The 129,101-nt window shown below is 40.7% G+C and overlaps 1 protein-coding gene, 1 long non-coding RNA gene and 1 other non-coding gene across 5 annotated transcripts; 2 read left to right on the forward strand and 1 right to left on the reverse strand.

Annotated features, from left to right (window-relative positions):
- Positions 1-20,411: 20,411 nt before the first annotated feature.
- On the forward strand, positions 20,412-20,625 carry LOC114677310 (small nucleolar RNA U3). The gene has a single exon (XR_003728580.2). It is a non-coding gene; the product is annotated as a small nucleolar RNA U3 (small nucleolar RNA).
- Positions 20,626-25,121: 4,496 nt separating this feature from the next.
- MAP3K7CL (MAP3K7 C-terminal like) lies at positions 25,122-69,799 on the reverse strand. 3 transcript variants are annotated; one of them, XM_015133060.3, is made up of 5 exons: positions 69,520-69,799; positions 67,029-67,137; positions 51,539-51,600; positions 40,703-40,818; positions 25,122-26,294 (listed from the first exon to the last, which is right to left on the reverse strand). In XM_015133060.3, the coding sequence occupies exons 2-5, from the start codon at positions 67,096-67,098 to the stop codon at positions 26,114-26,116; spliced, it is 429 nt and encodes a 142-aa protein (XP_014988546.1). In that variant the 5' UTR covers positions 67,099-67,137; positions 69,520-69,799; the 3' UTR covers positions 25,122-26,113. The 3 variants fall into 3 exon arrangements, with proteins under 3 accessions (XP_014988546.1, XP_014988548.1, XP_028701218.1); XM_015133062.3 differs by lacking the exon at positions 67,029-67,137 and having other exon boundaries at positions 69,520-69,776; XM_028845385.2 differs by lacking the exons at positions 67,029-67,137; positions 69,520-69,799 and adding an exon at positions 54,774-54,911.
- Positions 44,993-48,561, forward strand: LOC144339674 (uncharacterized). The gene is made up of 2 exons (XR_013414943.1): positions 44,993-45,425; positions 46,161-48,561. It is a non-coding gene; the product is annotated as an uncharacterized LOC144339674 (long non-coding RNA).
- Positions 69,800-129,101: the final 59,302 nt, after the last annotated feature.

The raw sequence follows: 129,101 nt of genomic DNA on the forward strand, positions 1-129,101 counted from the left end.
ACAAGCCAATCCTAAAATTTGTATGAAAACTCAAAGGAACCACAATAACCAAAACAACCTTGGATTGTAGGACTTAGGCTTATCAGTTTCAAAACTTATTACAAAAGTGCCGTGATCAAGACAATGTAGTACTGGCATAAGTATAGACATATAGATCAACAGAATAGAATTGGATTCAGAAATAAACTCTTACATTTATAGGTCAAATTATTTTTCAGCAAAGATGTCAAGAAAATGTAATGAAGAAACAGTAGTCTTTTCAACAAATGGTGCTGGGACAACTAAATATCCATATGCAAAAGAATAAAGTAAGCCCTACTTCACACCATATACAAAAATTCATAGACCTAAACATAAGCGGTAAAACTATCAATGTCAGCCATAGACCTAAATACAACAGGTAAAACTATAAAAGTCTTAGAAGAGGCCGGGAGCAGTGGTTCACACCTGTAATCCCAACACTTTGGGAAGCCAAGGCGAGTGGATCAACTAAGGTCAGGAGTTCAAGACCAGCCTGGCCAACACGGTGAAACCCCTTCTTTACTAAAAATATAAAAACTAGCCAGGCATGGTGGTGGGCACCTGTAATCCCAACTACTCAATAGGCTGAGGCAGGGGAATTGCTTGAACTCAGGAGATGGAAGTTCCAGTGAGCCAACACGGTGCCACTGCACTCCAGCCTGGGTGACAGAGTGAGACTCTATCTCAAAAAAAAAGTCTTAGCAGAAAGCATAAGAGTAAATCTTCCTGACATTGGGTTAGGCAATGGTTTCTTAGATTTGTGAATCCAAAGGTACCTGAGATAGGTCTCAATCAATTTAGGAAGTTGATTTTGCCAAGGTTAAGGATGCACCTATGACACAGCCTCAGGAGGTCCTGATGGCATGTGCTCAAGGTGGTCGAGTACAGCTTGCTTTTATACATTTTAGGGAGACATAATATATCAATCAATACATGTAAGATGTACATTGTTTCCATCTAGAAAGGTAGGACAACTTGAAGTGGGGCTTCCAGCTCACAGGTAGATTTTAAAGATTTTCTGATTGGCAATTGGTTGAAAGAGTTAAGTTATTATCTAAAGACCTGAAATCAATAGAATGGAATGTCTAGGTTAAGATAAGGGGTTGTGGAAACCAAAGTTTTATCTTGCAGATGAAACCTCCAGTTAGGAGGCTTCAGAGAGAATAGATTGTAAATGTTTCTTGTAAGACTTAAGGTCTGTGTTGATGTTAATGCTGGAAGGCTTTTCCTGAATTCCAAAAGGGAAGAGGATATAATGAGGCACTTCTGACTCTCCCTTCCCATCATGCCCTGAACTAGTTTTTCAGGTTAACTTTGGAATGCCCTTGGCCAAGAGGAGGGATTCGTTCAGATGGTTGAAGGGCTTAGAATTTTATTTTTGGTTTACAGACTGATACTGTTTGGCTGTGTCGCCAGCCAAATCTCATCTTGAATTGCAGCTCCCATAATTCTGTTGTGTTGTGGGAGGGACCCAGTGGGAGACAACTGAATCATGGGGGGAGTTTCCCCCATACTGTTCTCACAGTAGTGAATAAGTCTCATGAGAGCTGATGATTCTATAAGGGGAAACCCCTTTTGCTTGGAAACCCCTTTTGCTTGGCTCTCACTCTTCCCTTGTCTGCCACCATGTGAGATGTGACTTTCACCTTCTACAATAATTGTAAGGCCTCCCTAGCCACATGGAACTTTTGAGTCCAATAAACCTCTTTCTTTTGTAAATTGCCAGGTCTCAGGTATGTCTTTTTGTTTTGTTTTGTTTTGTTTTTGCTTTTGTTTTTGTTTGTTTTTTGAGATGGAGTCTAGCTCTGTTGCCCAGGCTGGAATGCAGTGGTGCAATCTCAGCTCACTACAACCTCCACCTCCTGGGTTCAGGCTATTCTCCTGGCTCAGCCTTCCAAGTAACTGGGATTACAGGCATGCGCCACAATGCCCAGCTAATTTTGCGTGTTTGTGTGTATTTTTAGTAGAGATGGGGTTTCACCATCTAGGTCAGGCTGGTCTTGAACTCCTGACCTCAAATGATTCATACACCCTTGGCCTCCCAAAGTGCTGGGATTATAGGTGCAAGCTACCATGCCCGGTCATGGGTATGTCTTTATCAGTGGTATGAAAAGAGACTAACACACAGATATAACACCAAATGTATAAACAACAAAAGAAAAAGTAGATAAATTGGATTTCATAGAAATTTAAAACCCCATTTCTTTTGTCTGTTTGTTTGTTTGCTTTTGTTTTTTGAGACAGAGTCTTGCTTTGTTGCCCAGGCTGGAGTGCAGTGGCATAATGTCTGCTCACTGCAAGCTCCGCCCCCCTGGGTTCATGCCATTCTCCTGCCTCAGCCTCCCGAGTAGCTGGGACTACAGGCGCCTACCACTCCCGGCTAATTTTTTTGTATTTTTAGTAGAGACGGGGTTTCACTGTGTTAGCCAGGATGGTTTCGATCACCTGACCTCATGATCCACCCGCCTCGGCCTCCCAAAGTGCTGAGATTACAGGTGTGACCCACCACACCTGGCTTAAAAACCCCATTTCTAAGGACATAATCAATAAAACAAAAAGACAACCGAAGAATGGGAAAAATATATTTGCAAATCATATATGTAATAAAAGACTGAACACACAATGCAGAATATATGAAGAACTCTTAGAGATCAACAATAAAAAGACAACCCAATTAAGAAATAAAGAATTTGATAGACATTTCTTCAAATATGTCCAAATGGCCAATGAGTACATAAAAAAATGCTCATCATTAGTCATTAGGGAAATACAAATAAAAATCACAATGCGACACCACTTGACACCCACAAGTGAGGACAGCAACCAGTCCTCACTCTCCTAGGAGGTATGACTTTTCATTCTGTTCCTCACCAAGACCATCACTTCCCACTGCTCCACATTTTCCCCTGCCTCTCCTCTGTTTTCCCATCCCTGGTGATAGGAATGACCCAGGCAGTTGCTGGAAATTGAAACGGGAAAGTTTCCTGATTCCCCTTGCAGGACATGCAAGAGAGGTGTGGCTCGTCTGTTCAGTCAACACCACTGCTCAAAACCCTGATGGGAAGGGAAACACACAGACTGACAGGTATAGGAGCCGGGGCGAGTAATTTGGGCTCCAGCCGCCAGGTAGTATCTAGGGGTGCGTCCCTGCGGCCCCTTTCTGCAAGGACAGAGGACCAGTATGGCAGCTTTCTGTATCTGAGCTCTTGCTCAGCATCCCAGAAGAATCAGGTGACACATGGGCTTGAAGGATGAATGTGGGGTTTTATTGAGTGATGGAGGTGGCTCTCAGCAGGATGGATGGGGAGCTGGGAGGGGGATGGACTGGGAAGATGATCTTTCCTGCAGTTTGGCTGTCCAGCAGCCGAACTCCCCTCTAACCACCCCCAGCTGAGCTCCCCTCAGTGTTCAGATGTTCCTTCTCTTCTGTCTTTCTCTGTTGCGCTGTTTGTCTGCTTGTCTCCTCATCTGCTCATCTGCTTCTGGAGCCTGGGGTTCAGGGTTTATATGGGTACAGGATAGGGGGGCACAGTGAGCCAAAAGGCAACTTTTGGGGCACGTAATGCCTGTTCCCACTTAGTGCCATGGGTCTCCAGGCTTGAGGGTGGGGACTTTGCCGGGGAACCACCCTCTTCTACCCAGTATTTCCCTGTCTTCTGCCCATATCAAAATCACCTTCTCTCCTCCACAACAGAAATCAGGGTTTTCCCCTCTTCCTTCCCAGACTTATCTCTGCAGCAAGTATTTTTCTCTCCAGAAGTCCTATTCTCATTGCCCAGCCAAATGGCTAAAGGAACATCACTCCACCAGCTGTTAGAACCCTGGTGAAGGATGGGAAAACATGTCCCTGGTAACCAAACGGGAAAGTCAGCTGAACCTTCCCCACAGAAACAATATTACACACACCTCAGCCATTTGGGTGTAGGATATGCTTGAGTGGATAGTCTAGCAGTCCTAACAATCATCAAGGATGTATACGTAAAAAATGGAAACGGTTTCACTTTCAAACAACCAGCTCATAAATGAATGTTTGGATCAGACCCATTCTTCTGTTTTTCAGTCAAATAATTTTTTATTTTTTGGTATCTAACCTTGTTTCTATTCTTGTTGTTGTCAATCAAATCAACGCTGCATTCCTCCAGAAACCGGTGAGTATGTTTTGAAAACTTCGCTCCTGTGACCCAGGACCTTGGCTAGAAAGAGTCATCGTAGCACAAGAGGAAGATGGAGCAGGGGTTTTCCTGAGGGTGTGGCAATAGCAATGACTCATGCTACTTCCTTTTTCTAACCCCTTCCATTAGTGGGGTGGGGGAAAGTCACAGTCCGACCTGGGGAAAGCCGTCTTTATTTAGAGGATGCCTCTAGTGTAGTGATGGCTTTTTGCTTTCTTTTTGCCACCATGCAAAGCAGGGAAATAAAAACGCACAGCAAGAGAGCGAGAGTTTAGAACTCTAACTATAGGACAGCCAAAAAAAAGTCATTTATAAAATAATGCAACATACACTAACATTAGTTCCCTAGTGTATGCAAAAAAGAAAGTCAAATTCAGCACATTTCTTTTTGTGTAGTCAGGTACTAAATGACTCTTGCAGCATATGAAGTGGATAAAGAGAACAAAGACAAAGAAGAAGAAAGAAGAGAGAAGAGTGCAAAGAAGAAAATAAGTGTAGACATAAATTAGCTTTTCAGTGTGGGTAGTCTAGATACTATCTTAGTTCCCCAAACAATGTTTGCTTTGTGATTTCATTGCACGACTCTTTCAGATGTTTTCTCTCTGAACGACTAGAAATCAACAGTTCTAGACCCTAACTCTGTAAAAGCAAAGGACTCAAGTCCTCTTCAAGTCTTTCCACTTATAAAAAGGGGAATACATGAGAGTTTTATACCTTGTGAGCTTTTTAAAGCATTTCACAGAAATCAAACATCAGTGATTACATAAAGCTATATATAACTTTTCAAACTGAGGGGAAAGAAGTCAAGTTATTGAGGAAACCATAGCCAAAGAAGGACAGCTGTTTAGTTCCCTGAACCATGCTTTTGAAATACTATAATTGAGATCATTCAGTGAAACTTGTTTGCTTAAATTTTTTTTTTTCTTATTGAAAAGAGGGGCTGAGAGGAAGAAAGGCATGAATTGTTATTTCACAAATTAGCATGATTATATCCACCGTATATGGTATTATGAAAATTAAATTTAAGAAATTATAGTTAAAACACCTAGCCCAGTGTCTGGCATCTGTTAAGGGATAAAAAAAAGACTCAGGTGTCACAGTTTTTATTATTATTGCTGTTATTATCATTGTGATTATTATAGAGGGGGATCTGTGAGTTATAAAGAGATTGCTGGTAGTTGGATAATTTACCCAAATCATTCCAAATGCTTATATTGTATTTCATGGACCATGTACAGAAAATAGAATGACAGTACCGTTTTTGTGTCAAATTGTAATTAGTTAATGCCATGCCCTCAAAAGAAACCTTGATTTTTATGTTATTATCCAAAATGAATTTCATTGCCAAACTCTTGAATCTTTGACCTGTGGGAGATAAAAATATGTCTGTTTGGCATAAAGATTATTTTGAACTGATGATTTTGAGAAACTGCAGACACAGGAGAAGCTCTGAAAACAGCGTAAAAGTTACCCTTATGTGAGAAAAATTTATATCTGTAAAGGAAATCTCCATTTGTAAGTGTCTTCCTCTCTGTACCAGGATGAGAAGGATGACTAAATCATCAGAGACTCAGTGGAGAAGGTACCAATTTAGATCTGCATAACAAACTTTACCTATGCTTACTGTGTTCTCCTGGACATCTCACCATAAATGGCCTTCCCCTCACCCTTCTGTCTTTGTTTCAGTGGAAGATAGAATTTAAACCTGAATTCCAAGCCATGTCTTTGAGATTTGCTCATTTCTCTAAGTTTCTCCCAGGTATACAGAAGATATACATGTTATGAAACATCGGTTTTTCCCTCGTTAATCAGTCTTTTGTTGCAGGAATCTGCCCCAGCTAAAAGATATGCAGAGTAGAGAGAAATGTTTCCCCCTACAGCCCCCAGTACTTAATTTTATTCACTAATTTCTGGATCTTGATTTATTAATCATTAAAAAGGTGCCAGATGCACCAAAATCACCCTGATAGAGAAAGAACATGTAGAGAAAAAGGGTGAAAGACTTTGTCTCACTCATCCATCTGGGTTATCTGTGCCTTTGTTTGCCTCTGACTGGTCTATTTCACAACTCTTTAGACACAGAAGTTACGTTGGAGAAAATTGATTGGAATGCAAATAATCTCTGTCCATGAAAATGCAAATTGGGTTTGTGTGGATATTGACCAGTTTTGCCAGTTTTGCATGTGTTTGTAAATGCATTTCACATTCCTTATTTGACCATAAATGTGTGGTTCTCTTTCGAACTCCTTGCAACATCTATTTATCACCGTATTAATTCCTGTGTTAAATAAAATCTTTAACACCTGTTTATTTTATATTGCATGAAAGTTGTAATTTTATCCTCATTTAAAACATATTCTTTAATGAATATAAACAGCAAACTTACATGATTCATTGAGGAACACATCTGAAATTCAAACATGTTCCTTTCCTTGCAAGTTTTCTCTCCAAGGCCAGAATTGCATCCTTCCTGTGTCATCCATATAGTCATTGTCAAAGAATCAGTCAATCAAAGATGGCTTTGTAAGCTTGCTGAGTAAATAACAGAGTCCTGGACATTTTTGAATAGCTTTTTCTGTTCAGCCAAAAACGACTTGCAAGCGAAGGCACGATGGCTCACGTCTGTAATCTCAGCACTGTGGGAGGCTGAGGTGGGCGGATTGCTTCACCTCAAGAGTTCAAGACCAGCTGGGAACATGGTGAAACCCCAACTCTACCAAAAATACAAAATAAAAATAAAAATTAGCCCAGTGTGGTGGTGCACGCCTGCAGTCCCAGGTACTCGGGAGGCTGAGGTGGGAGGATCACTTGAGCCCGGGAGGCAGAGGTTGCAGACAGCCGAGATTGCACCACTGCACTCCAGCCTGGGCGACAAAGTGAGACCCCGTATCAAAAACAAACAAAAAAAAAAAACAAAAACAACCTGCCAAGCTTCTAAGGCAACCTGTTGTTCCCAGTGGTTACTCCGATTTACTGGTGGTGAATCCATAGGCGTCTGCAGCAACTTCAATTCTTGCCTCCAGAGAAGAAAGAATTCGACTGAGGGGCATAAAGCAGAAAAATAGACCAAGGCAAGTTTTGGCACAGGAGTGGAAGTTTATTTAAAAGTCTTTAAAACAGAAAAGAAAGTTCACTTGTAAAAGACCCAAGAAGGTGCCTGAAGGTCAAAAAGAGAGCTTTAACCTTGATCCTAGAGCTTTACAGGCTTGCCTCTTTCCCGTGATTCTTCCCTTAGGGTGGGCTTCCCGCATGCGCAGTGGCCTCCTTACGTCTGGGAACTGAGCGCACAGGGAGTTTAGGAAGTTGTATCCAGGCCCTTCTGATCCTGCCTTCCTTTTTTTCTGGTGGAGTGTCCCCGGAAGGTCATACTCCGCCAACTTGTCTCTTTGTGTACAGGCCCAGGAAGCTGCTTTCCCTGGCATCTGCATTCAATTAACACTTTAATGTTAACAGCTGTGGATCATCAGGAGCTTGTCCCTCCCTGGCGCTGGCTGCTGAATTATCATTGCTAGAGAGTCAGTGTGATAATTGTCAAACCATCCCCGGACATTCCTAGTGGGTGGGGGAAGAGCCCTCTCCTGCCCCACTTATGCCTATCTAACTACCTGTAACAATACAAGTAAGTTGCTAACACTTCGTAAGTAAGCATTACCAAAAGGAAAGTGAGATCTGTTTAGGGGGCTTCTTGGAGAGAAGACTTGCGAACAAAATTTGGTTTAAAAGAGGATAATATTAGTTCACCTCATCAGAGTGTATGCAAAACAAACTCTTCAATGTTTTTATTAAAATTTGACTAATGTCTTTTGAGACACCAAAATTTTGAAAATTTTTGTTTTTAGTTTTTATTTTTACAATTGTATTTTAAAAATTATAGGAACACAACTGTTCAGCAGCTTTTCTCTGGAGAGTATGTTGCTAAAATTTTAGGCCTTTCTTTTGACTGAATTTAATTTTATGTAATTACAGACTTTAGTATTTTATAGCTATAATACCATTCCAGTTATGTAAGTAATATTTTATGTAATTGAAATAATTATGTGGGAGGAATTTAGTCAACTCAACTGTATGACCATTCATGTAGTTTATAGAATGATAAAAAAAGTTTTAGACGTATTTCTATGTGAATGTGTAGTGTTTTGGCAAAAACAGCACCAAACTATAATCATGTAAGTAGCTGAAGGTTTTAATGATTTAATGAAGATTTAATTATTTAATTTAATTTAATAAATAATCTCCATTTAATAAATATGACTAATGATGTTTGTGGTAGCAAGTATAAGAATTTGTGTTTGTTGGCCGGGTGCGGTGGCTCACGCCTATAATCCCAGCACTTTGGGAGGCCGAGGTGGGTGGATCACCTGAGGTCAGGAGTTCGAGACAAGCCTGACCAACATGGAGAAACCCTGTCTCTACTAAAAATACAAAATTAGCCGGGCGTGGTGGTGCATACCTATAATCCCCGCTACTCAGGAGGCTGAGGCAGGAGAATCGCTTGAACCCAGGAGGCAGAGGTTGCTGTGAGCCAAGATGGTGCCATTGCACTCCAGCCTGGGCAACAAGGGCAAAACTCCGTCTCAAAAAAAAAAAAAAAAATTTGTTTGTTATCAATGTGATTAGTGTGGAACATTTAAAAAAAGGTTACAGAAACCTAATGAGAGCTTATTAGGATGAAATACGTGTGTTTTACAAACTATTAATATTTCTCTTGTGAATATGTTTCATGCATTGCCTGTTATTAACCTTATTAGAAAATGAGATCATTTTCATCAATCACCACTCAAGCATCATCTCCTTCCAAAGCCACCCTTGATGTCCACAAGACAGAATTAGATGCTCCCTCCTGTCTGTTCCCACAGTGAATCTGCCATAACTGCATCATAACTATTGTTTATCTGTGAGTACCTATCTATAGGTGTGGTAAATGGAAACAAAATAGATGTTGAAGTCAAACCAGATTTGAATTTCAAAATAACCAATTGCTAGTTGAGTGATCATAGATGAGCAAATAAACATTGTGAAATTCAGCAAGATGCACATTAAAATCATCATGGTATATACCATAGTATTATAGTATTGTTGTGAAAATTAAGAGAAATAACATATGTTGCCACCTGGAACACAGTAGGTGCCCAACTTTATTATATAAACATTTCCCCCTCTTCTTAGATTACAAATAAGCTATTTATATCTGTTTTATTCCATATTTACTATATAATGCTAAACATGTTATAACAGAAGAGAAAGATGAAAATTACAAATGCCGTAGAAGTTAATAACATTTCCCACACCATCACATCTTGTTTTGATAAGTCATCATTAGTTTTCACTTTTCCCTCAACTTTGCTAGACATGCTGTTTTGACACCAGTGTTTTTTAAAAAAATGCAAACATTGAGCAATGTATGACCCTTGCAAAATGCTCCTGGTGTTTCTTCTTCACTATTTCCAGAGAGAGACTAATGTTCAAGCCTAATTAACTAGGTAAGGATAAAACGTTGGCCCAGGCAGAAAGATCTAGTTCTGCTTGTTCACAAAGTGTGGCCAAGGCAAAGGGGGCAGGGTGCCCAGAGACTGAGGCTTTGGAACATATGGAGTCACCAAGCCCTACCCAACCCTCTAGTTGGGTTTCTCACCACCCTTTCACACTCTGGCCAAACCAGACATCAGCCAGTCTCTGATCCTGCCACAGTCTCACCTTTTCATTTAAGGTTTCTTCTACCAGAACTGCACCTCCTCATATTTTGTCTTGTGATCTTTGTAACTCAACTCAGTTCTATCTTTTCCAGAAAACATTTCCCAAACCATTTACCTTTCTCTAATACCTCCATTCCATCCCTGAAAAAATGCAAACACAAAAACAAAAGCAATCTCTTACGGCCCCAGTTCTTCTCATTCAGGGTTGATAAAATACAGGATATCCAATCAAATTTGAATTTTAATAAGCAATGAATATTTTTTGGTATTAGTATCTCCCAAATAGTCCATGAGATATATACATACTATTTGTTGTATGTTCTGCCTGAAATTCAAATTTAACTGGGCATCCTGTATTTTTATTTGCTAAATATGGCAATGCTATTCTCTTGTCTTGTGTTGTAGTACTCTCTTATGTCACATGTCTTGTATTACACCGTTATTCACAATTGTTACTAGACTACACGTTCTCTGAAGCCAGGAACAGTGTTCAATTTTTTGGTTTCACCACAACCTCTACCTCACCCTTCGTGATGCCCCCTTACCGAATACTCAGCTCAGTGTCTTAAATGTTGTTGGGAGTACAGGAATCAAGTCCTCATTCATTCTTTCATTCTCTCTTTCACGTAGCAAATATCTACTAAGCTTGCAGTTTCTGGGGATATGACTTTAAACAAGAAACAGCTATTGTCATGAAGGAGCTCCCAACTCATTCAGGAAAACAGACATATCAGAAAGCAATTTCGTTTTATGGAGCCTCACTCTGTCGCCCAGGCTGCAGTGCAATGGCGCGATCTTGGCTGGCTGCAACCTCCGCCTCCTGGGTTCAAGCGATTCTCCTGCCTCAGCCTCCCAAGTAGCTGGAACTACAGGCCCCCACCATCATGCCCGGCTAATTTTTGTATTTTAAGTAGAGACGGGGTTTCACCATGTTGATCAGGCTGGTCTCGAACTCCTGACCTCGTGATCCACCCGCGTCGGCCTCCTAAAGTGCTGGGATTACAGGTGTCAGCCACCGCGCCTGACCAGAAAGCAATTTATATCAGTGACATAAGTTCTAGAGTAGGGTGACATGAGGACACAGGGGAAAGGCACCAAGCCCAGTCTTTAGGGGTTAAAGGAGACTTCTGGGGAGGAAGTAACAGCAAGACAGAGACCTAAGAGTTAACAGGAGTTATTAATAATAAGGTGATGGCAGAGAGCGAAGACATTCCACACAGAATAGTTGGGAAAAAAAAACACTTGAAATAGAAAATGTGGCATTAATATTTGATTGATTAATCAAATCTTCCTTTTAGCTCAAGCTTGTTCTGACTCATGCATGCAATGTCTTTGAGGCCTCGAGCCTCTTCTTCACATTTTTTTCTCAAGGAATTCAGCAATGACAGTTCTTATTTCCCTTGCCACATCTGCCTTCTCTAAGCTCTAGGCTGGTTTTTATCCCCCATCCTTGGTGTAGTCTAAACTACTTCTTCAAGAATTTAGAGCTGAATGTGACCAGCTGTCTGGGCCCACCTCACCCTTCTCCTATTCAGTCTCACTCTGTCTGCTCCATCCAGTATTCTCCTGATTTTTTCCTCAGTTTACTCCTTCCAACTCCTGTTGCCTCACTGAGGCTGATGTCTATGACCATTGCTGCTTTCTGATCCACTCTTGTGTCACTCACTCAGTCTTCTGCATTTCCTACATGACCAAACCATATTCCACATAGTAGTGCTGATGGCATTCATAGGCTTCCAACTTTAAAAGTGCAATCACAAGAGAAAATAAATCACATCTCTGACAAGAAGGACTAAAAGTATAGGAAGAAACTCTCAGATGAAATCCACTTTAAAAAGCTGCTTCTAAACCAATGTCCTGCCAGGGGCACTGGCTCACGCCTGTAATCCCAACACTTTGGTGGGCTGAGGCGGGTGGATCACCTGAGGTCAGGAGTTCAAGACCAGCCTGACCAATATGGTGAAACCCTGTCTCTGCTAAAAATACAAACTAAGAGCTGGGCATGGTGGTGAGTGCCTGTAATCCCAGCTACTAGGGAAGCTGAGGCAGGAAACTCACTTGAACCGGGAGGCAGAGGTTGCAGTGAGCCAAGATCGCGCCATTGCACTCCAGCCGGGGCAATAAAAGCAAAACTCCATTTCAAAAAAATAATAAAAATAAAAATACTACAATGTCCTTTGTAGTAATCAGTCATTTGTAGTCATCTTTGCAGTCCTAACCTGTGCCTAGCATGAAGCAACCACCTAATGCAAGAATTTACATCTAATTAAATCTTTCGTTCTAATTAAACTTTGTTCTAATTAATCTTAAGTTATGGCCAGGTGTAGAATTAAACAAACGATGAACAGTAGCTAACTTTCTGTACCAAGTATGAAACCAGAAATTTTAAGTGCTCTACAGAGTTGTGACAACAGGAGATCTGCGATACCTTAATTTCATGTGTCAACTTGACTGGGCCACGGGGTCCCCAGGTATTTGGTCAAACATTGTGGGTGTTTCTTGGGGGTATTGTTGAGTGAGATTGGCATTTCAACAGGCAGACTGAATAAAACAGATTGCCCTTTCCAGTGTGGGCGGGCCTCATCCAATCATTTGAAGGCCTGAATAAAACAAAAAGACTGGCCGGGCGCGGTGGCTCAAGCCTGTAATCCCAGCACTTTGGGAGGCCGAGGCGGGCGGATCACAAGGTCAGGAGATCGAGACCACAGTGAAACCCCGTGTCTACTAAAAATACAAAAAATTAGCCGGGCGCGGTGGTGGGCGCCTGTAGTCCCAGCTACTCAGGAGGCTGAGGCAGGAGAATGGCGGGAACCCGGGAGGCGGAGCTTGCAGTGAGCCGAGATCGCGCCACTGCACTCCAGCCTGGGCAACAGCGTGAGACTCCATCTCAAAAAAAAAAAAAAAAAAAAAAAAAGACTACTGTCCCCTAAGTAAGAGAGAATTCTGGCTGCCTGGCTACCTTCAAATTGGGACATCAGCTCCTCCTCGATCTTGAGCCTGCCAGCGTGGGTCTCTAGCCAGGCTTGCTGACTCACCTCCAGATCTTTGAACTTGCCCACTTTCATAATCATGGGAGCCAGTTCCTCACATGTAATTCCACTCACTCATTCTTCTGCATTTCCTACATAACCAAACCATATTCCATGTAGGAAATTTATATACATCCTATTGATTTTGTTTCTCTGGAGAACCCTGACACTGATAATAGAGTAATGCAGGAAATAAAGCAATCAGAAGGTACTTTGATTCGAATACATGCCTTTAATTTGCCTTATAAATCTTTTACAATCCAGATATATACCATCTCCCTTGGTAATTAGTTCATCTGTGCTACATGTGAATGACTTAATTCTTACAGGTCATTTTTTCATATTCAATCTTAGGATCTTTGAAGAATACTCTCAATTTATTGATACTAATCCATTGGCTGCAAATAGCCACACAAATGTTCACCACATGCATATACAGGACTACGAAGCTTTGTATGATATGGGGTTGTATTAGGTTAAGTCAGAAAATAGGGAAAGGGGTTGTGAGTGCTGATATTCAGAAATAAAAATGGAAAAAACTTAGGTTAAAGCCAATTAATTCTCATCAGACCCTGTCGTGTTTCATAGTGTTGTACATAAGTAAAGTTTTGGAAAAAAACAGAAGAGTTGGGGACTTGGATGGGGAGGGGAGGAGGTAACAGTTTTGTAAGGAATTCAGGGACATCAAAGTACTAAATGTATGATGTTGAGCAGCATCTGCATCCTAGCTCTGCTACCTGTGCAGTTACACAGAGTCCTGCACTCAGGAGGACCCTGAATTGGCCTTAAAGCTCTGTCACTATCTTGAGATTCTTAATATTTTTTGAAACAAAGGACCCCAAATTTTCACATTGCACTGGGCCCCGCAAATTATGTAGTTGGTCTTGCCGCTAAGTAAAACTTTCTTAAGTTTAGTAACCAATTAAAAGTCAAAAGTAAATGTTTATTCAACTTTCTACCTAATGATTACTTTGATGTCCTAACAATAGCAAACCAGACTGAGGCTCCATACTCCCATGCTCTCCCTGCATATGGAAAGAACAGTTGGCAAGAGATGGCTGAGCAATAACCATCAAGAGCTTTGGATAAGTGGTTCTTGTACAGAACTTGAGAGAACTTGAGAAGACAGGCAAGTTCCTATCGTCAGTTCTTATAAGAGCGTGGATAGCTGCTTCTGAAATCAAGGACTAGACCTCTTATATTATAGTGACATTGCCCCTAGATTGAAAATCCCCGATCTAGGAACTGAGGAAGGTAATTTGGCACTATTGTCAAAACTTTTCTTTATCATCCTTCACCCTTGACTCTGTCTAGTATAAGAAAAAGGAAATGCCAACAATTTGGGAGTTTATTACTTGCGTACAAAAGTAATCACCATTACTCCAGGGATTAAGGTAGACCAAATAGCCTGTTTCCATGTTTTGCGCATGCGCGCGCACACACACACACAATCATATAAACACAAACATATATCAATGGACAAAGTGCTATTTATAGAGATATTATATTTAAAATAATCTGGATAGATAGTAAAAATGAAGGAATTTGGAAATGATTAGTATCTTTCATAAGCTTTCATCTGATAGGACAGAGGAAGGCACTATACTCAATTTAATAAATGGAAGACCTAAACTGCTAAAATGACAATACTCTTGATCAGCTCCTGAAATAAAATACTGCACCAACATTATTGCTGACTCACAACTGCCCTGAATGACTTGAACTCCACTCCTGCAGCAAAGTCCTTTAGCTCCACTCCCATACATTTCACCCTGTATACTCACTCTCTTTCTTCCATACTAAGTTCCAGACAATAGGATTGTATTAGTCAGTGTTGTCCAACGAAACAGAACCAACAGATAGAGAGGTGACTGATGACTGACTGATATAGATAGATAGATAGATAGATAGATAGATAGATAGATAGATAGATAGACAGATATCAATATATAACAAGGAATTGCCTCATGAGATTATGAAGGCTGACAAGTACCAAAATCTGCAGCCAGCAAGCAGGAGACCCAGAAGAGCCATGGTGTAGTTCCAATCCAAAGGCTAGGAGGCTCAAGATCCAGGAGGAGACCAATATTTTAGTTTGGGACAGAAGGCAAGAAAGAGTCCATGTCACAGGGTCAAGGCAGTCAGGCAGGAAGAGTTCTCTTTTACTTGTAGGAGGGTCAACCTTTTGTTCTCTTCAGGTCTTCAGTAGATTGGATGAGGCCCACCCACATTAGGATGTAAAATATGCTTTTCTCAGTCTGCCAATTCAATTGTTATTCACATCTAAAAATACTCTCACAGACACATGCAGAATACTGGTTGACCAAATATCTGGGCATCCTGTGGCCCGGTCAAGTTAATACATAAAATTAACCATTTCAAGCATGTAACTGAAAGTATCTTGTGCCAGCTTCCAAGACAGACAGCCACCCCACTGCTTCAGACCCTTCTTTGTTCCTTCCTCCTCCGGTTGCCTGGAACATATATGCCGCCATCTTGGACCATGAGATTAAGGAACATTGCTCAATCACGGCAAAGAAGTTTGAGGCCCTGGAGATTTTATGGAGAAGAGCCTCTATTTCAGCCCAGGACTACACATCCCAGTCTTTTGCATGAGAGAAAAGGAAACTTCCACCTTGTTTAAGTCACCATTATTTGGTAGGTTTTTGTCCTTCACAAGTAATTCTAATCCTAACTCATGTAACTCCCTTTCACTCCCACTGCACACAACAGGGTAGAATTACAGACTGCACAATAAATTAGATAAAATACCTATGATCAGAAAGGGAGAAAATTGTGAAAAGCCCATCAACTCTACAGGGAGGGTAATTTGTATCCTCACGGTAATATTTGCACAGTCTTTCACAACATTACTTCATTTCTTGCCAAAACTAACCTTGAGAAGCAGACAGAGCTAAAGTTTTTATCCTCATTTTTCTCTCTGAATAATCTAGGATTGTCCCTGCTTAGATGATAATTTGGTTTTAATTGATTCTTCATATTAAGCTAAGCAAAACCAGTATCAAGTGAACAATGTAATAGCTTATTAAATACAATGCTATTACTTTGCAAACATTTATAGAGAGCTTTAAAACATCTTTATAAATATAAATTTAGTCTTAAAGCAAGATTATGAAGTAATAGTAAAATTTCACTTTAACATGATAGACACCAAAATGACTTTTTAAAATTTAAACTGCATTTCAATGGAAACTTATGGTCACAGTGAAACAGAATATTGGGCCGTTTCTTTGTTGTGACGGTTTTTAAATAAAGCAAGGAGAAACACTATTATTGTTGTCACAATGCATGTTAGCATTAAGTCCCAGGAGAAATCCTAAAGCTGTGAGAACTATTTAGCTTTCTTTTAATCCAGTGTTTTTTAAACTTCGACTATGAAACAGTGTTTATCTTTGTTTGTTTGTTTGTTTGTTTGGAAATACTTAACACTTCAAACATTTGTGTTGAAAGAACAAGGTTTCAGAAATGCTATACCATATTCAAGTTCTAATTCTAATATCTTTAGTGAGAAGGAATTACCATATCTATAAAAATACGGGTTGCCCAGTTAAAACTGAATTTCAAATGAACAACAACTCTTTAAGCATAAGTATATCCTGTGCAATATTTGGGATATACTTACACTTAAAGAATTGTTGTTCTTTATATCCCAAATATTGCACGGGATATACTTAAAAAAAAAAAAAAGTTTGTCTAACTTCTGAAATTCAATTTTAACTGGGTGCCTGTCTTTTCCCTGGCAACCCTACTGTCTTAGTCCATTTTGTCCTGCTATGATAGAATACATGAGACTGGGTAATTTACAAAGGAAAGAAGTGTATTTAGTCCACGGTTCTACAGGGTGGGAAGTTCAAAAGTATGGCCATGGCTTCTGGTGAGGGTGTTCTTCTGTGTCGTAACATTGCAGGACAGAGAAGGTCAAAGGGGAAGCAGACAAGTGAGAAGAGAGAGGATCAAACAAGAACAGGAACCTTGCTTTATAATAACTCACACTTTAGGGAACTAATCCATTCCCACAAGAACTAATGCAGTCTCATGAGAGCAAGAACCCACTACCTAGAAAACTGCATTATTCATAAGGCCATGTCCCTGGCCCAAACACCTCCCACTAGGCCCCGCCTCTCAACACCACCATATTCATGATCGAATTTCAACATGAGTTTTGGTGGGGACAGACAAGCCATATCCATAGGACCTACCTTTGATCCATTCCTAGGGACAAACAATTGCTAGTGCTTCTGATTCAGATTTCCAGACATTTAATGGGGCTTTACCACTAGACAAGATCCCATTATTAACATCACAGGCCTGGCCAGGTGCGGTGGTTCACACCTGTAATCCCAACACTTTGGGAGGTCGAGGTGGGTGGATCATCTGAGGTCAGGAGTTCAAGACCAGCCTGGCCAACATGGTGAAACCCCATCTCTACTAGAAAAAAAATACAAAAAATTATCTGGGCGTGATGGTGCACGCCTGTAATCCCAGCTACTAGGGAGGCTAAGGCAGGAGAATTGCTTGGACCCAGGAGGTTGCAGTGAGCCACCACTGCGCCAGTGCATTCCAACCTGGGTGACAGAGCAAGACTCCATCTCCAAAAAAAAAAGTCACCGACCTGGCCATCCTGCTTTCTTTTCTGAAGCATTTCCATCTCTTTCGTTTGTCCATGGTCTGTACCCAACACTATCCATGTTCCCCTGCAGATCCATTCTCCACCCTTTCACTCTGCTCTGTACTCTGAAAGACTGGTTGTATGGACCCCAGCAACCAAGCTCCCTTGTTCTCTGGTTTGTACTTGGGCTTGGCCAGTGGGAGCCACCAGGAGAGGATGGAAGGACAGAAGGAGAGAGAAATTTTCTGCTAAGCCCTAGGTCAGCTGTGGCCCAGGTCCCTCATCAAAATACAAGTTTGTGAGGACGTCAGTGGTCCTTTGCTTGCCCTTGAAAGCCTAGGGAAGACTTCCTGAAGTAGTCACCCCAAGGACCTCATCAACCCTTCTTATTTCCCTTAACTCTTCCTCTAACTTTATAATAATCCCTTCATTACGTTCTCTTTTTATCACCCCTTCTTAAGGGTGCTCCTCTTTCCTCCCAAGATGCTGACTAATACAGCGTAAGACTGAGATGCAGGGTAAATGGAGATTCCCTACTTGAACCTTAATCCTGAATCTCAAACTCACACCTAGTTTTGACAAACAGTCCTACTTGGGGAGTTTTAACACTTGACTAATAATAAAGAGGTCGTTCGTTTCCCATTTCTAGATAGGCTACTTAAAGATCAACAAAAGCCATTCAGTAGGCTTAATATAAACTATTGTTATTACCAGCACTTGTGTTATTTGGAGGTGGGAGTCAGCATACTTAAGTGCTGTTGACACTTACCTCTCTCTACTTTATAGAAAAGGAGATCATATAACCAAATCCGTATTTGCCCGCAGATCACAGTGACTCTATGGTGAGCCTTGTGTCTTGCTGTCTTTTGTTTCTCGTTTTTTGGGTTTCTTTGCCTGGGATCTGAGATCTGACCAGCACGTTCATACTGTTAGTTTCCAGCACTCACAAATCCCTAAGATTTATTTGGCAAACTAGATGTTGTCAGAATACTTAGGGTGAGATACAATAACCATTTAAATGATAAACAAAAACAAACAAAAAAGAATCCATCCTAACTTACCCAGGACCAATTTCTTGCTGTTATTTTCCCAGCTATTTTTAAATAATCAAATCACTGTAGTATCTATGGTATTTTAGAGATTGCAAGGTCTGTGAGTCATATCCTTATTTACAGGAATGATGGGAGAAAGTCAGCTTGTTCAGCATTTACTCCATTTATGAGAAATGTGCAGGCAAAGAAGCAGCTGGGGGAAATGCTGTTTCGTGTATCATTTCACCTTGTCCTACAATCTCTTTCCCTTTCACTTTTCAGGACTCAGACCTGAGAGAACAGTCACTGCCCAGACATGTTCAGTGACAGATACAACAGTAAAATATTTTGCAAAAGCAAATTCCTCCTCTTTTGCTGTAGAAAAGCTTGGTTTCTCCTTCATACACACGGAGTCCTTCTGCTCATAATGCTGGTCCTAAACGCCTTAATCCAAAAGCAGCCAATAAGAAGTTTTTAAAAGTCCATCTCCTTAGGGAAAAACTTTGTTTTCCAGTTTGTGTGACTCAGATCATCAGCTCATGGTCCTTGTCACAGCCCCAGTCATCTACGCGTCAGCACCGCCCCTTTTATCTCCGTCTTCAGCACTGCCTGAGAAGTACACACAAACGACCGAGCAGAGACATTTTCCAAGTTTCAGAGAAAAATGAAAAGATACGCTTTTAACGCTGGAACTGAATACTCTCTTAAGCATGAATTTTTCTTCTAAGGAGGATTTGTTTGTAATTATGAGAAATTAAGGAATATATTCCCAGTGAATTAAAACATAGGAGATTAGAACTGGAAGGGTATTCAGGGAATCTAGAAGTTCATGCTATCTGCTTTGTGAGTGATTTCATCTCTCACTTTGTACATTTCCTTTTCTATGTTCATGTTTGATGCGAGCTGCATTCCCAGCTCCGATTATTCTCATTCTTTAAAAATAAGAGGCGCTGGGCGCGATGGCTCATGCTTGTAATCCCAGCACTTTGGGAGGCCGAGGCGGGCGGATCACCAGAGGTGGGGAGTCCAAGACCAGACTGACCAACATGGAGAAACCCCGTCTCCACTAAAACTACAACAAACTAACTGGGCATGGTGGTGTGTGTCTGCAATCCCAGCTACTCGGGAGGCTGAGGCAGGAGAATTGCTTGAACCCGGGAGGGGGAGGTTGCAGTGAGCTGAGAACGTGCCATTGTACTCCAGCCCGTGCGACAGAGGGAGACTCCATCTCAAATTAAAAAAATAAAAAATAAAAAAATAATAATGATAGGCCAGGTGTGGTGGCTCATGCCTATAATTCCAGCACTTTGGAAGGATAAGGCGGGAGGATTGCTTGAGCCCAGGAGTTCAAGACCAGCCTGGGCCAACAAAGTGAGACCCCCATCTTTACAAAATATTTTTTAAAATAACTGGGCCTGGTGGTGCATTCCTGCAATCTGAGCTACTTGGGAGGATCGCTAGAGCCCAGGAGGCCGAGGCTGCAGAGAACCGGGATCACACGACTGCACTCCAGCCTGGGTGACAGAGCAAGACCCTGTCTCAATAGATAGATAAATAAATAAATAAAACAGAGAGGTGAAAAATACGGTTTTAAGAGTTCTGTTTAAGAGTATTCTGTTCCCATATGGAGTTTGTCAGCTCTAAAGCGGTAAAAAACAAGACGGATTGTAGACATTTTCATAAAAAGCAGGATTATTTGGTGTCACCCAATTAAATATGTTAATGGTCACAGCGGAGGCCGACTCAATCTGCCTTTTATTCTGCCAAGCTATTTGATACTGCTGAGGGCTTACCTATTTCCTGAGGAGAAAAATAGTCATTAAAATGACCTTACAAAGACAATGCTTGCAGGGATCATTTCTATAGCCCACTGCTAGAGAAGTTTCCCTGAACATGTGGAACACCAGAAACCACAGGCGGCGGTGCAGCGCTCTCTCCGGAGGCTGACACTGGCTCTGGGAGCTGCTTCACTGCAACTCCATTTGCCATTGAGAACCGTTTCGCTCTTCCTCTGGGAAAGTAAGAGAGAGAAGATGCAGTCTGAGGGGGTTCCCTTCTTGTAATACAAAATAATAACAACCATTGAGGACATCGCAAGTAAAATGTGTGTAACAACCCCATCTAAACAACCCTATCATCTTTCTACTATCGGTCTACCTAAATATGTATAGTATGAATAACCCTAGATAGCACTCTAATCAACTTAAGTTAGGTAACTTAGAAAACCCTTTTTTTTTTTTTTTTTTTTCCTTTTGAGACTGAGTCTTACTCTGGCGTGCTCAGGCTGAAGTGCAGCGGCGTGATCTCGACTCACTGCAACCTCCACCTCCTGGGTTCAAGTGATTCTCCCATCTCAGTCTCCCAAGTAGCTGGGATTACAGGCACACCACCATGCCCGGCTACATTTTTTTTTTTTTTTTTTTTTTTTAGTAGAGATGAGGTTTCACCATATTGGCCAGGCCGGTCTCAAACTCCTGACCTCAGGTGATCCATGCACCTTGGCCTCATGAAGTGCTGGGATTACAGGTGTGAGCCACTGCGCCCAGCCAGAAAACTCTTAAAACATGCTATCCTAGCAAAAAATATGTTACCCCTGTAATATGCTTAAAATTCTCCAATGGCTTTTCTTTGCTTTTAGGCCAACATTCTTAATGCGATCTTCAAGTTCTTGCCCTATTCTACAACTGTACCTTATACTATATTCTCCCTACCACTTCATGCTCAGCCATCCTGGCCTTCCTTCAGGTCTTTGAGCATGCCCCAGGGCCTTTGCACGTGTTTTCACTCTGTCTATGTTGTCTTCCTCCACCTGCCTTCTTTGCCTCTTTAGTTCTTACTCATCCATTAGATCTTAGCTCAGTAGACACTACATTAAGAAGCCATCCCAGACTCCCTCATCTCAGTAAGATTCCGTGTTTGTTTGTTTGTTTGTTTGTTTGTTTGAGATGAAGTTTCACTGTTTTTGCCCAGGCTGGAGTGCAATGGCGTGATCTCGGCTCACTGCAACCTCTGCCTCCTGGGTTCAACCGATTATCCTGCCTCAGCCTCCCAGGTAGCTGGGATTACAGGCCCACCACCACGCCCGGCTAATTTTTGTATATTTAGTAAAGACAGGGTTTCACCATGTTGGCCAGGCTGGTCTTGAACTCCTGACCTCAGGTGATCCACCTGCCTCAGCCTCCCAAAGTGCTGGGATTACAGACGTGAGCCATCGCGCCTAGCAAGATTCTGTTTTTAAGGTGCATTCATCAACTACATTTTGTCACTTATCTCACTTATGTGGTTGTCTTCATTATCTCTGGCTGCAAAACAAATCACCCCAAACTTAGCAGCTTAAAACCAGTATTATTGCCTCAAATTTCCTGAGAATTGGCAACCAGGGGCAGTTTAGCTGGGTGGTTCTGACTCAGAGACTTTCATGAGGCTGCACTCAAGATGTCAGCCAGACTGCACGTTTGAAGTCTTGCCTGGGACTGGCAGATCTGCTTCCAAGTTCACTTATGTGGCTGTTGGCCGAAGGTGTCAGTTCCTTACCCTGTGGCCTTCTCCATGGCAGCGGGCTCACCCCAGGGCAAGTGATCCAAGAGAGAGCAGGTGGGAAGGAAGCTCCAATGTCTTTCATGACCTGGACTTAGAAGTCACATGTTGTCACTGCTGCTTGATTCTATTTGTCAAAAACATGTCTTTAAGTCCAACTGACATTAAAGGGGAGAGAAATGAGGTTCTACCTCTTATGGGAACTTTTTGGTATGTTTTAAAACAACCCCATTTGGGTATTTAGATAAATAGCTACCTCGCTTACTAGACTAAGGGTTCCTTGAGAAACCAATAGAACCCTTGTTTCTAGTGTTCACTTTTGTGTCCCTGGTATCTTCCAGGATGCCTGGCAGAGTGTGGACATTCAATAAATATTGACTATATGAATTAATGAATGAATGAAACTTTGCACTTGAATCCCAGCTCTGAGAACTTTCTACAAATTATACAACATTAGTTTCTGGTTTTGGAGAAAAGGAATAATCACAGCTGTCTCTCGGGTGGTTAAAACAATACAGCCTATACAAAGCACCTAGTATAGTCTGGCACAGAAGGGGGTCATTCTTTCTCTTCCTCTTCCTTGCCTCAATCACACATGCAATCCATCTGAAGCCCTGCGGAGCCTACTTTCCCTTATGTCTTTCCCATCCCTCTTAGTCTGTTACTCCCTTTCAATTGCTGCTGCTCTTAGACTTGCCTTGCACATGCTTTTCTATTAGCCTTCTATCAGTTTCCTGTGCCTCTATTCTCTGTCTGGTGCAATCCATCCCTAAATGTGCTAGGACCACATCATCTTTGTCATTTTTACATCTTCTATTGCTGTTGCTCTGCCCCGCACTAGCTAAGTGTACAATAAATTTTTGTTGAATAGAATTTCAGTTCCACATCTCTTTTATTTAGTTCCTTACTTGCACTAAGTTAATCATACACTCAAACCCAGGTACCAGGATGAGATAGAGATACATGCCCTGCCCATACCAAAGGTTATAAATTTTCTAGCTACGTGTAACCACATTCTTCTCATGTCTACACAAAATAAATGGCCCATAAATGGCAAATTCTTCAGTACAGCGATTACAGAATATAATGTGAGTTACATTTTCTCTTAATTCTATCTCTAAAGCAAGCACTTTCATCCTAATACTATACTACTACTAACACCATAATACTTCTGTGCTCGTTTTTATGCTCTATAATATTGTCATTATTGCTAATAGCAAGAATATCGCAAATATAATTGAAGATAGAAAATTCTTAAATGGTCCGCATTATATAGATAATATGCAGTGGTAAATAAGATTAGTGGAAATTTGTCAAATTAATAAAAAAAAAAAGACAGATAACATAAGAAATTCCATCTTCTGACATAAGATTTCTCTGACATGCTACAAAAGTAGATGATATTTTCATATTCTAATGAATAAAAATCTGCTTAAAATATATACACCTAGGGAAATGCTTGCTTTCGAGTCACAAACATATATCTTTTGGAGACAGTAAAAAGTCAAGCTAACACCAGCAAAGATAAGAAAACTATCAGTGACTCCTTAATGTAATAATAATTGTGCTCAAATATTTTTACTTTGTTAAACTATTTTCATTCTGGTAAAGCAAAGAGATTTTGGAGCCATATTTCCCAGCTTCCCATTTTCTAGAAGGGACTGTGACTGCTTGAATTCTGTAAATATATGCAATTGTCTTCAGATGAGCAGTGTCCAAAAACTAATCTTATGTTAAGGATGAGTAATTTACCTTTCTTCCTCCCATTCTGCTAACTTTGTATTTGTATTAACTTAGTGAACAAATCCTCCCTTATACTGGTGTTTATTAGCGTTATACTAAAAAGAAGAGGCAGGTTACCGAAACAGAAGGTTCTTCCAGAATACTAGAGACTTCCACCTTTGGTCAAATGTTAAAGCAGTGTAAGGGTGAATAGGCTCACATAACCTGAAAACTTTGAGGTCTATCAAAAAGCTTCATTTCACAAATGAGGAAATTGAAGATCAACATGCATAAGGGCCTCCCAGCTCTGCACCACGTGGCAAAAAACCTGTGGCCCTGCACCGTGCCTCCCTTCACATTTGACCAAACTGTCCCGAGACTTGTCTATCCCACAGCACATCAATCTCAGCACTATTGTCACATTGTGGCGTACAACTCTTTGTTGCAGGTGCTGTTCTGGGCAGGATGGTTAGCAGTATCCTGGACTCGGTCCTCTAGATACCGGTAGCACCCCCTCATGCTAGCTGTGGCAACAAAAACTTTTTTCCAGACACTGTCAAAGGTCCCCTGGGGGCAAAATCACCCCGTCTGAAAACCATTGGTTTATCTGAGGTCGTCCTGTTTTAATGAATTATTCCTTTTTTCTGTTTTTTGGGCAAGTATCGCAAGATACAAATGCATCACATTGAGTATTGAAGCTCTGAGTTATTTATATGAGAAATCACAGTCTTTCTAAGAAATGGGACTTTAGGCCAGGTACGGTGGTTCACGCCTGGAGTCCCAGCACTTTGGGAGGCGGAGGTGGGCAGATCATCCAAGATAAGGAGTTCGAGACCAGCCTGGCCAACCTGGTGAAACCCCATCTCTACCACAAATACAAAAATTAGCCAGGCGTGGTGGCAGGCACCCGTAATCCCAGCTACTTGGGAGGCTGAGGCAGGAGAATTGCTTGAACCTGGGAGGCAGAGGTTGCAGTGAGCTGAGATCTTGCCACTGCACTCCAGCCTGGGCGACAGAGCGAGACTCCATGAAAGAAAGAAAGAAAAGAATGAAAAGAAAGAAGGAAGGAAGGAAAGAAGGAAGGAAGGAAGGAAGGAAGGAAGGGAGGGAGGGAGGGAGGGAGGGAGGGAGGGAGGGAGGGAGGGAGGGAGGGAAGGAAGGAAGAAATGGAACTTCGCTTCTTTTTTTTGGTATATGCAAATACAGCTAAGAACCAGTTTCGGACCAGGGCTAGGTCATCCCAACGTCTAGCACAAAGGAGGTGAAGAAAAGAGCAAACTAGAAACTGTCAGTTTTGATCCATGTTTAATGAAAAAGAAGTTACATGAATAGAAATGGACATAAAACAAAGAATTCAATTTGAGAAAATGTGGTGATAGGTAGAACAAGGAGAAATCGTTTTCATTCTGAATTTACTCGCATATTCCTATTAGCTGTTACTGATCTAAAACATCTCCTTAAATCCAAAACAATAGTTACAAGTTCACTGATGTTTTCAAGGGCACTCACCCAAATAATGTCCAAACAATCTTTTTCCATGTCCCCCCTCCCCCCAGAACACACACAGGCAAAGGCAGAGATGTTTACTGTAAGGTCACATGGCGTGAAGCAAATGCAACCTTATCTGTCTATTATTACAACAGCTAGTTAGCATTGGCAAATGTGCTTTGGTTACAAACACAGTTTCTGCTAATAATTTCATGAAGAAGCTTTTAGGATATGTGACCATTTATTCTCAGTACAATCAATCATTGAAGAATAAAAATCAGAGTACAAAAGCTTATACTCTGGTGAATATAAATACATGCAGAGAAGTTTCTGAGAGTTTAAATTTGAGCATATTTGAAATATTAAAGGCATGAAATTTTAAAAATACACATGTGAAACTACAGTGAACATGTTACGGGTTTGTTGCGTGGCTTAACTCTGCTCAGCCCATGATTCTTAGCTGGGTCAGTCAATATTCTATTTTTATCGTTTTCTACCCTGTTGTACGGCATGATCATATCTTCCTAAAAAAGAAAAATATATATATCTTTGGAAAAGAATTCTGATCTCCAAAAACATGTACTAGTAATAGTTTCACATTAATGATCTCATTTAAAATATCCCTTCTCTCAAGCTAGAAGCTGGCAAGCAGTAAATTCATCATAGACAGTTGCCATGTGGGTAACACAGAGAAGCAATAGATCTGACTCGTTATTCGTTTAAAATAAAAATCTTTTGGCCAGCACAGGGCAGTCATCAACCTCGTATGCTCACACTGAAAAACTGAAAGTTAGGATGAGCCCTGCCTCTTCTGATACTGTATTCGAAGTTTCTCCAGTTGTTCCACACATTGAGACTGGGCCAACCTCAACGTCCGATTCTCCTCCGTCAGAGCCTCGAATTCCCGAACCAGCTCAGCAGCATCCACCTTCTCCTTTTCTGCCTGATCCAACTTGGCAATGAGCTCCTTCCTGAAGATTCAGGGTACAGGGCAGGAAGAAGCACAGAATTCAACGCAAACAAATTAAATTACTCAGTAATAGCATGACGGAAGTAGAATGATTCATTCTGTTCTTCTGAATTGTTTCCCATCCTTACTTGCCTCCAATGACTTTTATTTGTCCAGCTTTGCAAGTTTTATGTCCCATTTATTCTAGTATCTCTACTAGACACTTCCAAAATACTAACTATACACCAAAAGTCCTATAGGTTAATAGTCAAAAACATGATCATTTTAAGAATACAAAAAATTGTGAAAATAATAATTTAGAAAAAAATCTGTGTATAATTTTTCATAATTTAAGATGCTGCCTGTTGTCTCGTAGGGAGGACAACTATAGTTTTCTCTCGGCTGAGTCTTTGTCCCCCAAATTCATTGTTATCTTCCTTTGTTTCCTATATCGGAGTTGAACAAATCTCCAACAGACTTCTTTGAACTACAGAATCCCAACTCTGTCCTTGTAGATATTACCTCCTATGTCTTTCCCTAATCCTTACACACATGTTGCAGCCCAAATTAACAAAACGATGTGTCCACATTTGATGCTGGCCTGACTCTAGAATTGAGGAAGCAGGCTGAAGGTACTGTAGGAAAACTGTAATGACAACACTTTAAAGAAACTCAGTTCTTAGTTAATATTTGTAAATAATTCATTGAGGTAAATACACACAATAAGAACTAAAGGCTGGGCACAGCGGTTCACATCTGTAATCCCAGCACTTTGAGAGACCTAGGCAAACGGATTGCTTGAGTCCCGGAGTTTGAGACCATCCTTGGCAACATAGCGAGACACCGTCTCTACAAAAAATTAGGAAATCAGCTGGGTATGATGGCTGACAACCGTAGTTCCAGCTACTCGGGAGGCTGTGGCAGGAGGATCACTTGAGCCTGGGAGGTTGAGGCTGCAGTGAGCTGTAATTGTGCCACTATACTCCAGCCTGGGCAAAAGAGTGAGATCCTGTCTCAAAAAAGTAAATAAATAAGTAAAGTAATGAGTTAAAGATCTTCAGTCCGTGTGTAGATTTAATAAACATGACAACTCAAAGGATACCAGGTCTGCCTCCCGTATGGAGGTCAGGTAATCCTAACCTAGACAAAATCTAACTGAATTCTCCTTTGCCTCATATTTCTTCCTCCTCTGTAGGGCAAAAAACAGTTGGTAAATGTCCTTCAGATACAGAGTTTTCTAGATGGGTTTTCCAAAGGGAAGGTTTTGCACTGCTGGTGTTAACGTTAGATGACTGTAGGTTGTACTGAAAGCTTTATTAGATTTTTGAATTAAATTAAATAAATGTGTATTTTTAAATACAAACCAACACATCTAACCCATGACTTCAAAGATCTTATGCCCTAAAAGGAGGCTAACTAGAAGAAGATCTACGTAAAGATGACGCACAAAAACAGTTGGAGTCAATAATAATGTAGATGTGGAAGTATCTGGAAGTTACTTCATGATCATTCACAGAAGTTGTACCCAAATGACCAAAGCTTGGGACACACTGCCACCAGTCTCAGTCCCAAGCCTTCTCCTCCTAGGCTCCCCCTACCCTGCAAAGCTCCTGAGGTTTTATGGTTGTGTTCCTAGGCAATGGTTTCGAACCCTTGTTTTAAAGTAGTAATAACATTGCCTTAGCATAAAATACATGCAAATACTATCTTCCTTACATTCTTTCATCACTACAGTTGGCCACATTTCTAAAAGCCTCTCCTCTTCCTTCTTCCACTGATCAGATACTGATCTGACACAACATAATATGAAAAGAAGAAAGGAAAGTACATACATTCCCGAAAAGCAATAATATTCAAGTTTATATTGGAAATAAGCCTGTGGCCACTGGGAACAAGGGGCAGTGGGGGTTGCTCATCAAAACACAGCCTGTAATGTTTCAATAATCCAGAGCTAGAAAACAGCCTGACCATCTCATTCAATTGGGTTTCCAAACATGTTTTATTATAGAATACTATTAGTTAAAAAAAAAAATTGAACACAAACCCAGACTACTTCTACATATGTCTGCATATTCATTCATAAATTATATACCTGCCAATATATTACATACATTATAAAGCATACCCAAATGTAGATATATAACAGGATAAGACTGGATGCTAAACCTAGGGGGTGAAAGTCTTATGAGGAACAAAATATTTACATAACCTCAACGTATCCCACAAATTACTTAATTGAAAAGTGAAATCAGTGACAAAAAATGGAAGGCCACTTTCATCAAATGACCAAAGTTGACACTGCTAGTCATGAGATAATGGATATCACACGCACTGTGAAACACACATCATTTCTGTGGTATTCCTGCCAAAAATGTGCAATCTATATCTAATCATACAGACAAAATTAAATTCAGGGAAATTCTACAAAATTGCTAACCTGTATCTTAAAAAATGTTAAGAACTCCTCTGTATTTAAAGAAACCAAAAAGAAATGACAACATAGGCAATGTGCTATTCTAAACTGAAAAAAAAAATAGTTTTGAAGAACATTATTGAGAAACTGATGTAATTTGAATATGAACTGTGAATTACATAATAATACTGTATCAGTGCTAAATTTCTTGATTTTAATTATTATTCCATGGTTAAAAGAGAGAATGTTATTGTTTCAGAATATACTTACTGAAGTGTTTAGGGCAATGTGGAACATGATGGTGTGTGTATGTACGCATATGTATATACACACATATATGCATACACATACATATATGTATTTGCACACATGTATACATACACATATGTATATATGTATGCGTGTGTATATGAGAAACAGAGAGAGAGAAGGAAAACCCCAGTACTGTCGTGAGGAAGAATAAGGCACAACTGGGGAAAGTTTTAGTAACTGTTGAATCCAGTAAAGCATATATGGGAATGTGTTTTTTTGTTTTGTTTTGTTTCGTTTTGGTTTTGGTTTTTTTGAGATGGAGTCTCGCTCTGTCACCCAGGCCGGAGTGCAGTGGTGTGATCTCGGCTCACTGCAACCTCTGCCTCCTGGGATCAAGCAATTCTCCTGCCTCAGCCTCCCAAGTAGCTGGGACTGCAGGTGTGTGCCACCACGCTTGGCTCATTTTTGTATTTTTAGTATAGACGGGGTTTTACCACATTGGCTGGGCTGGTCCTGACCTCAGGTGATCTGCCTGCCTCAGCCTCCCAAAGTACTGGGTTTATAGGCATGAGCCACTGTGCCCAGCCAGGAGTTCTTTATACTACTTTTGCAATTTTTCTCTAGGTTTGAAACTATCAAAATGCAGTTATCCTGAAAAAAAGACAAGGAGTAAATAAGGATAAAAGTTCTAGTATTTTCTTCCTGCGCCCAGTGGCCTGCCTTGGATACCCACTTTGGTGTCCACTGAGCAAAACCAGACATTAGAAAGTGTCCAATCAGGGAAAACTGGAAGATAATGTACATCACTGATACGCATATAAACAAAGTTCCTTTGGGCTCTTACTGATTTTTGAATCTTCCACACTCTTTAGAATAGAATAGGCTCGCAATAAATACTTACTAAATAAATAATTGAAGAAAAATGTAGCTCAGAGATAAATACAGTAATTTATGTTTTAAAAATGAGGAAATAGAAACTGAAAGTGTTCCATTTAATCAGCTAATAAGAAAGAGTCAGAAATCCAGCTTATCTTCTGATCAAATGTTTAGTTTTGTGTCCCTAAGCATAGCTTAGGTAGTAAATGTCAATAATTAAATATTGATTAGTAAAATTCCTCATGTAATTATTTTTAAAACATTAATGAGTAAAACCAATTTTAAGAAAAAAAAAAAAAAAAGGCCAGGCTCAGAGGCTCACACCTGTAATCCCAGCACTTTAAGAGGCCGAGGCGGGTGGATCACTTGAGGTCAGGAGCTCGAGACCAGCCTGGCCAACATGGTGAAACCCCGTGTCTACTGAAAATACAAAAATTAGCCAGGCATGGTGATGTGTGCCTGTAATCCCAGCTACTCAGGAGGCTGAGGCAGGAGAATCGCTGGAACCTGGGAGGTGGGGATGCAGTAAGCCGGGATCGCATCGCTGCACTCCTGCCTGGGCAACAGAGTGAGTCTTCATCTCAAAAAAAAGAAAAAAAAAAAAAGAGAGAGAGAGACATGCTTTAAATCCCCTATCCATCAAACAGATCATCTATTCTGGTTCTATTTTTCCCTTCAAATTGCTTGTGTCGTATAAACGATTTAGGTGGAGATAGAGTTTTGCTTTCAAATCACGGTCTGGGAGGTGGTGGTAATGGGGATAACAATGGCTATTTCCCTGGCTCCATATCTAACCTCATGTAAAACTCCTGAAGCTACCTGTCATTAATTTTGACTGACAGAGGTAATAAATCACAAAATCATAGATTTTTACAATTTGAAAGAATAGTCTAAATTGTCTGGTCTGATCTTCTTGCATTGGAGAAAGTCAATAATAATTTCTTCTTTACTGGAACTCAGAAGACTCAGTGGATATGTTTCTAAATTAGTTTCATGTATTTGATAAGCAATTATACAGACATCCAATGAAAACTGTCACAACGTCTGTTGCTTCCTGTCCAGGACCTATTTATATAGATATATTTATGCTCATCCATTAGCAATTCATAATTAAACCCTGGCACATCAAGCTACAAAAACAATCTTATAAATAGATGATCTGAAGAACAAATCAATATTTATTATAGGCTAGAATGTGGTTCTGCCTTTGATTTATTGGTTCTATTTGTATCGTTTCCTTGAATGTAATGTAATATGGGGGTAGAAGACAATAGTTAGAGAGACCGTATTTCTGCAGCCACGAATCTGTAACATAGCTTTCCACATGATGCCATTCAATAGCCTAAAAGGTCATAACTTTGGAGTTCACCATAGCTCATCTGTTGTCCCCATCCTAAGCCACATGCCTGGAAAGGTTTTTAGTTGCTAAAACAAACAGGGGAAGAGAAAGTCCAAGTGAATTGGTTAAGAAAACTTTCAAACTTTGTGGAAATTAATTCCAAAATTAAGGAGATTCTTTATGTTGCAGGAGTCTGAGATGTGGATTCATCACTGGAAGAAATATTTCTCTGTGCTAAGGAGACCACTACTAGGGATCTTGGCACTGTCAAAGTTAACTAAGGACTTTTATTTGGGAAAGGCAAAATTCTAGACAGTTTGGCCCCAGTGAGCTAAAGAATTTGGGGCAATAATATAATAAAATATCTTTATCATAGGGAGAATTTTATTTTTAAATAGGGATTTAGACTGTACTGTTGGTGGATCTTGAGAGATTTATGGCCAAGTAAAAGCATTCATACACAGGAAAGAAGGAGTCAATGCCTTAAGATGACAGAAAGGATGCCAAAGTCGACCTTCATTTTATCCAGGTGGAGGAATAATAAATGATATTGAACTGAGATTTCCAAAGCTCAGTCTAGACTATGTTGTTGAAGCCATACAAATGCTTTAATGCATGAACAAATGTACTAATATCTATTGGGAAGCAAAGGGCAATACGGCACCCTTGCAGGAGGAAGTCAGACTTGCTCCAAAGCAGGATTTCTCATCCTTGGTACAACTGACATTGTGGGCCAGGCGATTCTTTGTTGTCGGGCACCGTGTATACATTGGCATTGTAGGAAGTCTAGCAGTAACCTTGGCCTCTACTCACTAGATGTCAATAGCAAACCCACCCTCACCCCCAGTCATTCCAGCCAAAAATGTCTCTAAGTATTGCCAATGTAGGGGCAGGTGTGGAGAATTTCCCGGTGAAAAACCACCGCTCTAAAGGAAATGGAGATTCCCACTATCAATCACCCTAAAAAGAATTAATCCTGGGACAGGAAGAAAGTGGACGGCAAAAGGTTTCCTCACTCTGCTTCCCCAGACATTGGATTGGAGCCTCTTGCCTCAGCAAGGGAAACCTACTTAACGGAGCTCTCACTGAGAAGAGTAAATATGCTGTCCCTTCTAACCCACCTAATGCCTGAGGTTGCAATTTTTTGAATTGGGAAAATCAGACCTTGGCAATGACCTTGAGCAGTAGGATATAAATAACTCTCCCACATTGAGTGTTCCAATAATGGAACACTAGGCATAAGTTTAATATAGTTTTGGGCAGACAATTAGGTGTAGAAATACTTGGGAATGAAATACCCATTAAATGACTGGGCTGCACGTAATTATGTGGTGTAAAACACCCAAATCATTATGGGGCATTAACAGAAAGCGTAATCTCACAGCCTGATGGCATCTGGGATATTGAAATTTCACAAAAAACTAAATACTAAAATGAAAGAATACCTTTGGCTACATCTCTGTCTCCATACACAAAGTAAAGAACCGAGGCAGTCCTTTGCTCTTCTACACATTTGCTCAGCAAGTATTTATTGAAAGACTGTTACAAGCCAGCCACCGACCTCTATTCTTGCTAGCCAAGTCAGTCTTGGGAAGCGCATCTCCACAGCTGGAAAATGAACTCAAATCTCATATCTTACCCAGAAGGCATCTGACTCGTATCAGACATCGTAGGAAAGAGAAGATAGAACTTTTCTCCACGTTACTATATATCCTGCAAACACTCGTGGAGAAATATCTCCATTTACCTTATATTTATGATAACAAAAATGTAATTTCTGGAGGCTGAGTAAATATTTAAGAAAAATATCTTAGGTATATAAAAGTGAGGTTTGGTTTTCAGTGTCACCTTCCCGTGGAATCCTTTTTCAAAGAAAGTCATACCCTGAAGGGATGCAAATAAAACAGATAAAATTGGTCCTTCTCTGGTTGATCTGGGTACAGTCCCCTGCCTGACATGCTCTCCCTCCTGAATCCATGAGAGACTCCTCAGAACACACTCTAAAAGCTTCTGCCTTTGGGAATATCCTTAAGAAATAAATGCTTCTGGTTAAACATTTTAAAAAACGTTAAAACCTCCTGTTATTAGAAATCTCAGATAAATATCATGACTAAAAACGAACCAAAATTCCACGAATTTTAGTTTATGCCTTTGCAAATTACACATGCACCCTTTTGCCCCATCTTGATATGCTCCCCTAGATGAAATGTTACTCCCCTAATCATCATTTTATACTTTTTAAAAAGACATGAGAATATAAGTCACACATTGATTTTGATGGCCTCATATGAAAACCCCTTTCTAATATTTTGCCTGAACACACTAAAATTACGTAACATTTTTCACCTCAGAAACAAAAAGACAACCAAATTAAAAAACAGGCAAAAGATCTTTAGAGTTATTTCTCCAAGAAGCCATAGAAACGGCCAATGAAGCACAGGAGAACCCGTGCAACATCATTAGCCATCAGATAACTGTAAATCAAAACCACAATGGCACATTGTTTCACACCCACTAGAGATGGCTAGAATCTAAAAGGCACAGGAAGTGTTGGCAAAGATGTGGAAAAATTGGAACCTTGATACACTGCTGGCAAGAATATAAAATGTCAACCCCTTTGAAAACAGTCTGGCAGTTTCTCAAAAGGTTACACATTGAGTTATCATATAAACCAACAATTCTACTGGTAGGAACCTACTCAAGAGAATTGAAAACATATGTCTACCTCAAAAATTGCACACAAATGTTCATAGCAGCATTATTCACAATAGCTAAGAAGTACAAACCAACCCATTAAATGTCCATTAGCCTATAAAAGAATAAAATATTGTATATTCATACAATGGAATATTATTCAGCAATAAAAGAATAAAGTACTGATGCATGATACAATGGGGGTGAACCTTAAAAACATTATGCTAAGTGAAAAAAGCCAATCACAAAAGATTGTATATTATATGATTCCATTTGTATGAAATGTCCAGAATAAGCAAATCCATAGAGACAGAAAGTAGATTATTGTTTGCCAAAGTCCAGAAATCAAGGGTCAATGGGGAGTAACTGCCAAAGGGTGCCAGATTTATTTCTGCAGTGAAGGAAATGTTGTAAAGTTGGTGATGGTTGCACAACTCTGTGAATATACTGAAAACCACCGAATTGTAATAGCCAGGATATAGGATCAACCTAAGTGTCCAAGTGTCCCTCAGTAGAAGAATAGATTTTTTAATGTGATATATCTATACAATGAAATACTATTCAGCCATTTTAAAAAATGAAATCTTGTCATTTGCAACAACATGGATGAACCTGGAGGACATTATGTTAAATGAAATAAGCCAGGCACAGAAGGACAAAGACCACACGATCTCACTTCTATGTGGAATCTAAAAAAGTTGATCTGATCTCATTGATGTAGAGAGTAGAATACTGATTACCAGAGGCTGGGGAGGGTGGTAGGGAGAGGGGCATGGGATGGGGTTATTCAATGGGTACACAGTTACAGTTAAACAGGAAGAATAATGTCTGGTGTTCTCCTGTACAGTAGGGTGACTGTAGTTAACAATGATGTACACTTCAAAACAGCTAAAAGAGAGGATTCTGAATGTTCTCATCACAAAGAAATGACAAATATTCGAGGTGATGAATATGCTAATCACACTGGTTTGATCATTACACAATGTATGAAAACATTACGCTCGACCCCATAACTAAGTACAATTACTACATGTCAATTAAAAACAAAATAAAACTGACCAGGCGCATGGCTCACGCCTCTAATCCCAGCACTTTAGGAGGCCGATCACTTGAGGCCAGGAGTCTGAGAGCAGCCTGGCCAACATGGCGAAACCCTGACTCTACTAAAAATATAAAAATTAGCCCAGAGTTGGGACACACACCTGTAATCCCAGCTATTCGGGGGGCTGAGGTGGGAGGATTGCTTGAACCTGGGAGGCAGAGGTTGCAGTGAGCCAAGATGGCACCGTTGCACTCCAGCCTGGGTGACTGAGCAAGAGACTGTCTCAGAAAAATAAAATAAAATAGTTTATAAAAAATACATAACATGAGGATGCAAAGACATAAGGATGATACAATTGACTTCGGGGACTCGGGAAAGGGTGGGAGAGGCGTGGGGAATAAAAGACTACACATTGGGTGACAGGTGCACCAAAATCTCAGAAATCATCACTAAAGAACTTACTCATGTAACCAATCACCACCTGTGCCCCAGAAACATATTGAAATAAAAACATCAAAATGAATAAATAAAACATTCTTCAATCTGACTTTTCTGAGAGTGTCTCTTTTCCTGACATTTAAGTTAATCTTCTAAACACCAAAGTACCCAATACAATATTTCATACCAAAAAAAATAAATAAGTGGTTTCTCTACTGGACAAGATAAAATGCTTTATCTGGAACAAAGCAAACTTTACAGTTGATTGCAGTTTAATAATATACTTTAAAAATTTTCTGTCAAACAATTTGGTAATAGATCTCATTTTTAAATTTTTTTTCTAAATTTGGTGATAGATTTCAAAAGCCATAAAATGTCTATATCTCACTTCAATGAGTTTCATATTACATACACAAAAAGCTATGTATGTTGTAGAAATATGCTTATAATATTTACGGGAAAAAATCATTTTATACATTCCATGTTAGTATATATGCAATTATATTAAAATGTCTCTTCACGTGAAAAAGGCCTCGAAATAATTAGATTAAAATGATGGAGTTCTTTAAAGATATCAGAATTTTTGGTAATTTTTCAAAGCTTTCAAGAAAGTCTTTCCCATCTTTTTTTACACTGAGAAGAAAAAAAATCAATAAAAATATAACAAACCTCTCGTACATCATTGGTCATAAGCCAGAAGTGATTCTTTAAATTGGATTCAGCCAATGCTGAGTTTATAATCCTAGAAAATGTTTGACTCTCTTTCTGCATCCAACACATATGATTTAAAATAACAGTTTCAGCAACTCTTCTCATCATGCCTCGTCAAATTCTCTCAAACTTGATCCAGGGAGACCTCCTCTGGAGATGAGAGAGAAGTTCAGTTTGGAGTTCAAACCTTAAGCAGTGTCTGAATGACTCCAATAAAGAAAAACTCTCTCTTAAAATACCTTAGTTAGCGTCTCTTTGCATCTAGCTTATGCCAGCCAAGGTAGAGGCAACACAATCAGCTACACTTTATGAAATGATGGGAAAGAAATTCTCAACAGAATCATCAAAAAATGGAGAGCTAACTACTTGGGTCAAATTCATTTGGCCCAATATATCTTGCTTGAAAATAAAGACTGTTCAGGAAAAGATGTTTGAAAATGAATTTCCACTTCAGTAAAGTCTTAACAAAAATAACGATCATTAATAATCCTTGGAAAACCAAGCTCTTGTATTTATAAATATATTACCATATTTCCCAATTTAACAATTTATCCTAGCTGTTCTTTTGTTTTTGTTTTTGTTTTTGTTTTTGAGATGGATTCTCACACTGTCGCTTGGGCTGGAGTGCAATGGTGTGATCTAGGCTCACTGCAACCTCCACCTCCCGGGTTCGAGCAATTTTCCTCCTAGCAGTCCTTCATTGCTGATATTGACTCTGTAATACCAGCACTTTGGGTGGCTGAGGTGGAAGGATTGCTGTAGGTCAGGAGTTTGAGACCAGCCTGGGCAACACAGCAAGACGCCATCTCTTTACAAAAATTTTTTTTAATTAACAGGGCATGCTTGCATGCGCCTGTGGTCCCAGCTATTCAGGAGGCTGAGGTAGGAGAGTTGCTGGAGCTCAGGAGGTTGAGGCTGCAGTGAGCTATGATTGCAGCACTGCACTCCAGCCTGGGTGACAGGACAAGCCTTTGTCTCAAAAAAAAAAAAAAAAAAAGGAAGAAAGGGCCCTGGTAGGTTAGGCCAAGAGCTTGGTGTGAACAGGGGCTCAGTGACTGGAGGACCCACCTCCTGCCCCGGAAGAAGTGAGGAGGCCAATGTAGCTGAAGTTGAGGGATGAGATTGGAAGTTCTACAGAGGTTCCAAGGCATCCCCAGGTAGGTCTTGAAATCTAGCCCAGAACTGGCTGTCATTTTCTAGCAACAAGAAACCCTAGGCAGGGAAACTAGTTACAATATTGCATCAACCGAGATCTCAAGTAATAAGTCCCAAGCCCAAATGGTAGAAGTGAGAATGAAGAAAAAGGAATTAGAAACTTTATGAAAAAGAAAAAACATATATAACAAAAGAATTTGGCCTTGGCCCTATATCTAGCCAATTATTTTGGGAGAAACTTCAAGTACTTTGGGGAAGGGAACAAGATGAGTTCTACAGAAACACACACGGGCATATAAGTAATTAACGAGGGGGTCTGGCCCACTTGTGTGTGGTCTGGAAGTTTGTATAAAATACCTCCACTAGCCTGCTAGCCATGTTATTTCTAGAAGCTGACTTTTCATTTTTTTATTTTTTGTTTTTATTTTTTTGAGACAGAGTCTCACTCTGTCACCCAGGCTGGAATGCAGTGGCATGATCTTGGCTCACTGCAACCTCCGCCTACTGGCTTGAAGCAATTCTCGTGACTCAGCTTCCTGAGTGGCTGGGATTACAGGCGTGTGCTACCTACTACTCTCAACTAATTTTTTTGTATTTTTAGTAGAAACGGGGTTTTGCCATGTTGACCAGGCTGGTCTTGAACTCCTGACCGCAGCTGATCCGCCTGCCTTGACTCCCAAAGTGCTGGGATTATAGGTGTGAGCCTCTGTTCCTGGCCCCTTTTTTCATTTTAATATTGTTGTAGTGGTACCCAGAGTTATCACTGCTTTCAATGCAAACAGCAAGGATATGTTTCAAACATTAGATAGGAGTTGCTCTCGTGTCATTATCCTACCATATCTTTTTTTTTTTTTTTTTTTTTTTTGAGATGGAGTTTTGCTCTTATTGCCCAGGCTGGAGTGCAATGGCGCAATCTCACCTCACTGTAACCTCCACCTCCTGGGTTCAAGTGATTCTCCTGCCTCAGCCTCCCAAGTAGCTGGGATTACATGCATCTGCCACCACACCGGGCTAATTTTTGTATTTTTAATAGAGACAGGGTTTTGCCATGTTGGCCAGGCTGGTCTTGAACTCCTGACATCAGGTGATCTACTTGCCTCAGCCTCCCAAAGTGCTGGCATTACAGGTGTGAGTCACCGTGTCTGGTCCCTACCATATTTTTTTTAATGCAACATAAAAAACTTACAGAGCATGTAATTTAGGGGATGAGTATTGCATTTCCAAAAAAAGAAAAAAAGCTACACATAAATTTAATTTAAATAACAAAGTCCTCCAGTACCTTCAGTCTGAAGAGTTTACAAATAGAGACATAATTACTGGAGATTTTTCTATCATACCACCACACTTCACACACATACACACACCAGAAGATACGTTTACAGGCTATTTGTCATACAACTAGTCGTCTTTGACTTCAATACAGGTCACGTGATTAATAATCTTCAATTCCTTCATGAAATTTTTTGTAGGACTCCAACCATGTGTTACCATGCAATCTGAGTATTCCAAGCAACTTTGTCAAAACTCTTAGAACAAAAAGAAAATAGTCAGACATAGGAGAGAAAAGTTTTGTTTGTGACCTCCTAATAAACATCTTTTAATCCCCTGTAGCCGAAAGTTTAGATATGATTTTATGTTTGAAGCATGGCAAAGCAAGGAAGGAAGGAAGGGTTTGTAAGGTACTAACTGAGGTCTACAGAAGTCTAGCTCCAAAACCCATACTGTCCACCATCAGGCTATACTGTCTGACCACCATTCTGGGAGTCTCAAAAATTCTAAGGATTTCACAAACTTCTCAACACAGAATGTATTTCATTCGCTTTCTTGTAAAAATTAAATTTCGTGTGTGTGTGTGTGTATTTTTATTATACCACCACACTTCACATACACGCACCAGAAGATATATTTATTTACAGGCTATTGATCATATAACTCTTCCTTTGACTTCAATACTGGTCACATTATTAATAATCATCAATTCCTTTATGAAATTTCATATCTATATTAATGAAAATAATAATCATTAATAACCTTGGAAAACCAAGCTCATGTATTTATAAATATAAGATATAACCATATTTCCTAATTTAACAATTCATCTTAGCAGCCCTTTATTGCTGATATTGACTCTGTAATCCCAGCACTTTGGGAGGCCAAGGTGGGAGGATTGCTTGAGGCCAGAAGTTTGAGACAAGCCTGGGCAAGATAACAAGATCCCATCTATTAAAAAAAAAAAATTTTTTTTTTGAGATAAGAGTCTCACTCTGTTGCCCAGGCTGAAGTATACTGGCACGTGATCTCAGCTCACTGCAATCTCTACCTCCCAGGTTCAAGTAATTCTCTTGCCTCAGTTTCCCGAGTAGCTGGGATTACAGGTGCCCGCCACCATGCCTGGCTAATTTTTGTATTTTTAGTAGAGACAGGGTTTCACCACGTTGGCCAGGCTGGTCTCGAATTCGTGACCTCAAGTGATCTACCTGCCTCAGCCTCCCAAAGTGCTGGGATTACAGGTGTGGACCTCTGTGCCCGGCCCACAAAATATTTTTTAATTAGCTGAGCATGGTAGCATGTTTATTTCTTCTCCCCCTCCTTTTATTGGGGTGACACGTGATATATAAGAAATAAACAATCACAATATGTTTGTGTTCTGTTTCACACATTCAACAATAATTTACTCAGCCTCTAGGTGCCACATATCATACCAGGCTCCAGGAATCTGATGGTGACAACACCTGACTACCTGTGTTTTATGGCACTTACCACCTAGTAGGAGATGTAATCAAAAGGAGATCTAATCAAAAGATCCTAGTAATCAAAATATCTCATTAATAAATGGGAAATCCCAACCAGCCAGTACTGTGAAGGAAAGGTGTCTACTCTGATGCTTTGCAAGTATAAAAGAATGGGATTCACTGGGGTAGGCACTGGCGGAATCAAGTGCAGTTAAAAAGAAGGATTCGGAAACAAACAGTTATGAGTGAGTAAAATCAGAGTGCTTGAATTAATAGAACTGTATAATTCTCTACCGCAGAACTGTAATAGTAATAAAAGCTATCAAGATAAAAACTTACCCGACTATAAAATGTAGTCAGTCAACTAATACATTTACGTCATTTTGAAGAGCTGTCCCAGTGGCTTCTTTGCGTGATGTGGGAACACCATCATTTAAGCAGAAATTAAAATTTACACCAAGCCACAGTGTTCTGCGGCCTCTGGGCACATTTATGGAAAACATAGTGTGGTTTTGGGTGGTATTTTGGCATTTTTAATTTCCTGAACTAATATTTCTTATTTAAAAATTTAAGTTTTGAGTAGGAAGCATTCCTGGTATTCCTTTTGCTACTCCATAAAGTAAAGCACTTAATCTCCAATAGCACCACTTGAATCATTGCTATAACCTCCGTCTCAACCTCACACTCAGCCTGTCCCCTGCCCACCGCCCTTGGTCCTTGCCCAGTAGGCAGGACCTACTCAGATGTAGAGTGTGGGGGGTGGGGGGTAGGTACTTACTTTCTTTGCTCAAGCAGGGCGATTTCCTTTTTGACCTCATGGTATTCTTCTGCTATTTGGCAGTGCTGTTTGAACACCTCCATGGATTCCGCGGAGTCATGACAAGGTGGCAGGGGCTTCACAAACAAGAAGATGAAATTAGTCCATTTCTTTGCATCAGGATAAATTACCAACCATTTTGCTCTGCTGATGTTCTTTAAAGGAAGGTTTTTTCTTTCTTTTTTTTTCTTAACATGAGAACAGCATTGTTAGTCACCATTCAACAGAGTTCAGCTGATTCTATTTGACTGAAAATAGAGAGGTGGACAGATAGTCCCCACATTCATCTCCCGGTGTCATTCATGGACATCTCTGGCCTAAGCCAGAGCCCTGAAATCCATTACATGTCAGTTACCTGCCACGTGATGGAGTAAAAATAAGTCTCTCAAGGATTCTACAGTACTCCCTCGAAATCTTAGACTCTGCTTTAGAGAAGAGCAGTGGTGGGGAAACAGTTCAGTTGTCTGTTCAATTACCCCTTGCTTTCTGTTCCTGTAGTCAGGAGGTATAATCTCATCTTACAGAGTAGAGAAGAAAAGCTCTCTTCTGAGAAATGCATCTGACCTAAAGAAAGATGCTGAGCCAGAAATAATGCTTGCAAGGATTAACAAACCTGTAAGAAAGGCCAGATCTCCCTCCCCCTAAAAAAAAAAACATCCGTGTAAGATTCATGTCTCTCTTTTTCTCCCATCCATGGAAGAAACAAAGAGCAGCGCGGCAAACCTTTCTGACTGCAACATGGTGAAAACCCTACTTCTAGGAATTATTTTTAAAGAACGAGTTTCCCCCAAGTGTATTATTCTAATTTCTTGTTTAGCAATGCGTGATTAAAAGTACCACTTTTAGGCCAGGTGGATCGCTTGAGGCCAGGTGTTCAAGACCAGCCTGGCCAACATGATGAAAACCGATCTCTACTAAAAATACAAAAATTAGCCAGGCATGGCGGCATGCACCTTTAGTCCCAGCTACTTGGGAGACTGAGGCAGGAGAATTGCTTGAACCCAGGAGGTGGAGGTTGCAGTAAGCCGAGATCATGCCACTGCATCCAGCCTGGGTGACAGAGTAAGACTCCATCCCAAAAGGAAAAAAAAAAGTACTACTTTTAGGAATACTAGTTAAGAGTTTTTTTAAATCACCCTTTTCAATTATATGTAGAAAAAAATGTATATAAAATCTGAGAAATATCAGTTTATTGTGAAATAGGTTCTTCAATCTTATCCTTTCTTCAAAATGGTATATATATTTTTTTATATATATATATATATGTAGTATCTGACAAGGTCATATTGTCACTAATTTTATATAAGGAAATGGAGAACTAATGAAGTTTTTACTATTTGTTCCTCTCATTATATTCCTCAAGGACACAGATTTCTGTGGGTGTCATATTTAGTGATCCTTCCCACGATATAATAGAAATTCAATAAACTTTACTGTCTGATTGATAGATAAGATGACCTTCCCTATTTATCATGAGGCCTCTGAGTAGAGATGTTTAAAGGAAATAAAATTCTAAATAGATTTTGATCAAATTTACCTTCACGTGGAACATCTGTTACATCCTAGTTCATGGAAAATCTAATAGTAATCATATTAGGCAGCATCTTTCTCTACTGCCCATGAACACATTCACAGGATAAACTCAGCCTGTTGGAACCATTATCCCTTTCTATACGGGATTAAATTGAAAAATAATGCACAGTAGTACCACAGTATAACTCTCCCCATGAGATAAAGCTGTTGCCAAAGGAATTCAGAACTCCTGGCTCCTCCAGTCTGTGCCCCAGAAATCGCTACCCACTCATCAATTTTCACCTGTTACACTGGCAACTTACCAGGTATAACAGTAAGGGGAATGAAAGCAATTTATTCTGGGCACCATAGCCAAGCTGTTAAATCATCTGTGCCCTGTTAAAGGATTTGTCTCCTGGAAGGTCCTAAGACTACACATCAGATCCTGTCCTTACAAACACCACACGGGGCTATACTCAGTTGAAACAAGAGCTCAGTACATGTAGGTACCTGAACCATGAATTCAGTACAGTTAACTATGTGACAGCCAAAAAGTTCTAGAATTCTGCATGAAGGATTCACAGCTTTAAGAGAACATAGAGAATAGCCATGTAAAGGGAGGTATGTCTTTTGCTGCTATAATTTAAAAGGAAAACTGAAAAGTACATTAATAACTTTCTTAAGACAGAGGCCTTCCCTTCCTCACCCCAGCCTGCCACCTGTAATGCTTTTCACTAAGTGGGAAATGTTGTCATTTGTTCTTTTTTTATTATTGGCATCTCTTAATTGTAGGAAATTCAAAGATGTTATTATCTGTAGGTAGCGTGATCATGCCACTAACGGTATGTAATGATACATATTTCAAGATACCCACATGTGCTTTCAGCAGCACGATCATGCTATCTATACATAATAATATTTTCAAGACTTCCCATCATAAAGAAGGGACAATCAAAAAAAGAATAAGCCTAAAATACTTTGTATCCAGTTTTCAGAGAGTACAAAGATTCCAGGGGTCATTTCAGCCTCTGGATCCTGAAAACGAAGCCTTCAACTTGACATATAACTCAGCAACACTTCAAATGCTCCCAGTTTGTATGAAAACATTAAAGAGTAATATAGATTTCTCTTTTTTAAGCAAAGAGGAAGGTTATATTGCATAACCCACCAAAACATTGTAAAATTCTCTCATTAGTTGCCAGAGGAAGAGGGAAATAAGGAATTGTTGTTTAATGGGAACAGACTTTCTATTTTGCAAGATGAAAAAGTTCTGGAGATTGGTTGCACAACAATGTGAACATACTCAACACTACCAAACTGTACACTTAGAAATGGTTAAGATGGTAAATTTTATCATATGCATTTTTACCCATAATGAGAAAAAAATTAATGCAAAAAATTATTTCATTAAACCTTTCTGCTGTCTCTAGCCCATCGTCTTCTAAGCAGTGCTGCCAGGGTTACCTAGGAGAATCTGACTCCACTTGTAGTCAATCTTCCTCACTTTCCCAAATTTCTCCCCAGAGAACTTCAAATTTCTCACCCCTTTATAATCTCAAGCCATTCACTGGTAACCCCAAACACGTTTTTTGCTGCTGGGATATTGGATATTCCAGCAGCCAAATAATAATGGATATTATTGCCATTGTTTGGCAAATCAAAGTGCTCTTGGGTCAACAGAATCCACTGTTCTTAGAAGGCAGTTGACATCATTAGCCATTTACCCCAGCCCAGGAAACTGACCAAAGAATTTGCTTAAATATATATGGTTCTCGTCCCACCAGGCTAGTGAATACAAGTATCAAGATAGTCAGGTTTTATACCTAATATAAAAAGTGGCACTGTAGAATAATCTGATGTGTCGTTCTGTGGGGGACAGAGTAACTCTCATTGCTTTGTGATATAATGTGTGTATGTGTGTTGTATCATCAGGTCCTGACTGAGGGCAATCCTCTCTTACCTTACCTTTTGAGAGGTAATCCCTCAAAATAAGAGACAATATATGGCCAACAATATTAATCAAACATAAACTTCTGCCTGAGGAAATCGATTCCTAGAATTCAAGAATCAGGTTTTCAGTTTAAAAATGGAGGACCAGTACGCTTAAGTAACATGACATGTAAAACACTGGCACTCATGAATTAATTGACTCTACGTGGGTTTATGTAACACATGCTCAAATTAAAAACTGAAAAATAACTTAAAAGAATACCTGTGGGTAACTAGATGAAAAAACATCTATTAACTTCTTGCAATAAAAGTGACACTGTTTCAGTTCTCATTGCTTGATTTTGACTGTTCTTGTCAGAGAGATTTTCATAGTTCTAAGCCCATGCTGGGAACGGATGTACGATAAATAAACTCTTAATGTTGTTAAATAATTTTTTTCCAGATCCGGAGGAAAAAAAATTCCCTTGTTATTCTCTCCATAATGATGCTACATCCTCCCATTTTGGATACACTTAGCCCACCTTCCTGCTTAAAGAATGAAATATTGCACTTCAAAGAAAAGGAATCCAAAAATAGTTCAGTTGACAAGTTGAAGAAAAAGATACTACTGATGTACTAGAGCACAAATGCTGTGTGGTCACAGCAGCAGCTTTTCAGATGCACTCACTGCCATCGTATCTGGTTTACTAAACAACACAGCCAGTTCTAAGGAGGTGAAATTAAGACATTCTCCTAACAGTGCCTCAAGCCAACTTTGAAACACATGTTTCCAAGACACAGATTGGGGCTAGGGTGAGGTCACAGCCCAGGAGGAGATACTTCCTCCTCACCCCCTTTTCCTCCATCTCCGCCTCCTCCTGCTGCCGCCTGAGGATGGAACTTGCAAGGGCTTAATATTTCATGGCAGTGCAGTGTGAAGGAGCTGCTACTATCTCTGGTATCCGCCCCAATTATCAGGACCGATTTAACAAGATGAAGTAAGAGAGAAACCGCAGGGTCCCGTTCCAAGAATGCCGGCTTGAGCCACAAGGTGCTATTCTGCTCTCTGCCTGAGCCTCCGGTTCATAGCAAGCTCCTCCCGAAGTGGATTCCACTCCCCAGAACAGGCCCCATGGGGAAGGACGCAGCCAAGCCACCCTGGGCTAGGAGCAAAGCCGGCTCAGGCGTTTCCGTTTTCTACTTGGCTTCTGCGAATGCTACTGGCCCCATCCTCTTCAAAAATGTAAGAATTTAATTTTCCTATCCCAGCTTCCCACACAGGAGATATATTTAGGAAGCTAAACATTCTACACTCGCTGAACAGTCTTTGTGTTTATTCCTTGATTCTCAGGGTTACCTACCTTGGGGAAAGATGGGGGTGCCCGATTTAAATTTACATTACATTGTAATGTCTTACAATTAACAAGCATCGTTTGTTAAAACTGAGAGGAAAAACACAGTCCATGCTGATTTCGATATTTAAGAACTCTATTATCTTAGAACTTTAAATATTTTAAGAACTGACATTTATATAGTATCTACATTACAGTACAAGTTAAGCACTGTCAATTATACTACAGAACTTATATATCATGTTACATTGGAGTAAAGTATATTTACGTCATTTCTGTTGACATAATATCAAAAGGAGAAAGAACACAAGAGTAGCAAACTTTTTGAACAAGCCGTACCCAAATGACAACTGAGCTTCTCAAAACAAACAAACAAACAAAAAAATTAAAAGCATTATTGAAAAGCTCCAACGTATCTATATATGTTTTCTGTGTGGACACAGCAGTCAAAGAAAACTTGCAGTATAAGATACTTTTCAATGTGTGTATGACAGAAAATGTCGGCTATGTCTGGTGCTTTCTATGAGAATACATCCTAACCACATTTCCAGATGGATGTTAAAGACCAGTGTAGCAGAATCGTGGAAGGCTAGACTTCTTCATTTTCTATCATTTTCATTTCCCAGATGTCAAGCGATATATTGATGCAAAACCTAACAGAAGTTTCCGGAGAGGCTGCTCGGATAACAGGATATTATGGTACACAACTGAAGCTACGAAATTGTTTATTTGTGGAGGTGACATCAGTTTCTGGACTTATCAGACTCTGTTAGTTCAGTGTGTACCACGGAGACACCTGTCACTGTCAGATTAGATAGGAGGACTTTAAGGAGGGATTGAAGCTATTGCTCAATTTGGTTAAAAAAAGTCCTATTGTTTTCAAAGCACCTTGGCTTAATGAAAAGAAGAGGGTATCAGAACTTCTATCCCTAACTTAAAATCCCAAGGAGATGCTTTTATTTCATTTTACATGAATAAAAATAAATTACTTATTCTTAAGTATTTTATTCAATAAATAATTTCACCAGAGAATGAAATTTACATTAATTGAGCAATGATTTTGTCAAGGTCTGTGCTAGATCTACTCATTACCATATTTAATTCCCACAACAATGTGAGATTGATATAGTTATCTCCACTTTGCAGTTGAGAAGTGAGCTTTCAAGAGAGTAAATAACAAGCCGGAAATCACAAATTTAGCTGAGATCCAAATCCAGGCCAACCCAATGCTAATGCCCATGCTTTGGTCATTGTCATTCTCATTAGGATGTTTTTAATTACAATCTACTAGTCATCATGTCCTCTACCTGACAATAGAACATATTTCTCATTCCAATGCAGTTAAGACCACATTGTAGCATAGTTTTGGATCATGTGTAAGTCAAATCATGGTTCCAAAAACATAACACGCTTAAGCAGTAAGACAGGCTTGGTCTTGACCCAAACCCTGGGACCATGAAAGGATTCCACCATCTTTTAGAACAGAGAGAGACAGGTCAGACAGAAAGAAGCTGAGACCTGAAGAAAAGTAATGGCTAGGTGTGTTGGTTCACATCTGTAATCTCAGCACTTTGGGAGCCTGAGGTGGGTAGATCCCTTGAGCCCAGGAGTTTGAGACCAATCTGGGCAACATGGCAAAACCCTATCTCTATGAAAAATACAAAAATTAGCCAGGTGTGGTGGCATGCACCTGTGGTCTCAGCTACTCAGGAGGCTGGGGTGGGAGGATCACCTGAGCTCAGGGAAGTCAAGGCTGCAGTGAGCCATGATCATGCCACTGCACTCCAGCCTAGGTGACAGAGCAAGACTTTGTCTCAAAAAATAAAAACGAAAGAGAATAGTGATTTTTCATTCATTCTTAGAAATGGACATAGAATTGGGCCTCCTTTCTTCTGACTATATCATCTACATTAGCTCTACTCAAATACTGCCCCTGATGGCCATGGGAAATTTAGAAATCTAGTCCCAAGAAAGGAATCTGCACAAATAGAATTGACCTTCCACCTACCCCTGGATGGAGGCCCAAGGCCCACAAATGAACATTATAAAGAGATGTTCATTTTAACACCTACCTTCTCCTGCGGTCTCTTGCTCAATATTTTGCATTAATAGAGACATCAAGAGAAATGTTTGTCACTGCTATTCTTGCACAAGGCTTTTTTTGGCTTCTGTGAAAATAGCAGCACTGCGAATTACATGCTCAAACATGTCCACATTCTTGGCAAAACAACAGAAAAATGCTGGGGGTCAAATTAGTGATCGAGTATCTACCAAATAGCTATTTTATAGCAGCATTTTATAAACTACCAACGCATGTGTAATGGATATCAGAAAGTCAGAACAGATTTTACAAGGTTATTCTATAACAACATTATGGCAACCTTGCAAAACAGAAACAAACAAACAAAAAAAGTTTCCACCTATCAAAGTAATTTAAGCAGCCTGTATGTTCCTTAAAAAGCGTGAGGGAAAGAAGGGAATAGTAAATGTATTTAGACCAAAATTTGGCCTCAAGTTTCTCATCTGTAAAGCGGAGACATAATAGTTAGCGTACTGATTAACGTAAGGATCAAATGAGATCATATGTAGGGAAACATCCCTTGCCTAATAGGTACTCAGTGTGCTTTGGTGGGATTTAAATCCGAGGTTTTGCAGAGAATGGGGCTGGCAATACCTGGCATCATTTATTTTCCACCAAGAAAATGTTTAAATCTCTGATAGAGGTCATGAAGACTCAGTTCATTCTTAAGCAAATAGTTGCAACCACAAAGCACTTCATATGCCTCTGTAACCCAACTTTTACTCTTCCATAGTGGATGATGATAGTCGACAAAATTCCAAGAGCCATTACTGTGTGATGAAAGCACACGAGACTGACTGTAAAGGTGGCCCGCTCCGTGTAATAGATTGTTCTTTTTGTACATGAAGCATTTGCATTGCTTTCAATACAGAGACTTCCTGCTACAGAAGGCATAAATGTATATGCTTATGCTAAGCATAGAAATAAACATTTGCTTTCAGATGTCATTTTCTGTTAGATTTCTCCTCCCAACCATCACCGTCTTGCTCTTTAGTCACTCACGCCCTGGAGTACAGAATAAAGATAACAGGCAACAGCTCTAGACAGAGGCAACCCTACCCAAATGCCTTGACAACTGGTGAATGTTTGTAACACTCACTCCTATCCTTCACTCAACAAACAAGCACTTACTGAAATGTGTTTAGTTGTATTGCTGGTAACGCTCTCTCCATTCACAAAGAGATAAAGCACTATCATACTTTAAGGGGAAAAAAATCAAAACCCTGAGCCAGAAACTACCCTCTCAACTGCCTAATTCATTAAAGATCAATGAAGATGAAATAGTTTCATTAGAGTAAAATAATTAAATAGACTTAATTTCTAATATATGTCAAGTGGAATTAAAGCTATAAAATTCAAATGGACCTGGCAATGCTTTAACAGAAAAAATTATCTGGATAATTGCCAAGGCTACTGTGAGTCTTGTGGAGAATGATCCATGAGCCAGAGAAGACCATTAAAGTTCCCAAAGGAAAAAATTTTGTTCCAACACAAAAAAGTAGAATTAATGATCTATAATTTGAGGAGAGAACAAGAACCTGAATATGCTTTTAGTGTTTTATTTCCAAAACATGTTTACTCCTTATTTTCACCTAATTTCCATGATAACAAAATAGCTTTGATGTGACCACAGAATAAAGAGGAAAAAATGTGACTAGAGGAAAAAATAGCTATTAGGCTGGTGCAAAAGAAGTTGTAGTTTTTGCCATTACTTTCTTTTTTATTTTTTTTGAGACGGAGTCTTGCTCTGTTGCCCAGGCTGGAGTGCAGTGGTAAAATTTTGGCTCACAGCAACCTTCAGCTCACTGCAACCTCCGCCTCCCAGTTTCAAGTGATTCTCCTGCCTCAGCCTCCCTAGTAGCTGTGACTATAGGCGCGTGCCACCACACCTGGCTAATTTTTGTATTTTTAGTAGAGATGGGGTTTCACCATATTGACCAGGTTGGTCTTATCCACCTGCCTCAGCCTCCCAAAGTGCTGGGATTACAGGCGTGACGCACGGCACCTGGCCAATGGCATTACTTTCAATGGCAATCCCAATTACACCACCAGTAGCACATAGACAGCCCCTGTGTGAGAACAGAACCTAAGCAAGAACCATCATTTGCAATGTGAGCACATCAGAAGAAAATGCAGGCCAGGCGTGGTGGCTCACACCTGCAATCCCAGCACTTTGGGAGGCTGAGGCGGGCGGATTGCTTGAGGTCAGGAGTTTGAGACCAGTCTGGGCAACATGGCAAAATCCCGTCTCTACTAAAAATACAAAAATTAGCCAGGTGTGGTGGCACACGCCTGTAATTCCAGCTACTAGGGAGGCTGAGATGGGAGAATCGCTTGAACCCAGGAGGTGGAGTTTGCAGTGAGCTGAGATTACCCCACTGTACTCCAGCCTAGGTGACAGAGGGAGACTCTGTCTCAAAGGAAAGGCAGAGGGAGGTTTGAATTGTTCTTCTTCACGCTGAAAAGAAGAGATATTGGTGGGGGCAGGGGAGGGAGAGACCATAGTTAGATATTAGAAGCCAGGAGAGCTGGGTTGAGAACCCTGCATGGAGGACAGAAAAAAAGGAGACATGATGGCTGATAGCTAGAGAGGAGATTTTAGGGATGACAGAGCTCTTTTGACAGCTGTGTGGTGATCAGGGTAACCCTCCAATCTCCTATACTATTTTCAGTAATACCTACATAGCTATACTGCTCTGTTGAGCAGCTTTCTGTTGGAAAACTGAGACAATACCCAGGACTGCTGCAAAGGTGAGAATGAGGACTCCTCCAAGCGGCCAGGTCACACCTGAGTCGCCCTCAGTTGGTTTTTTAGAGAGCACCCTGGCAGTAGAACACCAGCTTTTCAAACCTGACCCAGGTTTTTAACACAGTGCCTGTGTACTGAGGTAAGAACAGAAGCAAACAAAAGGGAACACTATCTTGGCTTGTGGAACGGCTCATTCTTGGTTCTTCTTCCACCTCCGTTGAGGGCTGTCCAGGAATAAGAATCCCAAACTCAAATGACCTTAGGACACAAGGCACACCCACAAATGGGAAAAGCTGCTGTGTGTAAGATAATAGGGTATGTCAGGGCCTGTTGGGAACTGGAGGTTACAAATCCCTTCTAAAGGCTTTCAAAAATCAATATTTAGGAGAAAAAAGTGGTGACCAAGAAATGTCTGTGTACAGGATTCAAGACCCCTACTGGACTTGTCCAAATGTGACTACAAAGTTAAGTATTCAAGTCAATGGCTGGCCCAAGGCCAGTATCCAGGTATTTTAGACAGAACCTCTTCCAAAAGCCATTTTTGCCTGGAATCACCATGGATAATCTAAAGAAAATTAAAATGTGATAAATGAGCTCCTTTCAAATAATTCTGGTGTATTAAAATATCTTTCGACAGATCATTCAGAAACTACATATACAAAATAATTTTTCATGGGTCCAACAAGTCAATTTTCAGAAGGTTTAACTTAAAATAATTATATTCCATTAAAAGTTGTCAGAGAACTGGGGAAGGGGCAGGGAACGGAGAAAGGAAGGTTATTCCAAAGTCTTGGCAAACATGGTAAGTTTTCTCTGCGGAGTTTATCACTAAACCACTAACCCCAAACACAGCCAAAACTGCAATGGCATCGAGACAGCCATACCAAAGTAGAGCAGGGACCCGTCCTTTTCCCAGGCTCCAGAACTCCTTAAAAATAGGAGGCAATTTACACTATAAGCACTTGATGTCCTGGTGCCATAGCCAGATAACCAGACAGGGGCACTCCATGAGGGCTTCAGCCTGACTTTGGAGCTCTAGAAATGTAATCCTTGATGACTTCAAAGCCCCACATTCTGTGTCCAAGTCAGTCTCCCCTAGTCAGGCCACTATCTGCCCAGCTCGCTATACTTTGACACTAAGGAGGAAAGAAGAGAGACTTTAGAAAAATCCTTACCTGTAGCTGCTGGTCTAATTCTGGAAATTCCAAAGGAATGGAGTCTTCAGGGGGTGTATCATCTAAAACAAGAACATGAAATGATTCTTCACTATGGAGCTCTTTCTTGTAGGAGAGGTGCCCTGTTGGGACCGTCCTTGGACTCCCCCATAGTTAGACCATCAGTGTACACTGTTTCAGTCATTTTCATCACTTCAGTTGGGGACAGACAGAGTGTAAAGGACAATTTTGCTCGTTTTCTGTACACACAGATGCGTGGAGAGCTTAGTTGGCCCGAACAAAATTTTGCAAGCAAATATCAGAATCCTCAAATGTCCAGGCTGGTAGCTCTCCAATTAAGAAGGACTGCTTGTCTTTCAATACTCTTACATTGGCCAAAACCAAAAAATATGATATGAAACAAAATGCTTTAATAAGGTGCTAATGAGGTGGCCAGAAGGACTTTAATGGGACAGGAGAACATGTTAGTGAAAAGTAGAGGCGTTCATTCTGCTCTGAATGACTCCAAGTGCTGCAAGCTGTGACAGTATTGCTGTCTGCTCCTACCACAAACCACACTAACAGGCAGTTAACCAGAAACTCGTTCTGGGTTACAGTGAGAAACAGGCAGCAACCCAAATGGGGCGTTTCTTTCCAATACACCAGGCAGCACTCCTACCCTGTGGCAGAATTCACAGCTTTGTTAGAGAGCGCCAGAGCCCAGAGAGTCCCAAAAGACCTCCTAACTCGTGCTTACGTTGACTGGTTGGCAATAGGCAGCTGTTGCTGGATCGGAAGATGAAGTTCTAAGAAGCATTTGAGGAAATCTGAACAAAATATAGGTCAGAATATCCAAGTCACCCCCAAATCTCTTCAAGAACATAGTGCTGACCCAGCCTTGGTGCTACAAAGCAGAACCTCTGGTATCTCCAGGTACTCTCCGGCCCTAAGGGTTCATTGGCCACTCATTTCCAATCCCTACCCTAGTATATATACAGTACACATATACATACAGTACAGGTACAGTAGATACATATACAGTACACAAACACATACAATACAGATACACATACACATGCATATATAATAGAGATACAGTACAGGTACATACAGAGTACACATATACATACAGTACAGGTACAGTAGATACATATACAGTACACATACACATACAATACAGATACACATAAACATGCATATATAATAGAGATACAGTACAGGTACATACAGAGCACACATATACATACAGTACAGGTACAATACAGATACATATACAGTACACATATACAATACAGATATAGTACACATACACATATAATAGAGATACAGTACAGATACATATACAGTACACATATGTACAATACACATACAGTTATATACAGTACAGATACAGTACAGATACATACATACACGGTACACATACATATACACATATAGTACACATATATATAATAGAGACAGTACAGATACATATACAGTACACATATATGTACAGTACAGGTACAGTAAGATATACACAGTACACATACAGATACAGTACGGATACATATGCAGTACATATACATATGTGCAGTACAGTACATATACATATATAGTACATACACACAGTACACATATACAGTGCAGATACATATACAGTACAGATACAGTGCATATACTACATATACAGTACACTTATACATATAGTACACATACATATACGGTACAGATACATAGTACATATGCATATATACATATACAGTGTACATACACATATACAGTACACATACATCTACATATACTATACATATACGGTATGTATGCAAAATATAAGGTGAAAAAATAATTTAAAAACCAAAGCTATTTTAAATTATAATAAAGCAAGAAAAGATAATAGTTTTTATGTTTTCATAGTCATCACCAAATTTCTTGATTAAAAACTGGTTGATGTTCTTTTTGAACTAGAGGGAGTGTTATGGGCCACACACAACACAGAAACAAGTATCCTCTCCCAATGCGCTGATAGTACAGTCCAGAATAAAATGTAGTACACAAGGCATTTCTGGCATCTAAGGCATTGAAGGCATCGAAGATAATCACCAGAAAGATAATTTAAACAAGCACGGTATTCACTTTGACCAAAGCCCTCAAGGGTCATATCACTTAATAGTCTCTGGTATATTTTAGTCAAGAGTAGTATAACAATACTTCCATATAAAAGTAGTTTAAAATAATGACAGTGCATCACCACATTTGAATCTGTTTTGTATCTGCACCTATGCTAGACAATGGCTGTCCTCAGATTCAGTGATATCACTTAACTTTAGCTCACAGAACAAGTAGAAACTGAGAAATTTCCCAAGCCCCTTGCTGCAGGTTAGAAGACAGTCTTCAGAGGAATTGGGATTCAGTCCCCAGGCCCTTTGAATGCTCTACTTAGACTAGAAGTGACAAATTCTGCCCATTACTGTGCCTTGTTAAATCCACCCCAACATTTGCAAAGAATTGGATAAAAGGCAGAAATAATGCACTTGTCACCACTGACCCTTTAGAGGTAGGCTTCATTATAAAACCTATGCTTTGTGAAACTGATTTTGGTCTTAACTGCATTTACATTCACTGCAGTACAAGTTTAATAACCTAGACATCACAATCATTTTAGCTCACTGGGTCCAAGGCCAGAATGATTTGGCAAAGGTAAATGGGAACATATTCTACTTGTGCATCCCAACCCTAATAATCATAGACAAGCAGGCACTTGTTGGAAGGAGAAACCACTTCTGTAAAGTATGAGAGCAGCTAAGACATTCTAGAATTCTAGAAGACAGCCAGGAATGAACCTCAAGGCTTCCTGAGACTTAATCCGCCTTGCCTCCTGTGAAGTCACACTCCTTCCTGCTTAATTATTTAAAAAAAAAAAAAAAAATCTTCATTTACTTTACTACAGTAATGTAAATAGCAAACACCTGGTATCAACAGAATTAATGAGGCCCACTGTGGAAATCTACATCCTTATTTATAGTCACACCATGTCCAGTCAAACATATGTGACCATACTGATAATTTTACAGATAAATAAAGTAGCTTCAAATTGGACTCCTTGAGTTGAAATAAAAGTCTAATTGATTAACATAGAAATCAACATACAATGGATGTTTTAGAGAGTCGAGCAAAATAAAAAGTAAGACTTTTGTTAAAGAATGGATCAAGCTGGATTAACCCAAGCAGGAAATAGCAGCGGAAACAAGAAGACCAAAGACAGATGTACGAAGCCTACCAAGTCTGAAAGCCAGGCCTGTATTTCACTGTTTGATGCCATCTGGTTTAGCTGGCATCCCTAGCAGCCAGAAATTTCAGGGCTTGCGAAGCTGCTTACAAAGCTGCCCCAAGTTGATGTGTGGTGTGTTTACTTTTAAACAGTGGCTGCCTTCTTTGACTGGTTTTAAAAATAGGCAAATATTCTAAAAGCAGGATGATGAATCACTGGATTGGGCCAAAAGGAAAGAAGGAAAATGACTCAGGCTGACTAGTAGCACAGCTGTTCCAAAAACATTTGGCTGAATCGTTGTAAAACATTTTGACAGTGATACCGGATCGGAGTTCCTGACAGCAGTTAAGTTTGTTTTGACAATTCCAGAAGCATAAAGTAGACTGTACAGTAGCTGTACAAGAGACCCTCTAGCAAATTTAGCTTTTTTCAAAAGAAAATAGTTGCTAGATATGTTTATAATGGGACAAAATCACAGCACAAGTATACTTTTATTAAAATCTATTTACCAAATATTTATTGTGCAAGACTGGGGCTGAGACTTACGCAAAATGAGCAAATCACTTTATCATATTTTTAATGCATTAAGGAAGTAATTTGAAGGCTTCCTCTTCAAAATGGCACTGTAGACTTACCAGACCAAGCAAAATGTATCCTAAGAAAGTTTTTAAAGGATGAAATATAAAGGAGAGAAGAGGAAAATTTTTTATATAAACAGATGTTCACTGCTTGTTTGGCAAATACAATGTGACGAAGCCAATGTCCTTAAGATAGAACTTTCCTATTGACCACCCAACCGTTGTGATGTACCATGGTACATTTGACGATGGGCTCTTTTCAACATCTATTGAGCAGCTGTTGTGTTGGTTTCAGGATTCTTTTGTTTGTAGATTCCCTTCAATTGTCTTCTCTGTGTTTCTCCATAACTTGAACAAATAGGACACATTGGGTCTGTAATCCAAATCCTCCCTGTTATTTAGCAATGAGAGCTAGCAATCAGTTAGCAGAGAATATTGAAACTGGAAAGGACTAGGCAACCGTCTGGTCCAGCCCCCTCAGAGTAGAGCTAAACACAAGGACCCCAAAAAGGGAAAGAAGCTACCCAAGACTCTGTGATTCGTGACCATGTAAGATTAAGGGGTGTCCCCCAGCCCTGGGCTCTTTCCACCATCCCACTCCACTCTTCTGCACTTACTAGTCCACAGGTTCTCAGACTTGTATTTCATGAACCAGTAAAATTTTCCCTAAAATATTCTGGCCAGGCACAGTGACTCATACTTGTAATCCTAGCACTTTGAGAGGCCCAGGCAGGAGGATCACTTCAGGTCAGGAGTTCGAGACCAGCCTGGCCAACACAGTGAAAGCCCATCTCCACTAAAAATTCAAAAATCAGCCTGGCATGGTGGTGTGTGCCTGTAGTCCCAGCTACTCGGGAGGCTGAGACAGGAGAATCACTTGAACCCAGGAGGCTGCAGTGAGAACCGGAGGTTGCAGTGAGCCAAGATCAAGCCCCTGCACTCCAGCCTGGGCAACAGAGCTAGACTCCATGTCAAAAAAAAAAAAAAAATCCCTAAAATATTGGGAATTACATCTTAAGAGCATCCAACTATTTCTTTGGCTAGTGAAGATGATTCAAAAATGACCACCGAATATCATTAGTATCCCTTTATGATAGAGAGAACATTTCAACACCAAAATCATAAGGCAATCATAGAGTAAAGGAGTGGCCATTATATTTAGCTTTACAGATGAAAATAAACATATACCCAAAATACCTCACTCTCGTACCTTTCTTTCTTTCTTTATATCAGAGGGGTGAAAACGTCATCAAAGCCAGACTGGGTTTTGAGAACACTGTTCTAAACAACATCTTCACTGTGTTTTGCAGTCAATCATCTCTCCTTCCCACTGTGCTCACCATTGTAGACATAACTGGGGTGTAAGTTGAGAAGCCCTAAATCCTTGTTAAAAAGTGTTTAGGCTGCCACATGGAGAAGACCTCAGGAGAGGGGAAGCCATGCCCAGAGGACATTCCCAAGCCCACTGCACTCCCCAAGCAGAACACAAGGGGAAGCCTTGCCCAGGATCCACTGAATTTGTTGACATTTCTTGCAGTTACAGCTGGCTTCATGGGCACTGGACCTATGTGATCACACAGAGCCCTCCCTCCAGATGGGCCCCACGCTTAATTTAATACTCTGCTAGAGTGTCTTGAATTTCTTAATAATTTTTGAATGAGGAACGCTGAATTTTCATTTTGCACCATGCCCTGTAAATTATGAAGTTAATTCTACCTGCAGTATGACCTCTGAGTGCTGGTGTCCTGTAAATTGTCCTGCAGGTCACCAGGGACAAACTGACACTTACAAGGCAGGTGAATCTGGGTAGTGGCTTAAGTGCTGAGGCTCATACAGAAACTTTCCTGGGAACTGTTTGCCTACGAAGGCTCCTAACCACTAAGAACACAGCAGGTCAGTACAATGTTCAGTAGGACACAGACTTGAATTTGAATCTCAGGTTGGCCACTTTTTAATTGGTGAATGTAAACAATTGGCATAATCTTCTTGAGACTCAGTTTCCTGCTCTGCAAAATGGCAAGGGTATTATTACCTGTCTCTGAAGCTTGCTATTGATAAAGGATTGTGTATGTGAATCACTATCCTAAAGCCCAGCACCCAGAAAATAACCAGTAATAATAATGAATGCTTAATATAATTAAGTTCACTTTTCATTCTTTTTCACCATCAACCTGACCAAAGGGGTAATGTGGAGACAGGGCAGCTGTGTGTGTAGATATGTGAGTAGTGGCAGGAGATGGGAAATTATTATTCTTCATCATCTGAATAATATAAAGGCAACACACAGGGTTAAGGTCACTGACTCTAATTACTGAGTTCTCCCTCTGCCACTTAAGGGAGATTTCCCTGGTGCAGCTATAACCTCAGGTCTTGTGGATTTACTCTCTTCATTTAAATGTGAATTTAAGGATCTCCTGTCTAGGCACAGTGGCTCATGCCTGTAATTCCAGCACTTTGGGAGGCTGAGGTGAGAGGATTGCTCCAGTTCAAGAGTTTGAGACCAGCCTAGGTAACACAGCAAAACCCCATCTCTATAAAAAATACAAAACAATTAGCCAGGTGTGGTGGCACACACCTGAAGTCCCAGCTACTTGAGAGGCTGAGGCAGGACGATTGCTTGAGAATGGGAGGTGAAGGATGCAGTGAGCAGAGGTCATGCTACTACACTTGAGCCTGAGTGACAGAGTAAGAACCTTGTCTCAAAAAAAAAGAATTTACTTACAAACACTTTTCATATGAAAGACTGTAAAAAAAAAATTTATGCATGAAAGGTCTTTGAGTACTGTCATTTTAAATCTAAATGTAAATTAATATTTTATTTTTAGGAATAAAATATGTGACAAAAAGTAACCAATGCACATTCCTAATATATCCAAAAATTTAATTTCTAGATACCTAAGTCCTTGTTAGAGTATCACATAGTTTTAAGACACATCAAAAGCTTTTGAAAACTTTGCTTCCTGCTTATTAAACGCTAGAGATGTGAATCCTTTAATATACATCGGATTTTCAGGACCCATAAAATTACAAGTATAGCTACAGAGATGAATGTGAATATTAACGCAGATATGGATAAAGGTAGAGATTTGGTATGGCAAAGCAGATTTTCAGTTCTTTATAAATTAATAAACATGATGGTATCTTAACCAGTACCTAAAATTGTCAGACTAATAAGACCATGCATCAGTAGACTGGTTTTGCTCAGCAAAAAGAGACTTGATTTAGTTAAGGACAATTTCTTTTTTTTTTTTTTTTTTTGAGACAGAGTCTCACTCTGTCATCCAGGCTGGAGTGCAGTGATGCGATTTCGGCTCCCTGCAACCTCCGCCTCCTGGGTTCAAGCGATCCTCCTGCCTCAGCCTCCCGAGTAGCTGGGACTACAGGCACCTGCCACCATGCCCAGCTAATTTTTTGTATTTTTAGTAGATATGGGGTTTCACCGTGTTAGCCAGGATGGTCTCCATCTCCTGACCTCATGATCCCCCCACCTCCGCCTCCCAAAGTGCTGGGATTACAAGCGTGAGCCACCGCGCCCAGCCAAGGACAAATTTTATGTTTCTTGGAAACACCTATTCACAATTATTGTAGCTATCATTTTGTGAATGTCATTGATTTATCCTGTTGTTAGAATATTTTGACTGGCTTAGGTTATAACATACTCACTGTCTGAAAAGCACCTGCCTCAAGAAGAGCTTATCGGGGCCAGGTTCAGTGGCTTATGCCTGTAATCTCAGCACTTTGGGAGGCCGACATGAGTGGATTGCTTGAACTCAGGAGTCCAAGCCTAGCCTGAGCAACATAGTCAGATGCTGTCTCGACAAAAAATAAACAAGAAACTGGGTATCGTGGTGCATGCCTGCAGTCCTAGCTACTTGGGAGGCTGAAGTGGGAGGATAGCTTGAGACCAGGAGGTTGAGGCTGCAGTGAGCCAAGACTGCACCACTGCACTCCAGCCTGGGCAACAGAGTGAGACCGTGCCTCTAAATAAAGAAATAAATAAGCAAACAAACAAGAACCTACTGGAAGTATATTTATCCTTTAGCACACCACCAAATAAAATTTACTGCTTTTTTTCTTCTCTCCTACCATAACATACCAGAAGTAACCTTCCTCCATCAACCCCATGGCCCTTGGGAAGCTATTCGTTGTCAGGAAGCTTTGAGCTTTCTCTCATAACATGAACTCTGCCTCTAAATGGGCAATTAAGTAACAGTCCTGAGGACCTGGCTTTGAACCCTCCTTCTATTTATTAATTACATGATTTGAAGCAAGTCACTTCATCTCACTTAGCAAACATTTATTTCCACTTCTGTGAAAGCGAGTGGAATAGCACCTTCCTGTGGGGCTGCAGCCAATATTAAATTGATGAGAAGATGCCAGTAAAAGCACTACTCCTAAGTATTCAGTAAACATTCACCTCCTTTCTGGCCTTTCTTCACAACTTTAAGTAATACATTCCAACCAATAAATCCCATAGGATCTCAGACTTTTCATCAGACACCAGGATAATGAACCCCAAGTGGTTACAGATAGTGCATTACTGATTTCATAAGTGTTTCATAATTACATTTCTACTATAGTTCTCAACTCTGCGTGCCATCAGAAATGTAAATATAGGAGACACCCACCTTCCACCCTGCCCTTAAGGCACTTTTGACTGAATGTTGTCACTGCATGCTGAGACAGCTTTAAATGTAAGCTCATGTTGGGACAGAAGGTGATTCGAGAGAGTTCATAGTGACTGTCTGAGCCTCGGTTTCCTGCAAATTCCTGGTTCCTGGTGTCTAAAATCCTAGTGGGAACTTTACCCCTTAACTTCCTACAGAGTTCCCTGTGAATATGGAAAAAAAAAAAAAAAAAAAAAAAAGCCAGAGAGGGGGCCTGGGTGCCGTGGCTCACGCCTGTAAGTCCAGCACTTTGGGAGGCCAAGGTGGGCGGTCACCTGAGGTCAGGAGTTTGAGACCAGACTGGCCAACATGGGGAAATCCCATGTCTATTAAAAATACAAAAATTAGCTGGGTGTGGTAGCGGGCGCCTGTTATCCCAGCTACTCAGGAGGCTGAGGCAGGAGAGTGGCTTGAACCCAGGAGGTAAAGGTTGTAGTGAGCCAAGATCACACCACTGCACTCCAGCCTGGGTGACAGAGTGAGACTCCATCTCAAAAAAAAAAGAAGAGAGGAGAAAATGGTAAACTCAATATTCATTTATAGCTTAGCGTGGATGAGGTTTTCTAGAGTCATTCCAGAGAACAATGATTAAAAGTATGGAGAGAAGAAAGTACTAGAAACCCTTAGGATCCTGAGGAGGACAAGGAGAATAATACTGAAGGTGGAAAAGGTTGAAGGAAGAGGACAGCGACAAAAGACACTTGGTGGCTGGTCCGAGTACAATGGTGTTTACAATTAATTAATCACAACCAGCTACAGATTTCTTTGTTCCTTCTTTTCTCTCAGTGCTTTACTTGACTAGCCTTAAAAAATAACGATAAATAAAAAGATACTTCACCTGCACCGCAATTTTGCTGAGAGCCAGTTTTATAAGTGTACACAAAAAGATTTCACATAACACCCACCTTGTTGCATTAGATTCAAAGGTAGCTGTTGCAACCACTCCATGTAATTCTCCCTACCACACAAAACATCCTGATATTTGAGGAGAAAATTGTATTATTTAAAAGAGACACCAATGGTATAGGTTCTGGATTAAAAAAAAAAAAAAAAAAAAAAAAGCCGGGCGCAGTGGCTCAAGCCTGTAATCCCAGCACTTTGGGAGGCCGAGACAGGCAGATCACAAGGTCAGGAGATCGAGACCATCCTGGCTAACACGGTGAAACCCCGTCTCTACTAAAAAATAAAAAAAAAAAAAACCTAGCCGGGCGTGGTGGCGGGCGCCTGTAGTCCCAGCTACTCAGGAGGCTGAGCCAGGAGAATGGCGTGAACTCAGGAGGCGGAGCTTGCAGTGAGCCGAGATCCGGCCACTGCACTCCAGCCTGGGCGACAGAGCGAGACTCCGTCTCAAAAAAAGAAAAAAAACTAAATGTCATACAATTAATTCATATCCAGATATAAAAAATTTCTAATAGCCTGAAAGAATTGTTTTTGAGATAGGGTCTTGCTATGTCACCCAGGCTGGAGTGCAGTGGTGGAATCATGGCTCATTGCAGCCTCAATCCCCAAGACTCAAGCAAGTGCCCCGGTAGTTGGGACTGCAGACATGCACCACCACGCCCAGCTTATTTTTTTATTTTTTTACAGAAATAGGTCTCATTATGTTGCCCAGGCTGGTCTTCCCTGGCCTCAAGTGATCCTCCTGGCTCAGATTCCCAAAGTGTTGGGATTATAGGCATGAGCCACCGTGCCTGGCCAGAAAGAATTTTAAAAACAAAATATTAAAAGCTACCAGCTTGAGCTGATACTAGTATTCTTGACTCTTTCTAAATAAAACAAAAAACTGCTCTAAAAAATGCAAAAGACAGAGAGAATTCCAAAGCCAAGGTCTAAATTTACAAGGAGCATGACAGATTTTAGCTTAGCTGAAGATGAATAAAAGTCTCAAATAATTAACAAGAAATCCTAATGTCTGTCCAACTCTAAATTCCCTCTAGCTGGAGAAGGGCCAGTGATTCTTGAATAACCCAAGAGGTAGGATTCATATTTTTCTTCTGCACTTTTTTCTATTAAGAGAATTAATTCCATGAAGTTTCCAGTTTAGGAAGTTTTAACTCTTTGAAGTCCCCAGTTTAGAAATCATACTGATTATCATTAATATCATTAGCTCATTAAAGACAGGCATCACTGCCTCTGGAAATTACCATTAGCTAAGTATTACTTTAAAAACTAATATATATATATATAAAATATATATATATAAAATATATATATACTTGACTAGCCATATATATATATATGCTCCAAAACCTTGCTTCCTTTATTTAAGGACCCCTGGAGGTCCATGTTCTATTCAAAGTCTTATGGCTCATTCTGCTATCACTGAACAATGACCAACTCCTCATCTACCAGGGCCAGTCTGTCACCAAGTCCTTTCAACCCTTCTTTCAAAATGGACTCTGAATTCAGTCATCCCATTACAGTATCTAATGCAGGCTCTCATCACTTGGTACCATTATAAAAAGCCTCTTCCATTCTCCCATCTCTCCACATTCCAGACTATTCCACCAAACATTTACCATTTTCATCATATTATTCCCTTTTCTAAGGACTTTTGACATTTCATCACTTTTGATCAAGTCCAAACCCTTTTGCTGAACTTTGAAGATTGACTTAGTAACCCTAGTCTATTGCTATCTAAACAGGTACCCTATGTAAGTATCTAAAACAATGCCTGGCTCAAGCAGGGCACGTAGACATGTTACTCTTCCACAGTTCAGACCTCTGCTCCAAACGACTAGTTTTAGTCTTTTTTGAACACACCATGTTCTTCCTGACTCTTAAGTTTTGCTCCTGCTTTCTGTTTAGAGGGAAAAGAAAGAAAACTGGTTACAAGATATGTAGCCCCCTTTTTTGTATCTAGTACCCAGGAATGGCATCTGTCCTGTACTGCTCTTCTATACTCTACCTGCCCTCAAGCCCAGTTTGACTATCACCTCTTCCAAGAAGCTATTACTAACTGCTCTGGGTGACACAGACTTTTCTCCAAACACCTCTGCCTTCCAAAGCCCATGGGAGGTCATACTGTTCTCTTTTGCACACCCCACTCACCTTTGGCAGAGTGCTGGAAACACTGAAACCAAATAAATTCAGCTAATTGACCAGAGGAAAAATAGGACATGAACAATCTACTAACTGCATAACTAGTCCCCAAATAACTGCCAGTCAATAATACTATAAAATCTACCTTGACGTCAAGCAGAAGTGTGAGATGTAGGTGAGACACAACTACTCAGTGGTATATATTTCCCTTGATACTCCACAGGCAGTTATAATTTCAGGGATAAGTTTAATGCTTAATTTGTATCAAGCACTCTGCTAAATACCTTACCTATAAGGTGTCATTGGCTTCTTATTACAACCCTGTGAATTAATACTACTATTCGCATCTTATAGGAAACTGAATTTCAGCAAGGTGGAATGATCATAAAAATAGTGTTGGAGGTAGGTCTAGAAATCATGCCTCTCTGGCTGTAAAGCCTATGTCCTTAACCTCTACACTAAATCATCTCAGGAATATATAGTCCTGAAATGACCAGATGAAATGAGCACTAGACTAGGCTTATCAGAAATCAACATGTTGGGCCGGGTGCAGTGGCTCATGCCTGTAATCCCAGCACTTTGGGAGGCTGAGGCGGGCAGATCGACTGAGGTCAAGAGTTTGAGACCAGCCTGGCCAATGTGGTGAAACCCCGTCTCTACTGAAAATACAAAAATTAGGCAGGCGTGGTGGCAGGTGCGTGTAATCCCAGCTACTCGGGAGGCTGAGGCAGGAGAATCGCCTCAGGGAGGCAGAGGTCGCAGTGAGCCAATATCACACCACTGCATGCCAGCCTGGGCGACAAAGACTCTCTCTCAAAAACAAAAACAAAAACAAAAACAAAAGAAAGAAATGAACATGTCAATATTCACAAGCAAAGATGTCTCCTTTTCTCATGGACTCTGCTTATTCATCAACAATAAATCCAACAATATAGAATCACTCCCAAAAAGTCCACCTAGTGCCCTCATTTACTATGAAAGTCTAGGGGGTTTTCCTTTGTTTCCCCCTAAATGTGTGGTTTGCAGGCCACATGCACTGGAATTCAAAAGGCATGCACAGCTCGCTTGATGGCAAGTGTTTTCCTGTGTGACACTCCACATGTTCCTTATTCAAGAATTCAAAAGGAGTGTCCCAAATATCTGCAAAGCATCTTTTTGAGCACTCAGAGCCGCATGTATGTGCAAGAATACAGAGTCCTGGGCCCCGACTATTCTTTGAAATCTTGCATTTGTGATATGCATAAAACATAGGAGGGGGTTTTCTTTTCCTTCTTACAACAATAATGGGTCTCCTGAATCAGAATATATAGGAGTGGGGGCCTTAGAACATGTGTTTTCAATGAGTGCTCTCAGGTGATGATTTTAATCAGGCAAGGCTGAGAAACACTGAACCTCAGCTCCTGCCCTAGGTTCTCCAGGTAGGTGCCCTTTCTAGAGATATGGGGACACACTGACCATAAGATTAAAATACTTAATTTGGGGAGTTTTTTTCATAAGCATCTTTTGGTGGGGCTTGAGGGTAGGAATTATTTAAAATAAATTATAATCCCTTTTGGAGGCTACCTATTAAAACCCATGTATTTTGAAAGTGGGCATTCTGGAGTCATTTGAAAGAGAAGAGAAAGAGACTGGAACAAACCAATATAAATTGATGGATGAGAAACATCTGCGAGCTCCTAGTCAGAGACCAAGAGAGTTCCAACAATGGTGACAAATTAATTGCAAGTTGTACATCTCGTACTTCAAGAAAGGTTATTCAGGCAAACCAAAGATGGAGATTTCACCTCTCCATGGCTCTTTTCTGTAAATAAATTAAATTTTGTTACAATGTTGACAAGGGAACAGTACATTTGGTCCAAAATTATAATGTAATAATACTGCTTGAGATAAATAAGCTTTATATACTGAAATTTTCTTTGTGAGGCTGTTGATTGTAACAGGGCTTGTTCTGCTCACATGAAGCATGACCGAAAAAGAAAGGAAATTATACATTTTCCTTCCCTCTGGATTTTGGGTTTGCATGCGTGTGTCTTGAGAGCTAGCCACTCAAGATGCCATGAAAAGCACTGACTATTCCTTGAAATCTTGCGTTCATGAAATGCATAAAAACAGAAAGGGCTTTCATTTTTCCTTTTGGAGGAGCAGCATGGAAAAACAGAGAAAGTTCAGACTTCAAGCCTAGGGCCCTGAGTTCAGAACATAACTCCATTACTTACAGTGTGGTCTCTGGGCGGCAATCTCTGTCTCTGTACATAAGGAATACTAATACTAATGCCTACGTTGCACGGTTTTTGTGTGTGTGTGTGTGTTTGTTTTTTTTTGTTTTTTTTTTTTGAAACGGAGTCCTACTCTGTCACCCAGGCTGGAGTGCAGTGGCATGATCTCCGCTCACTGCAAGCTCCACCTCCTGGGTTCGCACCATTCTCCTGCCTCAGCTTCCTGAGTAGCTGGGACTACAGGTGCCCGCCACCATGCCCAGCTAATTTTTTTTGTAGTTTTAGTAGAGACAGGTTTCACCATGTTAGCCAGGATGGTCTTGATCTCCTGACCTCGTGATCCACCTGCCTCGACCTCCCAAAGTGCTGGGATTATAGGCGTGAGCCACTGTGCCCGGCCACATGGTTGTTTTAAGGATGAGAGATAATATAGGTGAATGCTTATTATGACAGAGAAGTATAGTTAATGGCAGTTGTCATCTCTATGTTGGGGTGGATTGATTTGCCTGTTGGGAGGATTTCTTCTTACCACTGTCTTTCAGAGTGACCCTGAGTGAGGACACAGTATAACGGCAGATCATGGAAAGACGTTTAGAAAAATAGATTATGAAGAGTCAAGCCTTCACCTCTTCCTACTATGGAATACATCTCCACTGGAGGCTAACAGTCTAGGAAACACCAGGTTAAATGTGTCGCCTGGCATAGTAACCCCAAGCCTGCAATGGTTGTGTGACATCAGATTTCACAGAGCTCCTTACTTTGCATTATTTTGGAGTGATCCTGTCCCTTTTCAATTATTATTTTTTTTTAATAGAAATGAGGTCTCCCTGTGTTGCCCAGGCTAGTCTCAAAACTCCTGGGCTCAACGGATCCTCCTGCCTTGGCCTCCCAAAGTGCTGGGATTACAGTCGTTAGCCACCGTGCTTGGCCAATCATTACTTTTTAAAGCATCATCCCTACATGGGCGTTATAGGAACAGAGAGAGACAGAGTCCTCGAAAGACCCAAAGTTTAAATGGTAATGTTGTTTAAGCATGTGATTTTAACAGATGACATTAAGCTAAGAGCAATGGTGGGCGCCAGTGGAAGAGAGCCAAGCCTTCCTTTCCTCAGCACTGTGACCTCCCACCACATGAGGTCCTTTGTTCAAAAGGGGTGCAATTCAATATGTGTGTTAAGAGGTCACTGAGGGGAGCCATGACGAAGGGCTCTAAGTATGGCAGTTTCACCTCAGACCTTACTATTTAGAGAGGCTCCTCCTCACCTGTCCCATTCATCATTCCTGCTGAAGTCTGTTGATTTAGCCAGAAGTGTAGGAGCACCAGTGAGAAACCAGCATTTCAAACTTAGGCTTTAGCAAATGTTGCTGGAAACGGAACAGTGATATTTTCATATTACCTAACCAACTGCCAGCTCCTAATAAATGTTTCCTCATGCAGTTTTAACAATAACACACTTTGCTATTGTTAGAAATTGTTATAGCTCAATGAATTTTATTCTAAAAGAAAGCTAGAATGAGGAGGGAGGAGAAAAAAAAAATGAGTTTAAATGACCCAAGGACTCAAGGTGGAGGAAAGCATCACTAGAGGCATTTCTGGAAGCCACCATCTAACGATGCATGATGAAATATCATGATGAAATTCCCCATCATCAGGTCATGCGAGCATGCAACTTTAAATTTCCCACAGAGGCGTGGTATTGGAAAAGATGCTGGAAAGGTGGGGTACGAGGGAGACAACGCTTCTTCCAGAGCAGAGTATACCTGAGGCGTCATTGAGGCTAAAGGCGATGCGTACAGGCTTGTCAGCAGGTACCCTGGCTGTGCTGATCATGTGGGCACCTGAGCCTCTGCCTTCTCCTGGGTCTTCCAGCTGTGACAGCAAGAGAGAGCCATTGTCACTTTATCCAGCATCATCCCCCTAAATACTCTGAGGCCCTTGGAAATTACAGGTGAAGTTATTAAGCTTAGTAAGCATTATCTGCTTATTCTAAAGATACTCCTAGTTTTGAGCTTTCTTTTTCTACGTCAAAAGTATTTGCCTGCCCCATTTAAATCTTTTTTTTTCTTGGCTCAAGAAAAAATTGCTTTTGCAATATACATCTAGAATGAATGAAATATTGGAAATATCTCTACCTGTCTTACTTGCTCAGAATCCTTTCATACTGACCAGTTCAATCCTGCCCCATTAAGGTCATATAAAGTATTTTACTTTCAACTGAGGAGGATAAAAAGAGATATAGTCTTAATAAGGTATCAGATGGCTTCAAATTAGACTAGCTTTTCGTGTTCAAAAGCCCAAATTAAATCTGAATTATTAATCTGAGAGTGGTAAAGAATGAGTTTCATGGAATCATTTAAAGAATACCAAAAGTCGCTGGGTGTGGTGTCTCACGCCTGTAATCTCAACACTTTGGGAGGCCGAGGTGGGAGGATCACTTGAGGTCAGGAGTTCAAGACCCACTTGGCCAACATGAGGAAACCCTGTCTCTACTAAAAGTATAAAAATTAGTGGGGCGTGGTGGCAGGCACCTGTAATCCCAGCTACTTGGGAGGTTGAGGCAAGAAAATCGGTTGAACTCAGCAGGCAGAGGTTGCAGTTAACCGAGATCACACCACTGCACTCCTGCCTGGGCGACAGAGTGAGACTTGTCTAAAAAAAATAATAAGTAAATAAAGAATACCAAAAGCCACTTTAAAATATCTGTTATATTACGAATATCATGTGCTTTAAATATCTGATTACCTGTAAGCCTATCAAACATTTCTAAGGTTGCACATCTTAATCTATAAAAGCAAAAGACAAGACTCAAAAATATCCTATAGATATTCTACTCCACCTATCAAATCATCATTTAATTAATTAACTAAGGTAGAATGAAGGGAAAAAAACATCCTGCAGATAAAATGGAATAGGCAAAAACACATGAATATTTCTGATTATAATCAGAGAATTTAGCCCAAATATATTTTAACCAAGATATTTGATAATTTGATGTCTACAGGGAACTAGGAAAAGATAGTTACAAATACATGATATCTCTGTTATTTAAAAACATATATTTAACTTTTCTATTTTTAGTCCTGCCTCCCCTAAACCCTCTACTTTCCTTCTCATGTAGACAGTAAACCAAAAAACCTGAATGATATTTTAAGGGAAATATCTCTAAAAATGGCAAAGTATAAATAATCTCTTTAGCCATCCTTAAAGTGATTCTGGGAAATGCTTAGCAGGACATTTTCTCACAGCACGGTTTCTGACTTTTTCCCATAACTTTCCTCTATCTAAAAATAGTGTCCAGAACACTGAATTTTGTTTTTAAAAGTATTTATAGAGCCAAAGCCAATACATATATATACACATGTATATTTAGACATACATACATATGGAATCATCTTACCCAGCATATGAAAAAAGATCAGGCTTATATTAAAACCCTAGTATAGCTTTGGAGAAAAACCAGCAACTGTTTATCATCTAGTTAGAATCATAATTTGACCCGTTTATTTAGCACTACAAGTAGCAATGCACCAAAAAGCTCTCCACTGTCCATATCATGTAATTCTAAGTTAGAAAGAAACAGTAACATGAAACATATAATTTTAAAAAAGGGTAATATAAAATATCTGTTATTTGATTCAGGATTTATTTTATCTTAACTCTGCCACTCTTCTGTCCAGTCTTATCTGCTTAGAATCAAGCATTTTGTTAGCCACTTAGGGAATGGCATGGATTATCTCAAATTCAGCAGAAGAAACTATTAAAATTCCCTTAACATTTTAGCTAAAAAGAAAAGTTTTACTGTTATGCATTGTACAATCACCGAATCACTTTAGCATAACATCTAAGGATGGAAAGTTGTACTCCTCTTTAGGCTAAATCTCCCAACACTTTCCCGCACCAAGAAATCAAGCACAAGAGGTAGAAATTTACCTCAAGGATTTTGTAAATAGTCCTCTGGTATGGTTTCCAGCTACAGGAAATGGAATTAATAAACACAGCTAATTAGAGTCCCTCCCGTCTGCTCAATGGAGAACATCTGTCTACCTGTGAAAGGATGGTGGCAAGACTGAGTAGACTTTGAGTTCCACACAACATTGACCACAAGAACCCCTACACCAACTTGCCTTTTCATCACACCGTCTGGGGAAATGAACCACAGGTTCCTTCTCTCGGCTACAAGCTGTAACAGAGCTTTGGTTAAGTTGCTGGTGATCCGAGCATTTAGTTCAGTTTTCACACCTGTTGGCTTACCTCACTTAGTTGAGTGTCTGCACTTGTGTAACCCAGAGCCAGCCACTGCCTTGGCCAGTCGTTGCCTTTGTGGAGTAGAGACTCAGTGAGAGAGCAGGCTGCACCTGCTGCATAGCAGCCACTGACAATCTGAGGAGTGGAGACAGCTGTCAGGGCAGCACGCTGCTACCTGCTCTGCCCCAGACCCCAGCGTCCCACGGGACCTCCCTTCCCTTCCCTTCTGCTTCCCTCCACAACCCCTCTCTCCTTTCCTTGCCTCTCTAACAGCCAGGATGTTGTCATGTTTCTAGAAAAAGCAAGAGCAAAAGAAAACCCTCCTCCTGTCAGAGGCATTGATAAACAGCAAGTTGTGGAGAGTCCAAATGTTTTAATTCATTAGTCCTGGCAAACTTAAAATACAAACAGACTTGCTTCACAAGACAGGAATGTCTTCAGCGTGACCCAATCGGTGTCTGTGTCTATTCCAGCAAACTGGCAAAGATAGCATGACTCCAGTCAGCAAAAATGTCGGCCGCTCCAATCAGCTCAGCCAGACCCAGCCAACTTGGACAGGCCACAAGCTGACTCTCAAATGATAGCAGCGATGATCCTGGTTAAGAATGTGAGGTTTGAGGTTGAGCCCGTGTTGGGCTTGATGACTTGATTCATTCTTCAAATGCAACCAACCACAAAAGGAGTCAATGGTAAATAAGAATGGAGCATTAGGATTTGTCAACCTTTTTAAAAACTGTAAACCTGGATGTCACTGGTACTTAAAAATAATTGGATTGTGATTTTGAGGTTAAATAAGTGAAATAAATATTAGGAGAAGGCAAAGACAGCCACAGACTGGAAGAAAATCTGCAAAACACATATCAGATGAAGGACTGGCATCCAAAATATACAATGAACTCTTAAAATTCAACAACAGAAAAACAACTCAATCAAAAAATGGGCAAAAGATCTGAAAGATATCTCGCTACAGAAAATATACAGATGGCAAGTAAGCATATGAAAAGATGATCAACATCATATGTCATTAGGGAATTGCAAACTAAGACAACAATGAAATACCACTATACACCTATTAGAATAATCCAAATTCAAAATACTGACAACATCAAATGTTGGTGAGGCTGTGGAGCAACAAGAACTTTCATTCCATGCTGGTGGGAATGAAAACATAAGAGTACATCCCACTTTAGTAAACAGTTGGGCAGCTTCTTACAAAAGCAAACATACTTTTACCACGTGACTCACAAATCACACTCCTTGTTATTTCCCCAAAACCCGCATACAGATGTTTATAGCAGGTTTATCCATAATTGCCAAAACTTAGAAGCAACCAAGTTGTTCTTCAACAGGTAAATAAATCCTGGCATATCCTGACAATGGAATATCATTCAGGGATAAAAAGAAAAACTATCAAGCCACAAAAAGATATGGAAGTACTTAGGTGCATATTACTAAATGAAAGAAGCTAATCTTAAAAGGCTACATGCTGTATAATTCCAACAACATGACATTCTAGAAAAGGCAAAATTGTGGATACTGTAAAAAGATCAGTGGTTGCCAGGGATTCAGGAAGAGAAAAAGGAAGGATAAATTCCTTTTTTATCCCCAAGGTGGAGCTTGGGGATTTTTAGGGCAATGAAACTATTCTGTATGAGACTGTAACGGTAGATACACGTCATTACACAATTGTCAAAACTCATAGAATGTACAACACAGAGTGAACCCTAATGCAAACTATGGACTAATAATGAATAATAATGTATCAATATTGGTTCATTAATTGTAGCAAAGATGTTAATTAGGGGTTAGAGAGATGAGGAAATACATGGGAATTAACGTACATTTCACTCTGTTTTTTTCTGTAAATCTAAAACTGCTCAAAAGGTATTAAATACACAAGTAAAAGGACTCAGCAGGTTTTCTTAATCTAATGAATGGAAGGCTAATTTGTTACGATATATAAACAATACAGCTGTATAGACTCAAATAATTAAAACATTCACATATTAGATTATTCTTTTCAGGAATTAATATTACTGTTTTAATATTATTTTATGGTTATAATAAAACTTACTAATGCATTATAATTTATCAAAGTGAATTTCTTATTCATGATCTCATTTTAATCTTCCAGAAGATCCTACACAATAGTCATGGTCAGTATTGCCATCCCAATTTGACAGATGAGCAAACTGAGGCACAGACAATTCAAATAACAGGCTTGAGGATGAATGACCATAAGAGAATTAAGAACCCAGATACAATCCAGATTTTCTAATTATTAGTTCAAGCTGCTTCCACTACACCAGGATGCACTCTATAGCAAAGATTTAATTGGCCGGGCGTGGTGGCTCACGCCTGTAATCCCAGCACTTTGGGAGGCCGAGGCAGGCAGATCACAAGGTCAGGAGATCGAGACCATCCAAGCTAACACGGTGAAACCCAGTCTCTACTAAAAATACAAAAAATTAGCTGGGCATGGTGGCAGGTGCCTGTAATCCCAGTTACTTGGGAGGCTGAGACAAGAGAATGGCGTGAACCGGGGAGGCGGAGCTTGCAGTGAGCCAAGATTGCGCCCTACTGCACTCTAGCCTGGGCGACAGAGTGAGATTCTGTCTCAAAAAAAAAAAATTTTAATTGAAATTTTCAGTTAAGAATAAGTCCGACTCTCAGCTTTTGTTTGGAGGAGACAAAAGTATCACTTTCTTCAGTGGTCCAGCATCCAGGTTCATCTGACACTAGCCATCTTTATCATGACACCCAAGTTCCACCCCAAGAAAATCAAAGTTCTGCATCTTATGTGTGCTGATGGGAAAGCAGATACCACATCTGTGCTGTCTCTCAAATTGGCCCCCCGGGTCTGCCTTCAGAAAAGCTTGTGGTGACAGACATTGCCAAAGCAATTGGTGACTGGAAGTGGCCAAATTCTAGTGAAACTGACAGTTAGAATGGATAGGGATGAAGTAGCACCTTCCTTTTCTGCACTGACCATCAGGCTCTCAAGGAACCATACAGAGATAGAAAGAGACAGTTAAACACAATGGAAATACTGCCTTCTATGATAATGTCAACAGCTCCTGACCAACACAGCATAGATCTTTATCCACAGAACTCTCTGGAATCATTAAAGTGAACCTTGGAATTGCCCACTGTGTGAGCTGCAGCATTGACAGCTACATCCTCATGACATTAAAAATGACATCAAGAGAGGTGTGGTAGATGCCCAGTTGGTAAAGGGCTACAAAGACAAAGATTTCATTAAAAGATAATTTGACAACAATGAGAAAGGAACAAAAAGAATATGTCTAAATTGTCTAAATGTTCTCTTTCTGAATCTGATAACATAAATTCAAGGTTTTCACAGTCACAATTAATATTTACCAGCTCCTCTGTTCCCATATGAGCAACGATGTGTTTCTTGGCTCTTTATCCAAACACTTTCAAGAGAGTAACAAATCTGAAATCCAAGTGAAATCCCTTCCCATAACTAAACCCAAAATAACTACATGGTATTTTAAGAATTTAATAGAATTATATAAATTCAATCCAGAAAGGATGTGTTTCTGCATCAATATATAAACAGATTAACAGTATGTTTCTTGGGGGTGGCAATAATGTATAATTTTTATTTTATTCTTTTCAGCAACAAATGTGTTTTTACAGTTATTTGGAAAGTTATTTTCAATAATATTCAAGGAGTTTTTCACATACTGAGCTCTAGCCTTGCTTCTGAATTATGATCAGTAATACACTCCTACCACAGACTATTGTCACAATTATGTAATACCGATTTCTCAGTACAACTCGATATGTATGTTGTGAAGGCTTGGTATGTTCCAGGCTAGTGTTTCTCCAAAGTACCTGATTACTAGGTACCTTTAAAAAATACCCATTTCCAGGCTTTGCCATAGTGACTCAGTAGTCTGAGTAGACTTTCATTCTGGAAATTTTAAAAAAGAAACTTTAATGGCTATTCATAAAATTTAGAGAATAGTTGAGAAGACATTTTCCCCAACATTTTAAAGTCAGCTCTGTATTGCTATGTGACATATGCAGCCGGTAGTCTCCAACAAAGAAATATTCCATGATGGCAAATCAGTCTTCCATTATATCCAGAAGTCAGCAAAATTTTTCTCTAAAGGGCCATATTAGAAATATTTTACACTTGTGAGCCAGGTGTGGTGGCTCACGTCTGTAATCCCAGCATTTTGGGAGGCCGAGGCGGGTGGATCACCTAAGGTCAGGAATTTGAGACCAGCCTGGCCAACATGGTAAGACCCCATCTCTACTAAAAATACAAAAATTAGCCAGGCATGGTGGCAGGCGCCTGTAATCCCAGCTACTCCGGAGGCTGAGGCAGGAGACTCACTTGAACCCGGGAGGTGGAGGTTGGAGTGAGCCAAGACCGGACCATTGTACTCCAGCCAGGGCAACAAGAGCAAAACTCCATCTCAAAAAAAAAAGAAAGAAAGAAAGAAAGAAAGAAATATTTTACACTTGTGAGGTCTTAAGGATCTCTGTCACAACTACTCATCTCTGCCTCTGTAGCATAAAGGCGGCCATAGACAACATGTATAGGAATGGATGGGCTCTGACTTTATTGACAAAAACAGGAAACAAATGTACATGGCTGTGTTCCAAAAACACTTTATTTACAAAGAGAGAGCAGCCTGGATTTGGCCTGCAGACTATAATTTGCCAACCCCTCCTGATTGAACATCCAGTGGACAGCCTTATCCTGATTGAACATCCAGTGGACAGCCTTATCCTGATTGAACATCCAGTGGACAGCCTTATCCTGATTGAACGTCCATTGGACAGCCAAGCCGCAGCTCCCCACACAGTGCCGTATGGCACGGGCAGAGTCCTCTGGGAGAAAAGTAACTCTTCTTTTGCTGCCACTTTCTTCAATTCATTCTTCCCAACTCCATCCCCATAAAAAAAAATTTTGTCAGATTTCTCAGTTAGTAAAGCAAAAGTCCCAAAGTTACGTATTAACCCTGCTTTTCTATAAAGCACTGATACGTCTGTTTGGAAAAAAAACAGTGAATAAACACCTCTTCCAATTGGTCATGAGACTGCATGTGCAGGCCACGGTGAGAAAGTGCCACAGGGACCTGTTGCATATTGTGAGCTAGTCTTGTGCCGTTGTTCTTTGGAGGAGCCTCTTCCTCTGCTCCTGACCCCAGTGAAACGTCAGGTAAGGTTTCCCAGGCTCCCAAAGAAGCCTTCTTGCAGTGCTAACTTGCAGTAATGTTGTTACTCCTTCTCAAACCTTCTTGTAGGGCAATGCAATGAAAAACCACAAAGCAAGGATCAAGGCTCAATGACAAAAACAAGACAGCACCTCCCCCAGGAACTTCTTTTTATTTTAATTGACAAATAAAAATTGTATGTTTCTAGTGTAAGGATTTCTGATCATATACTGTCACAGTCTTTGATTTTAAGGGTAACTGGGAGCCGCTTTTCCTAATCCAAGTTCACTTCAGGCTTAAGATAGCAGAATGATCAACTCTGTATCATTGTGCCCCCAAAGCTCAAAAGAGGAATGACAGGGGTTAGAACCACTGAACCACTCAATGGTTTCTCTTTCACTAGCTTTGTGGTTCCCTTACTGAAGGAGACAGAGCAGTGTGCAACATTTAAGTCAGGCCACCTGGGTCCCCAACCCAGCTCTGTCTCTTACTCATATAGGTCTTTGGTTAAATTCCTTAATAAATTATATGCCACAACTTCCCCACATATAAAATGGGGGATAATTATAGTACCTGTCCTACAGGTTGTTATGACAATTAAAAGAATAATACAAGTATGTGCAACAATGCCAGAAATAAAACAGACACTATGTAAATAGAAATCATTTTTTCAAGGGGCAAAAACATAGGAAAAAAACCACACCCAAAGGATACCTAGATTTAGAAGACCTAGATTTGCATGGTGATGCTGCCTTCAAAAGCTGTGGAAGTTTAGATCGGACACTTCATACCTCCAGGACTCAGTTTTTTCATCAAGGTTAACAAACTTTTTTTGTAGAGGGCCAGGAGATAAATATTTTAGGTTTTTCAGGCCATACACTTTCTGTTACAATTACTCATCTCTGCTGTTCTAAGTTGAAAGTAGCCATAGACTATATGCAAATGATGGATGACTCCAATAAAACTTTATTTACAAAAACAGTAAATAAATGTGCATAGCTGTATTCCAGTAAAACTACAGACACTGATATTAGAATTTCATATGATTTCCAAATGTCGCCGAAGATTATTCTCCTTTTGATATTTGTCAAATATTTTAAAATATTAAAACCATTCTAAGCTCCTGGGCCATACCAAAACAGGCTGTGAGACAGATTTTACCTGATGCCCAGAGTTTTTGGACCCTTGATTTGTATAGCCAGCAAGCAAGCATGGACTAACTCAGGGTTTCCCCAGATGGGAATAACGTGATGTGTGTGTAGCCACTGTTTTGCCTTTTTAACTTGATTTAGCTATCTATTTATCTAAATGGATTAATCTTTTATCAAATATTTTATTCATAAAAACTTAAATGGTTTTATACTATTTGAGTTTACCATATAAAGTTAATTAAATGTGACATATGTGTTTGTTTGTTTGTTTGTTTGTTGTTTGAGACGGAGTCTCGCTCTGTTGCCCGGGCTAGAGTGCAGTGGTACAATATTGGCTCACCACAACTTCCGCCTCCTAGGTTCAAGTGATTCTCCTGCCTCAGCCTCCTAAGTAGCTGGGATTACAGGTGCCCGCCACCACACCCAGCTAATTTTTGTATTTTTTAGTAGAGATGGGGTTTCACCACCTTCGCCAGGTGGGTCTTGAACTCCTGACCTCATGATCCACCCACCTCAGCCTCCCAAAGTGCTGGGATTATAGGTGTGAGCCACTGCTCCTGGCTTGTGTTCCTTTTTCTATAAATACCTAGACAGCAGACTCTTGGAGAAAGAATAAATTTCCTTTAATATTTTTGACTGTATGAGAAAATAACGTTTATCTTATATTTTAATATTTATATCTTTTCCAAGAATATAACCTAGAAAGACTAACAGCACCAAATTTTAAAGCTTGTTATTATAGTATAGATAGATTTACTTTACCTTCTTGATGTCATCCTAAGGAAAACATAAATTTCTCATCATCTGTAAATATCCCAGTGTGTACTCCAAAAAGGAAGTGCACTCTCTTCTTTAACACAACCAAATAGCACCATCACACCAACCACCACCACCACAATAATTCCCCAACGTTACCCATCATCAGACAGGATTCAAACCTCCAGTTTTATCACAAACATTTTCAATTGTTTTCTCCATTAATTTTTAAATGTTTAATCAAGATCCAAAGTCTGGACACATGATGGACTGCTAAGTTTTTATATTTATAAATCTATAATTACTCTTCCTCCCTCTTTTTTTGCAAATTTATTTGCTAAAGAAACTATAGAGTTCCCAAAGTTGCACCTCTATAACGTTTTTTAATATGCTTCTCTGTTATCTTTGTCCATCATAAATTAGCCATTGGATCTAGAAACTTGGTCAGATTCAGATGTGACTATTTTTTTGTATTTTTTATTTTTGCAGTACTACTTCAAAGACAGTGAATAACATTTATTTAAAAGATCGGTCAGGTGCGGTGGCTCACACCTGTAATCCCAGGACTTTGGGAGGCCAAGGCAGGTGGGTCACCTGAGGTCAGGAATTTGAGACCAGACTGGCCAACATAGTGAAACCTCATCTTTATTAAAAATATACAAAACTAGCCAGGCATGGTGGTGGGCACCTGTAATCCCAGCTGCTCCAGAGGCTGAGGCAGGGGAATCGCTTGTACCCGGGAGGCAGAGGTTGCAGTGAGCCAAGATTACGCCATTGCACTCCAGCCTGGGCAACAAGAGCAAAACTCTATTTCAAAAAAAAAAAAAAAATGATAAAATATTCTCCAGTATTGACTTCATTTTGAAAATAACATTACTTAAGTATAAGCATAAAACTATATATAATCTTTTTATAAAACTCTTATAAAATCAAATCTACAAAGCTCTTATAAGCCAATTTTATAATTTAAATTCAAATGAAGTGACAAATTTAAAATACAATTGATAAGGACAGGAGGCAGGAAAATACTGGGTAGAAGAGGGCAGTCCCCAATGAGGGTGCCACCCTCAAGCCTGGACCCATGGCCCAAAGTAAGAACACGCATTCCTCTTTTCCTACTTGAATGTTGCCTTTTCCAAAATCACCCTGGCCTGCCCTGTACCCCATCCTGTACCCAGAAAAACCCCAGCCTCCGCTGGCAGCAGAGTGGCAGAGAAGCAGAGAAAAGAAGAAGCAGCTGGACGTCAGTGAAAAGCAGCTTAACTTAAGAGGGACGGCTTGATGGTGGGACCTCGAAGAAGAGTTCAGCAGTGGATGGCCAAACTCCGGGGAAAGACCACCTTCCCACTCCATCCCCTTTCCAGCTCTCTATTCCACTAAGAGCCAGTTTCATTGGCAAGAAAATCACCCACATTTATCATCTTCAATTCGTTCATACAACACGATTCTTCCTGAACACTGAATGAGAGCTCAGGATACAGAGGGCTGTCACATTGAGCTGTTAAACACTTAAGTCATCCGTGCACAGCAAAGCTAAGACTGCAGTGTAACACATGCCCTCTAGGGCTCCAGGGGTCATGGGTACCCCCCCAGATGCTGCCACAGAGCCGCACAAAATTCTGCTCCTGCTGACACCCAGAAGCACTCATCCTGTCCCCCGTACCCACTTACCTGCACGCTCCCTGTCCCATGAGGGGTTGAATGCTGTGGGCTAAGTAAACAAGCCACCCCTTTCACAAGTCCTGCTAAGGGGTCAAGGAAGATTTGCTGTTTTACAACTCACTACATAAATTTAACATGAGGGAGCACTTTCCAGAAACAAAACAGGTGCACAAACGTAAACATGGGACACATTCTGTAGTGTACATTTGGTTTGAGTTCCTCCTCCCCATGCTGATGACTGAGTCCTCGTAGGACTTTCCCTCTGTGGCCTGCTTTGCAACTCAAATTTGACTGGTGCCTGTGACATCCTTGGTCTTCATGCAGCAAGAACACATTGTGAGGAAAGTGCTGAGTGCCTGGTGTTCGGAAATGTTGGTCTCTCTTTTTTTCCCCAACCACAGCTACATTTACCCATGAACACAACCCTCTTAAAATCAGAAGGCCTACGAGATGTAGCCTAAGTATGCTTCAGACATTTCTCAAATAAGCTTCAGTGTTAAGGTCATATATTTACTGAAATTATAAAGGAAACTCATTGAAGTATTTCTAAAAATCCCAAACACTGAACTGCATGGCTTATTAAAGATCTGGTTCACTACCTTTTCGGTTTATGTCTTTACTTGGAAACCCTCCTACTGCAAGAAAGGACCAAATGCCAACAAACCTCCCATGTGAATGTGAGAAAAGAAAAAAGAAGTTTAGCTCTGAATGAACCTATATTCTTTTAGTTGCAGGAGTCAAGAACCAACTTAACATTAGCTTGAATACCAACAGGTAATTATTGGTTCACAAAACTAGGAAATCCAGGGGCCTATTTTTTTTAGACATTGATTTACCCAAAGGCACAACTGATAGCCATAGGGAACTAACTTACTCCACTTCATGATCAGCTTTCTTTACATTAGCTTCATTCTCAGATGGAGTTTTCCCATGAGTTGGCCACCAGCTGCCTACATTTATGTCCTACCAGCTTTACAAACCCATGAAGAGAAGACCTTTTCCCTCAGAATTCCCAGGGAAGACAGTCATTGCCCAAACGGGAGTGCCATTTCCCTCACCGTAGATAATGGGTAGTACTTGAACAGGTGAAGCCTGCAATAGGGGCTCATGAATGAAGTTGGGTAGGGAAGGCATTATTCCTCATATATATATATATATATATATTTGATACAGGGTCTGACTCTGTTGCCCAGGCTGAAGTGCAGTGGCACAATCACAGCTCACTAATGCCTCAACCTCCCAGGCTCAAGTGATTTTCCCACCTCAGACTCCCAACTAGCCGGAACTACAGGTGTATGTCACCATGCCCAGCTAATTTTTGTATTTTTTGTAGAAATGGGGTTTCACCATGTTGCCCAGGCTGGTCTCGAACTCCTGGGCTAAAGCAATCCACCCACCGTGGCCTCCCAAAGTGCTGGGATTACAGGCATGAGCCATTATGCTCAGCCTATTTCTCAAATTGATTAAAGAAAGAAAAGGAAGGAAGGACGGAAGGAAAAGAGAGAAAGAGAGAGAGAGGGGGGGAGAGAGAGACAGAGAGAAAGAAAAGAAAGAAAGAAAGAAAGAAAGAAAGAAAGAAAGAAAGAAAGAAAGAAAGAAAGAAAGAAAGAAAGAAAGAAAGAAAGAAAGAAAGAAAGAAAGGAGGGAGGGAGGGAGGGAAGGAAGGAAGGAAGGGAAAAGAAAAGGAAGGAAGGAAGAAAAGAAAGAAAGAAAGAAAGAGAAAGAAAGAAAGAAAGAGAGAGAAAGAAGACTCAAACATTCTATGCTAATACCTTCATGAGTAGAATGTCAAAGTCCCATGAAATATTCTCATTTTAAGGTGACGAGAAATGAATTATGTGGGGCAAATACTATGTGCCAGACACTCAGCTAAGCCCTTTTCATACCCATGTTGTAATTTAATGCACAAAACACCCCTTTAAGATAGCTACTGTAATTCCTGCTTTATACAGGAACTGAGACTTATAAAGTTTCAATGATTTGCCCAAAGTTCCAGAGCTCATAAAGTGTAAGAGCCAATTTGTTTGCCAAAATTAAATCTCTTCATTGACGCACCAAAATCCTGTTTATGGTATGTGGCTCAAATTGCCTTTGTAGGAGATACCTTTTCATTGGTGCCAAAGATACAAATATACAACGATACAAATACACAAATAAACAAAGACACAAAGATATCAATAGATTGGGAGACTCCATCTCAAAAAAAAAAAGAAAATTCCCCAAACTGGAAACAAAAGATCAAGCTTCCAAGGAGGAAAAGCATAAGATCTCATAAAAAAATCAGTTACCAGAAATGTTTTCATATTTCTCCATAACAATTCTGGAAACCAGTAGGAAATGGAACTAATCTTCAATATGCTAAAGGAAAAAGTATTTCCAACCTAAAGTTCCATATCTGACCAAACTATCAATCAAGTGTTAAGATTAAAGTCCAGGCATGGTGGCTCATGCCTGTAATCCCAGCACTCTGGGAGGCCGAGGCGAGTGGATGACCTAAGGTCAGAAGTTCAAGACCAGCCTGGCCAACATGGTGAAACCCCATCTCTATTAAAAATACAAAAAAAATTAGCCAGGGATGGCAGGTGCCTGTGATCCCAGCTACTTAAAAGGCTGAGGCAGGAGAATTCCTTGAACCCAGAAGGCGGAGGTTGCAGTGAGCCGAGATCACGTCACTGCACTCCAGCCTGGGCAACAAGAGTGAAACTTCCATCTCAAAAAAAAAAAAAAAGTTTTAGGATTAAGGTCTTCAACAAAATTTTTATATCCCATGCACGTTTTTCAAAAAGCTACTGGTGTAAACAAGGAAAGAGAAAGCCTGGAACACAGGAAACACAAAGGCCCAACACCACACTGGGTAAAATGGCCCTTCGGGACGGCAATAAAAGGGAATCACAGTGACCCTGTGTGCCAGAACTCACAGAAGCAGGTCTGAAAGCCATAGGAATGGCTCCATTAGGAATAGGAAATGGTTAGACTACTTGATTGATGTCATATTGAGAAGACATTTAGGCAACTGGCAGAAGCCCAAAGACCTTTAGGGTTGAATCAGTGATGAGTACATGGAATAAAAAGGCAAGCAAACAAACAAAAAATTTAGCCTGCCCTCCAGGCACAGGGCTGAAACTGTACTGTAAAGTAAAAATAACCACTGTTGACTATTTGCCTCAGCTGTGAATACATTTACAGCAGCCTCATATTGTCAATATTGAATGTTGATCTAACAAAAATTACACTGTGGAAAGGAGGTGGCAGAGAAAGGGTGTTTGTGTGTGTGGTGGTGTGGGGATGCAGGGAGAGAGCCAGATCCTCAGCCTGCATGGGGAGAAGCCAGTAGATAATGGCCGAGACTGGAAAAAGCAAGAAATAGTCATGCAAACACATGTCATAGAAGTGGGAGGTAAAGACCAGCACCATCATCTAGACAATGTTTACCTCTGGAATGGGGAAAACAGGAAGAAGGAGGGCTGAGCCCTCTTGGGTTTTTTGTAATAAATCTTGCAGAACTATTTGACTCTTTAACATATGTGCATGCAAAACCTAAACAAAAATTAAAATGTTTAAAGATCCATTTGTTGGCTCACTCTTGCCTAAAGAATCACGTCTTTAGTTTAGCATCCAAAGCCCTTCATAATTTGTCCTCCTTTCCTCCATACCCATCTCATGCTCCCACCCTCCCTACAATGGGGTCACACTGAACTTCTCTCAGTGTTTTCGATACTATGGCCTCGTTGTCAACTTTGTGCCTTCATAGATCAAGGCCCTCACTCCCGTCACCTCCTCTGTGTAGTCATTTCAACCCCTGTCCTCCCAAAACCCTTTGATCATTCTCCTGCTAATGCACTGAGTACCACATTGTGTTGCTTCCATTTACCCACCCCACTGTCACCCCTAATTCAACCAAAGACACATGGTCAGTGCCTTGCCCTTAGCAGGGCCTCAATAAATATTTCTGGAACTAAATTGAACCTGGGATGCAAATGCCTAATAGTGAAGGAACCCATAAAATCAGGGAAACATAGAGAAAAGTTAAGACACATGGAGAAAAATTAAGACACTTTGGGAGGCCAGGGCAGGCAGATCACCTGAGGTGAGGAGTTCAAGACCAGCCTGGTCCACTTGGTGAAACACTGTCTCTACTAAAAATACAAAAATTAGCCAAGTGTGGGGGTGCACACCTGTAATCCCAGCTACTCAGGGGATTGAGGCAGGAGAATCGCTTGAACCCGGGAGGCAGATGTTGCAGTGAGCCAAGATCGCACCACTGCACTCCAGCCTGAGCAACACAGAGAGACTCTATTTCAAAAAAAAGAAAAGAAAAGTTTAGACATCCTAGTTTACTTTGGCAATATCTGTAGTTTTGTCTACTGCCAGACCAGGTCCAAGTTAACCTTTTAACTTTAGATCTGTTTTTGTGAAGAATCAATATCCCAAACCCACAGGTATGGCCAAGTGAATTGAGGCATCCTTGCCCCCAAAAGGCATGTAATAAGAACACGCATGCTCATAGTTTACCACAGGCTATTGTTTTGCTGGTGGGAGGTGGGGGAACATATATTCTTCAGGCCACAGCCGAGTGGCTACAGATAATAAAGGGGATTTTAAAAGCTGTGTGAGGTGGCCAGGCGCAGTGGCTCACGCCTGTAATCCCAGCACTTTGGGAGGCTGAGGTGGGCGGATCCTAAAGTTAGGAGATCAAGACCATCCTGGCTAACACGGTGAAACCCCATCTCTACTAAAAACACAAAAAATTAGCCAGGTGTGGTGGCGGGCGCCTGTAATCCCAGCTACTCGGGAGGCTGAGGCAGGAGAATGGCGTGAACCTGGGAGGCGGAGGTTGCAGTGATCTGAGATCATGCCACTGCACTCCAGCCTGGGCGACAGCGCAAGACTCCGTCTCAAAAAATTTTTTTTAAATTTAAAAAATCAAATTAAATTAATACTCTCTAAAGTTTCCTGTAATTCTAAATTCCTTAATTTTAGTAGGTGGAGCCAGCCCCTGAATAAAAAAATAATTATCCACAGAATTTCTTCTCTGGTTTTGATTCTGTAAAGATTCAACTGGTTTGTAACCAACCAAAAATACATTTTACAGCAGTAGTCGAGAAAAGAGCAGAATAAAGATAATCTCTTCCTCTCCCTGTGGAAGGCAGTTACCAACACAACCCTCAATTTTACTGCCAAACCCATTTAGTCATCAGATATTTGGTACCCGAGTAAAATCCATTCAGTCCCTGATCACACTGTGAAACCTGAGGACATTCAGAAAAGTGACAAGAAAGAGATCATGTTTTGTTCATAAAAGCATTTTTCAAATTAAGCCATCACTTCCTAAAATAGTAGATTAAAATCACCCAGCAGGACTTCTTCCTGAAAGCATGCAAATGCACAATCCTTGTTTAGAAGTGAGTGTCAATTACTTGTGCACACACAAAAATGACTAATCGCTGGGGCCTAATAAGACACCTGTCAATTTTCCTTTTTTTAGCTTAGCTACTTTCAATTCATAGGAGTTGTCCAATACAAACAGCATTTTGCTGACAGTTTTGTGTGTTCTTCAGTGGTGATAGCATTCAAACTAAAATGGAGCATCAGATATTTCTATCCACTTCTTAAAAATACATTTTAAGAATTACAGTATTAACCACGAATGAATGGCTGCCCAGCCTCACAAATGAGACACAGAAATAGCATTGTTAAGTCCATCAGAGAAGGAATAGCTTTCCATCGCCGCTCCAGCTAAATGGGAATGAAGATTTCCTAGAAGAGTCCACAAATAGAATATGACATTTTCCTGGAACAGAAAAATTCTAGTGAAGGACAGGAGATTATCTTCTTTTGAGATTTTAGGATCTTATAATTTACATTAATTAAATTAAATTATGTCAAATAGAAGAAATATATTGATAAGACAGATTTCACAGATGCTTTTGTGTCTGAAATAAGAGTATGCATTATTAAACCACAAAAAGCCTTACTCAAGGTGAGCATGACAATAATTAGAATCAAAGTGATATTTCACAGGTTGCCAAATTAATCTGAACAATTCAAATTAGACAAGTGTGTTCTGCAGGGCCCTTTATGGCCTGAGTACCATGAAAATGGAAGTTATTTATATATCAGGAAATCATTCCTGAACATGAAAAAGTATATTGCTTTAAAAAGCTTTTTGGACTAACTATAGCTGATTCACACCCTGAATGATAAAATTATTTATATATTCAAATTTTTGAAGAACTCTTTGAAGAGCCTAATTAGCATGCTTTTAGTATTCTTTTTCCAAATTTAGATTCTGAAATTCAGAATGAACAAGAATGACATTCCCTGTTTATCAAGAAAAAGTAAATGAAGATGAATCAGAATACAGACATAAGTTTGTACTCTCTTTGGGTTTCTTAAAGGAAGACTTCAGGAAAATTTTATCTGCCATTGACCTGAGATATTTTTAATAATTTTCTTTAAGGACACATTAGGAACAAAAAAAGTAGTCATTTTAACGAGATATTTCCATTTGTGGCTACATGGGCAGTAGGAAAGAATTGAGGCTCATGTGATTCTGTTACTAATGTTAGAGCTAGGAGACTTCTTTCAGATCATCTAAATCATCCTCTGATTTTACACGAGAAAGCTCATCCATCATTTATAGTTACATTTATATTTTTTACATATTTGTACTGACAAGTTTTCTTCATGTGTTGATACCAAGATTCTGGATGTCATTTCCTTGACTCTTCTAAATTCATATGACTTAATAAGGTAAGAATCTCATGGCTTGTTCAGTGACAAAGTTAGTATAGCTTAAGATTTATTCTAGCCTGCTACAGCACTGGAAATACAAAGAAATAACAAATTAAAACAAAACTCATGAAGTACCCATTGCCACTGTTTACTGTTGCACATGGGATATAGAAAAGCATTCAAAAATGCTGATTGGATGAAAGAGCTTCACTGAAGAAACCACTAGAGTATACGTAAATAAACTACGCAGAAAGCCACGGAACAGATGGAATCCAAGGCTTCCTTTACCACCAATTCACTGTGTTATACTCTGAGCTAGTAACAATTTCTCTGCTTCCCAGATTACTCCTCTGTCATTTTTTAGATTTCATTAATGTTTACATAGATTGCATATGTGCCAGGCAGTACATTAAGGGCTTTAAATACAATAATTAATTTAGTTCTCACAATGATCCTGTGAGCAGGGCCAGCGTCCTGGCAAGTGTCACAGGGCCCACGCTCAGAGGGGTTCCACACTTGGTATGATGTTATGCTGCTGCCATCTTGAAAGCTGAACAAGGGGCCTAGCATTTTCATTTCATTGAAATTCGAACAAGAATCTCTGGAAGCTATGTAACCAGTCCCACCTATGAGGCAAGAACTATTATCACCCCAGTTTTACAGATGGGGAAACGGAGGTAAAGGGAGGTCAAGTAACCTACCTAAGGTCAAAAAGCTAGTCATTTTTTAAGTCAAGTTTCACATCCAGGCCATGGCTGTGACCACTCTGGCCCCCTGCACTGAGGGATAACTCTGGAGGCCTTTATTGCTAAGTTCCCTGATATTTCTGCAATTCCAACGAAGGCCCTCTACTAAAAAGCATGTTGATTTCACTCGTTCCTCCTTCCATCAATGCTTTTTATAGATGCAGAATTGCAGTGAATAGAGAAAAACACAAACAAGCCAAATTTGAAAAAAGAACTGCTTAGCTAAATGAAAGGTGAGATGATTTTAAATGGCCATGGCAGGGGCTTAGCTATTTAAATGACAAGCTAAACAGGATACCTTTTGGGCTATTTCAGACTCTGATCCTCAAATTAGAGTTTTTAGGAGTGGGATCCAGAGCCCTACATGGGGAAGACCAAGTTAGCCCGGCATGGTGAGGCCACAGCAGAGGCGGGACACATCAAAGGAAGCACTCTGCACTGCCTTTTATAGATGTGAAAACAGCCCAATCCCCCTGCTGTCCAATGGGCAAACATAAATAAATGGCTTGCATCAGCTGAGGATCAAATACGAAAGAAAACAGTCAAGATTTCCTCAGGGCTCTGTGTCACAGGTCAAGTCTCCTGTAGAGAGAAGCATCTGGCCTCCTGTGGCTCCTAGATTTTCTTGTCCAAGTCTTTCCACACCCACCTTCTATCGAAAGTAACCTTGGGTGACTCACTTTGACTAGAATATTTGAGCTGAAGGGGATGGAATGTAGACATTCCCATTAATCCAGGGCCTGGTCTACACCATACAGTCTCTGAGAGTTTATTATTATTATTATTTGCCGTCATTTAGGGTCCCATCTACACTCTGCTTTTGAATTTTAAAAATCATAGCCGGCTGCAGTGGCTCATGCCTGTAATCCCAGCACTTTGGGAAGCCAAGGCAGGTGGATCTTTTGAGCCCAGAAGTTTGAGACCAGCCTGGGCAACATTGCAAGAACCTGTCTCCACAAAAAATACACAGCTTAGCAAGGTGTGGTGGCTCACACCTGTAGACTCAGCTACCTGAGTAGCCTCAGCTACTTGAGAGGCTGAGGTGGGAGGATCAATTGAGTTCGGGAGGCCGAGGTTGCAGTGAGCCATGACTGCACCACTGCCCTCCAGCCTGGGTGGCAGAGCAAGACCCTGTCTCAAAAATAAATAAATAAATAAATAAATAAATAAATAAATAAATAAATATAAAAACAAAATAAGGCCTGGCGCAGTGGCACACACCTATAATCCCAGCACTTTGGGAGGCCAAGGCAGGCAGATCAATTTTGACCAAGAGTTCGAGACCAGCCTGGTCAACATGGTGAAACCCTGTCTACTAATAATACAAAATTTAGCTAGGCATGGTAGTGCACGCCTGTAGTCCCAGCCACTTGGGAGGCTGAGACATGAGAATCTCTTGAACCCAGGAGGTAGAGGTGGCAAAAAGCTGAGATTGTGCCACTGCACTCCAGCCTGGGCGACACAGCAAGACTCTCTCAAAATTAAATTAATTAATTAATTTAATTTAATTAATTAGAATAAAACTCTCCTTTTATTTGAGTTAACTCCCAAATGTAGATCAATGAAAAGGCACCCCAGATTTGGGCAGAAATGATGCCTCTAAAAAGAACCACAGAAGCTGCTATTCTAAACCAAGCACACTCCTTCCTCATTGCCAAACGCCCTTGCCCAGTGCAGACCAGAACCATGTAAGCAACACTGAACAGGCCAGCAACTGATGCTTAAGTAGGCATTATATGGCCAGGTGTGGTGACCAAGGTGGGCGGATCATCACCTGAGGTCAGGAGATCAAGACCACCCTGACCAACATGGTGAAACCCCATCTCTACCAAACTACAAAAATTAGCTGGGCTTTGTGGCACACCTGTAATCCCCGCTACAGGGGAGGCTGAGGCAGGAGAATTGCTTGAACCCGGGAGGCAGAGGCTGCGGTGAGCCGAGACTGCGCCATTGCACTCCAGCCTGGGCAACAAGAGCAAAACTCCATCTCAAAAAAAAAAAAAAAAAAGATACAGATAGATGGATACATCAATAGATAATATATATGCACAGAGACACATAAATATATCTTAATAATATATCATAGAATAATGATATAATATTTATGAATGTGTTTTTAAATGTTAATAAGTTAACACTTATTGAACTGTGAACTAAGTACTGTTTTAAATATTTTTCATAAAGTGACTAATTTAACTCTCACAAAATTGCTGTCAGGGGCCAGGTGTGGTGGCTTGCACCTATAATCCCAGCACTTTGGGAGGCCAAGGCAGCCAGATCATTTGAGCCCAGGAGTTTGAGACCAGCTTGGGCAACATGGTAAAACCCTGTCTCTATAAAAATTACAAAAAATTATCTGGGTGTGGTAGTGTGTACCTGTAGTCCCAGCTACTTGGGAAGCTGAAGTGGGAGGATCACTTGAGCCCAGAAGATTGAGGCTTCAGTGAGCCGTGATCATACGAGTGAGACCCTGTCTCAAAAATAAATAAATAAATAAATAAATAAATAAATAAATAAATAAATAAAAATTCTATGAAGATGGTACTAGTGTTAACTCCATTTCCCCAAGGTGAAAACGGAGGCACAGAGTGATTAAATAACTGATCCATAGTCACAAAATCAGGAAATGGCAGAGTCAGGATTCAAATCCAAGCAGTCTGGTTCCAGATACGTTTCTAAACACACTATCCAAGGATTATTTTCAAATAGGAACCCTTAAAGAAGAAGCATCCCAGAAGAAGAAATTCTAATGGGAGTACAGGATCGAATGCTCTCAACTATTTTGTCGAGGTATTGGAGATGAGAGTCGAATGTAGGGGTGAGAAAGATGTAGCATAAAAGTTCCAAAGGTCAGCCGGGCGCGGTGACTCACGCCTGTAATCCCAGCACTTTGGGAGGCTGAGGCGGGTGGATCACGAGGTTAAGAGATAGAGACCATCCTGGCTAACACGATGAAACCCTGTCTCTACTAAAAATACAAAAAATTGGCCAGGCGTGGTGGGGGCGCCTGTAGTCCCAGTTATTTGGGACGCTGAGGCAAGAGAATCGCTTGAGCCTGGGAGGCGGAGGTTGAGCTGAGATTCCGCCACTGCCCTCTAGCCTGAGAGACAGAGAGAGACTCCGTCTCAAAAAAAAAAAGTTCCAAAGGCCTCGTTTGCTGGGAGAGAAGGCGGAAGAACGAGGAAATGTATTCTGACGGAGGGAGAAAGCATGAAGCTTAAAGGACATCTGGATTACGGAAATAATTGGAATCTTGTTTTCAAAAATCATAAAGAAATGTCTATGTAATTATGAGAGACAAGGGAACACAGAATGGAAAAATATAGTAATTATCAAGGGAAAAGAAACCAATTGAACTTGATCAAACCTACCAAACAAAGGGAAAAAGAAAATAGCATATAAAAATGTATAAAATAAATAGCAAATATAAAGATATATGAAAAAATCTAATATAATACATCAATCATTAAACTACAAAGCAGAGACTGGGTTTAAAAAAAATCCTAGGTTAATACTAATTGCAAGGAAGACACATAAAACAAAATGATAAAGAAAAATTTGCTGCCATAAGGATTGAAGAGTGCATGTAATTTCAATCCTTCCAAAAACTATAATGAAAGTTTTTTTTATGTGTTATTTTATTTTATTTTATTTTTTTGAGACACAGTCTTGCTCTGTCACCAGGTTGGAGTGCAGTGGCGTGATCTCAGCTCACTGCAACCTCTGCCTCATGGGTTCAAGTGATTCTCCTGCCTCAGCCTCCCGAGTAGCTGGGACTACAGGCGCCTGCCACCACGCCTGGCTAATTTTTTGTATTTTAGTAGAGATGGGGTTGGCCATGGATGGTCTCGATCTCCTGACCTCAGGTGATCCTCCCGCCTCGGCCTCCCAAAGTGCTAGGATTACAGGTGTGAGCCACCGCACCAGACCTAACAAAAGATTTTGCAATGAAAGAAGACAGAGCTTTAAGGACATGGAGAATTGGAGAGGAGGCAACACAAAGTCGGGGTCTGGAAAGCAGGCATAAGAATGAGAGCTGGCTTAGCACATCAGAGGGTTTAAGTCATCCATGGGAAAGGTGAAGAATCAGCTTGATTTGCAACACAGTATTCTCCAAAAGCGCAGGAATGGGAGGCACTAGGTACCTCTGGAAGTGGGGGCAAAGTGAGAAACTAAAATAAGGATGGGTTGAAATCTGTGTAAGACACAGTCAGACTCTTCAATCCCTTTCTACTCCACACTCCTTTCCTCACCCCAGAGTTAGGCTTTATTCTTTGGGGAAGGGGGAAGAAAGGCTGTCTCCCTACACCAGCCTGGACTTAAATGGGATTAACTGAAAACACGTAGATTTCCAGTCCTTCTCAACATCCACAGTTCAAACAGTCAAGCTCTTACCCTCCAGGCAAGAGACTGAAGACTCTTCTCAGGGGACTTGGACAAGAAGATAGATCTAAACATGTGGATGTGGTGCGGTGGGAAGGGGGACAGTGGAGGGGTAGGGAATAGAGCTCCTCACAAATCCGAACAGTGGGGTCACTCTGCATTCCACAAGCCCACCTAACACACCCAGAACACCAGCCAGCCTCTTAGCTCCCCACTCTCAAATAAGAACAGACAAGTAAGATGACGAGACATCCAAGGAACGTTTTTTGTTTGTGTTTTGCTTTTTTTGTTTGTTTTGTTTTTGTTTTGAGAAGGAGCCTCACTTTGTCCTTCAGGCTGGAGTGCAGTGGTGTGGTCTCAGCTCACTGCAACCTCCAACTTCTGGGTTCAAGCGATTCCCCTGCCTCAGCCTCCCGAGTAGCTGGGACTACAGGTGCCCGCCACCACGCCCGGCTAAGTTTTTGTATTTTTAGTAGAGACAGGGTCTCACCATGTTAGCCAGGATGGTCTTGATCTCCTGGCCTCATGATCTGCCCGCCTCAGCCTCTCAAAGTGCTGAGATTACAGCCGTGAGCCACCGTGCCCAGCCCCCAAGGAACGTTTCTCACATGGAAGACAGGGACCAAAAACAGCAATTAGAGAGATTGCTGAGAGTAAGAGAACTCTTTTTAAAATATATACATTGAGATTTAAGATATTGTATCCATGAAATAAGAATAGAATAGCATTTTTAAAAGAAACATTCAGAGAACAAAAAGAAGTTCTTCACAATTAAGAACATGAAAGCAGAAACTAAAAATTCAATAGAAGGGGTGGGACATGAAGTTTAGGAGCTACTAGCAAATAGAACAAAAAGGTATAGAGATGGCCGAGAGTGGTGGCTCATGCCTGTAATCCCAGCACTCTGGGAGACTGAGGGGGAGTGGATCATTTGAGGTCAGGAGTTTGAGACCAGCCTGGCCAACATGGCAAAATTCCATCTGTACTAAAAATTCAAGAATTAGCTGGGCCTAGGGGCACACACCTGTAATCCCAGCTACTGGGGAGACTGAGGCAAGAGGATCACTTGAACTGGGGAGGTGGAGGTTGCAGTGAGCCGAGATCATGCCACTGCACTGCAGCCTGGGCAACAGAGACCTTGTCTCAAAAAAAAAAAAAAAAAAAAAAAGATACAGAGATAAAAAATGGAGCAACAGGATGATAAGAACTTTAGACCATTAGTCCCCCAAGCATCTGAATATAGAAATTCCAGAAAGTGAAAAAGTAGATGTACCTCAAAGATAATGACTTTAGTCAAAATTGTAATTGATGTGAGTGATGGAGGGATATAGCGGCAAAAAAATATGAATATATGTTATGATAGTGGATGCGTTTTTTATTTATGGAAAATAGATTAATTTTGTGTTTGAAGTAAAATGGCTGGTTGCTGTAAGATGTAATGGAAGATAGTAAAAGAAAAAACTTGAACGGTTAAAAGTTTTACAAGGCTTGAAGTAAAAATATGCTCAAATTTACTAATAGTCAAAGAAATGCAAGTAAGTACACAATATCATACCACTTTATACAGCATTGTACTCATAACCTTCTAAAGATAGATAGCATCTCTTGTTGGCGGGTTTGCAGGAGAAACTTACTACACATTGCTAGATCGCTAGATTAATGTCTTCTTGGAGAACAATCTGACAATAATAGAAGACAAATTTGACATACCTTTTGACCCAGAAATCCCACTCCTGGGAGTCTACCCTATGTAAAAAAAAAAAAAAAAAAAAAAAAAAAAAAAAAAGGCAGCAGCAGCAGAACATAAGATATAAGTAAAAGATAATTTATTAGACCATTTTATAATTTTGCCTAGGGTCAGCTTGAGATATAACTGTTTGTATAAGGTTTGTATAAGGTTGCAGTGAGCCAAGATCATGCAGAGAACCCTAAATGCAGAATAATTATCACTTATAGACAATCATTACTATATCAGCTCTGTGACAGGGGGAATAATGTGCTATTTACATTAAATGTGCAGTTTATAAATCAAAAAATGGATTTCAGTAGAGTAAAATATTTATGGAATTGCTGGTCAAAAGTTATTCCTGTATCTATGTCAACAACTCTTAACAAAGACAACAATTGAATGCTGAGATGGGGGTTTTGCCAGAAGTTTCACACTTAGTGAAATACTTAACACCTCCTGGCTGAGCATTTTTTAAAGCTCTCTCTGATTTCAAGGAGTTGGTCTATTTTTCCACTACTAATGAAAATCAAATTAATTACTAGAAGCAATAGTGATCATGGCATTAATTAAATGGGCATAAAATAAGCATTACCCACATATGCACTATCTGGTTGTACATACAGAATTTCTTCTTCCTTGGAGCTCATAGCACTTAACACTTACCCATCCTGCCCTGTGTCCATACCTGCAGTTCACACTGGTGGAAAGGGCATTAGGGAAGAGGAAGAAACAAGCATCTTCACTCAGGCCCAGATGGTCTTCATAATTTGGAAATGAAATGATGAATGAGGTTTCCCTGATAGGATCCAGGAAGGTTAAGAATGTCAACCTAGTGGGAAGATAATTCTGCAATGAGGAAAGGGAAGTGCATAGACTCTTTGGAGCTCCTTTTCTTTTTTTTTTTTTGAGACGGAGTCTCTCTCTGTTACCCAGGCTGCACTGCAGTGGCCGGATCTCAGCTCACTGCAACCTCCGCCTCCCGGGTTTACACCATTCTCCTGCCTCAGCCTCCCGAGTAGCTGGGACTACAGGCGCTCACCACCTCGCCCGGCTAGATTTTTGTATTTTTTAGTAGAGACGGGGTTTCACCGTGTTAGCCAGGATGGTCTCGATCTCCTGACCTCGTGATCCGCCCGTCTCGGCCTCCCAAAGTGCTGGGATTACAGGCTTGAGCCACCGCGCCCGGCCTGGAGCTACTTTTCTACATTCAGAACATTACTTGGGTCCAGCCGACATTGAATTCGGATTCAAGTTGACCTTCGAGACTGTAACCAAAGCATTCGTGCATTTCTCAGTTTGACTAATTTTCACACCGTTGGAGTTGACTGAACACTGCAAAATTATTTTTGACTGTTTCATTTGACCTCCTAAACATTCTACAGTTTATTCTACTGAGGCAGTGAGATGAATAACACCACCACCAATACTTATGTTTTCCTTTACAGTTTGCAAAACATCTTCTCATACTTCATCTCATTGGAACTCCCAACAGTGCTGTGAGATGGCACCAACAAGACAGGGATTATCATGATGCTAATTTGACAAATGAGGATACTGGGACTCAGAGAGGGGAGTGGTTTGTCCAAGCATACCCAATGTTGTAAGGTATACTGCAATTTAAATTCAGTTCCTCTAAGGTTACATTCAGTACTGGTATAAGCACAGGGAAATATGTATTTTTTATATGCTACTGGTGGGAGTGCCACTGGTATAATGTTTCTGGAGGACAATTTGACAGTAGGTATCAAAAGCCTTTTAGTCAGCTTAGGCTGCCACAAGAAAATACTATAGATTAGAGGGCTTAAACAACAGGAATTTATTTATTTCTCACAGTTCTAGGCTGGGAAGTCCAAGATCACGGTGCTAGCTGATTCCATTCCTGGTGAGGGCTCTCTTCGTAGCTTGCAGACAACCACCTTCTTGCTATGTCCTCACATGACCTCTTTTTTGTGTGCGCATGGAGATGGGGCTATCTGGTATCTCTTCTTACAAGGACGCTAATCCTATCTGATCAGGACCCCACTCTTACAGCTTTATTTAATTAGGTCTTAAAGACCTTGTCTCAAAATACAGTTACAATGAGGGTAAGAACTTCAACATATGAATTCTGGGGGGAGACAGACATTTAATCAATAACAACATGCATACTCTTTAAGCTTGTAGTTTCTCTCCTAAGAAATTAACTCAATAAAATAATTAATCCCATTTATCAAAATATATATAAACAAGTATGTTCCTTGCAATGTTTTTGGGCAAAATACTTTACATTTCTGAACTTCAGTTTATTCATATACAAAAAGAGAGATAACAGGAATATATATTGCATAGAGTTGTCATGAATATTATGAAGTTGCAGCACAATGCCTAGCAAACAATAATTTCCATATCAGTTATTTTCACTAACTGTTAATACTCAACAACAATAGTTTAACCAATGGACATTTGTCCTCTCACATAACAAGAAGTCCAGAGACAGGATTGATTAATGTAGCAGTTCAATAAAGTCAACATTTTGTTTTAGTGTCCCTATTTTTTCGTAACTTTGTTTGTTCATGGTCTCAACGTGGCTGCTGCAGCTCCAGGTATCACATCCCCACGTGACAACTTCCAAAGGCAGGTGGGGGTGGCGAGGGAAGAAAATCTCTCCCAGAAGCTCTCATTAGACTTCCCTATAACTAGGGCACAGGCCTACCCTAAATCATTACAGAAAGAAATAGGATTATCATGATTCACTTACACCACTTTTCCTACCGAAACAAAATAAGAACACAAAAGGGAAATCACTCTTGGGTGGGCTGCCAGCAGTCTCTATACTGTCGCTTTCTGTTCCTGAGAGTTCATCCTCCATCTTAGATCAATTTTCTTTATAAGTCAGACTTTTTTTTTCTTTCTTTCTTTTAGATGGAGTCTTGCTTTGTCACCCAGGCTAGAGTGCAGCGGCGAGATCTTGGCTCACTGCAACCTTTGCCTCCTGGGTTCAGGCAATTCTCTGCCTCAGCCTCCCGAGTAGCTGGGACTACAGGCGTCCGCTACCATGCCTGGCTAATTTTTGTATTTTTAGTAGAGATGGGGATTCACCATCTTGGCCAGGTTGGTCTTGAACTCCTGACCTCATGATCCACCCGCCTTGGCCTCCCAAAGTTCTGAGATTACAGGCGTGAGCCACGGCACCTGGCCTAAGTCAGACTTTAATACACCCCAGGCTTTGAATGCCAGCCATCTTTCTTCTCTTAGCAGTCAGCCCCAAAGCTCTACACAGGCCTGCCTTCTTTCTTCCCCAACAAAAGAATTGGACAGAATTGCAGCTTGGACAGAATTGGACAAAGCTATCAGGGCAAGATCCTGTGCTTAAAGGACTGGCAGAATAGACGAGTTTTCATGATGGAGCTCGGGGTGGAGAGCAGGGCAGAGAGAGGTCTGCTCCAACAGCTTGGCCACATGATGCTCTGTGCTCAGAACCACAACAAGGCAGAAACTAGTCTGGGACGCAGAGATAAAGCCCACTGCTCAGAGCTAGGACATCAGGCCAGAGAGGGACTAGTGGCAGCAGTGACTCAATTCTAAACCTTGCAATACTGAACTCGTGTCTGATCCTTAAAACTCTCTGCCCAGAGGTCATGTTCCCGAGCTGCCACACATGGTTGTACAGATTGTGATCAGTGCAAGGGCCCCAGACTGAGAGAAGTGGATGGGGATAAAACCCAGCTCAGCAATGCTCTCCAAGCCATAACCCATTAGTGGATTCCATCTTCCTAAAGAAGTAAGTGCCTCTTTCTTCAGAAGTGCTGCCTTTTTTGGGCAGATCACCTGAGGTCAGGGGTTCGAGACCAGCCTGGCCAACATGTGAAATTCTGTCTCTACTAAAAATACAAAATTAGCCGGGTGTGGTGGTGCATGCCTGTAGTCCCAGCTACTCCGGAGGCTGAGGCAGAATAGCTTGAACCCGGGAGGCAGAGGTTGTGGTGAGCTGAGATCATGCTGCTGCACTCCAGCCTGGGCAATAGAGCAACACTCCGTCTCAAAAAAAAAAGAAAAACAGTGCTGTTTTCTCAGTACTCTCAAAGGAGCCTTATCCTTACCATGCCCTGGACCACATAGAAGATGTCTTTTCCTGATTTGTGTGGAAATTCCATATAGGTTACTTATACCCCAGTCTGGCTTGATCTTAGAGCCTGGGGATTAGTGTGAGCCTACAGATGAGAAGACAAGGAGGTTCACGGGGTCTCAATTTTGCGAAGAAAAGGCCAGGAACCACGCAAGACCTGGCCAGGGCTTAATTTTGTAGAGCTACCTTCAGCAACATTTTAAGAAAAAGAATTCATAAGGAGTAGAACTTTTTTCTGTCTCCCTCTATGTAGCCCTCTTCCAACAGTCAGAGTACAGGACCACATGCATTTTTTTCTATCCAAGCAGCAACTCCAGACAGGACCCACCTTAGTCCCATGCAATGTGGGGAGGAGATTTTTTTTTTTTTTTTTTTTTTTTTTTTTTTTTGAGACGGAGTCTCGCTCTGTCGCCCAGGCTGGAGTGCAGTGGCGCGATCTCGGCTCACTGCAAGCTCCGCCTCCCGGGTTCACGCCATTCTCCTGCCTCAGCCTCCCGAGTAGCTGGGACTACAGGCGCCCACAACCGCGCCCGGCTAATTTTTTGTATTTTTAGTAGAGACGGGGTTTCACCGTGGTCTCGATCTCCTGACCTTGTGATCCGCCCGCCTCGGCCTCCCAAAGTGCTGGGATTACAGGCGTGAGCCACCGCGCCCGGCCTGTGGGGAGGAGATTTAAAATGCTCTTGAATGTCACTGTCCCTCTTCCCCCACTGGCCCTTCCACACAGAGCTTCTAGGATGAGATTTATGAAAAGACCGTTTCTCTGAAGAAACTGCTTATAAGCTCTTCTCCATATGGTTTCATGGCCCTGTGCCTCTATCTGGTATGTTTTTTCCTACTGCCTAGAATCTCTTGCCCCCATCCCACTTCTCTAGATAAATAATTACACACTCCTTCCTCAAGGATCCCATAGCTCTTGAATGTCCTTTAGATCATTAATCACACAGTACTAGGATTATTCCTTTATAGGTATAACTGGATAACTAAGCAGAAAGCTCCTCCCCGAGGCCAAAGACCTCATTCTTATCATCTTGGTTTTCAGTTCAGAGCTCGAGAGGCTCAGGGGAATGAGGAACAGGATGAAGGCAGGGCAGAATCAGATCTGTTGAAGGTTAATCATCAGCATGGCATGCGAAAGGGGAGGAAGAGAATGAACGATCACCTGTAGGAGGACTGAGAAAGATCAGAGAGCAAGGTCTTCCTTCAATATAGCATTTCCCAGGGCAAGCTCCACTTCCAGTGATGGGCTCATTGTAGATGGAAAGCAAAAAATGAGGAACTGCCCAGAAAATGATCAGTGATCAGTGATTCGGTCCCTCCACTAACTCAGAGCTGGATTCTTGGGTGGAAATCAGATAGTTCCTGTCATTTGAATGTTAGGGGGCTTCCAATGAGACTTTCTTCCCTTCTTAAGAAACTCTTACCCGTGGCTTATCTCCAGTTCCCTATGCATGGTTCTTCAATAATTAGAACCCTGCGTTTCTCCAGGAGAGCTGGTGATTCATGAAAAACTATCGAATGGATCTGGTGGGGACAAAGCTGGCCTGTGTGTCCAGAGTCTTAGGCCAAGGCATGAAAAGACCGCAGGAAGGATACCATTTCGAAAAGAGGGTACATGTAGAAAGAGAATCCACCTCAGCTAATGAGGATTAGCCGAAGGACACGCTGCGGTTCATAGCAAGCGCACTTTTGGGGTGATGCTTCCTGGAGTGCTGTAACTGGAGACAACCGCACACACATTCTGCCGTTCAGGCAGGTCAGCAAACACGCAGCCTTTCCTGTGTGTGATTCCAAATACTCCAGCTCAGGACAGTGTCAGGTTTCTATGGAGGACTTTTCTAATCCAGACAAGCTTTCCCGGCTTCGGCAAAAGAGGTTCTCAAATTCACGGCATGTGCGTAAGGCTGGTTAGCGCAGAATTGAAAACAGCAAAGCTTGCCTCCACGTGGAGGATTTGCTTATTGTTCTGTCCACCATGCAACTGGAAATGAAACGACTACTGCAGGCATCACCAACCCAGGCCACGAACTATGGGATGAGAAGTCAACTCTTTTCAAGGTAGGGAAAGTGATTTTTTTTCTGCAGAGATAGCAGTAGTTCACATGTAAACCACAGCTCTTGCTGAGAGGAGAAATGGAGAATAGTTTTGAAATGAGAACAGAAAAAAACCCTGAGGAAAAAAAATGTCTGTTGTTTTTAGAGGGTTGTCTGTGCTGGTGCTGATGCTGCTGGGACCAAGGACCACCCTTTGAGCAGCAGAGCCTCATAGGACACAAGGCCTGATACTGATTTGCAAAAACCCAACCAAACAAAAAACACACAAACTACAACAAAACAAATATGTATCAAGAAGGGGAAAAAGTAAACAACATCATGGCAAGAGTTTGTGTTACTTGGTGCTCTCAACACAAATTAAACCATTGTCAGTTTCCTCCATATTAAATATCTACTGCTGTGCAAGGAAAAAAAAAATTACTCCAAAAGCTTAAAACAGGAATTGCCAAACTTTTTATTTCAGTTTAGTTTAGTTTTGAGACAGGGTCTCAGTCTGTCACCCTGGCTGGAGTGCAGTGGAGCAATCACAGCTTGGCTCACTGCAGCCTCAACCTTCTGGGCTCAAGTGATCCTCCCACCTTAGCCTCCCTGAGCAGCTGGGACTACAGGTGCATACCACCATGCCTGGCTAATTTTTTTTTTTTTTTGAGACGAAGTCTCACTCTGTCACCCAGGCTGCAGTGCAGTGGCACGATCCCGGCTCACTATAACCCCCGCCTCCCAGGTTCAAGCAACTCTCCTGCCTCAGCCTCCCAAGTAACTTGGACTACAGGAGCATGCCACTACGCCTGGCTAATTCTTCTGTACTTTCAGTAGAGATTAAGGGTTTCATCACGTTGGCCAGGCTGGTCTCGAACTCCTGACCTCAAGTGATCTGCCTGCTTTGGCCTCCCAAAGTGCTGGGATTATAGGCATGAGCCACTGCATCTGGTTGCAATTTTTAATTTTTTCTGTAGAGATGGGTCTTATCATGTTGCCCAGGCTGGTCTGGAACTTCTGGGCTCCCGTGATCCACCTGCCTCAGCCTCCCAAAGTGCTGGGATTACAGATGTGAGCCACCGTGCCCAGCCACAAACTTCCTTCTGTAACATACGGCCAAATGGTAAACATTTTCAGCTTTGTCGGTCACGTAGCTGCTATCACAATTACTCAACTGTGCTGTTGTAATGGGAAAGTAGCCGTAGACACTATATAAACCAACAGACATGGCTTTGTTCCAATAAAACGTTATTTACAAAAACAGGCTGCAGACTGGATTTGGCCTTGGAGCAGTACTTTGCCAACCCCTGGCTTAAAATAACAAACCTATTACCTCTCACAGTTTCTATGGGTCAAGAATCTGGGAGCAGCTTAGCTAGGTGGTTCTGGCTCAGAGTCTGTCCTGCAGTTGCAATAGATCTGTTAGCTGGGGGCAGCAGTCCTCTGAAGGCTTGACCAAGGCTGGAGGATCTGCTTCTAAGATGACTCACTTTTACGGCTGTTAGTAGGAGACCTCAGTTCCTCATTACATGGACCCCTCTATAGGGCTGCTTGAATGCCCTTACCACATGGCAGATTCCCCCAGAGTACATAATCCAAGAGAGAATAAGAAAGAAGCCATGAAGCATTTTATGACCGACTCATACCTATTCCGTCATATCTTATTCTTTAGAACTGAGTCATTTATCCAGCCTACACTTTAAAAAAGGGAACTTAGTCTCCCCGCTTTTGGGCCTAAAAAGATGAAAACAAGAAGGTCATGGAATCAATTCAATTTCAGCCAGGCACAGTGGCTCACGGCTATAATCCCAGTACTTTGAGAGGCTGAGTAGGGAGTATCTCTTGAGCTCAGGAGTTCCAGACCAGCTTGGGCAACATAGCAAGACCCTGTCTCTTAAAAAAAAAAAAAAAAAAAAAGAGAGAGAGAGAGAATAAAGTCAGTCTTGATGTCTTGACCAAATGTGTGATCTATGTCTTAAAAAGCTGAGATTTAGCCTTATTTCTGAGGCTTGTTTCCACCATATACTTAATTTTTCTGTTTCTTGAGCCTTGGTTAAGTCAACTGACTTGAAATTCCAAAAAACAGCCTCTTTGTTAATGGGAAGCCACAGGTCTGCCATGGATCATTGTACCTTTTGTGCACTGCACAAGAAGAGGCACAGATGAGAAGTGACTAAAATCCAACCTGCACTCAGCTCACCACACTTTGTTCCCAAAAGAAGGAGATAATCTTTGTCTTTCTCTTTTTTTTTTTTTTTTTTTTTTTTTGAGATGGAGTCTCGCTCTGCCGCCCAGGCTGGAGTGCAGTGGCGACATCTTGGCTCACTGCAACCTCTGCCTCCCAGGTTCAAGCAATTCTCCTGCCTCAGCCTCCTGAGTAGCTGGGATTACTGGCGCCTGCCGCCACACCCAGCTAATTTTTGTATTTTTAGTAGAGATGGGGTTTCACCATGTTGGTCAGGCTGGTCTCAAAGCCCTGACCTCATGATCCACCCGCCTCGGCCTCCCAAAGTGCTGGGATTACAGGCGTGAGCCACTGTGCCCAGCTAATCTTTGTCTTTCTTCTGCTCAGAGAGGGCGCCTCTGCAGGAATCCCCACAATGTGATTCATGTGCCAGCAATGCCCCTGGGATGTTGATTGTTTACATGATTCAGCCCCAATCTTGGTACTTTCTTTAGATCCTGACTGTGACATCCACCACATTCTCCATCTCTCAGTCACTTTCTCTGTTGGTGGGTTTTGCACACCCAGAGAGTATATAAGAATCCTTTGGGGTTCAGATGAAAAAATAATGGAACTTCTATTTGTAACTTTTTAGATCTAAAGCAGGAATGAAAGTAAGCCTCACTATTAGTTAATAGATTAACACTGGCATATGTGTTAACTTATAAATAAATATATGTATTTGAAGTGAACACTTAGAAGTTTTTACTGACACATAATCAAGAAATATTAGAGACTATCGTTTTATATCATCATCTAAGTCACTGATAAAAATGTGAAATGTGGCCGGGCGCGGTGGCTCAAGCCTGTAATCCCAGCACTTTGGGAGGCCGAGGTGGGCGGATCACGAGGTCTGGAGATCCAGACCATCCTGGCTAACACGGTGAAACCCAGTGTCTACTAAAAATACAAAAAATCAGCTGGGCGTGGTGGTGGGTGCCTGTAGTCCCAGCTACTCGGGAGGCTGAGGCAGGAGAATGGCGGGAACCCGGGAGGCGGAGCTTGCAGTGAGCCGAGATCACGCCACTGCACTCCAGCCTGGGCGACAGCGCGAGACTCCATCTCAAAAAACAACAAAAATGTTAAATGAGACCAGGCTGAGAACAGAGCTTTCAGGTGAACACTGATGCAATAATCTGTTTTGGTGACATTACCACTTGACCCAGCATCTAATCCCAAATCAATCATTATGGAGCAGATACTCTGTGCTAGGCAGCCTGGAAAATGGTCCCCAATGATTCCACCTCTTTTCACACCCACGTAAATGGCATTTTGCATGACCTATCATGCAGCTTTGTAGTAGATCCTGAGCCTGAGGTATCCAGCTAAGCCACACCCAGATTCCTGACCCACAGAAATCGTGAGATAAAAAATGTTCGCGGCCGGGCGTGGTGGCTCACGCCTGTAATCCCAGCACTTTGGGAGGCCGAGGCGGGCAGATCACGAGGTCAGGAGATCGAGACCATCCTGGCTACGCGGTGAAACCCCGTCTCTACTAAAAATACAAAAAATTAGCCGAGCGTGGTGACAGGCGCCTGTAATCCCAGCTACTCGGGAATGGCGTGAACCCGGGAGGCGGAACTTGGCAGTGAGCCGAGATCGCGCCACTGCACTCTCCCAAGGGCGACAAGAGCAAGAGACTCCGTCTCAAAAAAAAAAAAAAAAAAAAAGTTTGCGGTTGTAAGCTGCTAATGTTGGGGTTATCTGTAACACGGTAATAGATAGCTACTACATTCTTCCAGGTGAGGCTTAATCGATTGCAATAACCAACAACTCTGTGATCTAACTACTATCAACTTCATTTTACAGAGAAAACGGAGACTCAGAATATTTACATGACTTTCCCAAATTCAAAACAGCTAGTAAATGACAGCACTGGAATTTAAATCCAGTGTAGCTCTGAAATCCACACTCTAACTAGCTGTATGACTTTGGGCAAGTTACTGCAACCTCTTGGTAGTCAGTTTCCTCATCAGTAAAATCAGGGACTGAAACAAAGTATTCATCTCTATTTTTCTAAAATTTCATACCCCTCCTCTGCTTTATCCACAGCCCAAAAAGCAAATTGAAATGATATTTATACTAAAAAATGTGGAGTGGGGAAACAAGGATTTGAAGATTACTCAACTGAGATGAAGAAATGCGGCCATGCAGAAAACCAGTGAGGCTAGTGACTCTCCAGGGCATACGTGGCTGATGCTGACAGCTTCCTATTAATCCTGGGGATGCCACTCAGAGGATAAAGGTGGGAGGAGGAGATCTATTTCTTTTTTTTTTTTTAATTAGTCTGTCACAGAAGATGGAGATCTGTTTCTTAAGAGAAAAGGAAGAAGAGGTTTCTAATCTACTCTGACCAACTGTTATGTTGCAATATCTTCACAGAGAGCCTTCCAGCTGCAATAAACGTAGTAAAAGGAATACAACATACTTTAGCTACAACTCAGTACAAAGACTCTTAAATACAGTGAGGCCAGGCAGATGGAACATGTGGAGCAAAGCAGGGAAAGGGTGTAATAACCACGATAACCGTGGCTGTACTCATATATATTGAGATGTTTTATTTTATTATAATTTGTTATTATTATACTGGCTTTTTGTGTGTGAGCTGTTTTGAATCTTTCAACTCCTTTAAACGCTTTCAAAATCTAGTATTTTAGCTGGGTGCGGTGGCTCATGCCTGTAATCTCAGCACTTTGGGAGACTAAGGTGGGAAAATGGCTTGAACCCGGAAGCTCAAGCTTGGGCAACATGGCAAGATCCCATCTCTACAAAAAAAAAAAAAAAAAAAAAATTAGCTGGTAACTGGGTACAGTGGTGCACACATGTAGTCCCAGCTACTTGGGAAGCTGGGCTAGGAGGATTGCCTGAGCCCAGAAAGTCGAAGCTGCCATGAGCCGTGACTCCAGCCTGGGCGAAAGAGCAGGCCCTGTCTCAAAAAAAAAAAAGAAAGAAAGAAAGAAAAGAAAGCTAGTATTTTAAACTGTGCCTCAGATCTAAAAATGAGTGAACTACTGCCTTAAATCGTGGAATACCAAGCCGAACTTGGTTGGGAGGAGACCCTTTCCATATGGGGTCAAAGCTCTACCTGCCACTTTGGCACCTTTCAGAATTAAAAGAATAGAGACCTTCAACTTCACCCTGAGAGGACTGCTATACTCATAACTGAGGAGGCAAAGTCCAGATAAATGAGCAGATAAGGTAGAGAAAGATACAATGAATTTCTCTCTTCCTCAAAGGAAAGAAGCCCAGTAACAAATCTCCTTCGGTGCTTAATAATGTTTGGCGAGGTAGACTCGTTGAAAGCTTAGGACTTGGCTGTTTAATCATCCATTCACTTCTTCAAAGGGTTTGCCACTTACTGGGTAGGTGAACACAGGCTAGTTATTTGCCCTCTCTGAGTCTTAATTTCCACCTTTGCAAAAAGGAATGATAATACCTTCCTTTTCCTTTATTATTGTAAGGATTAAAGAAGATCACTTTTTTGAAAGAACGGTGCACAGTGGCGCAAATAATAGAAATTCAAAAAATATTGTGTCCTTCTTTCACATTCCTTTTTTTTCTCAAGAAATTTAAAACCAGTATATGTTTTTAAAAAAGTCATTCTAGCTGCTCCATGGAGATCATATATAAGTTGAAAGAATGGAAATAGAGAGGTGAGTCAGGAGACTATTGAAGTCCAGATGGGAGATAAAAATGGCTCAGGCTCAGAGAGTAACAGTAGAAAAAAAGAGAAGTGAGGAGATTTGGGACGTATCTTAAAGATAGAGTTGACCGTGCTCACTGTGGAGCACATGGAGAGAAAAATCCCTCTGAAAAATTTTATTTAGCTTATTTCATTCCAAAGAAAGAGGACTGACTCATTGGTGCTGTGTAGATTGCTGCTCTCCAACAGAACTTTTTGTGATAATGGAAATGTCCTAGATGGTTGTTGTCTAATATGGTAGACATGAGCCTCCTGTGACTCTTGGCACTTGAAGTATGGCTAGTATGACCAAGAAACTAAATTTTTAATTTTATTTCATTATAATTAATTCAAAGTCATATAGCTATCATATTAGACAGTGCAAATCTAGGTAATATACAACCTAGATTTTTTTCCCTATAATTCCTTCAAATGATACAGACACAACGGTTTATAGAATGTACAGTTTGCTCCCACATACATTTTTTATGATGTTGTCCAACCTTAACTGTTCAACCAGTTTATGTTAATTGAGCTAAAATCTGGGTGGGGGGGAGAAATCAACATTCTTTCTACTTCTATTAATCCCAATATTATACCATTAATCAGTAAGCCATTTTTGACCAATTAAAAACATTATATAAATTATATCTTTGCATGTTTTCATTATGTTGCTCCTTGGCCTAATTTATGTGAAATCAATTGCTATGATAACTACATATCGTGTTATTTGACCATAATGTCTACAGGGGAAATGACTAATTAAAAAAAAAAACTTATAAGGAAGACTATGTAGCAAATCTGACTATCTATTAGCCTAGGAACTGAAGTAGTCAAAACACCTTAGATATTTAAAAGGCATATCAAGGTTGACGTAAGGGGAATTGCAGTGACAAAAATAAAATTTAAAATAAATTTTCATTTTGTTCTACCTCCTATGTTTTATGAACAATAGTAATATTTTTAATTTATAAAAGCTCTTTTCTCTTTTCTTCCTCTCTCTTCTTATTTTCCTTTAGATAATAAGTTCTAAATATCTATCTGCTACCCTATAGTTTACAGATATTTCACCAGTGTCTTCAAAACTAAACTTACCATCTATGCTGCAGTTAGGAAAAACCATGCTTACCATAGTATGCATACTCCCTCCAAATTCCTACTAGATACTCTGAGTGAATACTTTTGGGTTCTGCCTGCCCAGTATTATGTGTCCCTCTTTTCCTGATAACTGCAACTCCTTTCCCCAGAAGGTAGTATCCTTTACCCCTACTTGTGATTTTGGTGGGACAGCCAATCACAATACTCCTCTCATCCCCCAGCCACAATCGTTAGCCTGGGATTAAACGTGGTGCCCTTCCAAGTTCCTATCAGAGTTCTTAGCCGAGATTTTATACCTATTCTGAAAGAAAGGTGACCTTTTTTTCTTTTCAGTTGCTAAACTGGGTTGCTGTAAACCTTGAGCTATCTGTAATCATACTCTGTCATTTCCCAACCATATGAAGGAAGCACTCCTGAAATGGGGAAGAATAAGAGCCACACATGGAGGGAAGTAGAAGAGAGGAAGAGAGCAAAGACATGATCGGATGATTTCATTTCTCTGCCTGAGGCCAGCTCCACCCAATGGACTTCCCAGTTCAGTAAACCAACAATTTCCCTTTTATACATAAGCTTCTATGAGTCGGCTTCTGGCATCTGTAATCAAATGTGTCCGGTTGAATCTAGTGCCTCTCCAAACTCATAGCCATGCTCCCCTTCACTCTCCATGCTCAGCCATACTTGAATACTCTCTGGTCACTGTGCTCTTTCATGCCTGGGCCTTGGAATATATCATCCCTCTGGCTGGAGCCACAGGCTTCAGATCTCAGCTGAAACATCACTGTCTTAAGGAGGGCCTACCTGACTTTTAGATGTAGGTCATTCACCCGCTATAAACTCTTTGTGCACTTTGTGCTTTCCCTATCATCAACCTCACCGTAGTTATTATTATTGCCTCTTTGATGTTTCTCTTTACCACTAGACTCTGAGCTTTGTGAGATCAGGGAACTGCATCTGTCTTATTCACTGATATATTCCCCAGCACCTAGAATAGTGCTTGGCCCAAAGTACACACCTAAGGAATACATGAACGGTGTTTTCTATGCATATCGTTAATATATTTTCAAAACTTAGTATACATTTTCTTTTTTCTTTTCTTTTCTTTTTTTTGTTGTTGAGACAGAGTCTTGCTCTGTCACCCAGGCTGGAGTGCAGTGGTGTGATCTCGGCTCACTGCAACCTCCACTTCCTGGTTCAAGCAATTCTCCCGCCTTAGCCTCCCGAGTAGCTGGGACTACAGGCGCCTGCCACCACACCAGGCTAATTTTTGTATTTTTAGTAGAGACAGGGTTTCACCATATTGGCCAGGGTGGTCTTGAACTCCTGACCTCGTGATCCACCAGCCTCGGCCTCCCAAAGTGCTGGGATTACAGGTGTGAGCCACCACGCCCGGCCTAGTATACATTTTCAACCCTACTTCCTAGCAGAACTAAGCTGGTAGACACTAAATTTCCTAAGATTCCACAGCTCAGAAGGCCAATTACCAGGCTGAAAATATGACTTTCAACTCTTAATCCAGCCTACTTCTCACTATAAACATCTACTTCTAAAAATATTTTTCACACAAAAAATAAATAATAAGCTTCTCAGTTGCAGCCAGGGTTAAGTACCACTGTTTCAAAATCACCTTATTTTTCCTCTTTGAAACTGCTGATACTATCAAGTGGCATTGCCCTAATTGCTTTATGTTTCTCTGTATATTAATTCTAATTCTTTTAATGAAATCGTTAATTCCTTGACACTTTAGTCTTGCTACTCAAAGTGTGGTCCCTGGACCAGTAAAATCAATATCCCTCCAGGAGCTTTTCAGATATGCAGAATTTCAAGCCCCATCCCAGAACCTATAGAATTAGAAACATTTTAACAAGATCCCCAGATAACACCATGTACAGTTCTCAACCACTGCTCTGGAATAGTCAGTCACAGCAGATGTTTTTGTGCCATACCATTTGTATTCAAGCACATAGGTTGGGAGACTGCAGGTGAAGGAAAATACTTAATACCAGCTTTTGAGGAATCAGATGTTGAGGTGGTCAGTTAATTCAATGAGCCAAACTGAGAGTAACAATCAGACCTTTCTTCTCTACTACAACAGTGTGGGCAAGAGGCAAAAGAGGACGCCTCCAGCTCCCCCACACCTTATCCCCATGGAACAGCTCTAGGTGAGGATCAGATGACGTGGAGAACAGACAAGAAAAATGAGCCCAGGCCCCACACGAAAGGCTCCTGCCTCTTTATAGCCCACAGGCTGGGAAAGGGGAAAGGGCTAGGAGTAGAAAGGTGCGGAGTCAAAGTGGAGGAAAGTGCCTCAGCCAAGGCCCCCAACAGGCAGCCTCTGAATAGAGACACCTGGGCTAGGCATACAGACATGCACACATGCGGTGCAGGGGTGTGAGGGAGGGGTGGTGGAACTGAATCTTTTTTTTTTTATTTAATGTATGAGCCTAACCTTCCCTTCCCCTCCCCTCCCCTCTCCTCTGCTCCATTCCCCTCCCCTTCCCTTTCCTTTCATTTTTGAGACAGGGTCTGGCTCTATCACCCAGGCTGGAGTACAGTGGCAAAATCTCAGCTCACTGCATCCTCCGCCTCCCAGGCTCAAACCATCCTCCCACATCAGCCTCCCAAGTAGCTGGGACTGCAGGTGCATGTATTTGTATTTTTGGTAGAGATGGGGTTTTGCCACGTTGCCCAGGCTGGTCTTGAACTCCTGGGCTCAAGCAATGCTCCCGCCTCGGCCTCCCAAAGTGCTGGGATTACAGGTGTGAGAAGAAAGATACCCGCCTGAATCCTTGAATGCAACTCCCTAGAGGAAACTGTAAGGCACTGGCTGTGCACTGAGTCTGCTGTGGGAAGGGCAGCTTCTTCCTTCCATGGAGCTTGCCAGGCAAAGCCTTGTCATTATCTCAAATCACACATCGATCACACAAAGGATTTTGGCCTAGAGTCAAACTTCTCAACTAGTTGATATAAACTTTGCACCATTTAATAAGATACTACTTTGCTCAGTAGGCTAAGCAAAGTAGTCTATCAAAGCGACCCGTGCGTATTGAAGGATTTGTCTCCAGAAATGGTTCTCAAAGGGCAATGTCTGGACCAGCAACATTAGCATCACCTGGGAACTTCCTAAAACTTCAAATTCTTGGGCCCCACCCTAGACTTTCTGAATCAGAAAATGTCGGGATTGAGTCCAGCCATCTGTGTTTTGATACTTCCCCTGGGTGACTCTGACAGATTCTAACATTTGAGAACCCACTGCTCTGTAGCAGGGTTTCTCAAATTCAGCACTATGGACATTTGAGGCCAGATAATTGTTGTTGCGGGAAGCTGTTCTGTGGATTGTGGGATGTTTAGACAAGCCTCTGGCCTCTAGCTACTAGATTCTTGTACCATATCCCTGGTTGTGACACCCCAAAATATCTCCAGCCATTGCCAAATATCCCCTGGGGGACAAAATTGCCCCCAGTTGAGAACCACTGCCCTCGAGTAATAACTATGACCTAGATTGGTCCAAGCCTAAAACATAACATAAAAACACACAAAAATGATAACATACATGCACTTAAGTATTCACAGATACATGACAATGTGACATAAACTAACCTCTAAATAGTTTACAGTTTACAAAGCACTTTCACATATTGGTCATTTGTTCCCCACAGTAATCCTAGAAGGAGGGTGATTATCATCATTCTCATCTTAGTGGTAAGGAAACTGAGATTCATACAAGTTACTTGATATGACCAAGGTTACTGCCTGCTAAGTAGCAGAGAGGGAACTTAAACTTAGGTCTTTCTTTTTCATAAAGAGAATTACCTTATTAAATGAGTTATGGAGGGGTTATTTCTAGTCTTTAACAATATTATTGCTCTTGGAATAAATTCAGTATTAGCTGAGAAATAATAGTTGTAGGGATACTCTAATAGATTATTCAATATGAAAAACAGATTGTGCATCCAAAATAAGGGAAGCCTATCTATAGATATTTACACAAGTTATTATGTGAGCTATTATTTGGAAATAGAAGTCTTATGATAGTCAGCTGGGTGCAGGGGCTCACGCCTGTAGTCCCAGCATTTTGGGAGGAGGCGGGCGGATCAGTTGAAGTCAGGAGTTTGAGACTAGCCTGGCCAACATGGTGAAACCCCATCTCTACTAAAAATACAAAACATAGCTGGGCATGATGGTGCATGCCTGTAATCCCAGCTACTCAGGAGGCTGAGGCAGGAGAATCGCTTGAACCCAGGAGGTGGAGGTTGCAGTGAGCTGAGATCGTGCCACTGCACTCCAGCCTGGGTGACAGAGCGAGACTCCTTCTCAAAAACAAAAACAAAAAAGTCAATAGTGAGCCTCAGTAAGTGATGTTGGAGAAATTTGTAATCAGTTAAGAGGAGTAAAAAAACAGCACAATCAGACAAATTCAGGAACAGTCTTTCTCCTGTAAACTGCAGCCCCTGCCTGGTGAGAAAGTGAAATCACAATCCTAGCACACTGGCTGAAGGAGATAGAAGAAGAACACCCAGCACATCGTAGAGCCGTTGTCCTGCTCTGACCAGGATCCCTGCAGAATGAGGTGCTGCTCAACCAGCCTTAGGCTCCCATGGAGCAGTGTGTAAAAAGCCTTCAGAGCCTGAGACTTCCAGAACCTGGATGGAATACTCACCCAGAGGTGAGCTGGGGATTTCCATGGGCACAGTAATAGACTTTGGCTTCAGAGTGAGCATCCAATCGCCAGTAGCCAACTTGCTGACCTTTGGATGGTCCTCCAACATGGCCAAACTTGTTGCAGAGCATAAAACTGAAATACTAAATAAAGATCAAGGCCAAATCAAAGTCATGATGAGACAAATGACCCCATACAGACCTTTTGATGTCAGTTCTTTTTTTCCCTGAGAAGAACTTGAAACCTCTTGCCTCCTCTTTAGAGAGGGTTGTTAATGGACCTATAAACTGGAGTTTAAATCTGGAAACGTTTCTCATCAGGGGAAAGAGCACTGGGCTTGGACTCAGAATCCTGGGTTCCAGTCCTGGATGTTCAACAGAGAAACCACTCAACCTCACTCTGCCTCAGATTTTTCTTATAAAAACAAAGAGAGCTCATTATAAGAACTCTAGGATTTCTACCACTTCTAGAATTCTACCTTTTACCAACATCTGAAATTTGCATTTAATATACTCCCCACTTGGGAGACACCATGCATAAAATTACAGAAGGCAGGATTTGGAGTCATCCAGGCCCAGCTTGCAATCCCAGCTCTGCACTGTTCTAGCTGGATCATGTTAGACAACTCCCCTAGCCCTCCCCATGCTAGTTTCTTCATCTTTAAAACACAGGTGATAACAACAGTATTCAACTCAAAAGGACTTTTGTGAATATTAAATGGAATTATATGTATAAACAATACATAGTACCTGGTACATAGGAAGTACTCAGTAGATGGGAGTTACTAATATGTATTTGAGAATGGACAGGCCAGGTGCAGTGGCTGATACCTGTAATCCAAGCACTTCAAGAAGCCAAGGCAGGAGGATTGCTTGAGGCCAGGTGTTTGAGACCAACCTGGTCAAAATAGCTAGAGAAAGAAAAGAAAGAAAGAAAGAAAGAAAGAAGGAAGGAAGGAAGGAAGGAAGGAAGGAAGGAAGGAAGGAAGGAAGGAAGGAAAGAAAGAAAGAAAGAAAGAAAGAAAGAAAGAAAGAAAGAAAGAAAGAAAGAAAGAAAGAAAGAAAGAGAGAAAGAAAGAAAGGAGGAAAGAAGGAAGGAAGGAAGGAAAGAAGGAAGGAAGGAAGGAAAGAAAGAAAGAAGGAAAAAGAAAGAAAGAAAGAAAAAGAAAGAAAGAAGGAAAGCAAGAAAGAAAGAAAGAAAGAAAGAAAGAAAGAAAGAAAGAAAGAAAGAAAGAAAGAAAGAAAGAAAAGAAAGACAGACAGACAGACTTAGCTGGATGTGGTGGTGCATGCCTGTGTTCCCAGCTACTTGAGAGGCTGAAGTGGGACAATCACCTGGGCCCAGGAGGTCAGGGCTGCAGGCTGCAGTAAGCCATGATTGCACCACTGCACTCCAGCCTGGGTGACAGAGCAAGGGGCTATCTTGAAAAAAAAAAAAAAAAAGAGAAAGAAAGAAAAGAAAATGTACACTCAGGAAAATAAAATTGAAGGACTTTTATTAAGAGCTATGCCTCATTTTGTGATGGAGGGAGCCAGAGTGACTTAAAAATCAACTAGCTAAAAAACATTCTATTTTTTAAAATCTCAAAACTGGTAAACGACAGTCTCTGATAAGGAACACAGGCCATGTCTCATGTTTCCTGCATGATTCAAATTGGTGGATAATTAGTCATAAAGATTTTCTGAGTAAACAGCACCATTTTGTAATACACTGTTTTCTGCTAGTTTGGTTAGGGATGGACAAACTGTGAATGAAAAAGGAAGGTATATAGATGTTTTGTCCAGCACAGTAGCCACTGGTACCATGTGGCTATTCACAGCTTAAAATGTGACCAGTTCAAGCTGAGATGTGCTGTAAATACAAAATTCACAGCAGATTTCAAAGATTTGGTACCAAAAAAAGTAAAATATTCAATAATATGTTTACATTGATTATATGGTGAAATGATAAAATTGGTAAGTTGGAGTAAATAAAATATTTTTAAATGAATTTTACCTCCTTTTTAGTTTTTTAATGTGACTGTTAAGCAATTTTAAATTACATATATGGCTCGCATTATATTTCTATTGACCAATGCAGTATAGAGAGGAAAAACAAGAACACACATACACAAAGAGCAAGAAAAAAAGGAAGTCCCGGGGATGTAGCAATTAAAAAAAAAACAAAAAAACAAAAACGTGAAGAAGGCCACAGGCTTGATGCTCCTTGTTCCATGCAAAGAAAGTCACAAAATTGATTTTTCTATTAACAAAGAAGCTAATCGAGATTGCATTCCCTATGCCTTTTACGTATTTCGTTTTGTAACATTTGGTAGAAGAAAGAAAACAGAAGTTGCGTCTTCCTCACCTCTTTCACTGAATAATCTCTTTTAATCTTATAAAACACTGGGCCCTCTTTTGGTCACAAGCGGGTAGAAAGACATAAAAATAAGGAAAGTGCACCCTCTGCAGGTTACTTAGTAATATAGCAATATTGAACAGTGAAGTTCTGTAAAAAATTCTGCAGAATGAATAAATGAATGGATGAGTTACAATTCACATTACTGCATCTACTGCTGTCATCATTGATTCAATAATGATGAAAATAAAGGCAAGGAAATGGGTCGGATAGTATAAAAATTATTATTAGGTTATGTCAACCCTTTCTTTTTTCCTTCCCTTCTGCCTTCTTTCCCTCCTTCCTGTCTTTCCTCCTTCTTTTTCTCTTTACTCCCTCCCTTTCTTCTTTTCTTCCCCCTCCCTCCCTCCCTCTCATCCTTCCCTCCTTCCTTCTTCCCTCCCTTCCTCTATCCCTTCCTTCCTTCCTTCCTTCCTTCCTTCCTTCCTTCCTTCCTTCCTTCCTTCCTTCTTTCCTCTTTTTTCTCGCTTTCACTCTTTGAACAGCTTAGACATATCTTTTTTGGAAATCCTATATAAAGACAGATGGCAAAAGGCCAAACTCAGCCTAGAGATTTATTTTGTTGATTTCAGTACAGTTTCTTTATGAGGTTAATGCTTCATTCATGTTTCTAAATTCAATCTGGCAGATAAAGTAAAGAGATAACAAGGCCACAAACATCACCAGTCACAAACTTAATGGTGTCAAGTATGTGATTATAAGCAGCACCTAACTTAGGAAAGGGTTACCTTCCCAAAGGCAGTTTATATTTTAGTTGTTTGGAATGAGAAATCTTTTTCTCATTTTTTCTGGGCCAGTTCACAAGGACACAAATACATATTAAACTATAATGTATCTGAGATAGATAATAATAACATCATTATTTTTACTTTATCAATTAGTAATACATAACAGTATTTTTATGGAAAAAGACAAATATAAGACCCCCTTTGGGCTCTCAGGAGATTATCCTTCTTTCTCCAGGTAGTATAAGCAGTCTTCCCCCAGTTTCTTGATTTAGAGATGAGGGTTACCTCTGGGAGATTCATGCCAGACAACCCCAAGACCAGTGTCATTTTTTTTGAGACGGATTCTTGCTCTGTCACCAGGCTGGAGTATAGTGGTACAATCTCGGCTCACTGAAACCTCTGCCTCCCGGGTACGAGTGATTCTCCTGCCTCAGCCTCCCAGCTAGCTGGGACTACAGGTGCCCGCCACCACGCCCGGCTAATTTTTGTATTTTTAGTAGAGACAGGGTTTCACCATGTGGCCAGGCTGGTCTCGAACTCCTGACCTCGTGATCCACCCACCTCGGCCTCCCAAAGTGCTGGGATTACAGGCATGAGCCACCGCTCCCGGCCAGTATCTCGTTAGCACTCTTTAGTGCAAAACAAGGACGCTAACTCACTGGTACAGTCACTCCCCAAGATTTCTGAACTGGAGAACAAAGAAAAATTAATATCATCATCAGAGAAAGCAACACCCAAAAGGTGAATTCCCTCTGCTTTCTTCAACACACACACACGCACACACACTTTCCTGTGTCACCAACACTCATTTCATAGATTAGTCATCTCGAGACGCGCTGATCATGAGGTCAGGAGATCGAGACCATCCTGGCTAACACGGTGAAACCCCGTCTCTACTAAAAAATACAAAAAACTAGCCGGGCGAAGTGGCGGGTGCCTGTAGTCCCAGCTACTCGGGAGGCTGAGGCAGGAGAATGGCGTGAACCCGAGAGGAGGAGCTTGCAGTGAGCTGAGATCCGGCCACTGCACTCCAGCCTGGGTGACAGAGCAAGACTGCGTCTCAAAAAAAAAAAAAAAAAAAAAAAAAAAAAAAAAAAAAAAAAAAGACTGCCTGTAATGATAACCAGGCTTCAATAGCCTTAAGAAATATGGCACTAGTGTTATGGAATATATTTCCTATTAGCATTTTTATTATTCACAGCATAATTTATTTTAAGACCAATTTAATTCCTTTTAACCTATTAAACAAAACTAGCATGATGAAATTAAACTTTGCAGTATGTGAAATAACTTAAGGAGAGCTTATGAAAGGGAATTTGGAATAACCCAGAAATTATATTTATTGCTTACACATAATTCAAAACAGTGCGAAAATGTAATGCAATCTGTAAACTTGTGTTTTTGTCAGATTATATATTTTAAAATAAACACTTGCAGGAAAACACAAAACAAGGTGACAGCATTTATTATTTGCTTTTTCTTATGCTTACATTTAAACTTTTTAATCCAGAATATATATAACAGCCTAAATTGTGTGCCTACCAAAGCTTCACCTCTCATAGTTAAAATGCTGGAAAAAAATAAAAGCATCTGTCTTGATCAGAGTTATGAGAACACAAGTGAAATGTTTTTGCAGCTCTGCTCTCTCTTGAGTGCAGAGACATAAAATTTGGAGCTTTTGAGAAATATGGTCCCTATCTAATGCACAGTGATTCAATGAAGAAGCTCTTACTCACTTAACTTAGTGAGTAGATTAAAATACAATCGGAATTTCCTCTTTGGGAAGCTAAATTTAGTTTTCAGCTATAATCTTTATGTGACTCCAGTTGTGATGTATAGAAATATAGTATTATATAGCATGATCATTAAAATGAGCACGGCTGGGCATGGTGGCTCACGCCTGTAATCCCAGTACTTTGGGAGGCCGAGGCAGGTGGATCATGAGGGCAGGAGATCCAGAACATTCTGGCTAACTCAGTGAAACCCCGTCTCTACTAAAAACACAAAAATTAGCCGGGCGTGGTGGTGGGCGCCTGTGGTCCCAGCTACTGGGGAGGCTGAGGCAGGAGAATCCTTTGAACTCTGGAGGTGGAGCTTGCAGTGAGCTGAGATCACACCACTGCACTTCAGCCTGGGAGACAGAGCAAGACTCCATTTCAAAAAAAAAAAAAAGAAAAAGAAAATGAGCATTAGATTTACAGTTAAATCCTGCATAAACCATTTAGGAGATATATGACCTAAGACATAGCTTAACCTCTCTGTTCTTTAGCTTCTTCATCCAAAAACTGGGGTTCATTCATTTATTGAATACTTAACATGTGCCAACCACTGTTCTGAGAACTGGGAACATAATTAAAGAACATATTTGGTCCAAATTCTCAGGAAGATTGCATCCAAATTGGCAGAGATAGAGAGTTTTTAAAATTAATTAATGTGAAAATGTTTAGGAAGTATTAGCTCTTAGGATAAAAATGAAATAGGGTGATGTAAAAGGAATATTGAGGAAGTTCCTGAAGACAGAGTTGTCAAGGAAACCCTCTCTAGGGAGATGAGATTCAATCTGGGGCCTGAATGACAAGGAGGTGTCATCCACACCAAGGTCTGGGAGAAGAGAGGTCTAGGCAGAAGGAAAAGCTGGTGAAAAAATCCAACAGAGAGAATGAGTGTGGCATGTCACAAGAACAAAAAGAAGGTAGTGTGGCTGGGGCAGAGCGAGTAGAAAAGACGCAGGACATGAAGTAGGCAGGGGCTAGATCAGGCCACTCCTTAGAGGAACTGGTTTAGAGTTTGGTTTTTATTTTAAGTACAGTTCAAAGGCATTAGAGGACTTTCATCAGGATGGTCGTGAAGACTGAGATAACATGTATAAAGCACTCAGCACAATGTGCAGAATGAACACTTAGGAAAGGGGGACGTCATTATAATCACTGTTGATATATGATAAAACCCTAACACACAATATGTGAAGTCCAAAATATGTATTATTTTAAAACTCAGGGTCAAGTTATTGCAAGATTAATGAAGAAAGAACACGGCCTGAGCAGAGGATAGGAGTCTATTGCCAATCACCACCTGGCCGAATTCTCACTATTGTGGGGCAGGCTTTACTATATTTCTTGTCATCATTATCATTTCCACCATGAGCTTTATTATCAATGCAACTGAAGTAAAATCTTAGGCCAGCACTGTTTATTACTGAAGTGAAATGTTGATCAGCCTACAGCAAAATGAATCTGAAGGAGCAATACTCGATGCTGTGGTCACTATGAAATGACACCAACATTCCTTAATTTCCCCCAGAGCATCATCAGGTAAGCAAACTTTCTGTTTTCCAAGCTGGGTGGGAATCCTTCCACCCATTTTCCAGAGCTGGTGGGCAGCAAACACGGGGCTGTGAACCTCGAGAAGGTCATTTCAAGCGGGAACTCACATAGATGTGCCAAGGATTTTTCCTGGCCATGTTTTATCATCTGTGCCTGCTCTTTCTCTAAGAACACCAAATAAAGCAGTCCTTACTCCATGGATCATTTAGTTTACTAAATCATGGTTTATTTTTTCCACAGGATATCACCTGCTATTTTAGAATCAGTTTTCAAAAGGTCTTAAATGACTTGGCTCACAATTGGTTTTGTATTAAGGGAAAGAACCGGTGTCCCAGAGTTTCAATCAGCACTTTAACAAATAGGCTGCCGACCTCCCACAGATTGCCAACAGTAATGGTTAGCTGAGACTTCCAAGGTCCATTTCTCTCTGCTTCTTTCCTACATTTTTCCCACCCTGTTTTCACTGAAAACAGGATTATAGTCGACAGTTTTATAGGAAGGGGTTGGGGGAAGGCGGACATAACTTAAGATCTGCTGCCTCATTCCACATAACTTCTAAAGGTGCAATCAGCTGAAACCATCTAGTCGCTTGGCAAGACAGTAATTTAACCACTCAAGTTGTCTTTCACCTGCGGGGGATAGAGAGTTATGATTCTGCATCAAAGCCATCACAACATTCCTTCAAACAACATACTAACCATGCCATTGGCATTCAATTAATGTTAAATACAGTAATATTTCATTCACACATAATATTGGGGAGAATGAGGTTTTCTACACAAATGAATTTTGCAGACAAACAAAGCTCATCCCAACAAGAACCAAAAGATATTAGTAAATTTTGAAACATTTTTGATAGAATTTAAATGCCCTTTTAATGCCCAACGACCACTTAAATAAGGCGCAGGGATCTTTATTTTGTTTATTCATAGCCAATGATCACTTTAAGCGTAATACATGGCTACATGCAATGCAGTGGTTTCGCCTAAAAGCTTCAGTTATGTTTCTCAAGTTCTGGTGAGCAACTCTCCTTGAAGCATGTCAAGCTCTTGTTGGTCTAGCTGTCGCTTTTGCTACTATTAGCAGGTTTGACTGCTCTTGGCTTGAGCATTCCCACCCCATTCACATTTGCTCTGTGTGAGAAACAAGATTATAAAACTTACGAACCTGAGCAGTATCACTTTACAACAATTCTCAGTCCAGAGGACCCCAGGAAGAGCTTAAGAGTTTTTCCATACCTCGGCTGGGCGCGGTGGCTCACGCCTGTAATCCCAGCACTTTGGGAGGCCGAGACGGGTGGATCACGAGGTCAGGAGATGGAGACCATTCTGGCTAACATGGTGAGACCCTGTCCCTACTAAAAATACAAAAATTAGCCGTACGTGGTGGCAGGCGCCTGTAGTCCCAGCTACTCAGGAGTCTGAGGCAGGAGCATGGCGTGAACCTGGGAGGAAGAGGCTGCAGTGAGCCGAGATCGCACCACTGCACTCCAGCCTGGGCGACAGAGTGAGACTCCATTTCAAAAAAAAAAAAAGAGTTATTCCATACCTCAAATGAGAGAAAATATGGGCTTAGATACAGGCATTTTCCTTGCTGACTGTTTTTTTCCTTTGTGAATTTTTGGCAAAGTTTGAGAATCATCTTGAGATAAGTCACTGTGTATTATTACATTTCCTAAACATATTCTCTTCTACTTCTCATTTATCACTTCCATTTCCTAAATAAACTTTCTTATTCATCTCAGAAAGTTAATTTCTAATTGCTCTTAGACTATGTTTGCCTAAGTTGTCAAAAATCGCTGTGTGATGATGTCAGGGAATGAAAAGATCTTTTGGAAGGGATTTTTGGTAACCATTACCCTCCTTCTTCATTGAGATTCCTGACATGATTTAACTTTCACCTCGGTGGTGCATTTGGCATGGAGTCAGAAGAGTCTGAATATCTGGTGAGAAAGAAAACAGCCTAATCAAATAGCAATGAGAAAATGTAATTTCCCTAGCAGACTGCTACATAAATAGACACGTAGATCCTTTCTTGATTTTATTCCCCTGAGGCTAATGACTGACCCTAATGAAAATCCCAGAGGAAATCATTGTAATAAAAATAGCCAAAACATTAAGAACAGGGCAAGTGAGAACGACGATGGCTGATACGCATTTGAACCATCAAGCATCCTTACTAATCCCACTACAAAAATAAATACTGGCTCATGGGCTAAGTACCTAAAAGAAATCAGGGACCATCTTATATGAATCAATTAGTGTGTAGACCTTAAGAAAAAATATTCTACAATGACCCTCTAGTTCCCATTATTATTTTTAATAGAATCTATATATAGTAATGTAAAAAGGTCTCAAGATTGCTTTTTATGCTTTAGTGTTGTGCTACTTATGATGTGGTAGTGTTTCTAGTTTAAGCCACAAATTATAAATTCTTCCTTCTAAGTAAAAAACAAAATCATTCTAAAGTGAAACTGCTAATCCTTTTAGTCATCCCAAAGGATCTCTGAATTCGTAAACTAGCAATTTTGGAAAACAAAATATACATATTATACATGTATATATACATATAATATATAATTATATTATATATATTATATATCATATAAAATATATACATATTACACATGTGTATATACATGTTATATATAATTATATATTATATGTTATAATATTAAATGATTATTTCAGAATGAGTAAAACAGAGACGTATGTGTTACATATACAGAGATGTAATATTATATATTATATATATTACATACACACACACACACACACCGCAGCTGGTTCCATAAATAACTTGATGTGGCTTATAAAAACAAATAAGATCACTAAGGATTTTTTTAAGTTGAGATAGTCTGAGCAAAAAAGAAAGAACAATCAGGAAAAGAGTAAAACCAAATGTTAAGAGTAGTAGACAGAAATGTTGCACCAGAGTCCCATAGAGTTGGTAGAGATGGGTTACACATTCGGCTCTAAGTTTCCAGCAGTTAAAGAAACAAAAACAGTGGAAGATTCATAGCGGCCATAAAATAAAAACCAGGTTGAACGCTGGGATAAATTTTTCCCACAGGTCATATAAAAAGGATACCATGTAATGAAATGATTGACAGCCATTAAAAACAGGCATCGAGTAGAGATAACAGTCTATGATAGTTGGCCTTTCCTTTTAATTTTCCTTATTATAAGACAATGGTATGATACCAAAATGCAATTTATCAAACTCAATTCTCCAAAGGACTAAAATTTTAACGGTCTGGCTTCATCCAAGGGCAAAATTAATTATCTAAATGAGAATGTACTGCATGGCATTGAGGGAATTTTGCTCAAACATAAATTTTTGCAATTAGGCATTTGAGAAGGATTGGATAAAGAATGGTTAGAAATTATCTTCTCAAACTAGAGTCCAGGGTGCAGAGTTCTGTGTAATAGAGTAAGGCAAAGAAAACTGAGGTACTGCCCAAGGCAAACACCCAAGTACCATTAGAAAGGACCAATATCATGCCCTCCAAACATTTCTGAATTCATTTCAAAATATAATTAAATGGGAAAGTAAGACACCAACGTTCTATGACACAAAGAGTGATGACACTAATGTTTAGCCAGAGCTTTTTCAATACAGATATTAATAGTCACCTGCTGTGGTGGCTCAAGAAAAAAACAAGCTCAGTAAAACATCAAAATGACACCTTAATTTAAGCAATATTGCTTTCTAGTGAATCCTGCAAGGTAAATTGATTCCAATATTTTCTTTTTTTTTCTTTTTGAGATGGAGTCTTGCTCTGTCACCCAGGCTGGAGTGCAGCGGCGCGATCTCGGTTCACTACAAGCTCTGCCTCCCGGGTTCCCGCCATTCTCCTGCCTCAGCCTCCCAAGCAGCTGGGACTAGAGATGCCCGCCACCACACCCGGCTAATTTTTTTGTATTTTAAGTAGAGACGGGGTTTTGCCGAGTTAGCCAGGATGGTCTCCATCTCCTGACCTCATGATCCGCCCGCCTCGGCCTCCCAAAGTGCTGGGATTACAGGCGTGAGCCACCACGCCCGGCCGATCCCAATATTTTCTTAAGAAACTTGTTGAATTAAGTTGTTGAACACAAAGTAAATGAATGTTGGGAAACTCTTGCCAAAAACAGGGACTGGGGTTTTAGAGTGGCCGTGGTAGATTGACTGCACTATTGTCCTCAACTTACATGCCTCCATGTATCTACAGTCTTTGATACTGCCCTGCCACACTGAGCCTGGGTGTGGCCACGTGACCTACTTCAGTCAATGGGCTAGTAGCAAATTTAACAAGGTGCTTACACATTTCTGCTTGCTCCCTTGGCTCCTTCTACTTTCATGAGAGCAAGCCCAGGTAACCTACTGGAGGCTGAGACCACGTGAGGCACAGCTGAATTGTTCCAGCTGAGACTTCCAAGCCTGCCAACACTGCTCCCCAGCCCCAAGCCCACCCACCAGCTGACTGCAGATACATAAGCAATCCCTGCCTAATACAGTAAAGCTTGGTCAGATCAGCCAAACAGCCCAACCAGTCCTAGGCATGGGAGAAATAATAAGTAGCTGTTGTTTTAAGCCACTGAGATTTGGAGTGGTTTGTTACACAACAATCGCTAACTAATGCAGTGCCTGAACTTAAGCCATTTCTTTATGTAATATTAGGAAATAGGACCAAGAGCTGCTAGAGTCATCTATGGAACTTAAAAATATTAGTAGATAATACTTATTACTTTTACTCTCAGTGGAAAGAGGGACAGATTCAGTTAGTTCATCCAAAAGTAATATTATATTATGAAACAAAAAGAAGGTACTCAAAACATCCCTGTTTTATTCATTTTGAAATAATCATTTAACTTATCAGGAGACTGTTCTTCCAAACCCAGGTCTTCGCACCGGTGTTAAGATGCAAATTCTATATAAGAATCAGGACTGGGTTCAATATTGTACTTAGGCAGGCTCGCCTACAACTGGTTCCTATGCACAGAATCAACTATTGAGTAAAGATCAATAAAAGCTGCAAACAATCCTATCTTGTTATTGAAAGATTTCTGCACAAAATATACAGAAAGGAAAAATAATTTGATGTGGAAGAAACTTGCCGAAAGCCTGCCTCTTGCATAGAACATGGTCTGAGAAGCCCAAACTTGCAATCTGTGGTGGGAAACTGGCTAAAATATAAAAAAAGAATAACCAGCAAACTGATGAATTCATAATTTAAAAAAAGAGTAAATTTACCTTTCTTTACGAAGGGAGAGATGGGAAATATACTATATTTTGGTCCATCAGAACCAAGTTGGGAAGGCCAGATACTAACAGACCACAAACAATTTTAATAGCAGAAAACCTCCTCCAAGTAATTTATATAATTTGGCCTTTTCAATCAGCAAAACTATGAAATGAAATGTTCCCTGCATGTACTAAAAAGAGGAAATTTATCTCAAAGTATAAGCCTGAGAAAAGAGGCCCTCTTGTATTTCTAGATATTGTGACTACTTCAACCTTCCTCCTCAAGTTTGTCTTAAAACCATTCCTGATACTCAGTTCTAACTGCCAGGTCTGGGCAGTTAAATTTAATTTATTTAATAAATGTAATTAATTTAAAATTAATTTTAAAAAGTAAAATATTTTTAAATCGAGGGTAAAACCTGAATTTGATAAGATTCTGAATGACTTCTGAATTTCATTTCCAATGTGAGCTCACAAGCCTGGCCGTGGCTGTTTTTAGCTTTGTAACAATCATAAACACAGGAATTATGTCATACAGCATGTAGGAAACAAAACCACTCAAGCAGAAGGGCTTTAATACAGGAATCAGATCCTTCAAAAAACTCTTGATGGGCTGGAGAAGCAAGCTCTAAAATGGGCTTCCAAGAATAGGTCCCAGATGTAACAGAGTGACTCACCTTGGGAGCTACACTACGAATGACCAGCAAGGTAGGAGGAATCAAACAATGCCACTGGATGGATTGAGATCAAGAACACACCACCAGGACTGTGACCCAGAAAGCAGGAAGCCAGGATTACGAAGCTGTCGCCAGCCCCACGGCTGCCCTTGCACATCTGTAAGCCTGGAGAGCAAAGTGTATTTTTGGCAAAGAGGTGGCAAAAATGCATCATCTCATCACATTCTTTACACCAAGGTTACAAAAGACCCTGGTCCCTGGACACCCATGAATGCACCAGGAATTCTTGTTGAAACCACAGCAGCCATGGGGGCTTATGGCAGAAATGTCAAAGCAGCATGAAAATAGACTTTGTTTTCCTACCACCTTCCAATCCTGGCATGAAGGTATCTAATTGGTGGAGGCTTATTTGTATCCACAGCCATAACTGCAACAGAACCCAAGAAACACAGTTTCTGCTTTCCAGCCTTGCAGTACAAGACCCCATGTGTGCCAGTCTAGCACACTGATCAGGGGAATTATGACAGTAACCTCTATCTTTGCTGAAAGACTGATAAACACAGTTTTAGTTCATCAATAGTCGATTCATAAAAGCTCAAAAGAACCTTCTCTCTTAAGTCACCTGAAATAAAGATTTCATCTATAGATATCTAAGGTATCACCAACAGGATTTAAATGCATCTCACTCCATTTCACCCTTCTCATTCCCATTAATCTAACCAGCTCAATCACACCTAGGCACAAAAGACACCAGGACAGCTAAACCAACATTTAAGAAAAGAATCAATCACTTTCATCCAGTTCAAGATCTTCCCTCTTAGAATGGTAATAAACAGGGAGTGATTATAATACATTTTATTTCTTGTGACTTTGCCCTAACCCGGAGAGGCTTTAAGGGAGATATTCACTGTAGTACAGCCTCAAGTAGATTGACTGGACTATTCTTGAAACTCTGAATGTGGGCCACACACAGAGCCCACTTAGGAACAAAACGGCCACAGAGCATACTCACACCAAGGTTACAGATGACCCAGATGACCCTGGCCCCCATTTGCCATTGAGTGCACCACCAATTCTTGCTTAGGCCAAAGCAACCATAGAAACTTGTATTTTCTGAAGTTGCTTGACCTGAAAATTTAGCAGAACCTGGGGGCTTTTTGTGGCAAAGCAATAAACTGAACCAATCAGATGCTCCCTCTTGGGATGTTTGAATGTGAAACTAGTAGAGACCTTCCTTGGGCGGGGGGTGGAGAGACGTATGGGGAAGCTGAGAGACCCAAAGAGAAAAGGAAGCAAGTCAAAGCTAAGAAATAGGAAAAAAAAGAGATCCGCAGTTGACAGAGATGAAGAGATGCAGAAGCCACCTTGGTAAACGGCATAAAACCAGATAAGCTAAGGTATGAGAATGGTAAGTCAGAGATATTCAATCTATGGTGATATACACAAAATGTCATCTGACTTCCAGGACAGTTTTGTTCTTTCTTACTTTTCTGTAATTCTTAATAAACCAAACCCTTTAATAGTCTCAGCATGTAGATTTCCTTTCCTTCCAACCTCAAAGAGCCTAACCTACACACTAAAGCTCACGAACAGAGAAAAATTATGTCCAAGTTTATTTCACATGTAACTTATTCAGATTGAGCAGACTATATACGCAAATGAGGTTGGTGGGAAATGTGCCATTCAACACTTCCCTGTGATGCTCATAGAAGTGGCTCATGGGAATCTTTCTCTCAGTGGTTTCAGGCAGGTATCCATTGGTTCTTTACCAAGCTGTAAATGTAAATGTTTCATCCTCCTATGGGGATTAATAGAATAGTTGAAAGTCCAAAGATCACAGGATTGTGACCCAATACCTAGGCAGAGAGTGGGTGGTCTGATACGGAAATATGTGCACCGAGGCAAATCTCATGTGATTGATTTATTAGTGAAATTAATAGGAACAAAAAAAATTTTCATAAGAATACAGAATGTTATAAACTGAATTTTATCCCCCAAAATTCACATATTGGGCCAGGTGCAGCGGCTCACGCCTGTAATCCCAGCACTTTGGGAGGCCAAGGCAGGTGGACCGCTTAAGGTCAGGAGTTTGAGACCAGCCGAGGCAACATGGCGAAACCTCATCTCTACTAAAAATACTAAAATTAGTCTCCCTGTAATCCCAGCTACTTGGGAGTCCGAGGCATGGAAGCAGAGGTTGCAGTGAGCCTAGATCGTGCCACTGCACTCTAGCCTGGGTGACAAGAGACTCTGTCTCAAAAAATAAAAAATAAATAAATTCATATATTGAAGCCCTAACCCCCTAACTTGGCTACATTTGGAGGTAGGGCCTACAAGGAAGCAATTAAGGTTAAACAAGTTCATAAGAGTGAAGTCCTAATACCATAAGGTTAATGTCCTTACAAGAAGAGACATCAAAGAGTTGCTCTATCTCCTGTCATGTACCCACAACGAGGCCATAAGAGCACACAGTGAGATGATGTCTGCCTACAAGCTAAGAGAAGAGGCCTGGGACCTTGATCGTAGACTTTCTAGCCTCCAGAACTGGGAGAAAACAAATGTCTGTTATTTAAGCCACCCAGTCTGTAGTATTTTGTTATGGCAGCCTGAGCTGACTAAGACAAAGAGTTTGATAGCCATCATCCCTTTCCCCACCACAAGCTTGGGGAAAAAAAAAAAAAGAGCATAATTAGCCTATTTTTATCTCTGTGAAAGATTTTTTTCTTCTATTACTAGGAAAAGAGGAACCTAAAATCTGGCATTTATAGATACCTGCAGTCAAAATATTAATACATCCAAAATAGATACTGTAACTTTGCTTGAGGTTTCTAAAATAAGGTAGTTTAGGAACCTTATCTTAGGGCCCCAACTATGCCACATTCTAGTAGAGGAATCTTGTTCATTGGAAGGAAAACAACCTCTACCTAAACAACCAGAAATTATTAATACAGAATAGACATGTTGGTTATGACATAAAGACTGATATCAGCAAATGCTGCAGCTATCTCTATGAGCTCAGCCTCCATCTAGCTCTCTCATCTGAATCCAGACATGCCCTTCCACCTGAGAATTTGGAACAAAGGAAATGTACAGACTGTCTGGACCAAGACACCAGCCCTGATACAGAGTCCACAAGAGATTCAATCACCTAGAGAAGATCCCCTTTGACTATCACCAGAAAAAGTGTCAGAATGACAACTGAAACCATCTACACCCACAAAACTTGAGGTCCACATTGGCATGACTTTACTATTCCAGTGTCCTCATCAACATAACTTTATTCCCAGAAACAATGGCGGAGAAAGATAAAAACTGCAAGTAACTTTATTGTTCATTCCAGAAACTTCCTGAAAAATCCATCATCTTTTAATAAAAAGCATCAAGTGACGGTTTACACACCAAGACTCTTTGAATTTTTGCTTCAAAATCTTTACCTTGCTGTGCCCACCGATCCCATATCATGATCCTTACACAAACCTACCCACGCCCCTGCATTGAAGGACCTGCTTTAACCAGACTTTTATTTATTTATTTATTTATTTATTTTATTTATTTTTTTTTTTTTGAGACGGAGTCTCGCTCTGTCGCCCAGGCTGGAGTGTAGTGGCCGGATCTCAGCTCACTGCAAGCTCTGCCTCCCGGGTTCACGCCATTCTCCTGCCTCAGCCTCCTGAGTAGCTGGGACTACAGGCGCCCGCCACCTCGCCCGGCTAGTTTTTTTGTATTTTTTAGTAGAGACGGGGTTTCACCGTGTTAGCCAGGATGGTCTCGATCTCCTGACCTCGTGATCCACCCGTCTCGGCCTCCCAAAGTGCTGGGATTACAGGCTTGAGCCACCGCGCCCGGCCTAACCAGACTTTTAAAACTCTTAAATATCCCAATTTTGCCCCTCACTGAGTTGCTACTAAGTCTCCGTCAAGGTAGTGTTCTCTATGACTGCAGTAAGAATAAACTCAGCTTTGTCTCATCAACATATTGTCCCAGTGATATTTTAGGGAGCCAGTATTCTGTAGGAGTCAGAAAATAATTATGGGTAACTAGAGGGTATCAGATGTCTTGCAGGAGGGAGCTAGAGATGTGAACCTTCAGAAGGATGGGCAGGAAGAGTAAGCACCAAAATTGTGGAAGTGCAAGACAAGCCTCACTGAAGACAAGAATCTTCATGGGGGTGAGCCCTCTGAGGAGGGCCACAGGAGAAACAGTGCCAAGAGACAGGAAGAAGTGGCTCTGCCCTGGTGTATCCACAAAGGGCATGCAGGCAAAGGCCCAAGCTAATCTGAGTCTTGTCCAAATGCCTTGTGATCCACCTGCAACACAAGAAGATGGAGGCCTGCAAAGAGCTTCTCCAAGACCATCTTCCTTTCACCTCCTGATCTCACCTGGGAAGCTGTCGTGAAGCAGTTTCTCATCACCTCCAGTGTTCTGATGAGACACGGGTCTTCCTGCTTCACCCTCTCTTAATAGAATGGCAGAATATAAAACCACCGAGCTGTATTACCCAACTTGCATTGCAATCTGCAAGTTGCTTTGGTTTCAGTGTCATTCTTTTTGATGAGCAGAACAATGACCTCAAGGAGTTGGCACATTTGGCTAGTCTTCCTTTCGTCATCTATATGACTAACAGACTGTCTGATTCTTAAAAAGTGTCCTTGTATCTTCACCAGTTGAATCAGTCAGGACTTTATCTTGGCCATGCCTTGTCTCATGTGTGCTTGACAGAAGCTAAGTGGAGCTGTGGGACCAACATGGTAGTCCTAGGCCCAGTCTCCCCTCAACCTCATCCCCACTCCATAGATAAAAGGCAGAAGAGTGGGAGGGAGGTTTACAGGGAGATTAACAATAGTAACAATTATATTGAGAGGAGAGTGTTGTTTAGTCTTACTCTTTTGGTTCCCCCCAATTCTCAGCCTCTCAATCCACTCCTTCTGACCCACATTGGAAGTTACCTCACTGGTAAGGGATTAACATGGGGCTACCTTTCTTGATTACATGGAGTTAAACCATTTAAAGTCCGTCCTTCTCTGAATTCAGTGCAAAGCAGCAATGATGCATAGCATGCCTGTGCTTTCACCCTAAGCCACGTTCTCCATAGTCCAGCGAGACTCTGAATTCCAGCCTCCTGACCCCTCTAACTATTTTCTTGGTTGTTTCCAAGATCAGAAAAGGAATACGGGTATAAATTATTGTGCCCTCTTAAACCCAAATAAATTTGATTAAAAAAGAAAAAATTTAAATTTATAAAGGAATATTAAAAGATTTTAACAACAAGAAAAAAAATCCTGAAGCAAAATAATGAGCCAACACAAAATGAGTCATAGACTCCAAAGCCAAACAAAAGAAAAATATTGAAACATAAGATGATATAGTAACATGAAGTAAACAATACAAATGGAGGAAGAAAAAGAAAAGTCAGGAGGTTAAGGATTTAATGGGAGTTGGGAAAATTAAATAATAATACAAAAAAAATCAAAACACACAGACAAGCCAAAAACGTTAAACAATTCTGATGTACAGGGGTGAAAACTTTAAGGCAAACAAATAAAAAATGAAAAAAAAAAAAATAGAAACAAAGTAACTAGAAACAAACAGTGAACTGAGTCCTTATCAGAATCCTAAGATGGCTCAGACGTCCCCAACCCCCAATCCTCATGGCTTTTAGCTCTCCTGGAGGCTGGAGGCCATGTTTTCAGTCGGCACCTAACATGAGGATCTCAGGCTTTTGAATCAATATAACAGAAACCTGCAGTCTCCTTGGCCTTTTGCAAACTCTGGAGGAAAAATCCTCTCGATTGCTTTGTGTTGTTCTCTGGTTTTACTTTATATACGTCTGGATGGGAAGAATACAGACCATGCCTCCCATGTCTTAATCTGTTTGGGGTGGTATAACAAAATACCATAAACTAGGTGGCTTAGAAACAAGAGAAATGTGTTACTCACAGTTCTGGAGGCTGGAAGTCCAAGATCAAGGTGCTAGCAGATACAGAGACTGGTGAGGGCCTGCTTCCTGGTTCACAGATAGCACCTTCTAGCTGTGTCATCACATGGTGGAAAGGCAAATTAAGCTCCCTTGGGCATCTTTCATAAGGGCACTAATCTTTTATAAGGGTGGAGACCTAATGAACTAATCATCTCCCAAAAGGCCCTATGTAATACCATCATTTCGGGGCTTAGGATTTTAACATACGAATTTTGGAGTGACACAAACATTGAGACCACAGCACCTCAATTTTTCGATCTCCTCTTCTGGATACCCATTTGGTCACCCAGTAGTTCATTTGACAACTATTTATTGAATCCTTACTCTGTGCATTGTCCAATTACACTATAAGGGCTGGTGATTCAGCATCTACCTGCTGGTGGAGAAAGAAGACAAGTAATTCCATCATTACAACTGTGTTAAGTGCTATGAAGGAGAAACACAGAAGCTATGAGAATGACAAACAGGGAATGTCTCAGGAGTCATCAAAGACTTTCTAATGAAAGTGTCTGCATACTGAGGTAGAATTAACTCAGCCAAAAGGGAATAGAAGAGCATTTTAGGTAGGAAGAAGAGCAGAGGTAAAGACCCTGAGGCAGAAGTGGTAAAGCAGACAGCATGAACTATTCCAGGTACTGGGGCCAGAATATAGGACATTAATGCCAAAATGGAGAAGATACCAGTGAGATAAACAAGGATCAGAACCCAGGCCTCGAAGTCACTTTAAATATTTGTGTTTCTTTTCTGGGCAAGGAATATTTGACCTTTTGGACTCAGCGAATATTTGGCCCTTGTTTTGACTCTATCATTATGAATGCAGTTTAACCCAAATTATATAAAGTTTCTAATTTTCATCTAGAAAGTATTCTTAGCAGTTAAGTCCATTTCATTCATTGATAAATTACCATACAGATTTAAATTGATTTTAATTCTTCCCATTTCCTATTTGTTAAAATTAAAGATCAATTTTTTATTATAAATTTTCAACAAAAATTTGATCTATCAATGGTTTTTTCCTCAAGTTCTATTTTCCATGGTCTAGTTATACATTTCTCAAGATTTGATTCCTCCATTTTTAATTAATAAAATTAATCAGGTGTCATTAG

Source organism: Macaca mulatta, chromosome 3 (genome assembly GCF_049350105.2).
Source record: "Macaca mulatta isolate MMU2019108-1 chromosome 3, T2T-MMU8v2.0, whole genome shotgun sequence".
NCBI lineage: Eukaryota > Metazoa > Chordata > Mammalia > Primates > Cercopithecidae > Macaca > Macaca mulatta.

Bases quoted from the DNA above. Each gene is read 5' to 3' on its own strand.
- MAP3K7CL (XM_015133060.3), bottom strand. From the start codon at position 67,098: ATGATCAGCACAGCCAGGGTACCTGCTGACAAGCCTGTACGCATCGCC. The intron at 51,601-67,028 runs GTATACTCTGCT...TTCTTGTTTTAG, and splicing joins TAGCCTCAATGACGCCTCAG to ATGATACACCCCCTGAAGAC. The intron at 26,295-40,702 runs GTAAGTACCTAC...CTGAATCTTCAG, and splicing joins GCCCTGCTTGAGCAAAGAAA to GAAGGAGCTCATTGCCAAGT.